We start from the raw sequence: 144,179 nt of genomic DNA, 5'->3' as shown, positions 1-144,179 counted from the left end.
AGTAAAACTGAAGGTATTTTATTTTTATTGATATATTCTATAATGTTTAGGAGTTTCACAGTATTATCCCTGGCCTCCCTCCGCGGTACAAAACCCACCTGATCTGGGGAGATCAACGAGGGGAGAAGATTGTTAAGTCTGGATGCCAAAACTTTGGCGTATATCTTTAAATCCAAGTTTAATAAGGAGATTGGTCGGAAATTTGCTGGGGTATTAGGTTTCTTACCCGGTTTAGGGAGAACTGTAATAACCGCTTGTAACATGGATTCCGGTAGTGTGCCACCGGTATCAATCTGATGAAATGTGTTTAGTAAATGAGGCAGCAAAATTTGGGAGTAGAGTTTGTAGTAGGACCCAGAAAACCCATCTGGGCCCGGAGCCTTTTCGGATTTTAATGACTTTATTGCATCACTAACCTCTTTGAAACTTATTGGGGCCTGTAGCAATTTACTATCTTTCTCAGAGACTATAGGGACCTTAACACCACTCAAGTATCTTTCACATTTACGTTTATGCTCTGACATGGACCTAATAGGGAAAAGGTTATATAATGAATGATAATAATCTTTAAATGCGTCTGCAATCTGTTTGGTGTCCTCCACCTTCATCCCTCTAGAGTTGTTAATCGCATGGATATATGTTTTGGATTGTTTACTTTTAAGCAATCTAGCTAACTGTCGCCCTGGTTTCCCGGCTTCATAATAAAATTTCTGTTTAAGTTTGAGCGCTATTCTTTGCGCTTTAATGTGTAAATGTGATGTTAGTTTAGCTCTGTAAAATTTTAACTGTTGGAAGATATTTTCATCTTGAGGGTGGAGTTTATGTAAATAATCTAATTGTGTAATTTCCTTAGTGATATGATGGTATTCTTCTCTCTGCCGTTTATTTTTCCTAGCTCTGTGTTTGATCAGTATGCCTCTTATGTAACTCTTGTGGGCTTCCCAAACTACTGCTGGTGTCACTTCTGTTTGAGCGTTTCTGTGAAAGTACTCCTGCAATTCAGACTTCAGAGTTTCTTGGATCTCTGGGTCCAAGAGCAGAGATTCATCTAATCTCCAAGAGAATTCCCTAATCGGGGCCGAAGGCCATTTGATGGAGCAGCTAACCATGGAATGGTCAGACCACGCCGTGTGTGATATATTTGTATTGTTTACGTAAGATAATGTGAGGTGATCTATCAAGATATAATCAATCCTAGAATATGATTTATTCGGATTAGAGAAAAAGGTATAGTCCCTTCGCTCAGGGTTGGAAATCCTCCACGGGTCATGAAGGCCTAAGGTTTTGACTAGTTTCCACATAGATTTGAGTGTGTTTTTTGCAACCTGTATATTATGGTTGGAGCTGTCTAGTTTGGGGTTTAAGGGTAGATTAAAGTCTCCTACTATTATCAATTGGCCTTTTAGTATTTATTGAATTAAAGGAACTATGGATTTAAAAAAAACTGCTTGTTTTTGATTAGGGGCATAGATGTTCACCAGGGTGACTACTTTGTTATATAGAATTCCACACACTGCAAGAAATCTCCCTTCAGAGTCTTTTTTCTGGTCTATTAATTTAAAGGGTATGGAGTTTCGGATGAGGATGCTGACTCCATTAATCTTTTTTTTATTGTGAGTACTGTGATAGTGTTGAGAGAAGTTGCTATGTAGGTATTTGGGAACTGAGCTCTTTTTAAAGTGGGTCTCTTGTAACCCAATAATTTCCCCTCCTTTGTGTATAATATCTCTTAGGGCTAGGGATCTCTTGTTGGGGACATTAAAACCTTTTACATTCTGTGATACAATCTGAATACTTTTATCTGTCATTACATTACCTCGTCTACTCCACCTTTGCTCTTGCATGTCCCGATGTTCTTTAATTTTGTGGCATTGCTCTGCAGTGAATTTCCTAAATATAATCTAACATTAAAATTCAAAACAATATAAACAACATAAACAACTTTTACTCTATAACAATAGAGGGAAATGGCTATTAATTCCCTAGTGGAAATCATTCAGCCCGCAAAGTACAACTGTACATTTAACAACTTTACAACCTTTTGTGATATCAGCACAGTCAATTATTTAATGAACAATTAGCTATACTCTAACCGTATAGATCATTGTTAAAGATTTCCTCTCAGCTTTTCAGATAACTTACTCACACTGAATGTCCAGTTCCTGAGGAACATGTCTCTCATAGTGAATGTACTCAGCCTATTGGGGACTTGTGGTTCGATGATGAGGAGTTGCTTGCTCTTTTATTATGAACCGTTTGCCATTCTTTGCGTTGGGGTAACGGGAAGGACTGTGTATCTGGAGCATTGGAAGAAATATGTTTGTTACTCGGATCCAAAGCTGGAGAAGGGATTTCCAGTTTCCTGCAGCAATCTTCTATTTCTGCGACTGATGAACAAGTTGCTCTCCTATTTTTCCAGATGACTATTAGCTGGAATGGGTGACCCCATCTATAGTTTATGTTCTTGGCTTGAAGGTGTCTCGTGAGCGGGGACAGTTCCTTTCTTCTGGTTAATGTTCTATTTGAAAGGTCAGCAAAAAATTGCAAGGTGGCTCCATCTTTTTGTATGGGTCGTTTATCTCTAGCTGCTGACATAAGTATTTCTTTCGTTTGAAAATTAGTGATTTTTACTATCACATCTCTGGGGGGTGCCGACTCAGGGGGTTTTGGTCTTAGGGCTCTGTGCGCCCTATCTATGCCAATTGTGGTGTTATCTGTAGGGTCTCTAAGTTGGGAAAATAGAGCTTGAAGATATTCCTGTAGAGTGGATGCGTCCACTGTTTCTGGGATACCTCGTATCCTAATGTTGTGTCTTCTGGACCTATTTTCTAAGTCCTCTAGTTTGTCTTCTAATTGTCGAATTGTTTGATCTTGTGATTCCATTTGCTCGTTCACTTTTGAGAGGCATGTATCATGTTCTTGGATATTTTCTTCCAGATTTTGTACTCTATTGACAATCTCTGTAATGTCTCTTTTTAACTCAGAAATCTCATCCTTAATGCACTGTTTTACTTGTGTTATAAGTGAAGAAAAGTCTTGTTTTGAAGGTATAGAGGATATTAACGATTGTGGAACAGATACCATCTTATCTTCCCCATCAGAATCAGAATCAGAGGAGTTAGATGAATGTGAATGTTGGGAGCCCTGTGGTGTGGGGGTATCCTCTCCCGGTGTCGGCAGAACCGCTGCTTTGAAATATTTATCCATTGACGGATTCCCTGTATTTCCGTTCTTATTTTGCTTGCTTTTATGTGAATTTTTCCTGGGCGGCATTTTAAATGCAGTTGGTCTTGTAACTCTCTATCTTGTCAGCTGTATACTTTGGCTATGTGTTACACAGGCAGGGTCGCTGTATAAAAGCAGTATTGAGAAGATCAAGTAAACAGTCAAAAAAGTGAATCTCCTTTGCTAAAAAATATTCCTTTTGTTTGAATTATTGTATGTCAGTACAAATTTGCCACACCGTGAGCTGCTGTCTGCTGCAGTGCATTATTGGCTGACATTAACTATGTATACCTCGTTATAGTAGAACTATTCTCGTGAGAAACAACCTCCTCAAGGGAAGATAATTGACCTGTGCACCAATTGCTGAATTTATATCACAACCCTTTTCTTATTTAGTAAAGAGTGTAAGGGATACAAGATGGGTTTCCATGTGTAGTACAGTGAGAGAACTAACATGCCATTCAAGCACACAGACTCCGGTTATTTTATGCAGCTTTAGTAAACCTCCTTGCTGGTCATGTTAGATGTGTAAGTAAAAGAATAGGGTATAATGTTTTCCCCTTGTCTGCTTAACGTCAGTTATAGATGCCAGCCAGCCATTTAGATTTAGTTGGAGCCGAGATTTAAGCATGAATACACAGCCCTTCTATTCTTATTTTTCTATTTATTTTTCAGGCTTTGGATTTGTGTGTATAATGAGATAGTATCTCCTTACATTTGCCCCTTGTTTTCCGTATGCTTAGATAGTCTATAATCAACTGCTTCTGTGCTCTAATGGCTATGTGTTTTAATCAGGGACTAGCTGTAATGAAAGTGCGTATGTCGCACCAAGATGGCGGATGCCGGAGGTCTGTGGAGCGGTCCTGGGGACATTAGAAGCTGCGTGCATGTAAACAGGTAAATATCTTACCCCAAAGTCGCCGACCACCCTTACTAGGCTCTTAAAGGAGGTAATCCGGTTGCGGTAAGGGTTGCTTCTGTCAGTTAGGATCAGGAGTTTGAAGTAGTCGGATCATTCCCGGTTTAGTGCATTTTTAGTAATCCGGTGTTGTGGCTCTATCAGGTTCAGAACCGGAGCATGAGGGTCACTAATTAGTGAGGTTTTGATATGTTTTAGGTAGCTCTATGTGTACTTTTTGGGCTGAAGCGCCGGAGCTCACCTAGTGTGCGGCCATCTCTATCAAGAGCCGGCTCCGCCCCCCCCTCCCTCTATTTTGCTCTCTCTCTCCCCCCTTTATTTTGCTCTCCCTCTCTTTTTCTCTCTCTCCATTCTCTTTTGCTCTTTCTCTCTCTCCCCTCTCTTTTGCTCTCTCTCCCCCTCTTTTGCTGTCTCTCTCCCTCTCTTTTGCTCTCTCTCTTCCCCCCTCTCTTTTGCTCTCTCTCTCTTCCCTCTCTTTTGCTCTCCCTGTCTCTCTTTTTCTCTCTCTCTCCACTCTCTTTTGCTCTCTCTCTCCCCTCTCTTTTGCTCTCTCTCCCCTCTCTCTTTGGCTCTCTCTCTCCCTCCATGTGTCTCTCTCTCTCCCTCTCTTTTGCTCTCTCTCCCCCTCTCTTTAGCGCTCTCTATCTCTCCTCTCTTTTGCTCTCTCTATCCCCTCTCTCTTTACTCTCTCCCCTTTCTTTTGCTTTCTCTCCCCCTCTCTTTTGCTCTCTCTCTCTCCCCCCTCTCTTTTGCTTTATCTCTCCCTCTCTTTTGCTCTCTCCCCCCTCTCTTTTGCTGTCTCTGTCCATCTCTTTTGCTCTCTCTCCACCTCTCTTTTGCACACTCTCTCTCCCCTCTCTCTTTTACTCTCCCCCCCTCTCTTTTGCTCTCCCTCTCTCTCTTTTTCTCTCTCTCCCCACTCTCTTTTGCTCTCTCTCCCCTCTCTTTTGCTCTCTCTATCCCCTCTTTTCCTCTCTCTCCTCTCTCTTTTGATCTCTCTCTCCCTCCATTTTGCTCTCTCTCCCTCTCTTTTGCTCTCTCTCTCCCTCTCTTTTGCTCTCTCTGCCCCTCTCTTTTGCTCTCTCCCCCTCTCTTTTTTTGCATGCTCTCTCTCCCCTCTCTCTTTTAATCTCTCCCCTTTCTTTTGCACTCTCTCCCCCCTCTCTGTTACTCTCTCTCCATCCTCACTTTTGCTCTCTCCCCCCCTCTAATTTGCTCTCTCTCTCCTTCTCTTTTGATCTCTTTCTCTCCCTTCTTCTGCTCTCTCTCTCCCCTCTCTCTTTTGCTGTCTGTCTTCCTCTCTTTTGCTCTCCCCCCCTCTCTTTTGATCTCTCTCTTTTGCTCTCTCTATGTCCCCTCTTTTGCTCTCTCCCCACTCTCTTTATCCCCCCTCTTCTGCTCTCTCTATACCCCCTCTTTAGAGCTCTCTGTCTCTCACCAGTCGGTCACGGCATCAGGCCCTGCCCGTGTCATGCCTGGCCCCACCCACAGCCCGCCTGGCCACTCCCGCCCTGCCAACATCATGCCCGGTCTCCTCCGTGCCATGCCCAGCCCCGTCCATATTACGCTGCCCGGGCACGCCCACTCCATGCCAGATGCCAGGTGAGGTCAGTTGGATTAAGGCCAGGTGTGTTTGTCTTCCCGTGCAGTCTCTACTGCGCATAACAACTTCGGACAAATACACTTGGTCTTTAATTATATAGGATATATCTAATGGTATTTTGGTAAAATATATATTTATACCTATATATCTGATTATATATAGGTATAAATATATATAATTATATATAGGAATATCTATTTATAAATACATATATTTTATAAATACATATTCCCCTATGTGAAGATCATTGAAATGTGAAATATTTACAGTAAATACACAAATTACAAAAATATGCTTTTACATGTTTTATCTACTTAACTGCAAAGGTCAGCATTTGACATTGCACAAGCAGTTCTGGTAAACTGCTTGCGCAATAATGCCCGATCAATCGGGCGGATTGATGTCCGCAGCCTTAGAGGTGGCAGACTAGTTAAGGAGCAGGGGTCTTAAGACTGCTGCTTCATAGCGGATTTTTCCGGCGAGCCTGAAGGTTCGTGCGGAATCAGGGGCTATTCGGCCCTTGATAAATCGGCCTCTTAATGTGTACATTTGTATTTACAAGAGGATCATGTCTGCCCCACATTTTATAAATCTACCCCATAGAAATGTTCATTTGATATTTTCTAGTCAGCTTTTTACAGATATATTGCATCACTTTCAAGTGATTTAGCGTATGGGCAACATGTACCTTTAACTATGCAAACTAATCTACATATGAGTCATATTCTTAACTTGGTGAGTATTTTAAAAATATTCAACTTTATCCAGAGGTTTATTGACTTTTTTTTATTTCCTGTTCAGTACCATTATAGTCCTGCAAGAATACAACAATACAGAATGATCACAGTTACCTTACACTGTCAAATTACTGTTTAATCAACCTGGGGTTACTATATATTTCTGTGCTAATTATCACACTAGTATTTAAAAAATGTTTTAAAACAGAGACATGAAAATGATAAAAGCATTTAATGAGACATGAAATGACTGCTGAATTTATAAGATTAACTTTTTTTTTCAGTTATCACCCTCAGGTAGGTTTAAAATTACTTTACAAAGCATTTTAAACACCCGATTTTTCTCTGTGTGTGTTTATTCATGCATTCCAATTCACCTTCTTGTGCAATAATTTTACCAAAAGCAAGAAAGCAAAGAAACCAGCAATTTGTATGGTTTTCATCCTAGCATATTTTTTTCAAGATTTTCTTACTGTAATCGTTCCATGATTTACTGAGTAGAAAAACTAAGCATGGGATTTGTGCATCTAGGTTCCTAACCTCAAATCTGAATTTGCCATAGCTGACTTATTTCTCCATAGTCTGTATTTATATGCTCATTGCTCAGTATCTTGACATCCACATCTGGAAAGTAAATCCTGCATCATATCTAATCAATTCCCTGGATGAGTATATTTAACTGACACACCCATCTGTGGAACATAATTTGTAAATACTACCATCCTATATGAAACTTATAGGGACATTAAACAGTATGAAATTGTAAAATAAGATGTTAAATTATGTGTAGCAAATAAACTTTTCAGTATACTTACATTTTTATTTGATTACCTTTTCCTTTAATTTAACTCTGAAAGTCTACTGAGTTTCTATAAAGTAATTGGTGCCGCCATACTTGAACTTAGGTTGCCCGTTATCTGTTTCCTCTGCTGAAAAAACAGATATAAAGCAGCCAATAAAAGAGACTGTCCAAACAAGGCTGCGTGTAACATAGGATAATCTAAAAGCGATTTCATATAGCATATTTATCACTCCTGTCCGTGTGTTAACTGTGCTCAACTTCGGATTTTTGCATGCTTTGGGTATCACACATATTACAAGTTGAAAGTAAAAAGTTTTTGCTTGCTCGTTAATTCAACACACAAAAAAAGGCCGAAGTTATAATAACACAACCCTGTGCAATATCACAACGTATTCCCTCATAGACTTCAATAAAGTGCAAAAGGTGGAAAAAACTAACACCCATACTCGTGCACATAGCCCACTGAAAAGTACGCCACTACACTATTAATCCCTGAACTGCAACACCTCCTCATCACAAACTGCCCCACTACATTATTAACCCCTAAACTGCCACATCCCCCATTGTAAAGTACCCACTAACTTCCTAACAGCTAACTCCCCTAACACCCCTAACCTAACACCCCCTAAGTTTCCAAGAAAAAACTAAAATTACATAAAAAAACAAAACCCTACCATTACAGAAAATTAAAAAAAATTACCAAAAATAAAAAACCCAGTTATGCCTATTCTAAAACTAAACCTACCCCAAAATAAAAAACCCTATACTAACAATAACAGTTACAATAGCAATAGCCCTTTGAAAGACTTTTTGTAGGGCATTGCCCTAAAGCGATTTAGCTCTTTCTCACAAAAAAATATTATTTATTATTATTATCAGTTATTTGTAGAGAATCAACAGATTTCCCAGTGCTAGAAACATAGGTGGTATACTAGGTAACATTTATAGGGATCGAATGGGTAGATGGCCCTGCCAAGAGTTGCACTGTGCACAACCCTAATTCTACAATAAAAGTTACCCCCCCCAAAAAAAAAGTCTATCTCAAAAAACTACTCTAAAGCCCCGATAAGGTAATTTAGAAAGGCATTTCCCTATAGAGATTACAGTTCTTTATTAAAAAAAAAAAAAAAAAAAAACCCTAACCTAAAAAACAAAAACACCCCTAAAAAAATCCTACAGCTAAACCCCAAAGATGGTACTCACTGAACTTGAATCCGACTCCTACATGATCGCCAGCTGCAGTGCTCCTCTTCATGGACGAGCCCATCTTCATCCTGGCAGCAGTGGGGGCCAATCTTCTGCCATGGCTCAGCTAGGGAAGTCTTCATCCATCCTCCACAGGATGCATCTTCTTATCCTCTTATCTTCTAATCATCCGTCCCCGATGTCCTCTTCATGCAGTCACCCACCACACACTGAAGTTTGAACGCGAGGTAACCCCCTACCATAGAATTCAAGTTTTTCTATTAGCTAATTTAAATTTGGATTTGAAAATGAACCAATAGGAATGCAATGGTAGCTATATATTAGGGGGTACCTCACATTCAAACTTAAGTGTGCGGTGGGTGATCCCATGAAGAGGACGTTGAGTATGGAAGATCCGAAGATGAGAAGAATATAAAATAAAAAGATGTATTGAGTGGAAGATGGATGAAGTTTTCTTCAGTGGATGAAGATAGAAGAGGATCACTGCCTACATAAAGATGGGCCATTGCCGGGCCCCACCATAAAAAGTGGATCACAGTTGAAGCCAGATTCACGCTCAGTGAGTACCATCTTTAGGGTTAAGCTGTAGTTTTTGTTTTTAGAATATTTTTTTTTTATTGGGCAGCAAAAGAGCTTAATCACTTTAGGGTATTTCCCTACCAAATGCCCTTTTCAGGGCAATCTTTTTTTAGGATAGGGATTCTTTTTTAGTTTAGGGAGTTTTCAGATTAGCTTTTCTAAGGGCTATTGCTATAGTAACTTGTAATGTTAGTATAGGGTTTTTAATTTTGGGGTTTTTTTTAAGTGGGGGGGGGTTAGTTTTGGAATAGGCATAATATATACAGAGAGATGCACACTATTAATAACGAACAAGCAGCTCAATAACTTGTTAGCTTTTCTATGACTATTTACCACCTGGGTGCAGCTTCTTTTTAACCCAGTAGTGCTTTTCACAGAGAATGCCTTTCCTGTAGTATATCAGTCTGATATTGCCTATTACGGTCAGTCCAACAATTAAATACCAGGCAATTCCTCTCTAAACAAGGAGCACAGCAACCCCAAATGATTGTTTCAGCCTTTATTGGGCCTCTTCAGTGAGATGCAGCCATATTTCTCTAAACACACTGAGCAAGGAGTCCACGTCTGGTTGCTCCTTTTTCCCTTATGGAGACATAATACATACAGAGAGAAGTGCACTCTCAGGAATGAAGAACCAGCTCAATAACTTGTTAGCTTGTTCTTTGGCGATTTACCACCTGGGTGCAGATTATTTTTAGCCCAGTAATGCTTTCCACAGAGAAGAACTTACCTGTAAAATATAACTCTAAACAAGGAACATGGCAACCCCAGATGATCGTTTCAACCTGCATTGGGCCTTGTCAGTGAGGTGAAGCCATATTCCTTTAAGCACACTGAGAAAGGAGTCCACGTCTGGTTGCCCCTCTTCTTTAGAATAGGCATAACTATCGGCTAGATTATGAGTTTCAGTTTTCCCTCACCGCTCACCTACAAACAACGCTGGTATTACAGGTTTTTACAAACCCGGCGTTAGCCGCAAAAAAGTGAGCGTAGAGCAAAATTTAGCTCCACATCTCACCTAAATACCAGTGTTGCTTACGTTAGTGGTAAGCAGGTAAAACGTGCTCGTGCACAATTTCCCCATAAGAATCAATGGGGCAGATCCAGCTGAAAAAAAAGCTAACACCTGCAAAAAAGCAGTGTTCAGTTCCTAACGCAGCCCCATTGATTCCTATGGGGAAAGAAAATGTATGACAACACCTAACACCCTAACATGAACACCGAGTCTAAACACCCCTAATCTTACACTTATTAACCCCTAATCTGCCGCTCCGGACACCGCCGCCACCTACATTATAGTTATGAACCCCTACTCTTCTGCCCCCAATGTCGCTGCCACCTAACTACACTTATTAACCCCATAATCTACCGCCCCCAATGTCGTGTCCACTATAATAAGTATATTAACCCCTAAACCTAAGTCTAACCCTAACCCTAACACCCCCTTAACTTAAATATAATTTAAAATAATCTAAATAAAATAACTTTAACTAAATTATTTCTATTTAAAACTAAATACTTACCTAAAAAATAAACACTAAACTAGCTACAATATAACAAATAGTTACATTGTAGCTAGCTTAGGGTTTATTTTTATTTTACAGGCAACTTTGAATTTATTTATCTAGGTACAATAGTTATTAAATAGTTATTAACTATTTAATAGCTACCTAGCTAAAATAAATACAAATTTACCTGTAAAATAAAAATAAACCTAAGTTGCAATAACACCTAACACTACACTATAATTAAATTAATTCCCTAAACTAACTACAATTAAATACAATTATCTAAATTACGGAAAAAAAAAACACTAAATTACAGAAAATAATAAAATAATTACAATTTTTTAAAACTAATTACACCTAATCCAATCCCCCTAATAAAATAAAAAAGCCCACCAAAATAATACAAATCCCTACCCTATACTAAATTACAAATAGCCCTTAAAAGGGCTTTTTGCTGGGCACTGCCCCAAAGTAATCAGCTCTTTTACCTGTAAAACAAAATACAATAGCCCCCCTAACATTAAAACCCACCACCCTCACACCCAACCCTACTCTAAAACCCACCCAATCCCCCCTTAATAAAGCCTAACACTAACCCCTTGAAGATCACCCTACCTTGAGACGTCTTCACCCAACTGGGCAGAAGAAGTCCTCCAGACGGCCAGTAGTCTTCATCCAAACGGCATCTTCTATCTTCATCCATCCGGTGCGGAGCGGGTCCATCTTCAAGACATCCGACGCGGAGCATCCTCTTCCTTCCGACGACTAACACTAAATGACGTTACCTTTAAGTGACATCATCCAAGATGGCGTCCCTTCAATTCCGATTGGCTGATAGAATTCTATCAGCCAATCGGAATTAAGGTAGAAAAAATCCTATTGGCTTATGCAATCAGCCAATAGGATTGAGGTTCAATCCTATTGGCTGATCCAATCAGCCAATAGGATTGAGCTCGCATTCTATTGGCTGTTCCAATCAGCCAATAGAATGCGAGTTCAATCCTATTGGCTGATTGCATCAGCAAATAGGATTTTTTATACTTTAATTCCGATTGGCTTATAGAATTCTATCAGCCAATCGGAATTGAAGGGATGCCATCTTGGATGACGTCACTTAAAGGTACCGTCATTTAGTGTTAGTCGTCGGAAGGAAGAGGATGCTCCACATCGGATGTCTTGTACATGGACCCACTCCGCTCCGGATGGATGAAGATAGAAGATGCCGTCTGGATGAAGACTTCTGGCCACCTGGAGGACCTCTTCAGCCCAGATAGGATGAAGACTTCTGGCCGTCTAGAGGACCACTTCTGCCCGGTTGGGTGAAGACATCTCAAGGTAGGGTGATCTTCAAGGGGTTAGTGTTAGGTTTTATTAAGGGGGGATTGGTCGGTTTTAGAGTAGGGTTGCGTGTGTGGGTGGTGGGTTTTAATGTTGGGGGTGTATTGTATTTTTTTTTACAGGTAAAAGAGCTGATTACTTTGGGGCAATGCACCGCAAAAAGCCCTTTTAAGGGCTATTTGTAATTTAGTATAGGGTAGGGATTTTTATTATTTTGGGGGGCTTCATGGCAAGCATTATTCATACTTAGTAGTTCACCCTTTTGCTGTTATGACCTGCCGCAAATGAGATGCAAAGCCAGAAACCAGCTCCTGACAGCGTTACTGAGGAATCTTAGCCTATTACTCATGAGCAATGGTCTCCAGTTGAGTAATATTCTTGTTTTTTGGGGGGATTTTCCATAAGATTCAAGTCAGGTGACTGTGATGGCCACTGAAGAATCTTCCAGGGCTTCTTCTGCAACCAAGCCTTGGGGGAATTTGAGGTATTATTAGGATCATTGTCCTGTTGGAAGGTCCAATGACGCCCAAGCTTCATCTTCCTCAAAGACGGCTTGACATTTTCTCCTATGATTTCCTAATGCTCCGATTAATCCATCTTGCCTTCCACATGCTTCAGGTTTCCAGTGCCAGAGGATGCAGAGCAGCCCCAGAGCATCACAAAGCCACCACCCTTCTTAACTGTAGGCAGAGTGTTCTTTTCAGCGTATGCTTCATTCTTCTTCCTCCAGACATACTGCTGATCCATTGGGCCGCAATGTTTCAGTTTTGTTTCTTTGTTTCACACAATAGAATCCCAAAACTTCTGCGGCTTATTTATATGATTTTGAGCTTATTGGAGCCGACTATTATTGTGCTTTGGGTCAGTAGTGGTGTACAACTTGGAGTTCTTTCATGAAAACCTTCGGCCTTTAGTACGCACCTTACTGTGCAAACTGAAACCTCAGTGCTACCAAGTCTTGCTGCAGGTCTTTTGCAGTCATTCAAGTTTTTTTCTCAAACTGCCTTCTCAGAAATCTGGTTGCAGCCGTTGAGAGCTTCCTTTTTCTGCCCCATCCAAGTAGTGTAACCACTGTTCCTTTAACTTTGAACTTGTAAATTATGCTTCCAACAGTGTATCTAGGAATATTCAGTGCCTTTGCTCTTGATTAGTGTCATCAGGTGTGCTTGAGACAACACCAATTTCCATATTTGTGCTGGTGTAAGGGATTCTATTCGGGGGTTAATAATTTTGAGACTACAGAATTCATTAAAAGTGTCATTTTCAGTTGAATTTGGGGAAACTACTTGAAACATTTGTTGTGTTGAGCTATTTCAATTAATTGTGGGTAACAGCTATCTCATTGTATTTAGTGTGTTTTTTAAACAGATGATTTTTTTAAAGAAAGAAATAAAATCTGTATTTTACATTATTTTATGTCTAGGCTTATGCTTGCCTACAAAATGTACCTGACAAACCTGTGTCAGTAGCACTGCATTCATGATTATAGAGCAATCACATACAGTACTACCTGCTTATGACACAGGAAATAAGAGACCCCACATATTTCTTAAATTAATTTGTTTTGGGAATAGGACCAGCCCAAGAGGTTAGTTGCTGATACGATCCACTGGTCAGCCTTCTAATGAGCATTATCATCTATCTTTTGACCTATGAGTCGTCAGTTATTAAGAGCCAAAAAAATAAGTACCACTCCATGGAACTTGTGGCCCATTTCAGAAAAGATAATAATGTTAATGATTAGTGCTCCAGTCAACAGATTAATTAAGCAAATAAGCTGATTGTGCTGCAGGAAGAAAAGAAGAGAGAATAAGATTTAAGAACAATGAATAAACAAAGCCCATAGGAATTAGAGGATGAGGGTCCACCACCAGTGACAAGTATTCTTCATAATTAATTTGTCGTCATCTTTCTGTAAACCCTTATTATTTTTTCAGAATTACCAGTGGTCTGTAGAATTTTTTTTCTAAAGGATGCATTGCATGATTGGTCATATCTGCACCTCAAAGGACCAGTAACTAACATAACCATACGTATTCACCACAATAACATAGCAGACATCATCCCTATTAACCATATCACACCCATCTACAGCCACACAGTATTCCGATCTTGCATATCACTGCCTCCTCCAACCTACACTAACCAGATGACTTATGACTGCTTGTCCTCTGGAGGGTGCAGCTCATTGCAGTTTGGAGAGCAACAAGGAGAGTGGTCTCAGAACTGCAGGTTATAACATCATACAAAGGTCCTTATAGCTGGCTTATACCAAGTGTAGGAGGGTCATTAATGTATCATGTTTGGTAACAGTGTAATACAGAGGGAGGATGTTGTGAGATGTGACGTGCGGTGGCACAATCTTATACAGAGATGAATGATTGTGTAATACAGAGGTAGACCCTTGTGGTGATAATAAAAAGGTAATATTAAACAAAGTTGAAAGCTTATGGTGACATTTTATACACAGGTGACAGTTTTTTTTCTGCAAACATTTTAAGGATTTTTTTAAAATCCTAAATTCTTAAATTGCTTGGTGCATCTTTATACTTTAATATGTGATTTGGCATGGCTGGTATTTATTTCCAGCAGGGATGCAATCCATAGTTACTGCATTTAAAGCTCTAAAAAGTAATAGTAAGCAGACAGAGTAAGGCATTTTATTTATTTTAAAAATCTTTTATTCATCTAAATATAGAAAAAGCATATAGGTTTCATTCCAATATACTGTAGACAACAGTTAGCAGAGGTTTCTCAAATTAATATTATGTGAAAATATTCTTTTTTTTTTTTTTGCAGACCTCAAAATAATTCTTAAATGTTATATAAGGACCCTATTAAACTGTGTTTAATACATTGTTCAAAACTCACAGGATATTGAATGAATAAGTGTGAAATCTAACTATTCAGTTGTTTGAACTGGCATATATTTCATATGTAAATTTGTATATAGCTATAGCAACAAAAGGTTGATGACAATGGGAAAATAATTGAAAAATATGCAAATTATTTGCATGAATTTTCAATGTGAAGGGATATCAATAGCTACTTCTTTCGTAAAACATGGTCCATTGCAACAAGGACCTCTATGTCGGTAACTGAAAATTTTATTTTACATCAATTGAATAACAAAGATATAAAATCAAATGAAAAAGGACATATATCAAAATGAAACTTCCAAATAAAGAGATTAATATAATTTTTCTTCAAAATCATCCATTAAATCTATGAGGAATTTAGTAGATATAATATTAGTTCTGCTACTAGAATGAAATCTACTACATTAATAAATTATTGTGTTTTTGTGGGGATTATTTTTAATTAGAATTCACATCAACAGATTGATATGCATTTACCAGAAAAAGCTAATTATAACATGGTGGATTTTGTATTTTAAAAATATATTATTCAAGCACATAAAAAAAATAGAAACTGTTAAAAGTATGTCTACTAAAATGATATATGATCTAAAAAATATAACGTAAAATTAAAGACTTAATTATCTTAATATGCAGAAGACTTAACTACAGGGGTTTCAGAGGTCTCAGTCAAGATCAGGCCCACACCTCTAGAGGGCCTAGCTGTTCCTGCAATCAGTATTGCCTGGTGCCCCCCTGAAAAACAGAGCCCACAATTTGCAAATACAGGAAATCGGCACAAGTGCATAAATTCTAGTGTGGACTAACCAGGTGGAAAGACAACTTACAATCAAAGAAAAGAAGTTCCTCTTGATTCTATGTGATTGTTTGCTGAACTTCTGTTAATTTCAAACAACCATAAATAGCCTGTAAAAATGAGTCGACCCCAATACAGCCTTTACCTGGGGGGCATTTTGGCTTAGTGACACACCTGTTAATATGTACAACTTAGAGCAGAGAAGGTAGAGAAGTGCTATGATAGAAACCTTCAAGTTTATAATAGGATTTAACCAAGCTGACCTTTAAAAGCATTTTTCCACAAAGAGCAACACCAGGAAAAGAGGTTATTAACTCAAGTTGGATGGTATTAGATGCAGGTGTAATTTACATAAGCACTTCTTTAGAAAATGGTGTTTGATTAATGAATTAGACTTAAGAGAATATAAGAGGTAAAACATATTTTTAAAAGGAATTTAGAATTTATTGGATAAGCATAAGAATACCTTTTATGATGGAGGCTTTCTGGGACAGGGAGATCATGGACCAAGCGGTAGCTCGCATGTTTTGGTGGGTAGGGCCATAGCCTTTTCATGGATAGGGGCCTGTCCTGTGTATTGCAGAGCTGGGAGAGTTCCTGAAAACCAGGAGATTTGCCTTGGCTGAAAAGCAACCCATGACAATCCCACAGGATTTGTATGGCTGAGAAGTCAGCAATAAGTGTACGAATCAATTAATTAAAGGGTTAGAAATCATTACTTTTGCAGTGTTGTAAAAAATACATAACCACTTAGTTAAGGTTTTAAAGATTAAAACCTTTTAAGTCTTACCTTAAAACAAAGCTTTAATGTTCAATAAAATGATGTTTTAGTTTACCTTGTGAGCAGCCGTAACAACTGCCCATAAATGTAGGCTGGATAATGCATTACCTTCCTTCCTCCTATGGCACTGCAGCACTGATCAGCTAATTACAATATTTAAATGAAAGCGCATTCTAATGTGTGGGCACTCGCATGCTTAATCTCCAATCACTCAACTTTTAGTCGGCAGCCGGGGATGTGTTAATGACGCGGCAGTTGAAACACCAGGTCAAGTCCAATATACCCATGTGTTGCAAAAAGTTTGTGTAAATGCGCATGTGTGACGCCATATTAGTTCTACCTAGGTAGAACTCGTTCATTCGGCTGCATAATGAATAAAAAGAAGGGTTTGGCAGAATATATATTTTCTAATGCAATTTGTACATACATTTTAAAAAAAATGGCTAAAAGGTGTTATTTGGTTACTTTAACAACTGAATATGAAGTTTTAAAAAAATGGGGAAAAAAAATGGGTTTACTATCCCTTTAAACCGACATTGCAAAAGGAAGGTTAAAAAAAAAAAGGACGCTTCATGGTGTAGACTGTGATTTGTGAAACAAATAAAACAATCTCAAATGGCTCACTCACAAGTGAGATGGCAATATATAAATGAATAGTGCAAATAGGCAGGTTGGATGTCGCAGCCACCAGCTAGCTGATGCTCCCTGCAGGGGAATTCCTCCTTAGACTCAAGAGTCTCCAATATCTGACCAAGGGCAATCAGGAGAAATCCAACAGCCACTTTGCACAAACAGTACACTGCAACTTGATAAAAGAACTAAAAACTTTAATCGAACATCAGTGAACAGCTGATCTGTTTTAAAACATGCAGCTTGTTTCTCAGCTCCAAGATGAGCAGTTTCATCAGGCATTTCAGAAGGAAACATGAGCAGACTTGATAGGCCTTTTGATCTTTATCACTTTCAAATGATATATATTTCTACATGTCCTTTGTTGTACGGGGTTATATAGGCTAAAGCCACAAGTTTAGCTTTGTCAAGTACTGAGCAATCTGATAGATTTCCACTGCTAAATAGTCAGGAATTGCTGTGTGTGCAAGAATTTGTGGTGACGGGTAGTGATGTCGCGAACAGTCCGCCGGAGAACAGTTCCCGGCGAACATAGCTTGTTCGCGTTCGCCGCTGCGGGCGAACATATGCGATGTTCGATCCGCCCCCTGTTTGTCATCATTGAGGAAACTTTGACCCTGTATCTCACAGCCTTCTGACACATTTGAGCCAATCAGCATCAGACACTCCCTCACAGACCCTCACAGCTCCTGGGCAGCAGCCATTTTAGATTCATTACGATCTTGCTTTCTTAGTGAGTGGAGGTTTAGTGTTGCTGCTGCTGACATTATAGGGAAATAGATAGCTAGGCTAGTGTATTTAGTGTCCACTACAGTCCTGAAGGACTCATATAATCTCTGCTGTAAGGACAGCACCCCAAAAAGCCCTTTTGAGGGCTAGAACTTCAGTGGGTTTTTTTTTTATTATTATTTGTAATTTTATTTGCATTTGCCTGGCTTTCAGCCTGTGTGTGAGGCTCACAGCATATACTGTGATTAGTGCCACCACTGATATCTGCTTAACATTAGTGAAAATTTAAACAACAAAACTTTTAAATCATTTTGCTAGTGTAATCTAATTTCATTTTCTATCAGGCCTGTGTGTCAGGCTTACACAGCATACACTGTGGTTAATTGCTGTGCCAGCAGCCACCACTCATATCTGCTTAACATTATTTTAAATTTAAAAAAAAAACAACTTTTAAATCATTTTGCTAGTGTAATCTAATTTAATTTTCTATCAGGCCTGTGTCTCAGGCTCACACAGCATATACTGTGGTTAATTGCTCTGTGCCAGCCACCACTCATATCTGCTTAACATTAGTGTAAATTTAAACAACCAAACTTTTAAATCATTTTGCTAGTGTAATCTAATTTCATTTTCTATCAGGCCTGTGTGTCAGGCTTACACAGCATATACTGTGGTTTATTGCTGTGCCAGCAGCCACCACTCATATCTGCTTAACATTATTGTAAATTTAAAAAACAACTCTTAAATCATTTTGCTAGTGTAATCTAATTTCATTTTCTATCAGGCCTGTGTCTCAGGCTCACACAGCATATACTGACCTACCTATACCTACGGTAATTAAGGTAATTACGCCCGATAGGGGGAGTAAAAGGGTTTAAAGTGCTAAGAATAGTACCTATATAAACACAGCCTAGTTACCATGGGTCCCAGACCGCATGTCTTGTTGTTATATTTGGTGAGGGTAATCAGGCAGGCCGTATAGACCTCCCCCGACAGGGGGAGTTACAGGGATTAAAGTGCTAAGAATAGTACAACTTAACACAACCTAGTTACCATGGGTCCCAGACCGCATGTCTTGTTGTTATATTTGGTGAGGGTAATCAGGCAGGCCGTATCGACCTCCCCCGATAGGGTGAGTAACAGGTATTAAACTAATAAGAACAGTACTACTTAACACAACCTAGTTACCATGGGTCCCAGACCACATGTCTTGTTGTTATATTTGGTGAGGGTAATCAGGCAGGCCGTATAGACCTCCCCCGATAGGGGGAGTAAAAGGGATTAAGTGCTAAGAATAGTACTAATATAAACATAACCTAGTTACCATGGGTCCCAGACCGCATGTCTTGTTGTTATATTTGGTGAGGGTAATCAGGCAGGCCGTATAGACCTCCCCCGATAGGGGGAGTAAAAGGGATTAAAGTGCTAAGAATAGTACTAATATAAACACAACCTAGTTACCATGGGTCCCAGACCGCATGTCTTGTTGTTATATTTGGTGAGGATAATCAGGCAGGCCGTATAGACCTCCCCCGATCGGGGGAGTTACAGGTATTAAAGTGCTAAGAATAGTACTACTTAACACAACATAGTTACCATGGCTCTCAGACCGCATGTTTTATTATTATACTTTGTCAGGGTAATCATGCAGGCCATATAGACCTCCCCCGATATCGGGACTAACAGGTATTAAAGTGCTAAGAACAGTACTACTTAAAACAACCTAGTTACCATGGGTCCCAGACAACATGTTTTGTTGTCATACTTTGTCAGGGTAATCATGCAGGCCATATAGACCTCCCCCGATAAGGGGAGTAAAAGGGATTAAAGTGCTAAGAATAGTACTACTAAACACAACCTAATTACCATGGGTCCCAGACCGCATGTCTTGTTGTTATACTTTCTCAGGGTAATCATGCAGGCCATATAGACCTACACAGATAGGGGGAGTAACATGGATTAAAGTGCTAAGAATAGTACTAATATAAACAAAACCTAGTTACCATGGGTCCCAGACCGCATGTCTTGTTGTTATAATTTGTCAGGGTGATCATGCAGGCCATATAGACCTCCCCCGATAGGGGGAGTTACAGGGATTAAAGTGCTAAGAATAGTACTACTTAACACAACCTAGTTACCGTGGCTCCCAGAACGCATGATTTATTATTATACTGTGTAAGGGTAATTATATATCTATCAAATCAATCTATTTATCTTCTATTGATTCTATCTAACTATCAATCTATGTATATCTATCTATCAAATCTATCTATCTCGTGGCCGGACTGATTTGAGACAGCCACTTGTGTTTAGGCCAAATTTGAAGTAGGAGGACAGACCAATCATCTTCTTCCATCTCCCTGTTCCAAAAATGCAGCCCATATAGACCTCCCCCGATAGGGGGAGTAACAGGTAGTAAACTGCTAAGAATAATACTACTTAACACACCACGGGTCCCAGACCGCATGTCTTATTGTTATACTCTGTCAGGGAAATCATATATCTATCAAATCTATCTATTTATCTATCAAATCTATCTAACTATCAATCGTATCTATCAAATATAAATTGCATCTATTGATCGATGTAATTCGTATCTATCAAATGTATATTGCATCTTTTGATCTATGTAATTCGTATCTATCAAATGTATATTGCATCGATTGATCTATGTAATTTGTATCTATCATCAAATGTATATTGCATCTATTGATCTATGTAATTTGTATCTATCATATGTATATTGCATCTATTGATCTATGTAATGTATGTATCTAACTATCAAATCTATCTAACTCGTGGTTGTGCAAATGGACTGTTTGCAGTTGTTTGCGGTGCGTTACACGGGGAGTTTGGTCTGTCACTCTGAAGCGGGCGTAACCCTTACACTACCTGATCGATACTACATCATACCTGATGTTTTAAAACACGTTATTCAAAAAAAATTTTAGGAATGTTAGGTGATTAAGGCACTTTATGGCTTAAAACCAGACTCTGCATCAACTATGTAATTTTCCGTGGGAGTTTTGCCATGAATCCCCATCTGGCATGCCACAGTCCAGGTGTTTGTCCCCTTGAAACAACTTTTCCATCACTATTGTGGCCAGAAAGAATCCTTGTGGGTTTTAAAGTTTGTCTGCCTATTGAAGTCAATGGCGGTTCGCTGGTTCGCGAACAGTCACGGAAGTTCAAGTCCGCCATTCGCGAACCGAAATTTTAAGGTTCGCAACATCACTAGTGACGGTATAGATATAATTTTATGGTTGTGAGAGTAAATTGCCTTTGCATATTCTGAATGATTTGCATTTGTGTGCGCATTGGAAGAAAGTTGTTGTCATTATGTAGAATATTTTCCTGCACTCCTACCTGTTTTAACCTATTCAGTGCTGAGATTTGTTTCACCTATGTGAAGCTATTTTTAAGTTTTTGGGGGATATTTATCAAGCCGTCAGCCTGGAAAAAACTGGAATTCCACAGCGTAATTGTGGCGAGCTTGATCTGACCTAGTTATCAAAGCCTATAGACTGGCAAAAGTTGAAATCTGTGATGTAACATATGATCCGCCGGTCTCAATCCGACACAGATCGATGTTTACGTCATTACAGATGTTCTAAATACACATTCGGCACTATTTGACACTTTTTAAAAGTTATCAAATAGTTAACCAGTACGCTCGTGGATGCCATAGGAATTAATGGGAGTCTGAAAGCAGCAAAAGCTTATGTTCGATGCTACCAGATATCCCATTGATTTCTATGGTAGAAAACCAGTTGTTTTCACCTAACATCCTAACATAAACCCTGAGTCTAAACACCCCTAATCTGCCGCCCCAACATCGCTGCCACCTACATAATGTTATTAACACCTATTCCCAGCCCCCCACATCGCCATAAACTAAATTTAACTATTAACCCCTTAACCTAACAACCCCTCTAACTTTACATTAAAATTACAACATCCCTATCTTATAATACATTTAAACTTACCTGTAGAATTAAATTAAACTATATTAAACTATTAATTAACCTACCCCAACTATTATACTAAAATTAAATTAAACTATATTAAACTATTAATTAACCTACCCTAACTATTATACTACAATTACATTAAACTACCAATTAAATTAGCTATATTACATATTTAAATACCTAACCCTACTCAAATTATTTAAAGCTATAATTAAAAGTTACTAAATGACAAAAAATAAACGCTAAGTTCCAAAAAATAAAAAACACTAAGTTACAAAAAATAAAAAACCACAGTATCAAAAATAAAAAAGAATGGGGGGGCGGAGCCTGGAGAGCCTGAGAATGGACGCATATTTTTCTGCTCTGGTCCTGGCTGCGCTATAAATGTTTCTATTTACTTCCTATTATTGAGTTAAACCCTAAAAAGCTACTCAAGTATATCCTGGACCTTGGTCTAACTGCTAGTGAAGCCTAATCTGACACAGGGAGACGCTTCTTTGACTCAGGACCGGAGCTCTAGTTTGGACCTACATAAGCGGTGGCCATTTTCACAACCTCGTGGCAGTAAAATTTTCCACATACACCCAGGCTTCCAACTTAAGCTGAGGACTGTTATCATCTCTTAGACCCCCGGCGGGTACCCTCTGTGGGCCTGTCGTTAAGAAGCAGTGCTACCTCACCAGTCACTGCAATACTTTAACGCACAAGTGAGAGTACATCTACATCTTCCTACTTATTGTGCTGACTTACAGATTTATATAAAACACCATCATGGATATGAGGGATGTCACTACCTTCTTTGAAGCGTTAAGCAACCTTTTAACAGAACACCATGCTGCCCTAGAAGAAACGCTAACTGCAGCATTTAAGCCTGAAGCGTCCAATGTACCCCAACAACCTGAACCATCGGTGCCTGTTTGGACAGTACAGTTAGGTCGCAGCGCTCTGGGGCCCCGGTGCTGCGTACCTATCCTAGTTGTAGAGGACAAGGCATTCGCCACTACGGAGCCAGTATCAGGTGCTAAGGCGATAGCGGCAGTGAAAACTGGCAGAACTACCGTCAGAGACATAACTTGCGCAGGGATTAGCAAAACCGACACTGCAGCAGGCCTGTCAATTTTCCTATCTTCTACGGAGGGAGCCCTTGCTGAGCGTTCGTTTCCAGGACCGCAGTACACCTCAGTGACTAAGAGAGCCCCTGCTGAACGGGATTGTAAAGGTACATGTATACAATCTGGGGGACCCGTAGTGACTCTACAAATTTGGAAAACCCCTGATTACACTGCCGTGCGGCTGTTAAACTGGAACAATACTCAGTTACAGAGACACTACTTTGCGCTGCTGCTCAACTGGGACACTATCCAGAGGCAGAGAAGCTGCCCTCTGATCACTACATGCTTGTGGCTCAGACCCCTGGCGCGGCAAATGTCAGGTAAAATTGACTCTTGCAGGGAGACCCGCACCGGAATTGGTTAAACTTAGACCTGGACATGAGCGAACAGTCCTACGATAACTTCTTTATGTTTATTTACAGCCCTGTTTGAGAATTTCTCTGCTACAACCATTTATGCTAACAAAATGTGATGCAGTAAATATTCTTATATCGTTTGTCTCTAAATGTAGAGGGGAGAGAGAGAAAAGAGGGGACTTTGGCAAGAGGACTCGCATTGGAATAGGTTAAGCTGGTGGGTTTCGCTAGAACTATGCTCAGCACTATATCTATACCCATCCAGTTACGTTTGTAAGCTTTTCTGTTGTTATTCTCAGAGTTTAAACTGTGTAGTAGGGCTTGCTTGTTTTAGCGAATTACTATATTTGTGCTATTTCACTTATGATTGCATGTATGCTGTAATCTCTCCACATAACTGCATATTACTCTACAGAATCTAATTCTATCAATATTGAGCCCTTCCCACTTAATTCACTTTAGCTGCTTGCCTTTATATTAACCCACTAATGCACTTGCCCTGCACAGCTTCACCCAGACAGGACAGGTTAAGGAAGCCTCTTATTATTATCCCACAGGTTGTATTCCTCCTTGCTTGACAAGTTCTAAAAATGTCCTTTTTTCTTAGTAGGTCAGCACAGAAAATGTATCATATTTATCATATACAATAGTGTACGCTAGTATTATATCACCTAGCTGGCATCAACTACTCTAAACTCACCCTATCTTTTTAACATTATCCATATTTGTGTCAATAACTGATTAAAAACCTGAGGTTCAGTTGAGACCCATAAGTGGTCTCATTAGTTTCATTGTACCTTCCACTGTTTTATCTTGCATGTTGTGGGGTCCAAAAGTGGCCTCTGGAGTTGAGGAGAAGGTCCATAACTCTTTTGACATTTCTTTATGTATTATGTACTTGAATTTATTTCTGTATACCTTGTTTGTATGTCATTTCATAAAACCTCAATAAAAAAAATATAAAAAAAAATAAAATAAAAAATAAAATAAAAAAGAATTACACCTAATCTAATAGCCCTATCAAAATAAAAAAGCCCCCCCAAAATAAAAAAAAACCCCTAGCCTACAATAAACTACCAATGGCCCTTAAAAAGGCCTTTTGCAGGGCATTGTCCCAAAGAAATCAGCTCTTTTACCTATAAAAAAAATTTACAAAACAACCCCCCCAAGAGTGAAACCCACCACCCACACAACCAACCCTACTCTAAAACCCATCAAATCCCCCAATAAAAACCTTATCTAAAAAAACTAAGCTCCCCATTGCCCTGAAAAGGGCATTTGTATGGGCATTGTCCTTAAAATGGTATTTAGCTCTTTTACTGCCCAGACCCTACTCTAAAAATAAAACCCACCCAAAAAACCTTAAATAAACCTAACACTATCCCCCGATGATCCACTTACAGTTTTTAAAGTTCCGCTTGAAGGATCCATCCAGCCGGCAAGAAATCTTCATCCGGGCTGCCTCCTCCATCTTCATTCAGCCGGTGAAGTCTTCATCCATGCGGCCTCTTCTATCTTCATCCATCCGGCGAGGAGCTTATCTATCCTGAAGACATCCGGTGCGGAGCGGGTCCATCCTGAAGTCATCCGAGGAGGAGCTCCTCTTGAATACGGTCTCCGCCGTAAACTGGATCTTGAATGCAGGTGACGTCATCCAAGATGGCATCCCTTGCATTCCTATTGGCTGAAAGGTTCCAATCAGCCAATAGGATTAGAGCAGCTCTCATTCTATTGGTTGTTTGTCAGGATTTATATGTTACAATTCTGCTGTACTTCCCCTTTAACTCTGTGATCATGTGACTATCCACATCTATTTAAGAAACATTCACCCTCCATTACCTGCTTGGTATTTTGATTCCTAAAGGATATTATTTGAGCTAGTACTAAGCTCTCTAAAGTTCTTACTTAACAATTCTAACATTCTATTGAGTTTTACAGGGAGAGATTTACAGCATCAAGTTACCGTTCACAGCCTCTCCACAGCTGCTCTCTCTCACTCCCTGAATCTCGGCGTATGACGTCACGCCCTGCTGCTTCTCCAGAGCTTCAAACACAGAGATCCTGCTCCTGTGTGTTTTCAGCTTGCTACATCTAAAGCAAAGACAGGATTCTCTCTGCTCACAGAACTGACTGCCGTCCTCTGCATCACTGATCAGGAGATTTACAATGCAGATTACGGTACAAATAACCCTAATTACCATAACGTCTACACTGCTTTGTATTGCAATACCTTAACCCCTTCTACAAATACCGGTTCCCTGTTCCCAACTATCAGTACTGCAACTATTTTTTATGCATATGCTTTTCTTTAATACATAACTCTATCTTTATCTGGATATTATGTGAAGTCTTTGGTAATATAAAACCTATATATTTAGCTATAGTTATAACTCTCTATAGTAGGTTCAAGTAAAATATTATTACTCTGTGCACTAACTAAATTCCAAATATACTCTTGTGAATTAATACTTAGAATTCTTTACCATATGTAATTGAATTCTCTTTTCTTTTATTTATTTCCATTACTAAGATTATCCTAATATACTCTTAATGACCCCACCATAGGTCACCCTCAGTCAATGAGCAAAACACTGGGTGTTAATAACAATCTGTACACCCACGGTCTGGTGTGAGACTGAGTGGTGAGTCTAAACAGGATTTTCTTTAAAATATATAGGCCTCGCTTCCATTGAGTCGTAATTCAGTTTGCGTGCACTCGCAAACCGATAAATATGCTGTCGGAAGCAATATCGTTTATCGACTGTTTCCAATGGCGCGTTATACCTCGATATCGGCAGCCGGACTTCGGCTGCCGAAAAGATCTTCGCGTCCCATAGAAAGTAATAGAAGCCGTTAATCGATAAATTATACCAGGTTTCCAATGAAAGCGCTAACCGTTAATACATTGTCGGAGGCTGTCGATACATTGAGATATATTACCCCCAGCTCAGCTAGGTGTAAAAGAGGAAAATTGTGCTTTTTGAGACCTATTTTCTATTGAAATTATAAAACTTGCAAATAATGCAAGTGTTTTAATGTAGAAATAAATTGTTATAAGTAATATTTATTGTTGTCTCATGTGTAGAAATAGTTGAACTTATATTCTAATAGAAATATCAGTATATATTTAAATATAATAATATATGCAAGAACATATCTACAGAATGCAAACTAGACCTATGCCTAGGGCAGCAAGAAATATTACTTATAATTATGAAGTGTTAAATATAATTATATTAGAAAATAGTATTTGATTATTAAAAATATGGATAAGTGTTTTTTAATTTTTCTTGAGAGGCGATCACAGGTAAGAAGCACGGACGTTAAACGTAAATTCTATAGCGTAAGGTCGGGTTACCTTAGCAACTAATTGATTTTCAAGAAATCCGACGTCAGATGGAAGCGTTAACACAACGTTAACTTACAGCTACACGAAAAGAGCGACTGCGCGCAACACGCTAATCTTTTCAATGGAAACCTGGTACTAAAATGGAGCCGTAAATTACTTTTAGCTGTCGTCCGCTTCGGTAGCTTACGGCTCCATTTTTAACGACTCAATGGAAGCGAGGCCTAATTGATTTTCAAGAAATCCGACGTCAGATGGAAGCGTTAACACAACGTTAACTTACAGCTACACGAAAAGAGCGACTGCGCGCAACACGCTAATCTTTTCAAAGGAAACCTGGTACTAAAATGGAGCCGTAAATTACTTTTAGCTGTCGTCCGCTTCGGTAGCTTACGGCTCCATTTTTAACGACTCAATGGAAGCGAGGCCATAGTAGGGTAATGAATTAGTTATCCTTACATAATACCAAGCCTAAAATAAAAATTTACCCTTTTCTATATATTTTCTTTTGCTCATTAGGATGGACGTAAATGAACTTGCTAACCGTGTGGGGGCCCTATCCCAAAATATGGATTTAATGCTTCAAGGGCTTAGGGATTTACAAACTGAAAATCAGGAGTTAAGGAAGTACATTCAAGAACAAGCTATACCTAAAGCGTCATTAATAGATCTCCCAACTCCTGAACCCCAAGTATGCCCTCCGGAGAAATTCAATGGGGATAGGTCACAATTTAGGGATTTCAAAAATTCTTGTACTTTGTTTTTCTCCCTAAAACCCCGCACATATCCAACAGAGAAAATTAAGGTACTTACTGTTATCTCTTATTTAAGGGGAGAAGCAAAGAATTGGGCTAATGCCTATTATGAAAACAATGACCCTATATTAAACTCATTGGATACTTTCTTTGATGCCATGTCTCTATTGTATGAGGATCATGATAAACAAAACACAGCAGAAGTAGCTATAAGAAATCTAAAACAGGGACGCCGTGTTGTAGAAGATTACATCACTGAATTTAAAAGATGGGCTCCTGATACTCTCTGGAATAACCCTGCACTTAGAAACCAATTTCGTATAGGACTTTCTGATTCATTAAAAGATGAACTTGCCCGCACAGAGATTCCTGACAACCTTGAGGCTTTAATGACACTATCTATTACTATTGACCGTCGCCTCAGGGAGAGAAAGAGTGAGAAAGGGGTGACTGATTATACTTTCAAGAAAAATCCCTTAGCAACTACCCATATTTCTTCTAAAACCCAAGATGAGCCAATGGACATTTCTTTCGTTAAAGGAACATTAAAGATAGAAGAGAAACTAAGACGTAGAATTAATAACCTGTGTCTTTACTGTGCAGCCAAGGACCATGGGGTGAAGGATTGCCCCAGTCTCAAAAAATCTAAGAAGGGTAAGAACACCCATTCTCTGCATACAACTGTAACTTCATTACAACCTTCTTCACATTTTATTCTTTCTGTTCTTTTACAGTGGCCACACAACCGAGTACACACCCAGGTCGTGATTGATTCTGGAGCCACCAACAATTTCATTAATTCCTCATTTGTTGACACTAATAGCATTCCTGTAATAAAGAAACATATTCCACTTGCAATACGAGTTGTGGATGGTACTTCTATAAAATCTGGTCCTATTACTCATCACGCTACTCCAATCACTGTTTCCTTCTTGTCAGGGCACACAGAGACTTGTAACTTCGAAATTATACAATCACCATTGTTCCCTTTAATTCTGGGTTTAGAATGGTTGAAGAAACATCAACCTAACATACATTGGTCAAAGGGTTCTATAGAATTTAATTCACATTACTGTAACACTCATTGTAAGAAGTCTCAGACATTACTGCAAATAGATTCAGACACTTCAACATTAATAATCCCTCCTATTTATTCTGATTTAACTGATGTTTTTGACAAAAAGCAGGCAGAGGTTCTTCCACCACACAGACCTTTTGATTGCCCAATTGATCTAATACCAAACTCTAAGATACCTTTTGGGCACATTTATCCTTTATCAGAACCCGAACTTGTTCATCTCAAAGAATATTTAGATGATAACCTTAAAAAAGGTTTTATTCGCCCATCTACATCTCCTGCAGGTGCGGGAATATTCTTTGTAAAGAACAAGGATAACAGTTTAAGACCAATCATTGATTATAGACAACTTAATAAATGTACCATTAAAAATAGGTATCCTCTTCCCCTCATCCCCGAATTAATTGAACGGCTTCAGGGTGCTAAAATATATACAAAGCTTGATTTAAGGGGTGCTTACAATTTGATAAGAATCAGGAAAGGGGATGAATGGCTCACGGCATTTCGCACCCGGTATGGTCTTTTCGAATATACCGTGATGCCATTCGGGTTATGTAATGCCCCAGCAACTTTTCAGTTTTTCATTAATTCCCTGTTCAAAGACCTTTTAGATACCTGTATGGTCATTTATTTGGATGACATCCTGATATATTCAGATACAATAGACAATCATATCACTCATGTAAGAACCATACTTCTTAGACTCAGACAAAATCATTTATACGCTAAAGCTGAGAAATGCATCTTTCATACTGATACCATCTCCTTCCTCGGGTACAAGATATCCCCCTCAGGAATTCAAATGGAGTCTAACAAGGTTGACGCTATTGCAAATTGGTTGACACCTTCTTCTAAAAAAGATGTTCAGAGATTTGTAGGTTTTGCAAATTTCTACAGAAAATTTATACAAGATTTCTCTAGTATTGTTAAACCTCTCACCAATCTCACTAAAAAAGCTTTGAAGTTCTCTTGGAATTCAGATGCTGATTTGGCCTTCAACCTTCTTAAGCAAAGTTTCATCAGAGCTCCCATACTGCAATTCCCAGATCCCACAAAACAGTATTTTCTTGAGGTGGATGCTTCAAATTATGCTTTGGGGGCTGTTCTTTCTCAGAAGGCTTCACCTGATCAGCCTTTACATGCTATTGCCTTTTTCTCCAGGTCTATGAATTCAGCAGAACTAAACTACCCGGTGGGTGAAAAAGAACTTTTAGCCATAAAGGCAGCATTAGATTTTTGGAGGCACCTTCTTGAAGGTGCTAGACATCCAATTATAATTTACACCGACCACAGGAATTTACAGTATCTCAGAACAAATAAAATTTTATCTGCTCGACAATTGCGGTGGAGTTTATTTTTTACAAGGTTTGACTTCATTATCACATATCGACCTGCTATAAAAAATGTAAAAGCTGATGCTCTGTCTAGATCTACTCCAAAACCTATAACTGAATTTATTTCAGATACTATAATACCTTCACATCGAGTCATCGGTCTTACCATTGATAGTATTTCTCTTTTTAAAAAACATCAATCAGAGGACTCCACTACTATTACTTTAAATTTGTCCAAACATTCCAATGGGCTACTCTACTTTGGCCATAAAATTTATGTTCCGGTCACACTCAGAGATCAAATTCTCCATAATGCACATGATGCACCAATGTCTGGACATCCAGGAGTTTGTAAGACTACACATCTTATACAGAGGGACTATTGGTGGCCAAAATTGATACACTCTGTCAAACAGTACATACAATCTTGTAAAATATGTACTACTTGTAAGCCTACACATAACCACCCTTATGGTTATCTGCTTTCTTTACCTATTGCTGACCGTCCTTGGCGATTTATTGCCATGGACTTTATAGTTGAGTTACCTCCATCTTCAAATTATAATACTATATTTGTGGTTGTTGATCATTTCTCAAAGATGGCACATTTTGTGCCTTGCCATGGATTACCTAACGCTGCTGAAACTGCTCAACTCTTTTTGAAGCATATTGTACGTCTTCATGGTCTGCCTGATTCTATCACTACCGATAGAGGTTCTCAATTTACCTCCAGATTTTGGACTCAGTTGTGTAAAACTCTATGTATCAAGAGACATCTGTCATCTGCATATCATCCTCAGTCCAATGGACAAACTGAAAGGACTAACCAAACTTTGGAACAGTACCTACGTTGTTATTGTACTTATCAGCAAGACAACTGGTCAGATTTGTTGCCAACTGCAGAGTTTTCATATAATAATACTATTAATACTTCAACAAAGTTAACACCATTTTTTATTAATTATGGTTTTCATCCTTCTTACCATTTACAACAAAGAGATGACTCTACTTCACCACTGGTAAATGATACACTTAATACGTTGGCACAGGCTTTTCCTATAGTTCAAGAAACGCTTAAAACTGCACAATACAATCAAAAACTATACTATGATCGAAGAAGATCTAAACCTCCGGATTACAAGGTTGGTGACTTAGTTTGGCTAGTTTATTCATTGGACCGTTTAAGATTGATAAAATCATCAATTCAAATGCAGTTTCTTTGGAATTGCCATCCTCATATCGGATTCATTCAGTTTTTCATGTTTCTCTTCTCAAGCCATATCTACCTATTCGACATATGACTACAAGCACTCAGGGACCCACGCCTATCGCTGAAGATCTTAGTTATGAGATTGCGGAAAGTCTTGATTCAAGATTTCACAATAGGACTCTTCAGTATTTGGTTCGCTGGAAGGACTACGGTCCTGAAGAGGATTCTTGGGAACCTTCTACTAATTTATCTGCTCCACGGTTGGTCTCCCTCTTCCACCGTCGACATCCAGATCGGCCTAAACCTTGATCTCTGGGAGGGGGTTTTGAGGGGGGTATACTGTCAGGATTTATATGTTACAATTCTGCTGTACTTCCCCTTTAACTCTGTGATCATGTGACTATCCACATCTATTTAAGAAACATTCACCCTCCATTACCTGCTTGGTATTTTGATTCCTAAAGGATATTATTTGAGCTAGTACTAAGCTCTCTAAAGTTCTTACTTAACAATTCTAACATTCTATTGAGTTTTACAGGGAGAGATTTACAGCATCAAGTTACCGTTCACAGCCTCTCCACAGCTGCTCTCTCTCACTCCCTGAATCTCGGCGTGTGACGTCACGCCCTGCTGCTTCTCCAGAGCTTCAAACACAGAGATCCTGCTCCTGTGTGTTTTCAGCTTGCTACATCTAAAGCAAAGACAGGATTCTCTCTGCTCACAGAACTGACTGCCGTCCTCTGCATCACTGATCAGGAGATTTACAATACAGATTACGGTACAAATAACCCTAATTACCATAACGTCTACACTGCTTTGTATTGCAATACCTTAACCCCTTCTACAAATACCGGTTCCCTGTTCCCAACTATCAGTACTGCAACTATTTTTTATGCATATGCTTTTCTTTAATACATAACTCTATTTTTATCTGGATATTATGTGAAGTCTTTGGTAATATAAAACCTAGATTAAAGAGAACCGAGATAGCACACAGAGTCTCTATAGAAGTGCGCAAATGATCACAGCATATGGCTAATGGCGGATTCGGCAAACGGCAATCCAGGCAGCTCTCTCAGGAATGATGAGTGGACAACGGGAACCTGTGGATGACAGATGGAAGAGGCGCCTCATGGGACAAGTATCGTTTTAGACAGCAAAGGGACACACATAAGCGGCGGACCCCCCACACAGAGTGTTACTCACAAGAGCGGCGGTACAAACGTGTACCCAGACAGGCAGGACGGAACCAAAAGTCGCCCGTCAGACAGGCGTAAGCTCGGTACGCTAGGCAAACGTCACTCAGCAAACAGCGTCAGAGTAATCCCAGCAGGGGAACCAATAGAGTCGAAGGGAACTCGAAGGGAACTCGACACAGCGGACCTCCAAAGGGGATCAGGAACGTAACCAAATTTCTCCAACGGCAATGGTAATAGAAAACAGGCAGGTGTGATGTACTCAAAGATACATTTATTGAGTACAAACAGATAAAAACAGGCGTACAGCAACGCGTTTCTCAACAAATAGTCGTTTCATCAGGCTGATCAACTCAATAAATGTATCTTTGAGTACATCACACCTGCCTGTTTTCTATTACCATTGCCGTTGGAGAAATTTGGTTACGTTCCTGATCCCCTTTGGAGGTCCGCTGTGTCGAGTTCCCTTCGAGTTCCCTTCGACTCTATTGGTTCCCCTGCTGGGATTACTCTGACGCTGTTTGCTGAGTGACGTTTGCCTAGCGTACCGAGCTTACGCCTGTCTGACGGGCGACTTTTGGTTCCGTCCTGCCTGTCTGGGTACACGTTTGTACCGCCGCTCTTGTGAGTAACACTCTGTGTGGGGGGTCCGCCGCTTATGTGTGTCCCTTTGCTGTCTAAAACGATACTTGTCCCATGAGGCGCCTCTTCCATCTGTCATCCACAGGTTCCCGTAATATAAAACCTATATATTTAGCTATAGTTATAACTCTCTATAGTAGGTTCAAGTAAAATATTATTACTCTGTGCACTAACTAAATTCCAAATATACTCTTGTGAATTAATACTTAGAATTCTTTACCATATGTAATTGAATTCTCTTTTCTTTTATTTATCTCCATTACTAAGATTATCCTAATATACTCTTAATGACCCCACCATAGGTCACCCTCAGTCAATGAGCAAAACACTGGGTGTTAATAACAATCTGTACACCCACAGTCTGGTGTGAGACTGAGTGGTGAGTCTAAACAGGATTTTCTTTAAAATATATAGTAGGGTATTGAATTAGTTATCCTTACATTGTTCTAATCAGCCAATAGGATGAGAGCTCAATCCTATTGGCTGATTGGAAAAGCCAATAGGATGAGAGCTGCTTAAATTCTATTGGCTGATTGGAACCTTTCAGCCAATAGGAATGCATTGGATGCCATCTTGGATGATGTCACCTGCATTCAAGATCCAGTTTACGGCGGAGACCCTATTCAAGAGGAGCTCCTCGTCGGATGTCTTCAGGTTGGACCCGCTTCGCACCGGAGGACTTCAGGATGGACCCGCTCCTCGCCGGATGAATGAAGATAGAAGAGGCCGCATGGATGAAGACTTAGCCAGCTGAATGAAGATTGAGGAAGCATCCCGGATGAAGACTTCTTGCCGGCTGGATGGATCCTTCAAGAGGAACTTCAAAAACTGTAAGTTGATCGTCGGGGGTTAGTGTTAGGTTTATTTAAGGGTTTTTTGGGTGGGTTTTATTTTTAGAGTAGGTTCTGGGCAGTAAAAGAGCTAAATGCCCTTTTAAGGGCAATGCCCATACAAATGCCCTTTTCAGGGCAATGGGGAGCTTAGGTTTTTTAGATAGGGTTTTTATTTGGGGGGGTTGGTTGTGTGGGTGGTGGGTTTTACTGTTGGGGGGTGTTTGAATTTTTACAGGTAAAAGAGCTGATTTCTTTGGGGCAATGCCCCGCAAAAGGCCCTTTTAAAGGGACACTGTACCCAAAAATTTTCTTTCGTGATTCAGATTGAGCATGAAATTTTAAGCAACTTTCTAATTTACTCCTATTATCAAATTTTCTTCATTCTCTTGGTATCTTTATTTGAAATGCAATAATGTAAGTTTAGATGCCGGCCCATTTTTGGTGAACAACCTGGGTTGTCCTTGCTGATTGGTGGATAAATTCATCCACCAATAAAAAAGTGCTGTCCAGAGTACTAAAACCAAAAAAAAGCTTAGATGCCTTCTTTTTCAAATAATGATAGCAAGAGAACGAAGAAAAATTGATAATAGGAGTAAATTAGAAAGTTGCTTAAAATTGCATGCTCTTTCTGAATTACAAAAGAAAAAAATTGGGTACAGTGTCCCTTTAAGGGCCATTGGTAGTTTATTGTAGGCTAGGTTTTTTTTTTACTTTTAGGGGGCTTTTTTATTTTGATAGAGCTATTAGATTAGGTGTAATTCTTTTTTTTTATACTCTGGTTTTTTATTTTTTGTAACTTAGCGTTTATTTTTTTTTGTAATTTAGTAATTTTTAATTGTAGATTTAAATAATTTGAGTAGGGTTAGATTTTTTAAATATGTAATATAGTTAATTTAATTGGTAATTTTAGTATAATAGTTAGGGTAGGTTAATTAATAGTTTAATATAGTTTAATTTAATTCTACAGGTAAGTTTAAATTTTTTAAAAGATAGGGATGTTGTAATTTTAATGTAAAGTTAGCAGGTTGTTAGGTTAAGGGGTTAATAGCTTAATTTAGTTTATGGTGATGTGGGGGGCTGGCAGTTTAGGGGTGTATAGGTTTAGTAAGTAGAAGTGATGTGGGAGGCCAGCAGTTTAGGGGTTAATACATTTATTTAGTTGCGGTGGGGTCCGGGAGCGGCGGAATGGGGGTTAATACATTTATTTATTGTGGTGGGGTCCGGGAGCAGCGGAATGGAAGTTAATACTTTTATTTAGTTGCGGTGGGGTCCGGGAGCGGCAGAATGGGGGTTAATACTTTTATTTAGTTGTGGTGTGGTCCAGGAGTGGCGGGATAGGGGTTAATAACTTTATTAAAGTTGAGGCGGGGTCAGGAAGTGGCGGGATAGGGGTTAAACATTTTAGTATAGGGGCTGTGTTTAGTGACAGGGTATAAATAAAGTTGGTACAAAGCCGAATACAGTTCGATGACTGCTAGTTAACAACAGTCTGCTGCGTACTTGGTGCGCTGCTTTTTGCCAGCTTTTTTAATAAATATGGAGATCGTATTCAGGTCTTCGGCCGCAATGTTAGTCAATGTTAGCCGAGCGTATTGGTGCCGTTGAATGCAAGAAAGTTGACGGCTTGATAGATAGGCCTCTAAGTGTTAACTGTATTTAAACATCACCATTGTTTTTTTTCTAAGATGCCCACACAGACTATGTTTTAAACATGACTAGATAACTTTAATTTGAAGGTATTCCCTAAAATAGAAAAAAAAATATGAAATGAATCACAGCTATTATTGAATGTTTAATAAAGTACGGAACAAAACAATGTGAATCATTCTTTTTATGTTAACATATTTATTAAAGCCACCAAGATGAAGCAAGGCAAAAAAGGATACTTGTACATAGCATCACTAAGAGCAAATATATCCAAACAAGAGAGCATCAGGCTAGAGCCCACACAAAACAGATTTCATAAAAGACATGAGTATTAATTAAAGGGTACTATAATTATTAAATAACATTCTTGTGGACCAATAGCTTTGCTATACTACATCTAAAAGGGTCAAACAATTAATTCAGTAGATATGGTGCAGACAAAAAAAGGAAAAGGCTAAATGGATGAAAATATGTCCATCAATTACAAAGGAAATCAATCACTCTTTATTTTCTTGTTTTTATTTCACTATTTATCAAAAGTCTGATGATTCTTTCACCAACTGTCCCCTAAACACCAGGCAATAAACCACAAATTATAAAACAATACAAACCCAAACTAGGAACTAGGGACAAATGTATCCTACCCAGTAAATATAATTACTGACAACATGTAGCAGCAACACAAGTATTTTAAACCTGGCCTGTCCAAATACTACTATATACTACTATATACAAAATATCTGAAGCTTGGTGGGTAGGTGGGTGGGTGGATGATTTATGAGGCTCATTTTTAATATAAAATAAATACATAGTTATAAGTGATAGTACCCTTGTTGTTAATACTCTTGGTCTTGTCACCAAGGGGGGTAGTTATCAAGCCGTCTACTTTACCTGCCTTCGCCGGCCCAATACGCCCGCCTAAGCTCGCCTACTATCGCCGCCGCGGACCTGCAAAATTTTGTCTAAGTTATCAAAAAAGCTGTCAAAAAGCCGCGCACCAAGTACGGGGTGATGAGCAGCAAACTGTGAGAGTTATCACTCATCCGATCTCGCTGCTCTTCAGCTTTTTGACAGCTTTATTGCTAGCCTGTCACTAAGCACCCACACTAAACTACAATGTTCTACCCCCTATACCGGCGCCCCCGGAGCCCCCCGCAACTCAATAAAGTTATTAACCCCTAAACCGCCGCTCTTAGACCCCGCCGCAACTCTTATAAATGTATTAACCCCTAAACCGCTGCTCCCGGACACCGCCGCCACCTACATTATACCTAGTAACCCCTATCCTGCCCCCCTATACCGCCGCCCTCTATAATAAAGTTATTAACCCCTATCCTGCTGATCCCGGACCTCGCCGCAACTAAATAAATAGTTTAACCCCTAAACCGCCGCTCCCGGACCCCTCTGCAACCTATATTAAACTTATTAACCCCTATCCTGCCCCCCTATACCGCCGCCCTCTATAATAAAGTTATTAACCACTATCCTGCTGATCCCGGACCTTGCCGCAACTAAATAAATGGTTTAACACCTAAACTACCGCACCCGGACTCCGCCGCAACCTATATTAAACTTATTAACCCTTATCCTGCCCCCCCTACACCGTTGCCACCTATAATAAATTTATTAACCCCTATCCTGCCCCCCACTACACCGCCGCCACTGTAATAAAATTATTAACCCCTAAACCTAAGTCTAACACTAACCCTAACACCCCCCTAACTTAAATATTAATTAAATACATCTAAATAATATTTCTCTTATTAACTAAGTTAATCCTATTTAAAACTAAATACTTACCTTTAAAATAAACCCTAATATAGCTACAATATAAATAATAATTATATTATAGCTATCTTAGGATTTATTTTTATTTTACAGGCATCTTTCAATTTATTTTAACTAGGTACAATAGCTATTAAATAGTTATTAACTATTTAATAGCTACCTAGCTAAAATAAAGAGAAATTTACCTGTAAAATAAAAACTAACCTAAGTTACAATTACACCTAACACTCCTTACATAATACCAAGCCTAAAATAAAAATTTACCCTTTTCTATATATTTTCTTTTGCTCATTAGGATGGACGTAAATGAACTTGCTAACCGTGTGGGGGCCCTATCCCAAAATATGGATTTAATGCTTCAAGGGCTTAGGGATTTACAAACTGAAAATCAGGAGTTAAGGAAGTACATTCAAGAACAAGCTATACCTAAAGCGTCATTAATAGATCTCCCAACTCCTGAACCCCAAGTATGCCCTCCGGAGAAATTCAATGGGGATAGGTCACAATTTAGGGATTTCAAAAATTCTTGTACTTTGTTTTTCTCCCTAAAACCCCGCACATATCCAACAGAGAAAATTAAGGTACTTACTGTTATCTCTTATTTAAGGGGAGAAGCAAAGAATTGGGCTAATGCCTATTATGAAAACAATGACCCTATATTAAACTCATTGGATACTTTCTTTGATGCCATGTCTCTATTGTATGAGGATCATGATAAACAAAACACAGCAGAAGTAGCTATAAGAAATCTAAAACAGGGACGCCGTGTTGTAGAAGATTACATCACTGAATTTAAAAGATGGGCTCCTGATACTCTCTGGAATAATCCTGCACTTAGAAACCAATTTCGTATAGGACTTTCTGATTCATTAAAAGATGAACTTGCCCGCACAGAGATTCCTGACAACCTTGAGGCTTTAATGACACTATCTATTACTATTGACCGTCGCCTCAGGGAGAGAAAGAGTGAGAAAGGGGTGACTGATTATACTTTCAAGAAAAATCCCTTAGCAACTACCCATATTTCTTCTAAAACCCAAGATGAGCCAATGGACATTTCTTTCGTTAAAGGAACATTAAAGATAGAAGAGAAACTAAGACGTAGAATTAATAACCTGTGTCTTTACTGTGCAGCCAAGGACCATGGGGTGAAGGATTGCCCCAGTCTCAAAAAATCTAAGAAGGGTAAGAACACCCATTCTCTGCATACAACTGTAACTTCATTACAACCTTCTTCACATTTTATTCTTTCTGTTCTTTTACAGTGGCCACACAACCGAGTACACACCCAGGTCGTGATTGATTCTGGAGCCACCAACAATTTCATTAATTCCTCATTTGTTGACACTAATAACATTCCTGTAATAAAGAAACATATTCCACTTGCAATACGAGTTGTGGATGGTACTTCTATAAAATCTGGTCCTATTACTCATCACGCTACTCCAATCACTGTTTCCTTCTTGTCAGGGCACACAGAGACTTGTAACTTCGAAATTATACAATCACCATTGTTCCCTTTAATTCTGGGTTTAGAATGGTTGAAGAAACATCAACCTAACATACATTGGTCAAAGGGTTCTATAGAATTTAATTCACATTACTGTAACACTCATTGTAAGAAGTCTCAGACATTACTGCAAATAGATTCAGACACTTCAACATTAATAATCCCTCCTATTTATTCTGATTTAACTGATGTTTTTGACAAAAAGCAGGCAGAGGTTCTTCCACCACACAGACCTTTTGATTGCCCAATTGATCTAATACCAAACTCTAAGATACCTTTTGGGCACATTTATCCTTTATCAGAACCCGAACTTGTTCATCTCAAAGAATATTTAGATGATAACCTTAAAAAAGGTTTTATTCGCCCATCTACATCTCCTGCAGGTGCGGGAATATTCTTTGTAAAGAACAAGGATAACAGTTTAAGACCAATCATTGATTATAGACAACTTAATAAATGTACCATTAAAAATAGGTATCCTCTTCCCCTCATCCCCGAATTAATTGAACGGCTTCAGGGTGCTAAAATATATACAAAGCTTGATTTAAGGGGTGCTTACAATTTGATAAGAATCAGGAAAGGGGATGAATGGCTCACGGCATTTCGCACCCGGTATGGTCTTTTCGAATATACCGTGATGCCATTCGGGTTATGTAATGCCCCAGCAACTTTTCAGTTTTTCATTAATTCCCTGTTCAAAGACCTTTTAGATACCTGTATGGTCATTTATTTGGATGACATCCTGATATATTCAGATACAATAGACAATCATATCACTCATGTAAGAACCATACTTCTTAGACTCAGACAAAATCATTTATACGCTAAAGCTGAGAAATGCATCTTTCATACTGATACCATCTCCTTCCTCGGGTACAAGATATCCCCCTCAGGAATTCAAATGGAGTCTAACAAGGTTGACGCTATTGCAAATTGGTTGACACCTTCTTCTAAAAAAGATGTTCAGAGATTTGTAGGTTTTGCAAATTTCTACAGAAAATTTATACAAGATTTCTCTAGTATTGTTAAACCTCTCACCAATCTCACTAAAAAAGCTTTGAAGTTCTCTTGGAATTCAGATGCTGATTTGGCCTTCAACCTTCTTAAGCAAAGTTTCATCAGAGCTCCCATACTGCAATTCCCAGATCCCACAAAACAGTATTTTCTTGAGGTGGATGCTTCAAATTATGCTTTGGGGGCTGTTCTTTCTCAGAAGGCTTCACCTGATCAGCCTTTACATGCTATTGCCTTTTTCTCCAGGTCTATGAATTCAGCAGAACTAAACTACCCGGTGGGTGAAAAAGAACTTTTAGCCATAAAGGCAGCATTAGATTTTTGGAGGCACCTTCTTGAAGGTGCTAGACATCCAATTATAATTTACACCGACCACAGGAATTTACAGTATCTCAGAACAAATAAAATTTTATCTGCTCGACAATTGCGGTGGAGTTTATTTTTTACAAGGTTTGACTTCATTATCACATATCGACCTGCTATAAAAAATGTAAAAGCTGATGCTCTGTCTAGATCTACTCCAAAACCTATAACTGAATTTATTTCAGATACTATAATACCTTCACATCGAGTCATCGGTCTTACCATTGATAGTATTTCTCTTTTTAAAAAACATCAATCAGAGGACTCCACTACTATTACTTTAAATTTGTCCAAACATTCCAATGGGCTACTCTACTTTGGCCATAAAATTTATGTTCCGGTCACACTCAGAGATCAAATTCTCCATAATGCACATGATGCACCAATGTCTGGACATCCAGGAGTTTGTAAGACTACACATCTTATACAGAGGGACTATTGGTGGCCAAAATTGATACACTCTGTCAAACAGTACATACAATCTTGTAAAATATGTACTACTTGTAAGCCTACACATAACCACCCTTATGGTTATCTGCTTTCTTTACCTATTGCTGACCGTCCTTGGCGATTTATTGCCATGGACTTTATAGTTGAGTTACCTCCATCTTCAAATTATAATACTATATTTGTGGTTGTTGATCATTTCTCAAAGATGGCACATTTTGTGCCTTGCCATGGATTACCTAACGCTGCTGAAACTGCTCAACTCTTTTTGAAGCATATTGTACGTCTTCATGGTCTGCCTGATTCTATCACTACCGATAGAGGTTCTCAATTTACCTCCAGATTTTGGACTCAGTTGTGTAAAACTCTATGTATCAAGAGACATCTGTCATCTGCATATCATCCTCAGTCCAATGGACAAACTGAAAGGACTAACCAAACTTTGGAACAGTACCTACGTTGTTATTGTACTTATCAGCAAGACAACTGGTCAGATTTGTTGCCAACTGCAGAGTTTTCATATAATAATACTATTAATACTTCAACAAAGTTAACAACATTTTTTATTAATTATGGTTTTCATCCTTCTTACCATTTACAACAAAGAGATGACTATACTTCACCACTGGTAAATGATACACTTAATACGTTGGCACAGGCTTTTCCTATAGTTCAAGAAACGCTTAAAACTGCACAATACAATCAAAAACTATACTATGATCGAAGAAGATCTAAACCTCCGGATTACAAGGTTGGTGACTTAGTTTGGCTAGTTTATTCATTGGACCGTTTAAGATTGATAAAATCATCAATTCAAATGCAGTTTCTTTGGAATTGCCATCCTCATATCGGATTCATTCAGTTTTTCATGTTTCTCTTCTCAAGCCATATCTACCTATTCGACATATGACTACAAGCACTCAGGGACCCACGCCTATCGCTGAAGATCTTAGTTATGAGATTGCGGAAAGTCTTGATTCAAGATTTCACAATAGGACTCTTCAGTATTTGGTTCGCTGGAAGGACTACGGTCCTGAAGAGGATTCTTGGGAACCTTCTACTAATTTATCTGCTCCACGGTTGGTCTCCCTCTTCCACCGTCGACATCCAGATCGGCCTAAACCTTGATCTCTGGGAGGGGGTTTTGAGGGGGGTATACTGTCAGGATTTATATGTTACAATTCTGCTGTACTTCCCCTTTAACTCTGTGATCATGTGACTATCCACATCTATTTAAGAAACATTCACCCTCCATTACCTGCTTGGTATTTTGATTCCTAAAGGATATTATTTGAGCTAGTACTAAGCTCTCTAAAGTTCTTACTTAACAATTCTAACATTCTATTGAGTTTTACAGGGAGAGATTTACAGCATCAAGTTACCGTTCACAGCCTCTCCACAGCTGCTCTCTCTCACTCCCTGAATCTCGGCGTGTGACGTCACGCCCTGCTGCTTCTCCAGAGCTTCAAACACAGAGATCCTGCTCCTGTGTGTTTTCAGCTTGCTACATCTAAAGCAAAGACAGGATTCTCTCTGCTCACAGAACTGACTGCCGTCCTCTGCATCACTGATCAGGAGATTTACAATACAGATTACGGTACAAATAACCCTAATTACCATAACGTCTACACTGCTTTGTATTGCAATACCTTAACCCCTTCTACAAATACCGGTTCCCTGTTCCCAACTATCAGTACTGCAACTATTTTTTATGCATATGCTTTTCTTTAATACATAACTCTATTTTTATCTGGATATTATGTGAAGTCTTTGGTAATATAAAACCTATATATTTAGCTATAGTTATAACTCTCTATAGTAGGTTCAAGTAAAATATTATTACTCTGTGCACTAACTAAATTCCAAATATACTCTTGTGAATTAATACTTAGAATTCTTTACCATATGTAATTGAATTCTCTTTTCTTTTATTTATCTCCATTACTAAGATTATCCTAATATACTCTTAATGACCCCACCATAGGTCACCCTCAGTCAATGAGCAAAACACTGGGTGTTAATAACAATCTGTACACCCACAGTCTGGTGTGAGACTGAGTGGTGAGTCTAAACAGGATTTTCTTTAAAATATATAGTAGGGTATTGAATTAGTTATCCTTACATTGTTCTAATCAGCCAATAGGATGAGAGCTCAATCCTATTGGCTGATTGGAAAAGCCAATAGGATGAGAGCTGCTTAAATTCTATTGGCTGATTGGAACCTTTCAGCCAATAGGAATGCATTGGATGCCATCTTGGATGATGTCACCTGCATTCAAGATCCAGTTTACGGCGGAGACCCTATTCAAGAGGAGCTCCTCGTCGGATGTCTTCAGGTTGGACCCGCTTCGCACCGGAGGACTTCAGGATGGACCCGCTCCTCGCCGGATGAATGAAGATAGAAGAGGCCGCATGGATGAAGAATTAGCCAGCTGAATGAAGATTGAGGAAGCATCCCGGATGAAGACTTCTTGCCGGCTGGATGGATCCTTCAAGAGGAACTTCAAAAACTGTAAGTTGATCGTCGGGGGTTAGTGTTAGGTTTATTTAAGGGTTTTTTGGGTGGGTTTTATTTTTAGAGTAGGTTCTGGGCAGTAAAAGAGCTAAATGCCCTTTTAAGGGCAATGCCCATACAAATGCCCTTTTCAGGGCAATGGGGAGCTTAGGTTTTTTAGATAGGGTTTTTATTTGGGGGGGTTGGTTGTGTGGGTGGTGGGTTTTACTGTTGGGGGGTGTTTGAATTTTTACAGGTAAAAGAGCTGATTTCTTTGGGGCAATGCCCCGCAAAAGGCCCTTTTAAAGGGACACTGTACCCAAAAATTTTCTTTCGTGATTCAGATTGAGCATGAAATTTTAAGCAACTTTCTAATTTACTCCTATTATCAAATTTTCTTCATTCTCTTGGTATCTTTATTTGAAATGCAATAATGTAAGTTTAGATGCCGGCCCATTTTTGGTGAACAACCTGGGTTGTCCTTGCTGATTGGTGGATAAATTCATCCACCAATAAAAAAGTGCTGTCCAGAGTACTAAAACCAAAAAAAAGCTTAGATGCCTTCTTTTTCAAATAATGATAGCAAGAGAACGAAGAAAAATTGATAATAGGAGTAAATTAGAAAGTTGCTTAAAATTGCATGCTCTTTCTGAATTACAAAAGAAAAAAATTGGGTACAGTGTCCCTTTAAGGGCCATTGGTAGTTTATTGTAGGCTAGGTTTTTTTTTTACTTTTAGGGGGCTTTTTTATTTTGATAGAGCTATTAGATTAGGTGTAATTCTTTTTTTTTATACTCTGGTTTTTTATTTTTTGTAACTTAGCGTTTATTTTTTTTTGTAATTTAGTAATTTTTAATTGTAGATTTAAATAATTTGAGTAGGGTTAGATTTTTTAAATATGTAATATAGTTAATTTAATTGGTAATTTTAGTATAATAGTTAGGGTAGGTTAATTAATAGTTTAATATAGTTTAATTTAATTCTACAGGTAAGTTTAAATTTTTTAAAAGATAGGGATGTTGTAATTTTAATGTAAAGTTAGCAGGTTGTTAGGTTAAGGGGTTAATAGCTTAATTTAGTTTATGGTGATGTGGGGGGCTGGCAGTTTAGGGGTGTATAGGTTTAGTAAGTAGAAGTGATGTGGGAGGCCAGCAGTTTAGGGGTTAATACATTTATTTAGTTGCGGTGGGGTCCGGGAGCGGCGGAATGGGGGTTAATACATTTATTTATTGTGGTGGGGTCCGGGAGCAGCGGAATGGAAGTTAATACTTTTATTTAGTTGCGGTGGGGTCCGGGAGCGGCAGAATGGGGGTTAATACTTTTATTTAGTTGTGGTGTGGTCCAGGAGTGGCGGGATAGGGGTTAATAACTTTATTAAAGTTGAGGCGGGGTCAGGAAGTGGCGGGATAGGGGTTAAACATTTTAGTATAGGGGCTGTGTTTAGTGACAGGGTATAAATAAAGTTGGTACAAAGCCGAATACAGTTCGATGACTGCTAGTTAACAACAGTCTGCTGCGTACTTGGTGCGCTGCTTTTTGCCAGCTTTTTTAATAAATATGGAGATCGTATTCAGGTCTTCGGCCGCAATGTTAGTCAATGTTAGCCGAGCGTATTGGTGCCGTTGAATGCAAGAAAGTTGACGGCTTGATAGATAGGCCTCTAAGTGTTAACTGTATTTAAACATCACCATTGTTTTTTTTCTAAGATGCCCACACAGACTATGTTTTAAACATGACTAGATAACTTTAATTTGAAGGTATTCCCTAAAATAGAAAAAAAAATATGAAATGAATCACAGCTATTATTGAATGTTTAATAAAGTACGGAACAAAACAATGTGAATCATTCTTTTTATGTTAACATATTTATTAAAGCCACCAAGATGAAGCAAGGCAAAAAAGGATACTTGTACATAGCATCACTAAGAGCAAATATATCCAAACAAGAGAGCATCAGGCTAGAGCCCACACAAAACAGATTTCATAAAAGACATGAGTATTAATTAAAGGGTACTATAATTATTAAATAACATTCTTGTGGACCAATAGCTTTGCTATACTACATCTAAAAGGGTCAAACAATTAATTCAGTAGATATGGTGCAGACAAAAAAAGGAAAAGGCTAAATGGATGAAAATATGTCCATCAATTACAAAGGAAATCAATCACTCTTTATTTTCTTGTTTTTATTTCACTATTTATCAAAAGTCTGATGATTCTTTCACCAACTGTCCCCTAAACACCAGGCAATAAACCACAAATTATAAAACAATACAAACCCAAACTAGGAACTAGGGACAAATGTATCCTACCCAGTAAATATAATTACTGACAACATGTAGCAGCAACACAAGTATTTTAAACCTGGCCTGTCCAAATACTACTATATACTACTATATACAAAATATCTGAAGCTGGGTGGGTAGGTGGGTGGGTGGATGATTTATGAGGCTCATTTTTAATATAAAATAAATACATAGTTATAAGTGATAGTACCCTTGTTGTTAATACTCTTGGTCTTGTCACCAAGGGGGGTAGTTATCAAGCCGTCTACTTTACCTGCCTTCGCCGGCCCAATACGCCCGCCTAAGCTCGCCTACTATCGCCGCCGCGGACCTGCAAAATTTTGTCTAAGTTATCAAAAAAGCTGTCAAAAAGCCGCGCACCAAGTACGGGGTGATGAGCAGCAAACTGTGAGAGTTATCACTCATCCGATCTCGCTGCTCTTCAGCTTTTTGACAGCTTTATTGCTAGCCTGTCACTAAGCACCCACACTAAACTACAATGTTCTACCCCCTATACCGGCGCCCCCGGAGCCCCCCGCAACTCAATAAAGTTATTAACCCCTAAACCGCCGCTCTTAGACCCCGCCGCAACTCTTATAAATGTATTAACCCCTAAACCGCTGCTCCCGGACACCGCCGCCACCTACATTATACCTAGTAACCCCTATCCTGCCCCCCTATACCGCCGCCCTCTATAATAAAGTTATTAACCCCTATCCTGCTGATCCCGGACCTCGCCGCAACTAAATAAATAGTTTAACCCCTAAACCGCCGCTCCCGGACCCCGCTGCAACCTATATTAAACTTATTAACCCCTATCCTGCCCCCCTATACCGCCGCCCTCTATAATAAAGTTATTAACCACTATCCTGCTGATCCCGGACCTTGCCGCAACTAAATAAATGGTTTAACACCTAAACTACCGCACCCGGACTCCGCCGCAACCTATATTAAACTTATTAACCCTTATCCTGCCCCCCCTACACCGTTGCCACCTATAATAAATTTATTAACCCCTATCCTGCCCCCCACTACACCGCCGCCACTGTAATAAAATTATTAACCCCTAAAACTAAGTCTAACACTAACCCTAACACCCCCCCTAACTTAAATATTAATTAAATACATCTAAATAATATTTCTCTTATTAACTAAGTTAATCCTATTTAAAACTAAATACTTACCTTTAAAATAAACCCTAATATAGCTACAATATAAATAATAATTATATTATAGCTATCTTAGGATTTATTTTTATTTTACAGGCATCTTTCAATTTATTTTAACTAGGTACAATAGCTATTAAATAGTTATTAACTATTTAATAGCTACCTAGCTAAAATAAAGAGAAATTTACCTGTAAAATAAAAACTAACCTAAGTTACAATTACACCTAACACTACACTATCATTAAATAAATTAATCCTATTTAAAACGAAATACTTACCTGTAAAATAAACCCTAAGATAGCTACAATGTAATTAATAATTACATTGTAGCTATTTTCGGGTTTATATTTATTTTACAGGTAACTTTGTATTTATTTTAGCTAGTTAGAATAGTTATTAAATAGTTATTAACTATTTAATAACTACCTAGCTAAAAGAAATACAAAATTACCTGTAAAATAAATCCTAACCTAAGTTACAATTAAACCTAACACAACACTATCATTAAATTAATAAAATAAATTACCTACAAATACCTACAATTAAATACAATTAAATAAACTAACTAAAGTACAAAAAATAAAAAAAGCTAAGTTACAAAAAATAAAAAAAATAAGTTACAAACATTTAAAAAATATTACAACAATTTTAAGCTACTTACACCTAATCTAAGCCCCCTAATAAAATAACAAAGCCCACCAAAATAAAAAAAATGCCCTACCCTATTCTAAATTAAAAAAGTTCAAAGCTCTTTTACCTTACCAGCCCTTAAAAGGGCCTTTTGCGGGGCATGCCCCAAAGAATTCGGCTCTTTTGCCTGTAAAAGAAAAATACAACCCCCCCAACATTAAAACCCACCACCCACATACCCCTAATCTAACCCAAACCCCCCTTAAATAAACCTAACACTACCCCCCTGAAGATCATCCTACCTTGAGTCGTCTTCAGCCAGCTGACCCACCGATGGAACAGAAGAGGAGATCCAGAGCAGCAGAAGTCATCATCCAAGGTGCGCTGAAGAAGTCTTCCATCCGATGAAGTCATCATCCAGGCGGCGCTGAAGAAGTCTTCCATCCGGGCGATGTCATCTTCCAAGCGGCATCTTCAATCTTCTTTCTTCCGGATCCATCTTCATCCCGCCGACGCGGAACATCCTTCTTCGCCGACGGACTAACGACGAATGAAGGCTCCTTTAAGGGACGTCATCCAAGATGGCGTCCCTTCAATTCCGATTGGCTGATAGGATTCTATCAGCCAATCGGAATTAAGGTAGGAAAAATCTGATTGGCTGATTTATTTAATTAATATTTAAGTTAGGGGGGTGTTAGGGTTAGTGTTAGACTAGGGGGGGTTAATAGTTTTATTACAGTGGCGGCGGTGTAGGGGGGGCAGATTAGGGGTTAATAAGTTTAATATAGATTGTGGCGGGGTCCAGGAGCGGTGGTTTAGGGGTTAAACTATTTATTTAGTTGCGGCGAGGTCCGGGATCCGCAGGATAAGGGTTAATAACTTTATTATAGAGGGTGGCGGTATAGGGGGGGCAGGATAGGGGTTAATAGGTATAATGTAGGTGGCGGCGGGGTCCGGAAGCGGCGGTTTAGGGGTTAATACATATATTATAGTTGCGGCGGGGACCAGGAGCGGCGGGTTTAGGGGTTAACATATTTAATATAACTTGCGGTGGGGTCCGGGAGCGGCGGTTTAGGGGGTAATACATTTATTTAGTTGCGGCGGTGTAGGGGGGGCAGATTAGGGGTGTTTAGACTCGGGGTACATGTTAGGGTGTTAGGTGTAGACAGCTCCCATAGAAATCAATGGGATTTCTGGCAGCAGTGAACATGAACTTTCGCTATGGTCAGACTCCCATTGATTCCTATGGGATCCGCCGCCTCCAGGGCGGCGGTTTGAAAACCAGGTACGCTGGGCCGGAAAAGTGCCGAGCGTACCTGCTAGTTTTTTGATTACTAGCAAAAGTAGTCAGATTGTGCCGCACTTGTGTGCGGCACATCTGGAGTGACGTAAGAATCGATCTGTGTCGGACTGAGTCCGGTGGATCGAAGCTTACGTCACTAAATTCTACTTTTGCCAGTATCTAGGGCTTGATAACTTAGGCGAATCAGCCTCGCCACAAATACGCTGCGGAATTCCAGCGTATTTGAGGTAGACACGTTGATAACTAGAGGTCCAAGTCTGTTTTCTGTGAGCTCTAGTCTGATACACTCTTCTTTGTAATACTATGATGAGGAATGGTTACAAATCTCTTCAAAATCTGTGTTTTTTTTCCACCAGGATATTAGTCTCATAGATGGGTTTCATAAGAGTTCCAATGACTGAAGTATACAAATTACCAACATTCAATAAAACCCATTTCTAAGACTAATATTAAAACTCACTGTAACCTCGCAGCTAGAAAATGACAGATTTTGAAGAGATTTCTATCCATTCCTTGTAATAGTAGCGTGCTGTGGGATAGCCCCAAAACCAGTGTAAATTAGAGATGTGCATTTGTTTTCGGACGAATGCACATTCGTCACAAAAATTGGTTTTTGTTTTGGTTTTAATAAAATGAATATCTGAATTATTGCACCAATGAAAATAAAGAAAATTAAGAACTACTGATGAAAATCATCAGTATTCATTGGTTTACTTTTTTTCTTTTTTTTTTAAAGCGGTTAATACTTACCTTAGCGTGCTCTTCATACTCTCCAGAGCACATTAAGGTAAGTATTGTAGCTACAGGTTTAAATGAAAACAAATGAAAATGTTTAACGAAAATTCATTATTCATTTAGTTTAAAAATAAACAAATAACGAATAATGCAGTCACCAAATATATAACGAATTTCCCTGAATATTCGGAACAAAAATTTAGTTCAAAACAAAATTTTCTGGGCTGCACATGTCTAGTGTTAATGCATCTATTTCACTTGTGATACATTTGGGTTATCATCCCACACATATAAATCTTCAAAACGCCCCATAAAAGATTGGTGTACGATGGGGCAACTTTTTCTTTAATAAGTGAGGGATTTTAATTTGCACTGAAGAAGGATTGGGACTAACTCCAAGTATATAGTATATATTTTCAAATGTTAATTAGAAATATAACATTGAAAAGATTTTTATTTGTAATTCAGAGAATCAGGCTAATAAGCAGAAAAGTGTTTTAACAGATGAGGATATTAATGTATTCTATATTTTAAGATCCTTGGAACTTGAAAATGTGGTGATAGTTAAGGATGGATTAGTAATTTACAGTGATAAAAGAGCTAAATCTACATTCTATCCTCAAAGTGCACAAGGTGAATATATAAAAATTGTTGAAAAATATTTGACTAATATGTCTGAAGAAAAGAATTCTATAGATAATTTAACTATTAATGAAAGAAGGGCATTTGAAGAGTTGATGCATAATGAGGCTCTCACTTTCAAAAGTGAAATGGTAATAGAAAAGAAGGAAGTATATGAAGCAGAGGCTATGTATTTATTGATTGATTAATCTACTTATAAAGGCCAATTTAACAAAGGTCCGCAAGACCTCGCTAAATGCGGAGAGCAATACGTTCTCCGTACTTAGCATTGCACCAGCAGCTCACAAGAGCTGCTGGTGCAATGCCGCCCCCTGCAGACTCGGCGCCAATGGGCCGCCAGCAGGGAGGTGTCAATCAACCCGATTGTACTCGATCGGGTTGAATTGCGGCAATTCCTGTCCGCCTGCTCAGAGCAGGTGGACAGGGTTATGGAGCAGCGGTCTTTACTTCGGAAACTACTTGCAATCTACTGTCAGGGGAACAAACGACTTCAAGGAGCAGCATTGAAACAAGGAGTGCGTCAGCCTTTAGAACAGTGTATGAAACAGAGATATTATTTCCACAAGCAATAGTGTAATCAACTGGACTTGAAGTAAGACAGTTCTTTATTTGTATATTATTACTATAGTGCTTTTTCTGCATTTCATCAGTTTAATTTGTATTTGCTGCAAAGTGAGAATTTACATCCTTTGAGATTCACTATCCTATATGTTGAATCACTTGAAACTTAAAAGTACTGCAGCATAGATATTGTACCTCAAAATTTACCCAATAGTTACTTTCCATTAAACAGCCAATCAGGAGGCATATACCAGTCCTTACAAAGGAGTGGGCATCTGGCACATGTAGGCACAGTTACTTTATTTTCCTCCTCAGTTTAAAGAAGTTAAAGGGACATGAAACCCAAACATTTTCTTTTGTGATTCAGACAGACCATACAATTTTAAACAACTTTCCAATTTACTTATATTATTTAATTTGCTTCCTTCTCTTGTTATGCTTTGCTGCAAGTTTGATCTAGGTAAGCTCAGGAGCAGCAAAGAACCTAGATTTTAGCTGCTGATTGGTGGCTGCATATATATACCGAATGTCATTGGCTCACCCTAGTGTTCAGTTAGAAACCAGTAGTGCATTGCTGCTCCTTCAACAAAGGATACAGAGTGAACAAAATAAATTAGATAATAGAAGTAAATTGTAAAGTTGTTTGAAATCACATGTTCTATCTGAATCATGAAAGAAAATATTTGGGTTTCATGTCCCTTTAACTTTGAAATCTCATGAGATTTCAGTGAAATCCCATAATATCACAGTAAAGCACTGAATAAGTTGATTGCTGATTTCAGGCTTCCCCTACTGACAAACTCCTGCATTGCAGCTACATTGCTTACATGCTAAAAAAAAGAAGCATTCTACTGAGCGTGTCAAGTGGCAACATAACTAACAAACTATACCGGAATGTAGACTGTTGCAAAACAAATGCTAATTTGTATGAAATAAATTAAAAATAATAGAAGTTATAAACTTCAAACTACCAAATAGCATTAGATCAAGTCAAAGGCTATCAGCATACTAAGTTTTATGCAGGCCACTGTTTTTCAAACCTGTCCTCAGGCCTCCCCAACAGGCCTTGTTTTCAGGATTATCTTGGATGAGCAGCTAAAATTACCATATATACTAATCAGCTGATTATTTCACCTGTGCCCCAGTTCAGGTATCCTCAAAATGTGGCCTGTTAGGGAGGTCTGAGGACAGGTTTGAAAAACAATTATGTAAGCTGTAGAACTGGCCACAAATCCCAGCCAATGGAATGTTTCTGAAAAACAGTAATTGTTCTACATTAAATAACTTTAAAACAGCTTGACCAATTTAATTTTAAAAGTTGGCAGTCACTTGTAAAAGCCACAAAACTGCCAAATTTTAGCACAATCACATTTTGTGTTTCAAAGTTATGCAACATTGAAAACTGAAATTGAAATAGAAACATTGTTCAAATTGAAACTATAGCTGCCCATAAAATACTCCTGATTTACATTTTAAATACATTATCTAACCAATGCAGAAAGCACCAAACACACTTTGCTAGGTATAGTCTGCCTATTATATCAAATAATTTACATCAAATGATTATAATAATCTCAAAGAATTAGTATGGAACTGATATCTGAGTTCAATATGTCTGCATCTTGTGGTAAAATTTTAGCACAGGACAGGAGGCCAAAATGCAGAACCATCCCAGAAAAATAGGAAAAGTTAGAAAATGTACAGTAATCTTGCAATCCCGTCCAGGTATTTTAGTTATAATAAATCTAAAAAAGGAAAAAAAAAGGTTAGAGACATACCATCATTCCATTCATGATAATGCTAGGCCTGTATTGTTCCAGCATAACATTTTTACCTAGCATTGAATATAGCTCTTTTTTTAAAACAAAGGGTGCATGTAAAAGCTGCAAACTCAGAGTTACACACTGATAAGTGCAATTACATTGTCATGTGATTAGCAACATTTACCAGAGGCTGTAAGGGACTTACACAGCATCTTAAGGTGGAGTTATGGGAGGTGATGAAGTGGCTGTAATTTAGGTCCGCACTTTTTAAAATGATGGTCAGGACGCCTGAGGGTGTTGCTTCAATTTCTGGGGATTCACCAAAATATTTTATAATGTAATGTGCACAGGGAGACTTGAAAGAAGGAGTGGTCCCTGGTATAACAGATGTCTAAGTTGCAATTACAAACCAAACAATAGCAGAAGCAACTTGGCAGTAAGAAAAAGGAGGTTACTGTTGACTTCCTTCTGTTCTACAAATGTACTGTATTGTATGTATGTGTTTTTATGCTAATCTATGTGAGTGTGTGTGTGTTGTGTGTATGTATGAGTGTGTGTAGGAATGTATATGTTAGTGTGTATGTATGAGTGCATGTATGAATGTATATGTTAGTGTGTATGTATGAGCAAGTGTGTATGTATGAGTGTGTGTGTGTTCTGAGTGCATGTGTATTTGTATGTGTGGGTATGTATGAGTGCATGTATGAATGTATATGTTAGTGTGTATGTATGAGCAAGTGTGTATGTATGAGTGAGTGTGTGTATGAGTGAATATATATGTGTGTATGTATGAGGGTGTGTGAGATGTGTGTATGTATGAATGAGTGTGTGTATATGTATGTATAAGTGAGCGTGTGTGTATGTATGAGTGCATGTATGAATGTATATGTTAGTGTGTATGTATGAGCAAGTGTATATGTATGAGTGAGTGTGTGTATGAGTGAGTATATATGTGTGTATGTATGGGGGTGTGTGAGATGTGTGTATGTATGAATGAGTGTGTGTGTGTATATGTATGTATAAGTGAGCGTGTGTGTATGTGTGAGTGTGTGTGTATTTATGAGTGAGTGTGTTTGTGTATGAGTGAGTAACTTTTTTCTTCATATTTTGCTTAATGTGATGCAGGTACATTTCACATTTTTTACCTCTTCAAATGCGTGCACATTTTAGTCACTTGGAAAAAAAATGCAAAGGCAAAATTATATGGAACATTGCATGCAGAGTACAGACAGTGAATGGGCATTGCTCATTGCCACATGCAGAGATGAAAATTACATGGAAGGTGCATGAAGTTAGACAGTGGGGCCGATTTACTAATGTGCGGACGGACATCAATAAATGCAGACAGCATACGCTGTCGGCATTTATTATTGCACAAGCATTTTCCCTGCACAATCGGCCGATAGCAGGGGGTGTCAATCAACCCGATCGTATCCGATCAGGCTGATTGCTGTCCGCCACCTCAGAGGTGGTGGATAAGTTAAGGAGCAGCGGTCTTAAAGGGATAGTGTAGTAAAAATAAACTTTCATGATTCAGATAGAGCATGCAATTTTAAGCAGCTTTCTAATTTACTCCTATTATCATTTTTTTTGTTTTCTTGGTATCTTTATTTGAATGTAAGCTTAGAAGCCGGACCATTTTTGGTTCAGCACTTGAGTAGCGCTTGCTGATTGGTGTCTAAATGTATCCATCCAATCAGCAAATGCTACCCAGGTGCTGAAACAAAAATGGGCCGGCTACTAAGCTTACTTTCCAGCTTTTTAAAGTAAAGATACCAAGAGAACGAAGAAAAATTGATAATAGGAGTAAATTAGAAAGTTGCTTAAAATTGCATGCTAAAGCTTAATCATGAAAGTTTATTTTTGACTAGACTATCTCTTTAAAACCGCTGCTACTTAAAGGGACAGTCTAGGCCAAAATAAACTTTCATGATTCAGATAGAGAATGTCATTTTAAACAATTTTCCAATTTACTTTTATCACCAATTGTGCTTTGTTCTCTTGGTATTCTTAGTTGAAAGCATAACCTAGGAGGTTCATATGCTAATTTCTTAGACCTTGAAGGCCACCTCTCTTCAGAATGCATTTTAACAGTTTTTTACCACTAGAGGGTGTTAGTTCATGTATTTCATATAGATAACACTGTGCTTGTGCACGTGAAGTTATCTGGGAGCAGGCACTGATTGGCAAAACTGCAAGTCTGCACAAATGAACTGAAATAAAGGGGCAGTTTGCAGAGGCTTAGATACAAGGTAATCACAGAAGTAAAAAGTATATTAATATAACTGTGTTGGTTATGCAAAACTGGGGAATGGGTAATAAAGGTATTATCTATCTTTTAAAATAATAAAAATTCTGGTGTAGACTGTCCCTTTAACCGTGCGAGCTGACGGCTTGCACGGAAGCTGCTGCATTCACAGCCTGTTAAATTGGCCTCAGTGAGTCTAACCATTAGTGATTAGCAATGCACACAAAAGTTTAATATATTTATGTTTGCCAATAATCCCCTAATTTTTGTAGTATGTTGATGGTTAAAAAAACCTTAGAATTGTATAACCATCTGACAAGGGGTTTGTTTTGGCCTATATTATAATAATGGGATATTATAATAATGGTAGTTGCAAAAAAAATTCCAATGTAAAAATGGGTCCCAGGTGAAGCTCTGATTTAGATTGTGACAGACAGTGAGAGTGCGGCTATGAAGACATTTATAGGGAAGGGAATTTAGCAGAAGAGGAAGTGGGGGTGACCACCCAAAACCAGTGCTGTCCTGCAAAATTTGGGAACTTTGGGAGCTTTGAATATCACACATGATATCAATGTATTGTACTGCAGGCTCACCTGGCAACAAATGTGTTAAAGAGCAAAAAACAAAGATAAACAACAAACATTGATTCATCTTAAAATTAGAGAAACAAAAGCATTATCAGATGATCTGTCATGTGCACTGCTGGATAAAGTCAATACTAATCTGTAAACAGATACTTTCTGTGTTGACTTTGTTATATTATATCTTGAAGTGATCTGAACATTTTATTTATAGAATACAAAAATTTTCTGATGAGAAACATTCCCTCATTTGACAATTTTATTTTCCTGCTATTTGATATAACTTTCAGACACTTGGGAAATCAATATTACTTTTACATCCTCTACTTATGTCAAAGCATGAGCATTTAGTGAGTAAAGTTTCTTTGCAAGATGTTTAAATGTTTCTTGCTTGTAGCATTAATATAGAGTTGAATTTCATCTCTCAGTGAAGAAATCTACCATATTCAGGAATTACATCTAGAAAAACATACGATTTAGTTATCAGTTTTATTCATAATTTAAACATGATGGGCCAGATTATAAGATGAGCGCAAAATATCGCTTCTGCAAAAGCAATATTTGCAATCAAGAATACCAGTGTTTGCATTGCACGGAAGCTTTGCGCTTCCATAGGCTCCAATGAAAGCCTTGTTCTAATGCCGTCAGACATATCATGAGAACTAGTGCTGCGAAGGGGGTAAGTTGCGCAGCAAATATATTTATATATGTAAATTATTCTATACATATATATTTACGTGTTAATATGTGTATATATACACATATTAACACATACATATATATGTATTTAAGCATATACATATATATTTATAGCGAACACACAGTCCCCATAGACCGCAATGTAAAGGCACTTTTCAGTGCCTTTTTTTTTCTAACAACCCACACCCACCCCTTTTAACCCCTAAAAACTGCTTAGTCCGTTTTTTTATTTTTGTATAAAGTTGAAAGTGAAACTGCATAGATATATTGGACAAAATCAAATAGTAGCAGGCGTCTTTAATCTAATAGATGCGATTTTAGATAGATCCAACAAAAAAACGGTATTTAATAGAGATAGAAAATCGCGAATTTTACAAAAATTTTGTTTCCAGCTGGGTCTCGTTGATATCTGGCGAGTTCAAAATCCTGATGTTCAGGCATATACATGCATGTCCAAAGTACACCAATCATTATCCAGGATTTACTATTTTTGTATTTCAGATTCTTTACTTAAGCTAATTTGGGTGGCCGAAATTGATGATATTGTAATTTCAGACCATGCTGCCATATCATTAAAATGTAACTCTAATATAAAAGGGCCAGTTAATAATAACATTCACTTTCCCAAACATTTAATCAATAATATTAACCTTCATAAATGGTTAAGTAATAGATTTGTGGAATTTTATAACTATAATTCAAGTTACCTTGACAAAATAGAAGTGTTCTGGGAGACAGCCAAAGCTGTTTTGCGAGGTGAAATGAAATCTTATATGTCCCACCAGGAGAAAAAATTTAGTCGTATCAAAATTCAATTAGCCAATCAAGTTAAAAACTCGTATAGAGCTTATATAGATAACCCTAGTAAACTTTGTTGGGACACATATGTAAAAGCGAAAGCAGCTCGAGATATCCATCTTAAACAGGAAAATGCCCAAGAAGAACTTAGAGTTAAAGCTATATATGGCGGGTATACTGGAAAATCAGCTAAGTTTCTTGCCAGAATTACTAAAACAGTTTCAAATAATGTTATTCCAGCAATTAAAAAGGGTACGGAAAGATTCACCAAACAACCAGATATTGAAAAAGTATTTTTTGATTATTTTAGTGATTTATACAAATGTGAAAGCCCCAATATAAGTAATAAAAAAGAATTCTGGGATAAGATCAAAGTGCCCAAACTTTCGACAGAGACCATGTTGGAAATTAACTCTCCTATTTCAGAAGACGATATTTTACTAGCTATTAAAAAGGCTAAATGAAATAAAGCTCCGGGGCCTGATGCCCTTCCTATAGAATTTTATAGAATATTACAAATACACATTACTCCTACTTTGAATAAATTATTCAATTTGTATTTTTCTGAAAATACGGAATGCTCACCACACCATATTTCACAGCTGCAAACATTTCTTAAATTTAAAGAAGAACAAAGACCCTGAGCTACCATGTTCATACAGGCCTATCTCGGTACTGAACTCCGATTATACATTTTAACTGCTATCCTAGCTAACCGACTTAAACCTCATATTGGGGACTTAATTCACGAGAATCAATCGGGATTTATGCCAGGGAGAAATTCTGTAAGAAACACGAGGAAGGTTCTGGTGCTCTTGGACTTTTTTTTAGAAGGATAGGACTTCTAGACTCTGCAAGTCATCCAATAAGGCCATGCTAATGGTTGATGCAAAGAAAGCTTTTGACCGGAAAAGTTGGGATCATCTGTTTTCCTCCTTGGAGCAATTTGGAGTGATAGGTCATTTTAATAATTTCATCCGATTAATTTATAGTTCTCCTTCGTCTGCGGTTATTATTAATAATATGATTTCCCGATGGTTTGTCCTAAAAAGAGGGACCAGACAGGGATGTCCTCTTTCCCCACTACTATTTAACATTTCTTTGGAACCTTTAGCGATACTTCTTTGGCAAGAACTTGAAGGTATTTCGTTGGCTGGTCAAAAACTAGTGCTCTTACTATATGCGGATGATCTCCTGTTATTTTTGACCAATATACAGAATACCTTGCCAACATTACAGACTATTATTTTTAAGTTCGGATCAATCTCAGGCTACAAGATTAATCCATTGAAATCAGAACTCTTATGGATAGATAAGAGACCAACAACTATAATTAATCACCCATTAATTGAAGTAACTCAAATTACTTATCTGGGACTCAAATTGACTAATAACCCAGATGAATGGTATAAACTGAATTATGTATTCTGCTTGGAGAATTGCAAAAAAAGTTAGAGGATTGGGCTTTCCTTCCCATTTCATTATTAGCCCATGCTGCTTTGATTAAATTGATACTTTTTCCCAAATTATTATATATTTTTCAAAATATCCCGACTCTTATTCATAAGGCGGATATTTCTAGTTATAATAAAGCTTGTACAAAATTTCTATGGAAAGAGATAAAACCATGGATAGCTATTCACTGACTTATGAGCTCTAAAATGGCAGCTGGTCTAGCACTACAAGCTTATAATTTAGTGGCCTTGACAAGGTTTGCCATAGACTGGATAACCGAAAAAGAACAAATCACTATATATAATTGGGAATCTAACTTAGTTACACCGTTCCATCTGAAGGCTTTATTACATTGTCCACTAACGTCACTTCCTTTGAATATTTTTTCTCTAAGCAATTTCAAAAACATTATAGTGGCATGGCAGAAGCTTTGCACGGAGCTAGGTTTTTCCCCATATATTTCTCAATTTTTACCTATTAGGGGTAATCCTAATTTCAGTCCAGGAATTTCAAATAGGATCTTTAAAAAAATGGGCTATAAAAGGTCTAAAGTGGATCAGTCAAATACTTGGAGTGGATGGTCTCCCAACTACTTTTGCGGATATAGCTATTAAATTTGACCTATCAGCACGAGAATTGTATGCTTACTTGCAAGTGAGACATTTTATATATGAATCGATTCAAAAATATGGATTAGATTGGTCTTTAGGCGAGTTAGGCAGTAGAATATCTAGTTATCAATCCGGGAATCTGGGATATATGCAATCTCCCCTTTCTATTTGTTATTAATTCAAAAGTCTTCAAGTATGCAAGTTAATGATATGGTGGCAAAATGGTCTAAAAAGTTCCCAGATATTAATGATCAGATTATAATAGACAACTTTAAAATAATTGATCAAGCATGGGTGTCAACATCTTGGAGGGAATCTCAAATTAAGATTAGTGTTAGGAGTTATCTTACCCCGGAAACTCTATCCAGATGGTATAAAACATCTGTTCGCTGTTCTAGATGCAGATCAGCACAAGCAGATTTGCTACACTGCTTTTGGGAATGCCCAAAATTCTTTCAGTTTTGGCAAAAAATTCTATATTGGATGAATGCGGTTTTACATTTAGACCATGATATCAAACCGATTTAGATTTCATTTCTTGTTAATTTTCAAGGGGTCCCTAAAAATGTCAAATTTATAAATATGATTTTATATATATATATATATATATATATATATATATATATATATATATATATCTTATCCTTAGAACGTGGAAATCATGTTCCGCGCCCAAAATTTCTTAACTTAAAAACGCCCTTATTACACAATGTACGTTAGAACAATATAATCTATTGCATCCTCTCGAGGATCATTTAATCCCTTTCTTTAAAAAATGGGAATCTTTCATATGCACATTACAAAAAGCAGTACAAAAAAGCCTAGTTAAACCTTTACTTAAATCTGCATTTGTACAATCTAACATTTATGCAGGCCACTTCCCTAAATTTTGGTTAGACGAGAGTGAATCCGAGCGGTGAGAGAGAGTCGGTCCTTTTTTTTGTTTTTTTGTTGTTGTTGTTGTGTTATTGTGTTTTGCATTTTTGTTGTTTTATATATAAAAAGAATGAACAACTGATCTTGTAACGTAGGCAATGGAGGTATATACCCTGCATTACACTCTTAAGTACTATTATTGATTGGGTCCTGCGTGACACCATTTCTTTGTTTGCATCCTTTGAAATGTATATGTTTTTCATGTCAAACTTATAAATAAATATTTAAAAAAAAAAACTCTGCAGCTGGGATAAAAAGTCATTGCAAACACATCAAGGAGAAACCACATTTACAATACAGTGACCCTTTAAAGGACCAGTCAACACAGGAGATTTGCATAATCAACAAATGCAAGATAACAAGAAAATGCAATAGCACTTAGTCTGAACTTCAAATGAGTAGTAGATTTTTTTTCTGACAATTTTAAAAGTTATGTCTTTTTCCACTCCCCCTGTACCATGTGACAGCCATCAGCCAATCACAAATGCATACATGTACCATGTGACAGCCATCAGCCATTTACAAATGCATACACACTTATTCTTGCACATGCTCAGTAGGAGCTGGTGACTCAAAAAGTTTAAATATAAAAGGACTGTGCACATTTATTTAATGGAAGTAAATTGGAAAGTTGTTTAAAATGGCATGCTCTATATGAATAATGGAAGTTTAATTTTGATTGAGTGTCCCTTTAAGTAATCTAAAAACGGCATTAGTGTGGTTTGTCTATGCACAAATAGTAGTAAAGGTTAGATCATGCGCCGAACGGGTGGCCCTCTAGCTTTATACAAAAGGCCTCCTAGCTGGCCTATAGAGAACAAGAGTAGTGGTGGGTGTATAAAGCTCCTAAAAGGCTATGGTATTGGAAAAAATACAATAGGATATGGTGGTCCTAGGGACGCAAATACATAATTGAATCAAAGTTTAATACATCTAAAACAAGTGGTGATAAATTGAATAAAAATACATAAACATAAGCACAAAATATACAGAACTGTATATTAAAATTCAGATAAAACCAGGGAGATATAAAAGTCTTAATTATGGATCCATAATAATATAAAAATAGTATAAAAATAATAGACGCGTTTCGGCTTGTATGGGCCTTTTTCAAGATAAATTATCTTGAAAAAGGTCCATACAGGCCGAAACGCGTTGATAACTGGTAAGCACATTTCAGATACTTTTTATTTATCCTGTACAATCCACCGAAGTTTTTTGTACACCATTTAAAGTTTTTTACACACTTTGTGTTTTTTATATACTTTTGGATTTGCTGACTTTTTGTACTTTCATTTTTACGCTTTTATTTTTTCATATTTTTTCACATTTTTTCACTACACCAATTTTTTCACTATTTCACACCATCACATCAGCTGTTATTTGGATCAAGTATGATATTTTTTGGCATTTGGAAACACTTTTTTCTGGACACTTTCTACTGGATAATACTAGAACAGGACATTATTCTATTATTTTTATACTATTTTTATATTATTATGGATCCATAATTAAGACTTTTATATCTCCCCGGTTTTATCTGAATTTTAATATACAGTTCTGTATATTTTGTGCTTATGTTTATGTATTTTTATTCAATTTATCACCACTTGTTTTAGATGTATTAAACTTTAATTCAATGATGTATTTGCATCCCTAGGACCACCATATCGTATTGTATTTTGTCTATGCACAAAAGCAATGTCCTTTACACACATTTTTGAAATAGTGTGAATATAAATCCACACTTATACTGTAAATTTCAATATTTAAAAGGTCAGTCTACTAATTTTTATTGTTCAAAAAGATAGATAGTTCCTTTATTACCCATTCTCCGATTTTGCATAACCAACAATATTATATTAATATACTTTTACCTCTGTGATTATCTTGTATCTAAGCCTCTTCAAACTACCCTCTTATATCAGTTATTTTGAGAGACTTGTATTTTAGCCAATCAGTGCTAAGTCATAAATAACTGCATGGAAGTGAGCACAATTTTATCTATATGGCACACATGAACTAGCACTGTCTAACTGTGAAAAACTGTCAAATAAGATAGATATAAGAGATAAGAGGCAGCCTTCGATGGCTTAGAAATTAGCATATGAGCCTACCTTGGTTTAGCTTTCAACAAAGAATACTAAGGGAACAAAACAAATTCGATGAAAAAAGTAAATTTGAAAGTTGTTTAAAATTGCATGAATCATGAAAGTTTCAGTTTGACTATAAATTTTTTTAGAAGTCAAGCCTTTAGGGGTGGGTAAAGAGATAATAAAATGTTATTTTTTCCATTGTTCTCTCTTAGGCCAAAGATCGAAGCATCATCGAAGTGGCACTATATTCAAAAGGGATCCATTGCGGTATCGAATTCGAGATTGCCTGTGAAATTTTCAAAAAGGCTGAAATCAGATCTGCATTTGCACAGATCTTAGTGTGTTGTACACAAGAAGAAATCAGGCTGATTGTTCATGCAAATGAGGTTGTGTTTTTTTCACACGCGACATGTAATATGGGTTCTAGAGGTAAAAATAATGTGATCATGTGATTGCATTTACACTTCTCACAGTAAATATTTGTAAATTCCATTAAGTTTATAAATATTTCTTCAGACCTGAAGATGAAAGAATACTCTTGAAAACATGCCTTTTAAAATGTATTGGCAGTCCAAAAAATATATTACTTCAATTCTTCTGAAATTTTGGCATTTTAATCCCTAGAGTAACACAGCTACTCCAATCAATATAATATTAAAGGGACAGTAAACTGCTGAATGTAACAAAATGATTACTACTCACCGTGCTATTGATTTTCTTCCTATGCCTGCAGCTCTCTTTAGAGCCTTTACCTTATTTTAACTCATCTTTTTTAGCACCCTATGGCAGAAATGGTGAACAATCACATATCAGTGAATTTGTTGGCTTTTTCATAGCTGTATCATGCACTACCAGTTTGCACATGCAATACAGAGGGTGACGTTTACATTTTTATAGTATAACAATTTTACAAACCATATAAATATAAAACGGAACACCCAAATAATACGTAGCAATGCAGACACTGCGAAAATGTAAACATCCCACTCTGCATCATGTGCACATTATTACATTATGCACAATACAGCTATCATGAATGTGCATCGCTTCTGTCATAGACGGCAAGAATAGCTAAGCTTCAAGATGGCAAATCTCAGTATGAAGATGTGGAGCCTGACCAACCTGCAACTGTAGGTGGTGAAAATAAGAGAACGGCTCTCAAGAAAGCTTTAGGCACAGGAGAAAAAACAATAAGGGTTAGATTTTAAGTGGAGTGCAAAATATTGCTTTCGCAAGGCGATATTTGCACTTTACTTAGTAATACCAGCGCACCCAAATGTGCGCTGGCATTACAAGTTAGGTGCAATATGAACGCAATCTTGCATTTGCATTGCACTGAAGCCTTGCGCTCACAAGAGCATGCTTCCATAGTCTCCAATGGGAGCCTCATTCTCATGCCGTCAGACACGGCATGAGAACCTATCGCATCGAAAGGGGTTAACAGCAATGTAAAGGCATTTTTCAGTGCCATTTTTTGTCTAACACCCCACACCTGCCAACTTTAACCCCTCATAACTGCTTCTTGCACTTATTTTTTTTTTTTTAAATATAAATGTTAGATTTTGTTTTTATTATGAACTATACTACACTGTATTTTGGGGCCAATTGGGGCACATTTTGAAAATAAACCAGAGATCTGATGTCTGGTTCATTTTCAGAGAGCTTATTGCTACCGCGAGCTCGCAGTAGCAATAACCAGCCACTTGTAATTGCTGGTTATTTATCGCGCTCCTATAAATGGAGGAATATTCAAATTTACGGGCACATGATAATTTAACGCTCCACTTGTACTCTAGCTCTAAGTGAGTGGTAAACATGTGCATTTGTTTCATTATTAATGCATATTTGCAACGAAAATACAGATATTCATTTCATTTTCACAAGACAAATATCCGAACAAATGCACAAATTAATTTAAAGAAAATAAATATATACAAATTAAATTCATATGTATATATTTGTTTCCTTTAAATTAGCTTTAAAGGATAAAATACTTACCTATAGCGCACTGGAAAGCAGAGCTCATCCCGACCCTTCTTCACAGAGCCCATGACCGCGCTAACAAGAATCTTAGCATGGCAGATCCCAGAGCCTATGCTAGGGGGAAGGTCCTTTAGCACAGGCTCTTGGAACCACCGTGCTAAGCCTTCAATTAGCGTTGCCCTGAACTCTGTAAAAAAGGGTCGGAATGAGCGCTGCATTCCAGCTCGCTATATTTAAGTTTTATGCACTATCTGTGAGTGAGAAAGGAGTTGTAATGCAATAAAATATAACTTTTAATATATTCAAAGAAATAAAAAAGCAGCAAATAGTAACAGCTTCTTGCTGCTCACACACGCTAATTAAAAACACTTCACCAGTGTGATAAATATTGTGGTATAGATACGTAAATTATGCTGTGACTAGAGCAGTTTTGGTACCTTTATTACAAAGGGAGGTTGCTTAATGTGTTTTAGACACCCAACGAGTACTGTCTCTTTAACTAAAAATAATTAGTCGCCTGCCTGATGCTATAGACTTTTTTTAAATTACCACAGTTACACTGCTCTTGGGTATCAACAGTAATAGGCGAGTACCAGAAAAATAAATGCTACCTTTCCTTAGTAAAGGTTTTATGCAGGGTAATTTACACAGGGAGGATGCTTGATAAATTTGGACACCAAACAAGTATTGTGTCTATTAAGTAACTGCAATCGGTTGCCTAGCTTATACTTTTGACTTCTAAGGGTTAAGTTAACACAGTTACAAAACTTGAGGTACCAACAGTACTAGGAGAGTACCAGTTAATTAGTGCACCTATTTACCAACAGAGAGTTTTAAGCGGTAGTTAGCTACTGTGTCTAATACAACATTTTTTGTTTTTTCAGTTAAGTAAATTCAACAACTGGTGAGCAATTAAAATAAAGAGAGAGTCCCCTGACGCGGTTGGGTTTCACATACGCTTCCTCAGAGGAAATTAAAACTGTTTATGTATGTGTGTGTGTTTTTATATATATATATATATATATATATATATATATATATATATATATATATATAATATATATATATACATACATATACACACACACTAAAAAGTGTTACTAAACCATTTCTTCCTCAAAATGTAGCAATAGATTATAATAAATAATGATAAGTAAAACTCTTTTACTAAAAAGGAAATCCATTTACATTTAAATAAAACTAAGGTGGTTAATTAGCGGTTAGCAGCCAGCACATTTTAACCTCCTAACAGAAACATTCTAATATTTAAAATGTTTCATGATTATGTATTGCTGCATTGGAAATATAGCTAAGTAAGTAAACTATGCCAAGATTTTACAGGAAAGACAAAAACCTACCCTGAGGAAGAAGGGTGCAAGACCTCGGCGATTTAAACACAGGCTTGTTTGTGCTTTAGCTTATGTGTATAATATTTGCATGTTAATGAAACTTATCACCTCCAAACTACAGTCTTTTAAACACAAATAATTTAATTTCATGACTCCAAAATAATACTCCGGCCTTACACTGGTGTAGATTTCAATTCAATGGATTGTCTTTTTATTTTAGTCACTTAATCATCACAATTAGTCACTTAAAAGGGCATTGTACTCACACATTAGAGCTCAAGATATAAACATGTTGAAAATCCCTTTTAACTGAAACAAATGCAAAATAAAATGTATTTAAAGGGACAGTCTAGTCAAAATTAAACTTTCATGATTCAGATAGGGCGTGTCATTTTAAACAACTTTCCAATTTACTTCTATTATCTAATTTGCTCAATTCTTTAGATATCCTTTGTTGAAGAAATAGCAATGCACATGTCTGAGCCAATCACACAAGGTCTCTATGTGCAGCAACCAATAAGCAGCTACTGAGCATATCTAGATATGCTTTTCAGCAAGTGATATCAAGAGAATAAAGCAAATTAGATAATAGAAGTAAATTAGAAAGTTGTTTAAAATGACATGCTCTTTCTAAATCATGAAAGAAAAAAAAATGCGGGTTTCATGTCCCTTTAAATTGAAACTAATGATGCACCTACTGCACCATAAACTGTGTACATCTGCATCATATTGATGCTCATTAGCTTGCAGGAACTTTTCTTATCTAATATGCATTAGATCTCAGCCAATCAGCCTAAGCAGGACTTAAACAACAAATTCTGCACTATTAAAGGGACAGTATACACCGATTTTCCTATAACTGCATGTAATAGAAACGACTTTAAAGAAAAATATGCAGATACTGATCTAAAAATCCAGTTTAAAACCATTTAAAAACTTACATGGAAGCTCCCAGTTTAGCACTTTTAAAAGATTAGTCTGGTACTCCCAGTGAAAGGGGCTGGGCGGCAAAAAGAGCAGGCATTTCCCCCTACTCTGCATATGAAAAGATCCTTTATACAAACTGGAGCAAGCTGGAGTAGGTAGACAACAGTCTACTTCTAAAACGTTGGGGCTTGGTTAGAAGTTGCATAATCAGCACAATGTTAATTAAAAATAAGCAAAACTAAACCGTTAAAAAAAACAAAAACTGTATGGGCTATATATATGGATCATCTACAAAACATATATGCAAAGAAAAAAATTAGTGTATAATGTCCCTTTATATTCACATGAAATAGATTTTACTTCAAATTTTTTTTTCAAACAAAACATTATTCTGGATGACAGAAAATGCTTATGGACAATTAACCACTTTATCAACACTTTTAATGATGTGGCCCTGTCTTAAAGAGTTGAACATTTAACAATAGGCTGCACTACATTGTGCAGTTTTGAAGGCTAATAATAAAAAAAAAAATCAATCAATACATCCAGCTATCCTCATTATCTGATCATTTCAAGCAACTTATGCAACATGCAAAGCCATCTAAATAACATTTTGGCACATGCTCAATTATATTTTGAACAAACAATGTCACTTTCCTACTTCTTAATTTTAAAAAAAAAGCTGATTAAAAAATGTTTTATGTATTTCTAAACAATTGTTTATCAAATTGGATAGCTTGTTAGCTAATTGAAATCCTAGTTTAAAGTATCCATTTTTTATTATTATGTTTAAACAGCATCAAATGAAGCCATGTAGTTTGAGTAATTATGTGCCTGAAAAAAAAAAATCACTTATGATAAAAGTGGGGCAACTTGAAGAGTAGCCCACAATGCACATTTATGCTGGTTTTTCAAAAACATTAAATAGTGCTTGAGTTTGTGTAAAAATGTGGTTGTCTTATGCTCCCTGGAGAGCCAGAGCAATAGCGTCCCAGGACCCAAAATCCCACAATTAGGCACTGCTTGCTTGCTTCACCTTAAAGGAACATTCTAGTCAATAATGAAATGTAATAATAAGCATTTCTGCAATTAACTTGCTTAAAGGGACAGTCTAGGCCAAAATAAACTTTCATGATTCCGATAGAGCATGTAATTTTAAACAATTTTCTAATTTACTTTTATTACCAATTTTGCTTTGTTTTCTTGGTATTCTTAGTTGAAAGCTTAACCTAGGAGGTTCATATGCTAATTTCTTAGACCTTGAAGCCCACCTCTTTCAGATTGCATTTTAACAGTTTTCACCACTAGAGGGTGTTAGTTCACATATTTCATATAGATAACACTGTGCTCGTGCACGTGAAGTTATCTGGGAGCAGGCACTGATTGGCTAAACTGCAAGTCTGTCAAAAGAACTGAAATAAAGGGGCAGTTTGCAGAGGCTTAGATACAAGATAATCACAGAGGTTAAAAGTATATTATTATAACTGTGTTGGTTATGCAAAACTGGGGAATGGGTAATAAAGGGATTATCTATCTTTTAAAACAATAAAAATTCTGGTATAGACTGTCCCTTTAAGCTAAAATCCTTATAATAAAAGCAATCACTGATTTTCATGTAAGCTTTTACTGAGCATGTGCAAGTGGAGCATATCTAAATATGCTTCACGCACCATCATTTTAAACAGGTATTTAAGGCATTAACAGCTCTCAGAGCAGACACACTGTTCAAAAGGCTGCTGTATGAAGAATATTTAAATATGCTCCTTGTTTACATGTGCAGTGAAAGTTCTCAATTAAAACAGTGATAGCTATTACTAGAAGTGTTTTTTTGCTAATGCAAGTATATTGCAAAAATAAAAGTGAAATGCATTGATGTACTTTTCAGTATTTACTGCAATGTTTCTTTAAATATTACGTTAAAATATATTTTTTTTGTAAAAAAATATAATATGTTTTACTGTTTCTATTTCAACTGCATGACAAAAATCATTTTGATTAATTTGTTCCTTTAATATCCCTTCTAGGAATGTAATTGAACTGACTTTATTTGCAGAAACAACAACTTCTTAAAAAAAAAAAAAAAGAACTAGCCACTACATTCTCAAACGTGACTTATAGACTAACGTGAGCTTCTTTCTATCTGCGGTACTTTGCAAATTCAGCAAACTGCTGATTATACGACTCGTGCCCACTTTAAATAATGATACATTAATCTGTAAATAAGTTATATCCCTAAGAGAAGAACAGTTCAGCCAAGGCAAGTCATATGGGAGCTTTCTATTATTTGTTTTACTTTGCTGTTTACAGGAATGTGAAAATGGGCATTAAATCAAGGGCTGACTTGACCTGCAGTAAGTCCTCTCCATATTTTAGCCTCTAATATCCAACTAATATTTCTCTCTCCTGCCCTTTCTCTTAAAGGCCTTCATGTCAAAGCTAATCAACGTGCTTCGCTTTCTTGAGTTTTTATAAAAGCTTAATAATAGCTATTTGATTGGGCTTATTTTTTTTTTCTTTAACAAAAAAAACTTTTGCAGAAGGTTGTGGATGAAGAAATCACATATAGATTATTTTGTTTTCCCAGTGATTTATCTCTAAATGTATTTTGATTGAGCAACATTTTCTGGCTTTATTTTGAGATAATTTTTAGCCAAAATCGTCATAAATTGATTTAATCTTCCCCATACAAACTTTAAAATGGGATATAAAATGAACAATAATATTAAATTAAATGTGAAGTTTGCATTCTTTTTCACAAAGGGATTGACCATAATTTTACTTACGTTTTCAGTAGATATCCGTATATATCTGAACTTTGTGTGTTTTTCAAGAAATCTTAATCCTAAATTGCTTCTGTTATCTAATTCCCCTGAAGCTCAAATTATTTACCTGAAAAAACAACAAGAAATTGTTATCTTTGTCGTTAATCTCCTGATTTCATAATCTAAAAAACAAAAATGCAGGACTAAGCACAAACAAAATGGAGATTTTGGGGTTTAGTGATTACATCATAGGTTGAAGAGCCTGTATGTTCACTGGTTCCTTTTAAAGGGATACTAAACACAAATTTTTCTTCCATGATTAAGATAGAACATGCAATTTTAAGCAACATTCTAATTTACTCCTATTATCATTTTTTCTTCATTCTCTTGCTATCTTTATTTGAAAAATCAAAAATGTAAGCTTAGGAGCCGGACCATTTTTGGTTCAGAACCCAGGGCAGTGCTTGCTGATTGGTGGCTACATTTAGCCACCAATTAGCAATCACAACCCAGGTGCTGAACCAAAAATGGGCTGACTCTTAACGTGAAGGTAAACTTTGATGAATGAAAGCCGTTTTTTAAAAATACTATTAAAAACAGGGTCACTTTCATTCATCAAAGTTCAGAAAGCAGCCGTTTTGATTAAAAACTTACCTTTGTTCTTTAAACAGCCAGAGCAGCTTCCCCCACCCGGAGATCCTATCTTCACACATCAGCAATGACTAATCCGGCTTCTTACAATCACAGCTTTCCCCCCAGGGTAGTCATTGCCTGAGGCCATGCCATGATTGGAGGAAGCTGGATTAGTCATTGATGACGCGTGAAGAGAGGATCTCCGGGTGGGGAAGCTGCTCTGGCTGTGAAAAAAACAAAGGTAAGTTTTTAATCAAAACGGCTGTCTTGTAAACTTTGATGAATGAAAGTGCCCCTGTTTTTAATAGTATATTTTTTAAAAAACGGGCTTTCATTCATCAAAGTTTACCTTCACATTAAGTTTACATTCCTGCTTTTCAAATTAAGATACCAAGATAACAAAGAAAAATTGATAAAAGGAGTAAATTACAAAGTTGCTTAAAATTGCATACTTTATCTGAATCATGAAAGAAAAAAATGTGGGTTCAGTATCCCTTTAACAGTGTGTAGTGATGCTAATGGGTGACAGTTAATCTGTTGTACTCAAAAAGCATATAGATATGTGTGTATGTCTCTTTAACAGTTCTGAACAAAGTTACATTCAAAAACATTTTGGGGTAATCTGTAAAAATGTTTAATGTGACATTTATATATTCATTTTGGCTGTGAAATTCAGTAAATTAAAAATCACCCTATCAATGTGTTGGTAAGCAATGAGAATGTGGATTGGAATCAGAAAAAACAGGACTGGCATTTGTTAAGTGTAGGGTTATTTTTTGTTGAAATTATAATAAAAATATGCAGCCAATGAAAATGGCTAATTGTGACTGTATTGACTTAAAAAGGGCTCATCTGCAGTTGTTATCATTAGGGTTGCCAGGTGTCTAGTATTCAACCGGACAGTCCAGTATTTAGAGGGCTGTCCAGTAAAGTCTGGGCATTTAAAAGTCAAAGTTTTTAAAGTCCATGGGTTTTAGTTAAATGTAAAAAGCCTTAATGCATTACAAATGCAGAAAGAAATAAGTGACAGTCGAGGGGATACAATCACTGCTATTTGTGGTGCAGCAGCTGCAGAGGTAAAATGGTTTATTGTATGTTACTGGCAGCCATGGAGTAAAATGGCTGCTCAGTTGTGAAAAATATACATGGCTGGATCAAGAGTGGGAGCATTAGAGAGGGAGCATTGTGTGACCCCAGCTACCATTATGTCCAATGACCTAAAGATTGTCCAGTATTTTTGTGGTGGCCAGCTGGCAATCCTAGTTAACATGTAGATTATTATGAAGCAATAGAATGTGATCAGCTCCAAGATCATCTTTAGTTTATGGAAGGAAAATAATACACAGTGAAGAGGCTGAATAGGATAGAGACTGGCTTGGGGTTTTGATGCAGCTAATCTATGAGTGAGCTGACCCAATGTGGACTTAATTGCTCTCTAAGTAAAAGGACAGAGTTAGGCCAACTCCCTGTCCAGTTGCAATAAAAAATGCCTCTACGGGTTAGGCTCCTAAATGAAGTGCTGGGCCAAAGCCACATATGGTTGGAGGGGCCCTAAGTGACAGATCTCAGAGCTATAAAAACAGAGAAATTCTTATCAGAGGTTAGATCTCAGAAGTGGACCTACTCAACAGAGGGCCCTGTTTGGCTCCCCCAAAGGTTACTCAGTAATAAGGAATGATAATAATATGCATGCTGCTCTGTATAATGATTTTTAAGATATATAGATAGATAGATAGATAGATAGATAGATAGATAGATAAATAGATAGATACATGATAGATAGATAGATATATACATGATAGATAGATAGATAGATACATGATAGATGATAGATAGATAGATAGATAGATAGATAGATAGATAGATAGATAGATAGATAGATAGATAGATAGATAGATAGATAGATAGATACATGATAGACAGATAGATAGATATATAGATATGGATAGATAGATAGATAGATAGATATAGATAGATAGATAGATACATGATAGATAGATAGATAGATAGATAGATAGATAGATAGATAGATAGATAGATAGATAGATAGATAGATAGATAGATAGATAGATAGGTAGATAGATAGCTAGATACATGATAGATAGATACATGATAGATAGATAGATAGATAGATAGATAGATAGATAGATACATGATAGATAGATAGATAGATAGATAGATAGATAGATAGATAGATGATAGATAGATGATAGATAGATAGATAGATAGATAGATAGATAGATAAATAGATAGATATGGATAGATAGATAGATGATAGATAGATAAATAGATAGATATGGATAGATAGATAGATAGATGATAGATAAATAAATAGATAGATAGATAGATAGATATGGATAGATAGATAGATAGATAGATAGATAGATAGATAGATAGATAGATGATAGACTGGCAACTTGCACTAATAAACAGCTCCCCTGTATTAGGATTTTACACATTCTGCACATGTCTATGTATAGACTGACTGCTTGGACCCTGGGCCACTGTACCTGCTGCACCATTGGTAGTGTCGCCTCTGGTAGATCTTTAGTACATCTGGATGTACAGGAGGGATTGTGGAACCTCCAAGATCATGTAAGCTGCAGATTTTTCCTGAAAGGGGCCATTCAATGTTAGTTAAATAAAGATACTTTCCTTCTACATGCTGTGTTGTATTTACCTATTTATCAGTGGAAAGGTAAGGGATGACCATAGAGCATACAGGGCATTTGCCAAGTGGGCCGGGGCAATTTGTAGGCTGGGGCTGGTTGCCTTAGCCCTGCACAGTCACCGGCATATTATTTGATGATGCAGCCCGGCCTTGCCTCTCACTGCCTTGCTGTGTCTGTATGTCAGGTCAGGGCCGGTCCTACTTCCTGCTTTGTTTCCAGGAGACGGCTCATGGCCATATTACATTAAAATGATCCTCCTCATAATGGCTGGCTCTGTAGGATGCTAAATAATTTCCTGCATAGGGGTTAAACACATGGTTAAAGTACCACTCTGGAAGAAACTGTCGTGGATCAAATCAGCACCAGTAGTTTCCGGCTAGGACTAGTAGTGCTCTGTAGAATTGAACTATGTGTTTAACCCCTCTATGGGGGTTAAACACATATTAGAGCAAGCTAAAGCACTAAAAAGCGCACCACTTGTAATCTGGCCCTTAGAGTTACAGCATTGCTAGTGTTAAAATGAAATGCTCTAATGAATTAAAGCATGCAATTCTATCACATAATTGTCTTTTTGTCTTTTTACATAAAAACAAACAGGATTAACTGCTGCTCTTTCATATACAGTACATGAATACTGTGTTTCTGTTCCATGAAATTTGCTTGGATGACAAATACGATTTGATTGTAAGCTCTCTAGGGAGCAGAGCCCTGTAATCATTCTGTCCCAGTCTGCCTTCCCTGTCTTGTCTTTACTTATTTTATCCTCGGTAGAGCACTGCAGAATCTGTGAGTACATTACAAACAAATATAATAATGCTGTAGAATTTATAAGGTACCACATCACTGTTATAAAGGGCATTATCGATGGAGGATAGACAGTTCAGAAATGATGTGCGTAACTATTATTTCAGATAAAGGTTTGTAGAATAACCTTTCCAAATGAAGTAACAGAAGCAGAGAATATACCAAAATGTAAGAAAATATGATATATACATAAAGCAGACCTAACAGTAAAAAAGCTGTTTTACAATATTTGTATGCAGCCTTGCAATGAACTAACAAACTGGGGGAGTTTGGAAAATGTTTGGAATACAACACCTATTCATTGGCAAACTCCACCCATCACTTGCCTAATTTGGAGGAGCCAATAGAATATTTATAGGCACAACTAGCCACTGTCATTTTGTTAGCAAATTTCTCGTTGTTTTGCAGTACTTATCATCTATGCTGAAGCCAGTTAGGGACAGATATAGTAGTAGGCTAAGTTTTGTGAAATCTGCCATGTGCATTCTCAGTTCTCAGAAATGTAAAACTTAAATTTTCAAACTTAAATGACAGGAAAAGTGAGAAAAATAAATATACATGCATTAGGTGGGCGTAGCTTGGCAGCCATTTTTGGCTCCTAACAAACTATCGCCTAGATTACGAGTTCTGCGTTAGCTTTAAAAAGCAGCATTAAGGGGTCCTAACGCTGCTTTTTAACGCCCGCTGGTATTACGAGTATGGCAGGTACAGGTGTACTGCTCACTTTTTTTCCGTAACTTTTCCATTCCGCAAATCCCCTTACGTCAATTGCATATCCTATCTTTTTAATGGGATTTGGCTAACGCTGGTATTACAAGTCTTGGAAGAAGTGAGCGGTACAGCCTCTACCTCCAAGACTCCTACCGCATATAAAAGTCAGTAGTTTTAGTCGGTAGTAGAGTTTTATGGGCTAACGTCGGAACATAAAGCTCTTAACTAAAGTGCTACAAAGTACACTAACACCCATAAACTACCTATGAACCCCTAAACCGAGGCTCCCCCACATCGCAAACACTAAAATAAAAAATTTTAACCCCTAATCTGTGACTGGACATCGCCGCCACCTACATTATACCTATGAACCCCTAATCTTGTGCCCCTAACATCGCCGACACCTACATTTTATTTATTAACCCCTAATCTGCCCCCCCAACATTGCCGCCACCTACCTACATATCTATCAGCCAATCGAAATTAAGGTAGGAAAATTCCAATTGGTTGATTTAATCAGCCAATCAGATTGAAGTTCAATCCGATTGGCTGATTGGATCAGTCAATAGAATGCAACGTCAATTTTTTTTTTCTGATCCAATCAGCCAATCGGATTGAACTTCAATCCGATTGGCTGATTAAATCAACCAATCAGATTTTTCCTACCTTTTTTTTTTTTTACAGGTAAAAGAGCTGATTACATTGGGGCAATGCCCTGCAAAAAGCCCTTTTAAGGGCTGGTAAAAGAGCTGATTACTTTGTAATTTAGTTTAGGATAGGGAATTTTATTATTTTGGGGTGCTTTTTTATTTTATTAGGGGGATTAGATTAGGTGTAATAAGATTAAACTTCTTGTAATATTTTTTTATTTTTTTTGTAATTTAGTGTGTTTTTTGTAATATAGTTTAGTTTATTTAATTGTATTTTAGTTTAGATAATTGTAGTTAATTTATTTAAATAATTTATTGATAATGTAGTGTTATGTGTATTTGTAACTTAGGTTAGGAATTATTTAAAAACATTTTTTAAATTATTTTAACTAAGTAGCTATTAAATAGTTATTAACTATTTAATAGCTATTGTACCTAGTTAAAATAAATACAAAGTTGCCTGTAAAATAAATATAAATCCTAAAATAGCTACAATGTAACTATTAGTTATATTGTAGCTATCTTATGGTTTATTTTATAGGTAAGTATTTAGTTTTAAATAGGAATAATTTATTTAATTATAGTAATTTTATTTAGATTTATTTAAATTATATTTAATTTAGGGGGTGTTAGGGTTAGACTTAGGTTTGGGGGGTTAATAACTTTATTATAGTAGCAGCAACGTTGGGGACGGCAGATTAGGGGTTAATAATTGTAGGTAGGTGGCGGCGATGTTAGAGAGGGCAGATTAGGGGTTAATAAAATGTATTATAGTGTTTGGAAGGCGGGAGTGCGGCGGTTTAGTGGTTAATACATTTATTATAGTGACGGCGATGTCCGGTCGGCAGATTAGGGGTTAATAATTGTAGGTAGGTGGAGGAGACATTGGGGGCAGCAGATTAGGGGTTAATAAATATAATATAGGTGTCGGCGATGTTAGGGGCAGCAGATTAGGGGTTCATAGAGATAATGTAGGTGGCGGCGGTGTCGGGAGCGGCAGATTAGGGGTTAATAGTATAATGCAGGTGGCGACAATGTTGGGGGCGGCAGATTAGAGGTTAATAAGTGTAAGGTTAGGGGTGTTTAGACTTGGGGTTCATGTTAGGGTGTTAGGTGTAGACTTAGAAAGTGTTTCCCCATAGGAAACAATGGGGCTGCGTTAAGAGCTGAGCGCTGCTTTTTTGCAGGTGTTAGGTTTTTTTTCAGCCAGCTCAACCCCATTGTATCCTATGGGGAAATCGTGCACGAGCACGTTTTTCCAGCTTACCGCTACCGTAAGCAACTCTCGTATTACAGGTAGAAGTGGAGCTAAATTTGCTCAACATTCACTTTTCTGAGGCTAACGCCGCCATTCAGAAAACTTGTAATACCAGCGTTGTTTAAAGTGAGCGCTGGAAAAAAAGGCTCGTTAGCAACGCAAGTTTTTACCGACCAAACTTGTAATCTAGCCGTATGAATATTTAAAAGTTTCATGTATTCTTACAAGCTTATATATGTGGGACCAGTTGCTGGATGCTTCTCTAGAATGTAACAATAAGTAATCAAAATGATGTATTGGGTCTAGACTGTCCCTTTAAAGGGACACTCAAGTCAAAATAAACTTTTATGAATCAGATAGAACATGTAGTTTTAAGACACTTTCCAATTTACTTCCATTATAACATTTTGCAAAGTCTTTTTATATTTACACTTTACTACTGCATTGAGTGGTCCTTTAAGTCAGCTCCCACTATCAAGACATTTCCTAAAATCTGTACACAGCGAAATGGAGATACCTTATGGACACACAAATATGCAGGTTAGTCAAGTGTTCTCTTCCTCTAGACTTCTAATGATAGATTTAAGTTGCACAAGATTAAAAATTGAATAAGCAGTTAATCAATGCCAGTAATTGGCATTTTTTAAAAAGAATGTATATTTCTTAGGAAGGGAATTGATTAAGACTTTGGGGTTGGTTTATGAAGCAGCAGATGCTGCTTCCGACCCACTCCGCTTCAGTTCCGTCTGAAGTGGAAGTTAAGAAGCAGCGGTCTTAAGACCGCTGCTCCTTAACTCGTCCGCCACCTCTGAGGTGGCGGACATCAATCAGCCCAATCAAATACGATCGGGTTTATTGATACACCCTGCTAGCAGCCGATTGGCCGCAAATCTGCAGGGGACGGTATTGCACCAGCAGTTCACAAGAACTGCTGGTGCAATGATAAATGCAGACAGCACATGCTGTCGGAATTTATTGATGTGCGGCGGACATGATCCGCTACATCGTATCATGTCCGTCTGCACAATAATAAATTTACCCCTTTATCATAACTACTAAAACATGCTCTTAAAAAGGTCTGAAAGGTTTTCAAATTATTAAATCAGATCAAATATAACTCTTGGTTTTCTTTCAAACCTGCAAGTTTATGTGTTCAAATACATTTTAGACAGTGGTGGGATTCAGCCTTTTCTCTCCATTTCTTTAGAACCTGTTCCTAAAATTTAGAAAGTATAAAGAACCTGTTCTGAAAATAACTTATAAACTCTAAAGGTTGTCTATTCTAGAGAAGTTAGAGAACCTAAATCGGAATCTCATCACTGATTGTAACCCTTTAGAAAGCAGAGCGGAGTGCAATGCATTGCTGTGCAAAGTGTTGCAACAGCAAGTTAAAGGGATATGAATAGTGATGTCACAAACATAAAAATTTGGGTTCACGAACGGCGAACGCAAACTTCCACAAATGTTCACGAACGGGCGAACCGGGTGAACCGCCATAGACTTCAATAGGCAGGCGAATTTTAAAACCCACAGGGACTCTTTCTGGCCACAATAGTGATGGAAAAGTTGTTTCAAGGGGACCAAGCTAGCCATGTCCCGTTCCTTGTCCTCACTGATGTCATTGAAGGTCTCTTCCTCCACCCAGCCACGTACAACACCAAGGGTCCCCGAAAGGTGACAACAAGCCCCCTGGGACGCCTGCTGTGTTTGGTCTTCCACCTCATCAAAGCCACCTTCCTCCTCTGACTCCTCTTCTTCAGACTCCTCTCTCTGCGTTGCTTCTATCTGCATTATTATAAGATGTGTTAAGTAGTACTTTTCCTATCAGTTTAATCCCTGTTACGTCCCCTATCAGGGGACGTGTATATGGCATGGATTTTAGGAACCGGGAGATGGAAAAAGATGCTTGGTCGGTCCCCCTACTTCAAATTTGGGGCACTGCGCATGCAATCTAATGTGCCACCAGATAAGAGTGGTGTGTTAAGTAGTACTATTCTTATCAGTTTAATCCCTGTTACGTCCCCTATTAGGGGACTTGTATATGGCATCGATATTAGGAACCGGGAGATGGAAAAAGATGCTTGGTCAGTCCTCCTACTTCAAATTTGGGGCACTGCGCGTGCAATCTAATGTGCCATTAGATAGGAGTGGTGTGTTAAGTAGTACTATTCTTATCAGTTTAATCCCTGTTACGTCCCCTATCAGGAGAAGTGTATATGGCATTGATTTTAGGAACCGGGAGATGGAAAAAGATGCTTGGTCAGTTCTCCTACTTCAAATTTGGGGCACTGCGCGTGCAATCTAATGTGCCACCAGATAGGAGTGGTGTGTTAAGTAGTACTATTCTTATCAGTTTAATCCCTGTTACGTCCCCTATCAGGGGACGTGTATATGGCATCGATTTTAGGAACCGGGAGATGAAAAAAGATGCTTGGTCGGTCCTCCTACTTCAAATTTGGGGCACTGCGCGTGCAATCTAATGTGACACTAGATAGGAGTGGTGTGTTAAGTAGTACTATTCTTATCAGTTTAATCCCTGTTACGTCCCCTATTAGGGGACGTGTATATGGCATCGATTTTAGGAACCAGGAGATGGAAAAAGATGCTTGGTCGGACCTCCTACTTGAAATTTGCCACCAGATAGGAGTGGTGTGTTAAGTAGTACTATTCCTATCAGTTTAATCCCTGTTATGTGCCTTTTTTTTTTGGTTTGGTTTTTGAAGCCACAGTGCAGCACCAGAGGCCAGAAAAATTAGGCATGTACACATGCCTGAAAAATTAGGTATTGTTGCAGCCGCTGCTGTAGCAGCGGCCAGAAAAATTGATGTTTGTTTCCAGGCAGAAAGTGCCCTAAAACATTGCGGCTTGAACCCTAGTTGGTGACAGATAAGTCACGCAAGTCATCCGGCATTCAGAGATAAAATACAGCAGCGTGTGGATAAAATACAGCAGCGTGTGGACCATTTTTAGCCCAAGGCAGCTCCTCTCATCAGGCCTTTTTTAGTCGAATGTATCGCCCACTGTCAGTCCCTTCGGGATCCATCCCTCATTCATCTTAATAAAGGTTAGGTAATCTAGACTTTTTTTACCTAGGCAAATTCTCTTCTCAGTGACAATACCTCCTGCTGCACTGAAGGTCCTTTCTGACAGGACACTTGAAGCGGGGCAGGCCAGAAGTTCTATCGCAAATTGGGATAGCTCAGGCCACAGGTCAAGCCTGCACACCCAGTAGTCAAGGGGTTCATCGCTCCTCAGAGTGTCGATATCTGCAGTTAAGGCGAGGTAGTCTGCTACCTGTCGGTCGAGTTATTCTCTGAGGGTGGACCCCGAAGTGCTGTGGCGATGCATAGGACTTAAAAAGCTCTGCATGTCCTCCATCAACAACATGTCTGTAACGTGTCCTGTCCTTGCCGGCGTGGTCGTGGGAGGAGGAGGATTACTTTCACCTCTTCCCCTGTTAGATTCCCGTTGTGCTGTGACATCACCCTTATATGATGTGTAAAGCATACTTTTTAATTTATTTTGGAACTGCTGCATACTTTCCGACTTGCGGTAATTCAGTAACATTTCAGGCACTTTATGCTTATACCGGGGGTCTAATAGCGTGGACACCCAGTACAGGTTGTTCTCCTTCAGCCTTTTAATACGAGGGTCCCTCAACAGGCAGGACAGCATGAAAGACCCCATTTGCATGAGGTTGGATGCCGAGCTACTCATGTCCCGTTCCTCATCCTCAGTGATCTCACTGAAGGTATCTTCTTCCCCCCAGCCATGTACAACACCACGGGTACCAGATAGGTGACAACGAGCACCCTGGGATGCCTGTTGTGGTTGGTCTTCCTCCTCCTCCTCAAAGCCACATTCCTCCTCTGACTCCTCTTCCTCACAATCCTCTTCCAGCGTTGCCGCAGGTCCAGCAAGCGATGCTGATAAGGCTGTTTCTGGTGGTGATGGTGACCACAACTCTTCCTCTTCACACTCATCTACGGCCTGATCCAGCACTCTTCGCAGGGCACGCTCCAGGAAGAAAACAAATGGTATGATGTCGCTGATGGTGCCTTCAGTGCGACTGACTAGGTTTGTCACCTCCTCAAAAGCACGTATAAGCCTACAGGCATTGCGCATGAGCGTCCAGTAATGTGGCAAAAAAATTCCCAGCTCCGCAGAGGCTGTCATAGCACCCCGGTCATACAAATAGTCATTAAAGGCTTTTTCTTGTTGGATCAGGCGGTCGAACATTAGGAGTGTTGAATTCCAACGTGTCGGGCTGTCGCAAATCAAGCCGTTGATGTGGAGCAAGATGCAGCAGCAGAAGAGGACTCAGCCGAGGAGGTTATGGAAGAGGATGGAGTAGGAGGAGTAGAGGAGGTGGCAGCAGGCCTGCCTGCAAGTTGTGGCGATGTCACCAACTCCTCTGCAGAGCCACGCATTCCATGCTTGGCAGCCGTCAGCAGGTTTATCCAATGCGCAGTGTAGGTGATATACTTGCCCTGACCATGCTTTGCAGACCAGGTATCAGTGGTCAGATGGACCCTTGTCCCAACACTGTGTGCCAGACATGCCATTACTTCCTTTTGCACAATCGAGTACAGGTTGGGGATTGCCTTTTGTGCAAAGAAATTTCGGCCGGGTACCTTCCACTGCGGTGTCCCAATAGCTACAAATTTTTTGGAATGCCTCAGACTCCACCAGCTTGTATGGTAAAAGCTGGCGGGCTAAGAGTTCAGACAAGCCAGCTGTCAGATGCCGGGCAAGGGGGTGACTTTGTGACATTGGCTTCTTACACTCAAACATGTCCTTGACAAACACCTGACTGTGGGCAGATGAGCAGGAACTAAGAAAACGTGCTTGTGCACGATATCCCCATAGGAAACAATGGGGCAGTTTGGGCTTAAAAAAAACCTAACACCTGCAAAAAGGCAGCGTTAAGCTCCTAACGCAACCCCAATGTTTCCTATGGGGAAAGAAAAAATATGTCTACACCTAACACCCTAACATGTACCCCGAGTCTAAACACCCTTAACCTTACACTTATTAACCCCTAATCTGCAACCCCCGCTATTGCTAACACAGCATTATATTATTAACCCCTAATCTCCCGCTCCGTACACCGCCGCAACCTACATTATACCTATGTACCCCCTAATCTGCTGCCCCTAACATCGCCGACACCTATATTATATTTATTAACCCCTAATCTGCCGCCCCCAACGTCGCCGCTACCTACCTACACTTATTAACCCCTAATCTGCTGACCGGAACAGCCTGATCGGAACAGCCAAAAGAATGCAAGCTCAATCTGATTGGCTGATTGGATCAGCCAATCCGATTGAACTTGAATCTGATTGGCTGATTCAATCAGCCAATCAGATTTTTCCTACCTTAATTCCGATTGGCTGATAGAATCCTATCAGCCAATCAGAATTCGAGGGATGCCATCTTGGATGACGTCATTTAAAGGAACCTTCATTCGGCGAGTAGGCGTCGTGGCAGAAGGATGGATCCGCGTCGGCTGGAAGAAGATGGCTCCGCTCTGCTCCAGATGGATGAAGATAGAAGATGCCGCTTGGATGAAGATGTCTACCGGTCCGGATGTCCTCTTCTGCCCGGATAGGATGAAGACTTCTGCCGCTCCGGATGTCTTCTTTTGGTCCATCGGTGACCGGTTGGGTGAAGACGACTCAAGGTAGGGAGATCTTCAGGGGGGTAGTGTTAGGTTTATTTAAGGGGGGTTTGGGTTAGATTAGGGGTATGTGGGTGGTGGGTTGTAATGTTGGGGGGTGCTATTGTGTTTTTGTTTTACAGGCAAAAGAGCTGATTTTTGGGGGGCATGCCCCGCAAAAAGCCCTTTTAAGGGCTGGTAATGTAATAGAGCTGTTAACTTTTTTAATTTAGATTAGGGTAGGGATTTTTTTTATTTTGGGGGCTTTGTTATTTTATTAGGGGGCTTAGAGTAGGTGTAATTAGCTTAAAATTCTTGTAATCTTTTTTTATTTTTTGTAATGTAGTGTGTTTTTTTTTTTTGTAATTTAGTTTAGTTTATTTAATTGTAGGTAATTGTAGGTACTTGTAGTTAATTTATTTATTGATAGTGTAGTGTTAGGTTTAATTGTAACTTAGGTTAGGATTTGTTTTACAGGTAATTTTGTAATTATTTTAACTAGGTAGTTATTAAATAGTTAATAACTATTTAATAGCTATTGTACCTAGTTAAAATAAATACAAAGTTGCCTGTAAAATACATATAAATCCTAAAATAGCTACAATATAATTATTCATTATATTGTAGCTATATTAGGGTTTATTTTACAGGTAAGTATTTAGTTTTAAATAGGAAGACTTTAGTTAATAATATTTAATTTATTTAGTTAGATTAAAATTATATTTAATTTAGGGAGGTGTTAAGGTTAGGGTTAGACTTAGCTTTAGGGGTTAATACATTTATTAGAGTAGCGGCGAGGTCCGGTCGGCAGATTAGGGGTTAATACTTGAAGTTAGGTGTCGGCGATGTTAGGGAGGGCAGATTAGGGGTTAATACTATTTATTATAGGGTTTTTGAGGCGGGAGTGAGGCGGTTTAGGGATTAATACATTTATTAGAGTAGCGGCGAGGTCCAGTCGGCAGATTAGGGGTTAATAAGTGTAGGTAGGTAGCGGCAATGTTGGGGGGGGGGCAGATTAGGTGTTAATAAATATTATGTAGGTGTCGGCGATGTTAGGGGCAACAGATTAGGGGTTTATAGGTATAATGTAGGTGGCGGCGATGTGCGGTCAGCAGATTAGGGGTTAAAAAAAATTATTAGAGTGGCGGCGATGTGGGGGGACCTTGGTTTAGGGGTACATTGGTAGTTTATGGGTGTTAGTGTACTTTAGAGCACAGTAGTTAAGAGCTTTTTAAACCAGCGTTATCCCAGAAAGCTCTTAACTACTGACTTTTACCTGCGGACCGAGGCTCACTTCAGCCAAGACTCTAAATACCGGCGTTAGGAAGATCCCATTGAAAAGATAGCATACGCAATTGGCGTAAGGGGATCTGCGGTATGGAAAAGTTGCGGCTTTGAAGTGAACGTTAGACCCTTTCCTGGCTGACTCTAAATACCAGCGGGCGGTAAAAAGCAGCGTTAGGAGCCCTTAACGCTGCTTTTGACGGCTAACGCCAAACTCTAAATCTAGGCGATAGATTTTATGAAACATATACATCAGAGTTTCTGTGACAAATTCCAGAACATATAAAAGATACAACATGTTCCCAGAGATTGCAAATCTAAGACTCATGGAACTTAAGTATTTGTGGTTTATATAACAAAATTATGTAACTATGATGTGATACAGTATATTTGACTTTACTAACCAATGTCATCTATACATGATAGATCACCAAAATGTTAATCAATGGTGTACAACTAGGCAGCCACAGCTAAAGGTATTAATTTGCTCACTATCACCCCACTGAACCAGTATTACCAAATCTGATTTACAGTGTCTCTATTGTTCAGTATCCCAGCTGCTAACTCGCACATATTATAGGTGTGTTGCATTTTATTTTCTATTTCTGTCTATGAGGGGGTACCGGACTTCGAGAGTCTCACAATGCAAGTTCTAGTGACAGTACAAAGGATTCTGATAAATGTGTTGAGATACTTGTTGTATTTGGCAACATGTTCGTGTAGTAGGGCCGGGCCTGCTAGATTGTAAGTGTAAGTTCCTCATCTATTAAGTGGCTAATGAAAGTGGATAATCATGTCCACACCGCCCTTACTTCAGTGCATTCTCACCACATGTGTCTGTATGATCCCTCCTCCCCACATCCTCTGTAACATAGTTTATTGCCGTGTGAATACATATGCGTGGTTATAACAGGTGTCAAGTACCATCTAAAAAGTGTCTTCTATGGGGCATATGTATCAAGCTCCATATGGAGCTTGATGCCCCGTGTTTCTAGCGAGCCTGCAGGCTCGCTAGAAACAGCAGTTATGAAGCAGCGGTCACAAAGACCGCTGCTCCATAACCTGTCCGCCTGCTCTGAGCAGGCAGACAGACATCACCAGAAATCAACCCTATCGAGTACGATCGAGTTGATTGACACCCCCCTGCTGGCGGCCTATTGGCCGCAAGTCTGCAGGGGGCGGTGTTGCACCAGCAACTCTTGTGAGCTGCTGGTGCAATGCTGAATACGGCGAGCGTATTGCTCTCCGTATTCAGCGAAGTCTGGCGAACCTGATCCGCACTGTCGGATCAGGTCCGCCAGACTTTGATAACTTGGGGCAATTGTGTTCTCTTTCAGGTCTGTGCTTAGCAGACCTTTGTCAGCAGACTGAAATATCTGCTCCCACTCCTCCACCTCCCTAGATATATTCAGATCCTTTTCCCATGCTAGCATTATGGAAGATTTGGACTTTTTTGGGTAGGATTGAATAGTCAAATAGAGTTTGGATATATAGAGTGTTTGATGCGATGAGAGTCGACACTATAGGCTTTTACAATGGTAGTGGCCCTACTCAGGGATTGTCTTAAAAATGATTGAAGTGAACACCTTAGTTTCAGATAAAAGTACCAGTGAAGTGTCAATGGCTCTATTCTCTCTTGTAGGTGGCAAAATTAAATAAAATTTCTATTTTCTAAAATATCCGCTACTCTAGATAGCCCCTTATTTTCCCATTTCACTATCTGCATCCTCAATTCACTAGGTATTAGGTATCTAATTGGGGTTGCAAGGGAGAATTCTGGTAAGAGGTTATTCTTTTTAACTACTATTGCCCATGTATGCAGCGTGTGGTCAAAAGTGAAAGGCTTGGAGGCCGTCTTGATGGATTGTGAAAGTTGTGCATCACAGAAAATTGAATCTGGGTTGTCCCAGCCCCCTATCTCTGCTTCCAGTGTAGGCAATAAAACCTCCCCGATCTCCTCAGCATTAGCTTATATTGTGCTACTCTAGCTGCCTTGTAGTAGTCCATTAATTTTGGAGCTCCTATTCCACCCAGCGATTTATGTCTAGTTATGTCTTTTGAGACTCTAGCCGATTTATTCCCTCTGATAAAGGATAGCAATTCGGTTTGCATCTTTTCCATCTCTGGTCTGGAATAAGTACAAAAGTCATGGTAGAATATTAATTTTACTGCTGCTATTCTGCCCAACCATGAAAAATTGTGACCTCTCCATTTCAATAGGTCTTGCCGTCTTGCCTAATCTGCTTAAATAATGGGGTGTAGTTAAATTTATATCATGAGTGGGTTTGCATTGGAAGGTGTATTACCAGGTATTTAATTGTGTGTTTCATCCATTTAAAGTCAAAATTTAGTTCTAACAATTTTTGGGTATGGTGGGGAATCGCTATGGGTAGGACCTTGCATTTATCGGCATTGATCTTATATCGCAAAATTCTTGAGAAGCTATCTAAGACCCCATATAAATTAGGGAGAGGCAGAAGTGGCTTAGTAATAGTTAGCATTATGTCATCCGTTAAAAGAGCAAGTTTGTATTCCAAGTTCGCTATTTTGACTCCCGCAACATAAGGGTGTGCTCTAATCCTAGCCGCTAGTGGTTCAATAAAAAGGGCAAATAAGAGTGGCAAGAGAGGGTAACCCTGCCTCGTGCCATTCAGTATAGGAAAAATTTTGGACTTATAGCCCGCTGAGGCCACCTGAGCCCCAGGGGATGAGTATATCGCCTGCAAGGCTATCATGAATGAACCGTCGAAACCCATTTTCTGTAGTGTTGTGGACATATACTTCCAATCAATTCTATTGAATGCCTTTTCTGCATCCAAAGAAAGGAGCAAGGAAGGCATCCGTGATCCATCCAAGTAATGGATCAGGTTAGTCATTATTCGGATGTTATCCGGGGGTTCCCTGTCTTTTATGAAACCCATTTGATCCGGATGGGGCATAACTGTGCTTGGGATTTTGTCATTAATTGTCCCTAAATATCCCTATATTTCTCACCTAAATGCTCCGCTCATGATATTTAAGATCAACTGGTATGACTGTCTGCTTGGTCACTGTGTTATCTGTAGAGAGGGTTTTAGTTGGGGCTACTTTAAGATGAGTTGTCAGTAGTCACTTTATTGTTTACTCTGCTATCATATTCATCCTGTGGTTTTCCCAGAGCTTACCTAGTATTGTACCTTTGGTGTATGCTCAATCTTATTTTTCCCTTGTAAAAAACTAGTGGGGAGCTACATAGGTAACTCTGTTGTCTCATAGGTTAATATGGCTTAATTATAGGCCAAAATAAATCTTGCAGTGCTTATTCTGCTTAATAACGCGCCCCCTGTATTTTTTCTTTAATTTCAGAAACCCTCTAGGTGCGAAGTTTGCAGTCCCTCAACAATCTTTTTTTGAGCATGTATGATAGGTATTGGTAGTCTATTTGGTAGTCTATTTGCAAATCCCCCGGCTTCTTGCCTGGTCCATGTGCGTGTATGAATGTTGCTACGCACTTACTTTACTGGGCAAGATGGCGGTCTCCACTCCGCAGATTCTTCCAGGCATTGTCACCTCCGCTCTGTTCTTCAGAGCCATCTCCCACTTCAGAGCTGAGTGATCCGGGCCTATCCCTGAAGTTACAGTAGGTAAGGGATCACCTTGTGTGCTGGATCACGCTTTGTCCCCTAAGCAGTTTGGCCCCAGAGGTGGATGGTGTCTTTCTGCCTAATGCAGCCTTGCGCAATGACCACTCTCTCCAAATTCTTAAATTGTCTGCTCCTGAGGCTAGAAGGATTTTCCCCTTCTGAGTCGGGAGTCAGCTGGCTGTTTCTGAACTGCTTCTATGAAGCGTACCTCTCCGCCGGATGTCTTTCGGGCAATAGGCCCTGTCCCCAGGCTTTAACTTTTTAGTATCTTGTCTTCCGATATGAAGTCGAGTCAAAATCTCTTAGCCCACAATCATTATTGTCTTTAGGCTTCAGACCACGTTAATTTTAACTCTGATATGCCAATTTTATCGTCAGTAAAACTTTTATTTAAAGTTTTATAGCAGGAGCTGCTCTCTCACACGTCTGCTCTGCTAGAGAGTTGGCTCCGCCCCCCCATTTTATATCTTTTTAAAGGGACATGAAATTAAAGCGTACAATTCAGATGGAGAAAATAATTCTAGGAGACTTTTTAATTTACTGCTGTTATTAGATTTACTTTTCTTTTTTGCTATCCTTTATATAAAACTCATACCTAGGTAGGCTAGTAACAGCATTGCATTACTGGGAGCTAGTTGGTGATTTGTTCTCCTGATGTGCTCAGCTAGGTCCCAGTAGTACATTGCTGGTCTGGAACTGTATTTCAACTATGTGTTTAACTAATGTGAAAGTGATAAAACACATATATTCAATCATCAGTGCAATATTAAAATAATCCATCAATTTAAAGCATATACTTTATGTACATATGTCCCTTTAAAGAATGGGACCTGCTTGGTTCATGAAGCATTTGGGTGATCCAAGGATTTGGTCTGTTAAGTCCAAATATGTTGTCTATGAAACCTTGTGGATTTCTAACAATCTTGTTTGGGATATACAAGAAAGGATTTGGGTGTTCTGAGGTTTCCCTTAGGGAATCCAGGAAATATCTAGTTGAAAGAGGGAAGACAAGATTTATCTCCCCAACCCTGCATATTGTTTAAACAACTTCCATGAATTGTGGAAGGTGTTTATATATATATATATATATATATATATATATATATATATATATATATATATATATATATATATATATATATATATATATATATATATATATATATATATATATATATATATATATATACTGTATATGTGTTTGTAACTTGTTATTTGAACTATTGTTTAATTTAATTTGTATACCATTAGTATGCATTAATTTTTACTGAATTATTTTTTTTCTGACTAGAGTCTAGCTGTAATGCTGCAGAGTTAAAGGGCATTCATTTCACAAGATGATCTAAAGTACTATCTTGCTTGGAGCTTGTGTCCTCGTTTGCCTCTGATTTTTAACATGTAATAGAATTTTTTGGTTAAAGTAGAGATTAAATTAACATTTCTTTAATCACAGGAAAATTCAGCTTCAACCCATATGCATAAGTAATATACGTACCTTTTGTCTTTTTTGTTTGACCTTACTTTATTGCAAAGGAGCCTAATTACCAGGTTACACCTCTGCTGGAAACAAAAAGAAAATTGTTCGAAGGGCACATCTTTTAAGCAAGATCTTTGAGAGGCTCAGCAAGGAGCCAGACTGTGTAAGGAAGGAGATAGAGAGCGACATTTCTGATTTATGATGAGAGTAAAGCCTGTGTTTAGATAGCACACAGCTGCAGGATCCAGAATCACAGGAAGAGGAAGATTGTACTAACACCTAGAAATACAATGAAATTGTTGCCAGTTCTGTCTTTTCAGACTTCACAGCAAATTGATAATATGAAAACATGCATAAAAATATTCTGTAGTATATATACAAATCAGAGCACTCATGTCTGTGTAAATGTAATACTTCTGTTACCTTACGTTATTTGTGCTTAAAGATATGTTTTAATATTTTAATCTATATCTATCTATGCATATAAATTGGTTAACTTGTTCCTCTGAAAAAAAATATTTATTTTAGTATTAGTCTGTATTGTCTATGGAGTAAATATTTTATGTAGTGTTATATGAATGGTACAATAAGCATCATTATTTAAAATATTAAAACAAAAAGTGACAGTGACTCTTGTTAATACAAGTTTGTAACATATCATGAATATTAAACTGCATATAGCACCAATCTTGTGTTTTAATAAAAGACACCTTGTCAGCATATGGCCGGTTTATAATACAATATATTTAATAATTATTCTATAAAACAAACCCCCAATAAAATGTATATACGAAACAATTAAAATTAATATGAATTACTAAATTTTTTATATTAGTTAAAGTTATAAACACATTGAATTATATTTATAGAAAACCAGATTATGAATCAAACTATATAAGCGTAAACTGTTACAATATTCTTTACAAAGCAAACCAAATGTACCTTTAGAATTATCCTTATTCACAATTGAATTGCATTACATTACCACAATGAAATACCAAAGTATGGGCCACTAACTTCCAGACCAGTACAACTAAACTACCTAGCCTACAATTTATCCTATATAACTCTAATTTAAAACATCAGAAATTATACATATTATTTGTGCAAACAACCAACTCCTATGCCAATTTATCTGAGCTAAAATAAATTCTTAATTATCCACAATTAAGACAAATTCTAAAATATATTTTTTATATATTTTAAATAATTACTAACTTCAATTAGACTGTAGCAACAATTAATATATTTCTATATACTTTACCCACATAAACAAATCAATTATTCCAGGGTTCCTCTGATAAATCCAATTTCACCTCATAAATTAAAAGAGGTAATTTTTGCAAGATGGTTAAAAAATTAGGCCCAGATTGCTTTATAATAGACTGGATCCCAAGGCAACAGTTTGTCAATCAAAATTCAGCAGCAGAGTCTTTTTTTTCTCTTGCCTGGGGTTATATCACGTGATATAATCCCACCCCTTTTTATTCTAATCATCAGTGATAAATTTGATAGGCCCTTAATGGAGCTTGTCCCTGATTGGCTACTGGGAAATTTAATTTTCAACAGCCAATGCCTTTTGGTTGTAATATTGGATTTAGGCCATCGGGGGCAGCAAAGATAAACACCAATGCAGTCTCATCATCAATATTGCTTACAGTTTAATTATTTAACCTTTAAAATGTTTATCCAACATACTATAATCTCTTCTATTAATAAATCATATGTTTCATATATGGTCCGCACAGTGCCATTTTCTCTGATCATTTTAACACCAAACGTGAAAATGTGCCATTTAACCAAACCAGGAAGTAAGCACAACACTACACTATCCACTGACATTTACAGATACCCTGACAACCTAGATATGCAAGCTAGATATGGTATGGCAAATGGGCAATCTGTTGTTATAGCATAAAATCATTGCTATACTAAAAATAACTTCTATTATTATTATTATCAGCTATGTGTAGAGTGCCAACAGTTTCTGCAATGCTATAAACATAGGTATGAAATGCAAGGTAGCATTTGTGGAAGACTAATGGATAGAGGGCCCTGCTGAGAGTTGCACTGTTGTAACCAGCTCTCACAAAGGTGATCTTAAATGCAGCTGGGCACATAGGCTTACATATGCTAAGGGGGTTCAGTGGATGAAAAAAGGATAAGAGGAACTGAGGTAAGAAAATGTTTGAGTATATTGTATGCATCCCTCAACAGTAGTCTTTAAAGGGACATGAAACCTATTTTTTTTCTTTCATGATTCAGATAGATTATACATTTTTCAAACAACTTTCCAATTTCTTTTATCAATTTTGCTTCATTATCTTGGTATCTTTTATTGAAGAAGCAACAATGCACTCATGTGAGTAAGCTGAAAACAATTTGTAAGCTAATGAAAATGGGCATACAAGATTAGTCACCAATCAAGAGCTAGCTCCAAGTTCCTGAGCCTATCTAGATATGCTTTTAAACAAAGAGAATGGAGCAAATAATATAATAGAAGAAAATTGGAAAGTTGTTTAAAATTGTATGCCTTTTCTGAATCATGAAAGAAACATTTTGGGTTTAATGTCCCTTTAACCCCTTAATGACCGGACCATTTTTCAATTTTCTTACCCTTAATGACAATGGCTATTTTTACATTTCTGCAGTGTTTGTGTTTAGCTGTAATTTCCCTCTTACTCATTTACTGTACCCACACATATTATATACCGTTTTTCTCGCCATTAAATGGACTTTCTAAAGATACCATTATTTTCATCATGTCTTATAATTTACTAAAAAAAAAATAATAAAATATGAGGAAAAAATGGAAAAACACACACTTTTTCTAACTTTGACCCCCAAAATATGTTACACATCTACAATCACCAAGAAACACCCATGCTAAATAGTTTCTAAATTTTGTCCTGAGTTTAGAAATACCCAATGTTTACATGTTCTTTGCTTTTTTTGCAATTTATGGGGCAATAAATACAAGTAGCACTTTGCTATTTCCAAACCACTTTTTTTCAAAATTAGCGCTAGTTACATTGGAACCCTGATATCTGTCAGGAATACCTGAATATCCCTTGACATGTATATATTTTTTTTTAGAAGACAACCCAAAGTATTGATCTAGGCCCATTTTGGTATATTTCATGCCACCATTTCACCGCCAAATGCGATCAAAACAAAAAAAAGTTCACTTTTTCACAAAATTTGTCACAAACTTTAGGTTTCCCACTGAAATTATTTACAAACAGCTTCTGCAATTATGGCACAAATGGTTGTAAATGCTTCTCTGGGATCCCCTTTTTTCAGAAATAGCAGACTTATATGGCTTTTGGGTTGCTTTTTGGTAATTAGAAGGCCGCTAAATGCCGCTGCGCCCCACACGTGTTTTATGCCCAGGAGTGAAGGGGTTAATTAGGGAGCTTGTAGGGAGCTTGTAGGGTAAAATTTTAGCTTTAGTGTAGTGTAGTAGACAACCCCAAGTATTGATCTAGGCCCATTTTGGTATATTTTATGCCACCATTTCACCGCCAAATGCGAGCAAATAAAAAAAAAACTTAACATTTTTCACAATTTTAGGTTTCTCACTGAAATTATTTACAAACAGCTTGTGCAATTATGGCAGAAATTGTTGTAAAAGCTTCTCTGGGATCCCCTTTGTTCAGAAATAGCAGACTTATATGGCTTTGGCGTTGCTTTTTGGTAATTAGAAGGCCGCTAAATGCTGCTGCGCACCACACGTGAATTATGCCCAGCAGTGAAGGGGTTAAATTAGGTAGCTTGTAGGGAGCTTGCAGGGTTAATTTTAGAGATCAGCCTCCCACCTGACACATCAGAGCCCCTGATCCCTCCCAAACAGCTCTCTTCCCTCCCCCACCCCACAATTGTTCCCGCCATCTTAAGTACTGGCAGAAAGTCTGCCAGTACTAAATAAAAGAGGTTTTTTTTTTTTTTTTAAATAAAAATAATAAAGTATTTTAGCTGTGATGGACCCCTGCCTTAGCCCCAACCTCCCTGATCCCCCCTCCAGCTCTCTAACCCTCTCCCCTACCTAATTACCACCATCTTGGGTACTGGCAGCTTTCTGCCAGTACCCAGTTTGGCCCCAAAAACCCCCCAAAAAGTATTTTTATTTTATTTTAACTTAAAAAAACTATTTCTGTAGTGTAGCAGCCCCCCACAATACCCCCACCCCCACCCCCTCCCAGATCCTTTTATATATTTTTTTTTTTAAATCCCTTTTTTCCCCCTTTCTGCCCTCATTCATTGGTGTCAGTGTGGCTAATGGGTGCACGTGCACGTGTGTGCGTGCACACGCACATGCACGCTCACGTGCACGCGCGCATCGTGCACGCGCGCATCGTGCACGCGCACGCGCACCCTCACACCCGGCACTATCGCTACCGGTGCAGAGAGGGCCACAGAGTGGCTCTCTCTGCATCGGGGGCTTGTAAAATGGTATTGCAGGATGCCTCCATATCGAGGCATCACTGCAATACCCTCAGAGCTGCTGGAAGCATTTGTGATCGCTTCCAGCACTCTGTTAGACAACTGACGTACCAGGTACGTCCATTGTCATTAACTGCTTGTTAATGCATGACGTACCTGGTACGTCAGTTGTCATTAAGGGGTTAATGTGATATGACTAAAACAGGCACTTTTTTTTACCAGAGTTTGCAGTCTGTAGGTCAACATATTTCTTGTACAACTGAATTTCTCTTTAAGTGATGACCCACCATTTTGTGTCTCAATTTACTTAAAGCAAACAGAAAAAGGGAAAAAAGACTGCTTCCACACAATGATAGTGCTCAAGGAAGTTTATTTAAACTGCAATCTGGAGGCGTTCACATCTGGGCTTGGGTCATTTACGCTGGAAGGGGCGGTGAGTAATATATATCTAATTGGAAGATACGTGATTTTCATGATACACTCATGAGGAGTAGCTGATACCTGGATTGGCCACTCAGTAGATGTGGTATTGTGATCTTAGCATTGCCAGGTAAATCTGAAATGTTATTTGTGTAAGATCGGTGTGTTCAGGAATGCTGTAGTTTCGAGATGCCCTCCTTTCCCCTCCTCCTGGGGGTGTTACCTCCTAATTGTCACCTAGATTGCAAGTTTTACGTTTGGGTTTTAACGCTAAAAAAATGGTAATTTCAGCATTAAAACAGCACCGCAGCCATTACAAGTCTTGTCGGTATAGCTGTACCGCAAGCCTTTTAGCCTGTAAAGCAATGTCAGTCCCGCACTGGTAAAAATTAAATTTTTTCATGGGATTTCTATAGCATAACCCTTACAAGTTTTGCAGTGAGGCTAAAAAGCTTGCATTCCAGCCTAAACAGACAAGATCCGTTTCACAATCTGAAAGCAGTAGTTATGAGTTTTACGCTACAAAACTGTTACATAAAACTCATAAAGAAAGTGTTACAAAGTACACTTACACCCATAAACTACCTATTAACTCCTAATCTAAAGCCCTCCCACATTGCAAATACTATATTAAAGTTATTAACCCCTAATCTGCTACTGCTGACATCGTCACCACTAATAAAATGTATTAACCCCTATTCTGCCACTCCCCGACATCACCCACACTATAATAAAGATATTAACCTCTATTCCACCACTCCCCGACACCACTGCCACTATAATAAACCTATTAACCGGTAAACCGCAAGCCCCCCACAACAAAATATACTAAATTAAACTATTAACCTCTACACTGGAAGGTAGGTTTTTTTATTTTTTGTAATTTTTTGTAATCGGCTAGATTACGAGTTTTGCGTTATGGCTCTTTTTCACTACCGCTGGTTTAGCTGCACGCACACTTTTTTGGCCGTAACACAACGTAACTACCACAGCTTTCTAAAAGTCCTTTTTCAATGCGACGGTATTACGAGTTTGCCTGGGAGGCCAAAAAGTGAGTGGTACAGTCTATACCGTCAAGATCCGTACCGTAAACTGAAATTCAGTAGTTATGGGTTTTATGCTACAACGCCATAACATTAAACTCATAACTAAAGTGCTAAAAAGTACACTAACAACCATAAACTACCTATTAACCCCTAAACTGAGGCTCTCCCGCATCGCAAACACTAAAATACAATTATTAACCCCTAATCTGCCGCTCCAGACATAACCGCCACTATAATAAACATATTAACCCTAAACCGCTGCACTCCCGCATCGTAAAAACACTAGTTAAATATTATTAACCCCTAATCTGCCACCCCCAATGTCACTGCCGCAACCTACATTACTGTTATTAACCCCTAATCTGCTGTCTCTAACATCGCCGCCACTATACTAAAGTTATTAACCCCTAAACCTAACCCTAAGTCTATCCCTAACCCTAACACCCCTAACTTTAATATAATTAAAATAAATCTAAATAAAAATTACTATCATTAACTAAATAATATCTACTTAAAACTAAATACTTACTTGTAAAATAAAACCTAACCTAGCTACAATATAACTAATAGTTACATTGTAGCTAGCTTAGGTTTTATTTTTATTTCACAGCTAAGTTTATATTTATTTTAACTAGGTAGAATAGTTAGTAAATAGTTATTGTATTTTATAAAATAAATACAAATTTACCTGTAAAATAAAACCTAACCTGAGTTGCACTAACACCAAACCTTACACTACAATTAAATAAACAACATTAATTAAATACAATTAACTAAATTACAAAAAAACCCACTAAATTACACAAAATAAAAAAGAATGTATCAAATATTTAAACTAATTACACCTAATCTCAAATAGATAGGGTGTTAGGTTTAAATGTATCTTTTTTTTCCCCCATAGACATCAATGGTGCTGCGTTACAGAGCTTTTCATTCCGCACTTCAGGTGTTTTATTCTGACACCTTCTCCCCATTGATGTCTATGGGGAAAGCGTGCACGAGCACGTCATAACAGCGGTTGAATTGTGTGTGGTATGGAGCTCAATGCAACCATATTGCACGCACAAGCCGGCTGTTTGAAAACTTGTAATGGCAGTGCTATAGAGGGTTAAATAACGCAACTTTTGTTGCATTCATTAAATTCCCTATAACACTCATAACTCGTAATTTAGGTGTATGTCATTTAAACAAAAAATCTCAGCAGTTGTGCTCCACAACATAAATTCACAGCTAGATAGTGACATATCCTACCAAAGAATGAAGAATACTTCCCTTGAAAATGATTGCTGGGAGGGGGGCTGAGATTTTATGCATCTCTGCCTGTGTACACTATTAAAGTCCTGTTTTAGTGAAAAGGGGTGTCTTGCAAATGATTGTGGCAATGTTGCTTCTCTTGAACATGGTTGCTAGGAGGAAGAGCCTAGGGATAATGCTGATTTACCTGTACCAGTAATGTATTGTGCCAGTGAAAATGGATACACTGTCATTGATTATGACAATGTGTACCATGTGACAAGTCCTAGTGTAGAGGGACTGGTGAAAGAGCTGGGTTTACCCTTGCTTATGAGTGAGAGTGGGCAACAGAGATAGGATGATGCCCTATGGATGCTGTGAAAATAAGATGCCTGATGTGGTATGTGGGAATGTGAGAGGGCAGCAAGGATGGGCAGAAGGGCAGACTGAGTGTGTGTACCCGTCTGTGCTTAAACCAGTATAGCATGCCCAAGAGAAAGAGAGAGGTATTGAATGTGCAGTGTCAGGACTTAGTGAAGGGACACTGGGAGCTGGGATTTCTATACCTCAGAAGAAAGTAGGATGTGTGGAGTGGTGTAAAGTGGCCAGTGTGACATGTATGGTGCCTGAGTGTGGTGTGCCAGCTGAGTGGAGTGAGCAGGGGGTAGGAGAAGAGGCATATTCTCTGGTTTCCCCTGAGGTAAAATGCACCCTTAATGAGGGATGTCAGCTGTGCAGCTGGCAAGGAGACAGGTATGTGTCAGTCTGTCTCTGAAACAGCCTTGCATATGCAAGAAGGAGTGAAAGGCACGGCTGGTGTAGAGGCCAGAGTAACCCCTGCCCTGTTACAGAGGGTAGGAAAGGATGGGACTGTCCCCTACAACTCTCCCATAGCTGTGTGTGCCCTGTATATAGAATGTGTGGGCCCAGCCACTGCAGTGACTAATGAACTGCCTACACCTACAGAGCATACAGGGGTAGGTGTGAACAGTGGACTATCTGGCCTTAGCTTTGCAAGAACTGCTCTTTGTCTCCTAGTGAGTTACCCTGCAAGGGGTCTAAATCCCTTCATGAGTGAGGGTGAGTGCAAGGAGTCTGTGATAGCCACAAGGGATATTGTGTCAGCTGAGGCTAACTGCTGCAGTGGGCGAATGAATGCAGAGAGTGTGCAAAAAGGACAGAACTGGTATTATGAACGAGGAAAGACCTTGATTCAGGTTGACATAGGGGATCAGCGTGGGCTGACCACCTCTTTCGACCATCTTAACACCTCCCGTGTTATGATACACTCATGAGGAGTAACTGATACCTGGATTGACCACCCAGCAGAGGTGGTATTGTGATCTCAGCATTGCCAGGTTAATCTGAAATGTTCTTTGTATAAGATCTGTGTTTTCAGGAATGCTGTAGTTTCAAGACCCCCCTCCTTTCCCCTCCTCTTGGGGGTGGAACCTCCTGATACTCACCAAGATTAAAGTTGTGCGCTAAACCGGGTGTGTAAATAAAGTAAATAAAATAGCGGTATCACACCCTCCATAGTGCTGCCATTACAAGTTACTGAAAAACCATATTTTGTTGTGCGGTATGGTGCATAAAGATCCATACCGCACAAAACCCAAGGCCTGTCTTGACATGCTCATGCACGTTTTTCCCCTATATCAATGGAGAAAAAGTGTTAGAAAAAAACTAACACCTGCGATTGCGGAATGATGATCCCCATAACGCAATCCCCATAGGTGTCTATGGGGAAAAGAAAGTTACGTTAAAACCTAACACCCTAACATAAACTCCTAGTCTAAATACCTCTAATCCACCTCCCCCCAACAACGTGACAGTAAATAAAGTGATTATCCACTAAACTGCCGCCCCCCGCATCGCTAACACCTAAATAAATCTATTATTCCCTAAACTGCCAGCTACCCACATTGCTACTACTATAATAAACCTATTAACTCCTAAACTGCCCCCCCCACATCGCTACTACTATAATAAACCTATTAACCCCTAAACCGTCATCCCCCACAATGCAATAAACCTAATTAAACTATTGACCCCTAAACTGCCATCCCCCCACAATACAAATAACTAATTTAATTACTAAGCCCCATAACCTAACACCCCCTAAATTAATCCCAATTACATAAAATAAAAAAATACTAAGTTAAAATTAAAATAAAAAATTGTAACATTACTTAAAAAAACTAAGCTTAAATTAAGATAAATAAATCTACAATTACAAAAAATAAAAAAGTCTAAAATTACAGAAAAAAATAAACCAAATTATCAAAAATAAAAAAAATTAAACCTAATCTAATACCCCTATAAAAATAAAAAGCCCCCCCAAAATACCCCCCCCCTAATCTAACACTAAGCTTCCAATAGTAGTTTTTGTAGGGGATTACCCTAAAGCGATCAGCTCTTCTACCAAAATTAAGTACAAGATACCCCCTAAAAGTAAACCCCCCCACAAAACCCCCCAAAATAAAAAAAAATAACACTAAAAAACCTAAGCTACCCATTGCATTTATATGGGCATTGTACTTAAAAGGGCAATCATCTCTTTTGCAGACCATTAAAATAAAAAAATCCCTAAAATAAAAAAAAAGCTAGATAGTGACATATCCTACCAAAGAATGAAGAATACTTCCCTTGAAAATGATTGCTGGGAGGGGGGCTGAGATTTTATGCATCTCTGCCTGTGTACACTATTAAAGTCCTGTTCTAGTGAAAAGGGGTGTCTTGCAAATGATTGTGGCAATGTTGCTTCTCTTGAACATGGTTGCTAGGAGGAAGAGCCTAGGGATAATGCTGATTTACCTGTACTAGTAATGTATTGTGCCAGTGAAAATGGATACACTGTCATTGATTATGACAATGTGTACCATGTGACAAGTCCTAGTGTAGAGGGACTGGTGAAAGAGCTGGGTTTACCCTTGCTTATGAGTGAGAGTGGGCAACAGAGATAGGATGATGCCCTATGGATGCTGTGAAAATAAGATGCCTGATGTGGTATGAGGGAATGTGAGAGGGCAGCAAGGATGGGCAGAAGGGCAGACTGAGTGTGTGTACCCGTCTGTGCTTAAACCAGTATAGCATGCCCAAGAGAAAGAGAGAGGTATTGAATGTGCAGTGTCAGGACTTAGTGAAGGGACACTGGGAGCTGGGATTTCTATACCTCAGGAGAAAGTAGGATGTGTGGAGTGGTGTAAAGTGGCCAGTGTGACATGTATGGTGCCTGAGTGTGGTGTGCCAGCTGAGTGGAGTGAGCAGGGGGTAGGAGAAGAGGCATATTCTCTGGTTTCCCCTGAGGTAAAATGCACCCTTAATGAGGGATGTCAGCTGTGCAGCTGGCAAGGAGACAGGTATGTGTCAGTCTGTCTCTGAAACAGCCTTGCATATGCAAGAAGGAGTGAAAGGCACGGCTGGTGTAGAGGCCAGAGTACCCCCTGCCCTGTTACAGAGGGTAGGAAAGGATGGGACTGTCCCCTACAACTCTCCCATAGCTGTGTTTGCCCTGTATATAGAATGTGTGGGCCCAGCCACTGCAGTGACTAATGAACTGCCTACACCTACAGAGCATACAGGGGTAGGTGTGAACAGTGGACTATCTGGCCTTAGCTTTGCAAGAACTGCTCTTTGTCTCCTAGTGAGTTACCCTGCAAGGGGTCTAGATCCCTTCATGAGTGAGGGTGAGTGCAAGGAGTCTGTGATAGCCACAAGGGATATTGTGTCAGCTGAGGCTAACTGCTGCAGTGGGCGAATGAATGCAGAGAGTGTGCAAAAAGGACAGAACTGGTATTATGAACGAGGAAAGACCTTGATTCAGGTTGACATAGGGGATCAGCGTGGGCTGACCACCTCTTTCGACCATCTTAACACCTCCCGTGTTATGATACACTCATGAGGAGTAACTGATACCTGGATTGACCACCCAGCAGAGGTGGTATTGTGATCTCAGCATTGCCAGGTTAATCTGAAATGTTCTTTGTATAAGATCTGTGTTTTCAGGAATGCTGTAGTTTCAAGACCCCCCTCCTTTCCCCTCCTCTTGGGGGTGGAACCTCCTGATACTCACCAAGATTAAAGTTGTGCGCTAAACCGGGTGTGTAAATAAAGTAAATAAAATAGCGGTATCACACCCTCCATAGTGCTGCCATTACAAGTTACTGAAAAACCATCTTTTGTTGTGCGGTATGGTGCATAAAGATCCATACCGCACAAAACCCAAGGCCTGTCTTGACATGCTCATGCACGTTTTTCCCCTATATCAATGGAGAAAAAGTGTTAGAAAAAAACTAACACCTGCGATTGCAGAATGATGATCCCCATAACGCAATCCCCATAGGTGTCTATGGGGAAAAGAAAGTTACGTTAAAACCTAACACCCTAACATAAACTCCTAGTCTAAATACCTCTAATCCACCTCCCCCCAACAACGTGACAGTAAATAAAGTGATTATCCACTAAACTGCCGCCCCCCGCATCGCTAACACCTAAATAAATCTATTATTCCCTAAACTGCCAGCTACCCACATTGCTACTACTATAATAAACCTATTAACTCCTAAACTGCCCCCCCACATCGCTACTACTATAATAAACCTATTAACCCCTAAACCGTCATCCCCCACAATGCAATAAACCTAATTAAACTATTGACCCCTAAACTGCCATCCCCCCACAATACAAATAACTAATTTAATCACTAAGCCCCATAACCTAACACCCCCTAAATTAATCCCAATTACATAAAATAAAAAAATACTAAGTTAAAATTAAAATAAAAAATTGTAACATTACTTAAAAAAACTAAGCTTAAATTAAGATAAATAAATCTACAATTACAAAAAATAAAAAAGTCTAAAATTACAGAAAAAAATAAACCAAATTATCAAAAATAAAAAAAATTAAACCTAATCTAATACCCCTATAAAAATAAAAAAGCCCCCCCAAAATACCCCCCCCCCTAATCTAACACTAAGCTTCCAATAGTAGTTTTTGTAGGGGATTACCCTAAAGCGATCAGCTCTTCTACCAAAATTAAGTACAAGATACCCCCTAAAAGTAAACCCCCCCACACAACCCCCCAAAATAAAAAAACATAACACTAAAAAACCTAAGCTACCCATTGCATTTATATGGGCATTGTACTTAAAAGGGCAATCATCTCTTTTGCAGACCATTAAAATAAAAAAATCCCTAAAATAAAAAAAACACCCTAAAAAATAAAAAAAAAGCCTAATTCTAACCAAAAAACAGGTATTTACCATTCCTGAAGTCCGGCGGAGAAGGTCTTCTTGCAAGCAGTGAAGGTCTTATTCCAGACGGCGACATCTTCATCCATGGAAAAGATGGTGCAGAGCGGAGGTGGCTGCAGAGCAAGAACGATGGCCGAGGAGCCATCCAGCATGGAGGATCTTCTTCATGCAATTGATGCTGCACACTGAAGATTGAATGCAAGGTACTCGTTTTATATTTGGGGTACCTTTCATTCCTATTCCCTAAAATTTTCAAATCATTTGAACAGCTAATAGGATTTCAGTAGCTCTCATCCTATTGGCTGATTTGAAAATATCAGCCAATAGGAATGCAACCCAAATATAAAACGGGTACCTTGTGGGGGATATCGGTTTAGGGGTTAATAGTGTAAGTAGGTTTTTTGCATTGTGGGGGATGGTGGTTTAGGGGTTAATAGGTTTATTTAATGTAGGTGGTGTGGGGGTCAGCAGATTAGGGGTTAACAGGTTTATTATACTATTTGCGATGCGGGGGATGGCGGTTTAGGGGTTAATAGATAGTTTATGGTTGTTAGTGTACTTTGTAACATTTTTGTTATGGGTTTTGTGAAACATTTTTGTTTCGTAAAATCCATAACTACTGGTCTCAGATAGCGAAATGGATTGTGGCGGTATAGACTATAACGGTAGTGGAATGGAGAGTTGCCTAAAGGCTAAAACGCTAGTGGTATAGCTGTACCGCCACGACTTGTAATACAGGAGACCTGCATATTCAGGGCACAATGGTCAAAAGCCGGGCCACACCGTACCGCACAACTTGGAATTTTGCAGACTGTGAGCTAAGGCTGACTTTGCATGGTGGACTGCTTGTAAATTATGACAAGGGCGGGAGTTCTTGACAAGACAAAGGAAACTGGGATATACCTTGATATTACAGAAAAACCTTAGGTAGAACTACCCTGGGATACATGCAGTTCACATCATGAAAGGAGGTTCTCCACATATCTAAATGAGCTTAGATAGAGTGTATTATTATGTTATGTCCTATTTTATTTTAACCCCTTAATGACCACAATGTACCCTGGATGTCACTGGTCGTTAAGGGTTTTTTCAGGACATAATAGCACAAGTCTAGCAAGAACACGCTATTAATGCCCTCCCTCCAGCAGGCTTTGTGGAATAGAGCAGTCTTAACGCTGGTGGCAAGACCGCGCTATAAAACAATCAAGTCCCAAAAAAAGGCCAGCGACATACAGGGTACGTCGCTGGTCCTTAAGGGGTTAAAGCACTAAATCTTTGCACCTGTATGTTATTTTGAATGTCTTTATAATTTGGCACTGTGTAACCTGTATTGATATTTTTGTTATTAAACACATCAAAAAATCTAATTCTGTCTTTGGGCTCTAATATCTGAAGTCACACCCTGAAGAGACAAGGTTAAAGACACGTTACCTAATTGTCAGCCAGATTACGAGTTTTGTGTTATGAGTGGCTCGCTACAAACTTGCAAGTTATTTCCACCTCTCACCTTTAATAGCGCTGCTATTAAAGGTTTGCAAAATCCCGGCATTTGCGGTCAATATGGCTGCGTTGAGCTCCAGCACTGCTTTGAGCTGCTTTGACGTGCTCGTGCATGATTTCCCCATAGACATCAATGGGGAGAGCCGGCTAAAAAAAAGCCTAACACCTGCAATGACAGAGCGTAAAGCTCCGTAACGCAGCCCCATTGATGTCTATGGGGAAAGAAAATGTATGTTTACACCTAACACCCTAACATAAACCCAGAGTCTAAACACCCCTAATCTGCTGCCCCCGACATCGCCACCACCTACATTACACTTATTAACCCCTAATCTGCCTCCCCCAATGTTGCCGCCACCTACATAAATTTATTAACCCCTAATGTGCCGCCCCCAACATCGCCGCTGCCACTATACTAAAGTTATTAACCCTTAACCTCTGGCCTCCCACATCACTAACTAAATAAATATATTAACCCCTAACGTAACCCTAACCCTAACACCCCTAACTTTAATATAATTAAAATAAATCTAAATTAAACTTACTATTAATAACTAAATAATTCCTATTTAAAACTAAATACTTATCTGTAAAATAAATCCTAAGCTAGCTACAATATAACTAATAGTTACATTGTAGCTATCTTAGGTTTTATTTTTATTTCACAGCTAAGTTTGTATTTATTTTAACTAGGTAGACTAGTTAGTAAATAGTTATTAACTATTTACTAGCTACCTAGTTTAAATAAATATAAATGTACCTGTAAAATAAAATTTAACCTGAGTTACACTAACACCTACATTACAATAAAATGAAATAAATTAAATTAAAAAAATACATTTATCTAAATTACAAAAAATAATAAACACTAAATTACACAAAATTAAAAAAAAGAACCAACCCCCCAAATAAAATCCTATCTAAATAAACCTAAGCTCCCCATTGTACTGAAAATAGCATTTGGATGGGAATTGCCCTTAAAAGGGCATTTAGCTCTTTTACATTGCCCAAACCCTAAGCTAAAAATAAAACCCACCCAATAAACCCTTAATAAAACCTAACACTAACCCCCAAAGATCCACTTACAGTTTTGGAAGACCATCCATTCTCATCCAGCCGGGAGAAGTCTTCATCCAAGCAGCAAGAAGTCCTCAATGAAGCCGGCTGGGTTTTATTTTTAGCTTAGGGTTTGGGCAATGTAAAAGAGCTAAATGCCCTTTAAGGGCAATGCCCATCGAACTTTCCTTTTTCAGGGCAATGGGCATCTTAGGTTTAATTAGATAGGATTTTATTTGGGGGTTGGTTGTGTGGGTGGTGGGTTTTACTGTTGGGGTTTTTTTGTATTTTTTATTTACCAGGTAAAAGAGCTGATTTCTTTGGGGCAATGCCCAGCAAAAGGCCATTTTAAGGGCTATTGGCAGTTTAGTTTAGGCTAGGGGTTTTATTATTTTTGGGGGGCTTTTTTATTTTAATAGGGCTATTAGATTAGGTGTAATTAGTTTAACTATTTGATCATTTCTTTTTATTTTGTGTAACTTAGTGTTTTTTTTTGTAATTTAGTTAATTGTATTTCATTAATGTAATTTATTTAATTTTAGTGTAATGTTAGGTTTAACTGTGAGACAGGTTAGGTTTTATTTCACAGGTAAATTTGTATTTATTTTTACTAGGTAGTTAGTAAATAGTTAATAACTATTTTTTTACTAGGTAGTTTTTTACTAGGTAGTTAGTAAATAGTTAATAATAATAATAATAATAATAATCAACCTAGTTAAAATAAATACAAACTTACCTGTGAAATAAAAATAAAACATAAGCTAGATACAATATAACTATTAGTTATATAGTAGCAAGCTTAGGTTTTATTTTACAGGTAAGCATTTAGTTTTAAATAGGAATTATTTAGGTATTAATTGTAATTTTTATTTGGATTTATTTTAATTATGTTAAAGTTAGTGGGTGTTAGGGTTAGGGTTACGTTAGGGTTACAGTTAGATTTAAGATTAGGTTTAGGGGTTAATAACTTTAGTATAGTGGCGGTGACATTGGGGCAGCAGATTAGGGGTTTATAAGTGTAGTTAGGTGGCGGCGATATTAGGGGCAGCAGATTAGGGGTTAATAACAGTAATGTAGGTTGTGGCGATGTTAGGGACAGCAGATTAGGGGTTAATAAGTGTATGTAGGTGGCGACTACATTGGGGACAGCAGATTAGGGGTTAATAATATTTAAGTAGACAAAAAAGACACAAAAAGAGAGAGTTGCACACTAATAAGTTAATTCACTAGAGAACAGGTGCTTCCTAGAAAGATACATATGAAACAACATAGAAAAGGAAGTGGGGATTTCACAATAAGAAATTCCCCAAAGTCTAGGTAAATCCAGCACAACTGTAAAATTAAATAAATACACAACAAAAGCTTGTATGTCAAAAACGATATAAATATTTATTAACTAAATGCACAATACACACATCCACATTCATACAGTGGATCCCACACAAAACAGTGTTATAAAGTACTGGCCAAAAAGTTATTATCTGGTGCACCAGGGGAAATGGACCAAAAACAGTCCGTTTAAGACTTGCAGATATTTGTAATCCAATAAGTGCAGCGTTAATGCAAAAAATGGATGCAGTTATATAGTCCCCGGTCTATAGAGACCAGTTACTTCAGACTTGAACCCCAATTGTTACTGAGTCAAATAGTGCTTTAAAGGCATAGCATAGGAGGAGCAATAGAAACACGCGTCTTTATTCACAGGTGCTGTTTTCTTTTAAGACAGTAATATTCGGTGTACAGATGCGTATAAAATATTCTACCTGTATTTGTTCACGCGGTCGCCCCTCCTAGCTGCCTCGTTCTTAGAGCGTCCAAACATCAGGGGTAAGTCAGGATGAGCAGGGGATCTGCTGTAAGGGCTGCCAAGCACGACGAGTCCAAACGCTCGTTTCGCTCCTTCAGTCAGTGCAGCATGGAGCTTCTTCCAGGTGCTAACGACACCTTGATTACCAGCCTTTTTATTGGATGCCGGTTTCCAGAATCTTTTTCATTTGATGAAATTCATGTCAATCACAATTAGCCGCTGTTACAATGTCTTTACAATTGTTACTTTTAAGTACAGCTAAATGCAGGGCTTCTCAAGTGACCAAGGTGAAGTATTCCATAGCAGAAATTGATTAGATACACTTCAATGGTTCAGATACTCACTCACACACACATCCGCAACAAATCATATATACAAAATATACTAAAAACAATTTTATTTTAATACACCATTGTGCAATATTTAAAAAGACAATACTTAATTATAATGTTATGTGTGTCAAATTACTCTAACAACAAATATGTGCGATTTAGCTCATCATAATAGTATATATTTACAATTTTGATTTATTTTGTTACTTTTGAGATCACATATTCTATACATATATAGAAATAAATGGAGATGTGCAGACAAAGTAAGGTATAAGGAATTAGCCTAAAAAGGAAGCAAATTCCAATTTTTCATTTAAGCCATTGGGAGATAGGGTGTTCAGTTTGTACATCCATCTTGTTTCTTTTTGTAAAAGAATTCTATCAATGTCCCCCCCATGCATGCTCAGTTTAACTGATTCTATTCCAATAAAACAAAGTTCATCAATTTTTGATTTGTGAAATTGAGCAAAATGTCTCGCCACTGGGCTATCAATATTGAAGTCCTTTATATCGTCTCTATGTTCTGTAATGCGGGAGCGTAATTCTCTAAAAGTTTTACCCACATAAAAACATTTACACGAGCAATAGAGAAGATATATGGCTCCTTTTGTGGAACAATTAATGAATGAATTGATTTTATATGTGACTCCTGTATTCATGCTAAAAGTCTTAGTTTTCTGCACGAATTGACAGCAGACACAGTGATTACAGGGGGAACTGCCGACTATTTTTTGGGCATTGCGTTCTAACCAGTTACATGTAGGCGCTTTGTTACATTCGCTCTTGACAAGGAGATCTTTCAAATTGTTAGGTCTCCTTGCTGTCATTAGGGGATAATCCCCCACATGTTGGTGTAATGTAGAATCATTAGTCAGCAAATGCCAGTTGTTGTTTAAAATACTTTTAACTTTACTCCAATGGGCATTATATTTAGTAATAAATCTGATTTTAGTGTCTTCCACATTCTCACTTTTGGTATTCTTTTTATACAGCAGATCTTTTCTTTGATGCTGAGATGCTCTATAGAGTGCTCTTTTTACGCATCTTTTTGAATAGCCTCTCTCCAAAAAAACGAGTCGCCATATCTTTTGCCTGTTGTTTAAAGGTTTGGTCTCTAGAGCAAATTCTGCATAACCGCAGAAATTGCCCATAGGGGATACCCCTCTTAAGGTTTTCAGGATGATGACTCATTCCCAAGAGAAGGCTATTAGTTGCAGTCGGCTTTCGGAACACTTCTGTTTCAATTTTACCTTCGTTCTTACTAATTTTTAATTCCAAAAAATTAATAGTACTAGAATCATAACTACAAGTTAAGAAGATATTTAAATTATTCTTATTCAGGAGGGAAACAAATTTAAGTAGATCCTCCTCACTGCCGTCCCATAGCAGGAGGATATCATCCACATATCTGATCCAGAGGGCTACATGCGCCTCAACTATGTCAGAATGCTCACCAAAGACAATTTGATCTTCCCATCCACCAAGATGTAAACAAGCATAAGTTGGGGCGCATGTAGCCCCCATTGCTGTCCCTTGTTTCTGTTTATAATATTTGCCATCAAAAATGAAAATATTGTTTTCCAGAACAAATTTCAAAAGTTCACTTACAAATTTAGAATGTTTACTATAGCCCACTCCTCTTGTGTTGAGAAATTTTTCACAAGTTGCAATTCCAATAGAGTGGGGAATTGAAGAATATAAGGATTCAACATCCAACGAGACCAAAATGGTCTTGTCAGAGACATTGATCCCATCGAGTTTTTTAATCACATCTGTTGAATCTTGGACAAAGGTACGTAAGTCATTTACAAATGGCTGTAAAAACCTATCAATATAGTTACTTATTCCTTCAGTGGGGCCCCCCATCCCAGAAATGATGGGGCGTCCTGGTGGATTTTTAATGGATTTATGTAACTTTGGTATCCAGTAGAAGACTGGTGTTTTTGGTTTATGATTATACAAAAAACCAAACTCTTGGCTTGTAATCAAATTATTTCTACGTGCTTCATTTAATAGAAAAAGAAGTTCATTGTGAGATCTATGAAATTCCTCAAAAGAAGATTTGGCATATTGAGTTTCATCAAGTAATTGCCGCATTGCTTCTTTAATGTAGTATTCTTGAGTAAGAATGACAACATTACCCCCCCTTGTCGGCCGGTTTTATGACCAATTCCTGATGATTAATCAGTTCTTTAAGGGCTCTTCGTTCAGATTTAGTAAGATTATCATTGACAATCTTTGTAGTTTGGACTTGTGTCAACTCCTGAGAGACATTTTGAACAAAAACCGAAATATTTGGAATGGAGGAAAAAGAGGGCATGTAAGTGGATTTTTTCTTTAAATCTGTTTTTGGAAGGATATCTGTAATTTCATTACTCTGTTCATAGAGAAGAGTCTCTAGACAATCCAGAGTATCCCTCTCTTTTCTACAGGCCAGATCTACTTGTATTTTTGGCGTCATTATCTTTTTTAAAGCGAGTTTTCTCGCAAAAAGATGTAAGTCCTTGGTGACTTCGAATAAATCTAGACTATTAGAAGGGCAAAAACTAAGTCCCTTTTCCAGTACTTTTATATGTTCGCGATTTAGGGGGAATGAGGAAAGGTTGACAATACCCTTTTTATGAGAGGGGGGCTGAGGGCCCAAAAGTGAGTCACTTTCCTCTTATAGTTGTATCTCATGCGATTTCTGGTCATCATATATTGGCCCTGATGTCATCTGTTCCCCCTCCCTCTTTCTTCTCTCCTTTGACTCAGTAACAATTAGGGTTCAAGTCTGAAGTAACTGGTCTCTATACACTGGGGACTATATAACTGCATCCATTTTTTTGCATTAACGCTGCACTTATTGGATTACAAATATCTGCAAGTCTTAAACGGACTGTTTTTGGTCCATTTCCCCTGGTGCACCAGATAATAACTTTTTGGCCAGTACTTTATAACACTGTTTTGTGTGGGATCCACTGTATGAATGTGAATGTGTGTATTGTGCATTTAGTTAATAAATATTTATATCGTTTTTGACATACAAGCTTTTGTTGTGTATTTATTTAATTTTACAGTTGTGCTGGATTTACCTAGACTTTTGGGAATTTCTTATTGTGAAATCCCCACTTCCTTTTCTATGTTGTTTCATTAATAATATTTAACTAGTGTTTGCAATACGGGAGTACGGCGGTTTAGGGGTTAATATGTTTATTATAGTGGAGGCGATGTCCGGAGCAGCAGATTATGGGTTAATAATTTTATTATAGTGTTTGCGATGCGGGAGGGTTTATGGGTTAATAGGTAGTTTATGGGTGTTAGTGTACTTTGTAACACTTTATTTATGAGTTTTATGGTACAGCTTTGTAGCATAAAACTCATAATTACTGACTTTCAGGTGGCGGTACAGATCTTGTAGTTATAGGCTGTACTGCTCACTTTTTGGTCGTACAGGCAAACTCCTAATACCGGTGCTATGGAAGTCCCATTGAAAAAGGACTTTTGAAAGGTGCGGTAGTTACGTTGCATGGCGGCCAAAAAGGTGTGCGGTACACCTATACCTACAAGACTTGTAATAGCAGCGTTAGTGAAAAAGCAGCGTTATAAAGTTTTTTCACTCATAACGCACAACTTGTAATCTAGCTGTGTGTGAGTTATTGGGATTTCCAAAACACCCCTTTAGTCAAAGTTTTGGTGGTGGCAGTGACTTTTTGCACTGGGGTGGTGTGGACAGGATTTGGGGAATAATTTGGTGGGTGTCCCTTTAAGGTCCTTTGTAGAGTTAAAGGTTTTAGAAAGCAGTGGCTTATTGCTATTATCCCCTTCATGACCACACCCCACCCCATTGTGAAGTTGAGTGAAAAAGGCTTAATCATCACAGTGATACCCTGGAGGTGAGTGAGGGAAAACAGACTGTCTGTTAACGGTTATTGACTGTTTGGAAGTCTGCTGACTTAAATGTGGACATCTGCATCCCTTTAGAAACATTACTTTACTACTCGACTGCAACAAATACATATTGACAAAAACTGAGTGAAGTGTTCTGCCCTCTTGTTCTTTGTCATTATAATTTCAATTTACTTAAACTAGGGGAGTTTCTTTTGGAGCAAAGAGTTCCACAAGATTGGGGCTAATCTGGGGAAGTCCTGTAGACTGGAATGAGTGGAGGTAACCAGAAAGGAGGAGAGAAGAAGGTTATGAGGAGGAGGAAGGGGGACTGGAGAGAGTATATAGAGACAATGTTTGAGATATAGGGGGAGCAGTGTTATAAGTGGTTATGAATGTCAAAGTCAGGATTTTATTCTGGAGGTTAGAAAAAGCCAGTGAAGGGATTGACAGAGAAATGCAGTTGTGTAAGGAAGATCAGCCTGGAAGAGGCATTCATTATGGATTGTAAAGGAGATATACAGTGTTATATATATATATATATATATATATATATATATATATATATATATATATATATATATATATATATATATATATATATATATAATTATAATGTTCTTTTGACTTTATTTTTTTAAACAAATTAATATTTTGATTGAGATTTCATGAACCCTTAATATTACAATAATACATTTTTATAATGGCAGCGGCATTAGAAAATTTAGGTCATCGATTTATTTTTTATTTGTCTTGTTGAAGTGAAAAAAAACCCCCAGTCATTTATAGCATTCATAGACCAAGATATCTTTGCTTTGAATGAATATTATGAATTGGACTTTTGCTGCGTGGCATCTATAGTATGACACAAGGATATATGGAAGATCAATATCCAGCTTAAAAGGTTTATGGAACAATAAAGCAGTTAAATTATGGCAGGATTTTGTAACTCAAACATCCATTTAGATTCTTTTGTTGACCATAATGAACTTGACTGTAATAGGATAGCCTCTTTTAAAAACATTTTTTGTTGAAAAGATTTTAAAGCTAAATGTTGAGATTAATATACTTAGTGACACAGAAAAGGATTTGTTTTCCTGAATGAAATTAGATTTCAGTGTACTAAATGAGAAAATGAGTTTAAATTAAGAAATTGTGGCTTTAAGCCCCTGATAATGTATTTTCCGTCAATTCCTCGAGCATTCTATCCTATTCAAACAAAGGGCTAAATTACAAGTGGCGCGCTATTTTAACATGTGCTCGTAAAAGGGCAAATTTGCCTGTTTATGGGCGCATGTTAAATAACCAGCCTTTACAAGTGGCTGGTTAATGCTCCCACAAGCTTGCAATTAACCAGAGGCCAGAACTCTGGTTAATGAAAAAAAAGTGACTTAATTGCCCCCAAAATAAAGTGAACAGTTCCTTAATATAAATAAAAATATGATAATTTTTGTTTTTAATAAAAATCTGCATTAAGCAGTTATAAAGGGTTAAAGTGAGGGGTGTTTGAAAAAAAAAAAGTAATTGAAGTACCTTTACATTGAGGTGAATGGGGACTGTGTTTTTAAATAAATATATATGTATATACACATAAATGTATATGTATATATTCATATACAATTATATTTTTATTTTGCATTCGCATTGTGCCTAACTTGTAATACCAACGCATATTTATGTGCACTGGTATTACTGAGTGGAGCGCAAATATTGTGCTCGCAAATTGTGCACTCCACTTGTATCCTGAGCCAAAATCTTCTTTTGTATTCTGTTCACAGTGTTTTTTCTGACAAATTTAAAGACAAAGAAAAAAAGAGGGTAACCAGAAGATTTATTAAGGGCACCTGGGAGCTAGGACGACTGAGGCAGTGGTATCTGAATTACGAAGCACAAAGGAGTCAAGGTGGAAATATATAGGCCCAATTAAGACACCAGTATGATGCAACCACATGCCTTACCATGTGTAACACAACTGTCACCACATTAATAGAGGGCATAAGGTTTTGTGTATTTTGGTGTGTGCATGAACAACAAAATGTAACTTTAGACACGGAAGGACACAAGGTCTCACTAGTCAGAAAGGCAGGAGAATTTATGCAACATATAAGGCCTAGATGAGGAATACATGACAGTAACTGAGAAGTGATGAACAACTTGACACTATCCCAACATTCTGGATGGGTCTCATGACTATGGAGAAAGCTTAGTTGTACAGTCCACGTTAAACCAGCACAAGCAAACAAGAACCAAATCAGAACTCAAAAGCAGTCAAGAACTAGCTAGTGGTTGAGCACAGCTGGGCAACAAAGTACCAAATATGAAAGTATAATGGCCTAGCTATATAATGTTCATTCAGGAAGGGACTCTTAAATTGGGAAGTGATAGACAAACACAGATTCCCAGCGTAAAAGGATAAAGCCCAGTACATGACAAAAAATAATAGGCCAAGGTGTAGTCAGATTGACAGGTTCGTCAACTAGTAGGCTAGGGAAGTATTGTGACATATAGGGGTTAAACCACTTTGCAATAGTAACTGGTTTGTCACAGAAAGGGTTAACCAACCCTTTACACCCTAATCAGTTTGTCACAACCTAGCCACCCCCGGTAAGCCTGTGACTTAGTTCAGTGGGTGGAAGTGTTAACAAACAGTCTTTCATTTGTACTAAATCCAGAAAAATGCCCAAACTTCCCTTTAATTGCACCCACACTAAATTATCTCTGCTTCCATTACCTTTAGATTATTATATGGGAAATGCTAAGGAAAACCCCAGACTAACAGATTAAAAATCAAAAATCATATCTAGGTAAAAATCAATCTAAAAAACACAATACTTGTATTACTAGACTCTTCGGTAACGTGGTACAGATATTAGACAAAGGCAAAAACTTAATAAAATAATATTTATTATGAGCAGAAAGGGTTGCAGTGTATTTATATAAAAAAGAGTGGGCAGGGAAGGTAGCTACCCCTTTAAATGGCAGGCCACAAACAAAATTGCAAGCCCTGGATGAAGTTATAAGATAATTATAATTTTAGTTATGTTTATAAAGTAAACAAATATTTATAACCAATGCCTTTGTGATATAATGAGGATTATTTTGATACCAAACATGACATGTCTATCATATTTGGTCATCAAGTAACATAAAAATGCTCAAAACATGTCTTAATATATGCTAGAGTTTCAACTCTAATTGACCTCAGTGCTCTGTCTTGACAGAGGACACTGTTTTCTGTCCTCCGTGTTGACATATTGCCCATAAAGAACACTGTAGTGAGAAATCTGAATTGTCCTCTGTATCTCGTTCAACCAGCTGCAGGTAGTAAAAATCAGTGCCCAACTTTGACTTTTAGATCTCCGGCCTTAGTTAAAAAGCAGTAAATAGCAAACACTGAAATACCTGGACACACAAAAGAAAAAAAATAACCCATGACATCCTGAATCATAAAGGTTCATGACAAGTACCAAATCATAATCCACAAGAACAGTATAGTACAGACAAAGAGATCAAACCAGACAGGCAAAGAACAAGCCAAACCAAGATCCAAGAGACTAGTCGGTGGAAAGGCAGAGGCCAAAGGTAACAGACAGAGCAGGTAAAAGCCGAATCCAAAAAGAGTAGTCTGAGTCCTGGCAAGGGGTCAAAGCACATAAGTAATCCAAAAACAGTTAGTGTACCCTGAAGAAACTTCAATACATGGGCAAAAAGAGAATACTGAGGTGGTCTTAAATAACACACCAGACTGACAAAGAATTAGTGCATCGGAAAGCCAATATGCAAAAAGCGCGTCAGCACAGTAACAACAGCAGGTGTGAAACCAGGAACCGAGTGCGTGCAGACACCCAATGTTTGCTTTGTAGGAGTGATGAGGTGCTCTAAGAATAGAGTGGCCGCAGCTGTGACAAGAAGAGTCTAAAATCTAGGTCAGGAAAGCCATATATCAGGAAAAATCTGGCAGGCAGAATCAGAATCCAAGAGAAGTGTAATGACAACCAGAATCTGAAAACAAAATAATGGACTATATAGATGCCCCTAGGATACTGTGATCACATACAGGACCAAAGTATTAGCCTGTCACGTTATAAATAGGTTCTGACTTCTGAGTTCACACCAAAAAACATGCATAACAGTGAAGTACAAAACAATAATGTGACAAAGACACAACCATTTCAACAAAGAAGAAACGCAATGTAATTTGTGTGCACTTGTAAGAAAAAGGGAAGTATGAAAAACTACACAGACAAGATGGAAAATTATCACTAGATTTTTCTTAATAGCAACATTAAACTGGATTGTATTAGGCCTAGGACAAAGTACTTTTTAATGGCATTGGTCATTTTTAATACAAAATGGAATAGGCACAAAACACTTCTGAGTGTTTGAATGGAAAGCAGAGCACTAAATAATGTACATATTTATTTAACAAAAGTATATGGATTATATTGTTGAAGTACTATTTCTAGTCAGTTCTATGTTGCTAATGCATATGCTATTATTTATTTTTAAGCAGGTGCTTGGGCCTGTTTTTCATGAATTTATTCTTATTTATCTTTGCTGGACATTTAACAAGCTTTTATAAAAGCTATAAAAGTTGTTGTTGCCTGCTGAGGAAATCGTGGCATGTTGTGAGTTATTTATTTATTGTGACAAAATAACTTTTTTTTTGGCTTTGCTTAACAAATGCAGGTTTTCTGATGTGCCATTTTATTTTCTTTTTGGCATTTTTAGCACACTGAATACATTTTAGCGCATTGCCTTGAGTTACTGACTCATTTGATGAGAAATACTGCAGACGAGTAACACTGGATATAAGATTTTCGAAGTACTTTTTTTAAGTGCATTAGAGGAAGTGCTCAGCTCATAACTATTTTTTTAAATCCTTACTCACACTATAAAATGAGGCCTACTGACAGTTTTACTGTAATGCATAAGATACCATTGAAAATCAAAAGAGTGAATCAGAGATAAGCATTTTTGTAGACATGATTAACAATTCCCTAAAGGAACATAAAACTTAATTGAATTCCTCATAAATGAAATAATGAGAATAAAACCCATTGCAGCATAGATTGTTTATCTATTTTGCTTGATTTTAGCTATAAAGTAAAAAATGTGTAAAAAGAAAGAGCCAGATTAGGGAGTGGATCACTATTTAGCACTTACCCTAGAGGGCTAATTGCCCTAGAAGTAAACTTTTGCGTACATCGTGTTGCGCTCGTATTATGAGTTGAAAGTAAAAAGTTTGTAGTCCTGCTCTAACCCGACGGGTTAGAGCAGGCGCAATTAGAATATCAGGCACGCAATAATCCATTCCCCCATAGAGAAAAAAAGTGGGGAAAAAACCTAATATTCTACTTGTGAGCTAAGCTGATCTCCTATTCTCAAGTGCGCTTACCTGAACTCATATTCTCAAGTGCGCTAACCCAACATGAAAATATGAATATTCTACATTCCAATGTTTGTCGCATAGAAGAATATGTTCTATTTATTCATAAATACATATTTCTACATATATCTGATGGTATTGTGGTCCAATATATATATCTACACACACACACACACACACATATATATATATATATATATATATATATATATATATATATATATAATTATATATATGTATAAATATATACAGATATATATATATATATATATATATATATATATATATATATATATATATATATATATATAGAGGAATATATATTATAAATATTAGGTGCATAACACTGGAATGTACATTTTTTACAGTAAATGCCCAGTATAACACTTTATTAAATATGAATATTGCATAAATATTAATAAACTGCAAAGGGCTCCAATGTACTTTTATATATATATATATATATATATATATATATATATATATATATATATATATATATATATCTGTAAATACATATATACACATATAAATACATATCTGTGTGTGCATATATACAGGTGTATATATATATATATATATATATATATATATATATATAATATATATATATATATATATATATATATATATACACACACATATATATCCATATTTAGACATGTATATGTATGTGTGTCTATGTTAAAGCCCTTTGCCTGCCTTTTTTTTCTAACAGCTAAGTTCTCATATCTTTGAGTACTTATAACTTGTGTGCAATTTTTTTTTTAATAATTTTTTTATTTAATTTAACCTGCGTGAAAACGATCGCAAAAACTCGTTATTGCTTGTGCCCAAATGTTTGCGCTCCATTCATTTTTTCTCTCAGGTGCTGGCTGATGATGTTGTTTTGACAAGAGGATTCTCCTGACCCAGTTCTCAACCTTGCCAGTAAGTATTTTCTCTTCTATGCTCTGTCCAACTTTCAGGGATTCTCAACCAGTATCTTCCAGAGCTGTCCTCACCTGAAGCGGTTGTTTCACCGTGGTAAGTAGTTTCTCTTATCTTTGTCTCTCCATTGCATTGTCTGATTTGTCTCTGTTTTGCAGGTTTCAGTGGAAGTGGTGGTGTCTCCACAGGCAAGTCGTTCACTAATAACAGTAAGTTTCAGTGTAGGGTTCTGGTTCCTCTTTTGCTCCCAGTCTCAGGACTCACCACATATACAGGATTGTCTGCTACTTGCTTTTTCACCACATAAATGATCTTCTCCCAATATTGCCAATATGGTGTCTCCTGTGCCTCCTCGCTCACTCAAGTTTCTAACAAGGACTCTGAGGCCTATTTATGAAATGTCTGTCGGACCTGATACGCTCTCCGTATTCAGCATTGCACCAGCAGCTCTTGTGAGCTGCTGGTGCAATGCCGCCCCCTGCAGATTTGCGGCCAATCGGCCGCCAGCAGGGGGGTGTCAATCAACCCAATCATACTCAATCGGGTTGAATTCTGGCGATTCCTGTCTGCCTCATCAGAGCAGGCAGACAGGGTTATGAAGCAGCAGTCTTTAGACCGCTACTTCATAGCTGGTGTTTCTGGTGAGTCTGCAGGCTCGCCAGAAACACGGAGCGTCAAGTTCCGTATGGAGCTTGTAGATAGGCCCCTCTGTCTCCAGACTTTAGAATCACACCTTTGACTTTCAGGTCATACTGAGCTTTGCCTCGTACACTTGCTTGCCTGCTGTTTTCACTTGCTATTTGATACGCTTCGGCCATATTTCCAGCCCAATGGTCAGCAAATCCTTAGTGAGTCACCCACTCTTCCTCTTCAATCAGCCCAAATATCAGGTCAACAGGGAGGCGAAAATGGCGTCCAAACATTAAATAGAATGGGGAGTACTCAGTGGACTCATGGCATGTGCAGTTATATGCATGTATGATCTGGGGATGGTGATCTTTCCATCTTGCCTTTTCTTTATCAGCTAGGGTCCGGAGCATTTGGAGGAGAGTCCAGTTTAATCTCTCAGCTGGGTTACTTTGAGGGTGATAAGGAGATGTTTGGCATACTCCGGCATGTTGCCAAAGATACCGGAAAAGCTCATTCTTAAATTCACTTCCAGACAGACCACAGTATGGTAGCCACATGTGTGATCTACAAGTAAGGTGGTGACGTTACAAGTAAGTGCTAGTCCACGTGTATAAATTTCACACTGTGCCTCTTATGTTCATACATATATCTGATTTCTGACATCCTCAAGACTCATATATAAAATCTTTTAAACTACAGAGCATACTTTAAACCCATTTCATTTTTGTTGGATTTTTTTGTGCCCACAACTTTCCAACTAACTCCACTTTTAAAGGGACATAAAACATTGAATACATTTCATTCACTTCCCTCTAGTTATGGGTGCCACCATTTTGGTACGAGGGTTACACCGCAGGTATCTGAGAGTTGCTGCACGTGTGCAAACAAGTCAGCAGAAGGTTATATTTCAACATGGTGCCACCCTTGACTAAAGGAAGGTGGGAATAACCTCAATACTATGCTTATAAAATGTACTTTGTGTTTAATGTCCATTCAAGAGAATATCCCAGTCTATTAGATTCTGCGAAATGCTTCTCATGGCTTTTCACCATGTCATTCCAATCAGTTTGAAAACCTTGTGATCGTCTATTTATAACAAGCTTTTAAAATGCATTTGTGCCATTTATGTTTAAATATTTTTTATTAAAGTTTGCAAAGATTTATGAAGTACATTTACATCAAAATTTGCCAATTATGTTTTCAAACAAATTGAAAATAAAACACATTGTCATAACAAATAAAGTTTTGAACTTGTATAACTCAAATTTTCAAAAATTAGATCTCAGTTCTCCGCAATCATGATGTAAAACATAACATATATGGTGTCCTAGACCTCCCTCTAAGAAACATAAAAGAGAAAGGGGGAAAACATCCCCTTGAGCAATGTAAGACAAGGAAGGTAGGTTATACCATAAATATATATTGAAAAAAAAAAAGGGGGGGGGGAATATAACATGGGTAAAGGTGACAACATATCCAGCAACAGCTGGATAAGCTTATCATGGTAGTGCTTTTGAATCTAAGTGTGTAATGCATGTTGATCAAGGTATGGTACTCCTATTGGGTAGATCCCGGTCTGAAACATCCCCATTTATCCAATAGAACCAGATCTGATGAAATGTGTCCTTGTTGTCTAGGATCCCAGATGCCAATTCGTACATATTGTATGTGTATTGTATCTTATTAACTATTTCAGACCAGGTAGGGACCCCTGTCTTCCAATATTTAGCAATACATGTTCTGGTGACCGTACATAGAATATTGAAAAAGGTATTTAAGTATTTGTTATATAAGGGGTTGTGATCGTGTAAGAGAGCTTGTTGTATAGTGAAATTGATCTCCTCACCTATCAGGCGACCCATGAAAGAAGCCAATCTCATCCAGATTGCATTGACCCCAGCGCAGTCCCACCACATATGGCGATATGTGCCTACCTCCCCGCACCCTCGATAGCATAGTTTGCTGCCTTGTGTGGACATATGTGCGGTTTTAACCGGTGTCAGGTACCATCGGAAAAGTGTTTTCATAACGTTTTCTTTTAAGTCTGCACTCAAAAGGCCTCTATCAGCGGTCTGAAATAGGTGTTCCCAGTCCACTAGGTCTTTAGTCATATTCAAGTCCCTTTCCCAGGCTGTCATAACCGAGGATTTGGTCTTAAGTGGACCAGATTGAATAGTCAAGTATAGTCTGGAAATAGTGTGTTTGGAGCGATGGGGGCTATTACAAAGTAGTTCCAAAATAGTAGGGGCTCCCTTCTGAGTGTCTCTGAGAAATGATCTGACTGAGGAGCTGAGTTGGAGGTAAAGATACCAATGTATTTGTATTGGTGCTACTTTCTCTTGCAATTGATTGATGGAGAGCAACTTCCCGTTATTTAATATGTCTGCAACTCGGTACAGTCCCTTATTCTCCCACTTTTTAAACTGTGGTCTTAGCTCGTCAGGAAAGATATATTGAATTGGGGTGGAAAGAGAGAATCTTGGCATTAGATTGTTGCCCAATATCACTTTCGACCATGTATGTAAGGTAAGCTCTGAAGTGTATGGTGTTGAGTGGGATGAAGTGGATTGTTGAATTTTCCTGTCCCAGAAGATTGAATCTGGTTCACCCCAGCCTCCCATCTCTGCCTCCAATCTGGGCCACAATGCATCTGTTGACTTCTGTAAAAGCATTTTATCCTGTGCTATTCTAGCGGCCTTATAGTAATCTAAGAATGCCGGTCCTCCAACCCCTCCTAGTGTTTTGTGTCTATTTATTATAAATTTTGATACTCTAGCAGATTTTCTCCCTCTAATGAAGGAGAGAAGCTCAGTTTGCAACTTTTCTATATCAGGCCTGTTGATCTTTATAGGGAGTGATCGAAATAGATATAAAATTCTAGGTAAAATAGTCATTTTGACAGCTGCAAGTCTCCCTAGCCAGGAAAAGTTGTAACTTTTCCATTTCCTAAGGTCTCGTCTGATCTGTTTAAAAAGGGGGATATAGTTGAATTTATATAATAAATGAGTCTGTGGTGGCAGGAAAATTCCTAAATATTTGAGTGTATGTTTCATCCATTTGAAATCGAAATTGGATTCTAATAATTTTTAGAGTGTAGGGGAATAGCGATAGGTAGGGCCTCACATTTATCTGTGTTTATCTTATATCCTGATATAATTTAAAATGTGTCTAAGATCCCATAGAGGTTGGGGAGTGAGATAAGTGGCTTGGTGACAGTTAATAGGATGTCGTCTGCAAAGAGCGAAAGCTTATACTCCGAATTTGCTACAGAGACTCCCGAGATATCTGGGTGAGATCTGATTCTGGCTGCTAGTGGTTCTATACAAAGGGCAAATAATAGTGGTGAAAGAGGGAGAGACTTCCTGCTGGAGGCGGAGCACACAGGTAGCACAGGTGTTAGGTCCCGCTCCAGGTACACGCTGCCTGGAGTAAAACTACCTGCCAGCAGTTTGCCGAATTATCCTTGGCCGTGGAAACTCTATCCGGCCTGGATTTGGGATCCTAGGATCCTTGCAACAGAAGTCCCCCAAAGCAGCCCGGTTCGTGCTTGTTGGCTGAAGCACAAGTTTTATTTTACATAGACGGCGGGGCAATACAAGTACCTGGTCCTATATACACAGCCTTAACTCACGGTCAAGACGTGCCGCATGTGTCAAATCAGCAGGACAAGCAAGTTCAAGGTGGTTCTGCCGTGCATATGTGAAACCCCTCTGCCCTGTGGCCAGATATACAGGGCTCGACATCAGTCAACCTAGACTCAACCCAGACTCAACCCAGGCTTAAATTGGTGCATGCATCCCCTACCTTCACTGCAGAGACTATTACAGAGACTATTACTTACCCCAGCCGGGGGTCCGGTGCGCCGGTGTCTCTGCGGTGGTTGTTTTTCCCGGTGCCTCGACAAGTGGGACACAGAGGGGAACGCTGTGGATGCTAGGGCTGGGCTCCGCTGATGGTCTTGGGGAGAAGGATTGTGGCAGCACTTGAGCGCAAGGTGTGGTGGAACCCGAGTGCGCTGTCGGGATTGCAGTGGCAGCGGATGAATTCTCTTCCCTTCTCTGGGGATCTCCTTGCAGCCCACTTCCGGAGCAGAGCGGTCAGCAGATATAGTACCCCACACGCTGCTCCCTGGTGTAGTAGTGTGTGTTTGGGGCAAAGAGGCGGCTGCAGATCTCGGGTGTGCCCCCCTGCTCGGAAACTACAGCTTTACCTAGGCAGTTACGGTGATCTGGATATTATGCATCCCTAGAACTACAACGGAAGAAGGTAGATATAGCAGCGTTTGGGCGGCTGGGCTACACAGAATCTGGGTGAGGACAGATCGTTGCTGGTGAGATATTAAACTCAGTTTCTTAAGGCTAATGTGCGTCCATAAATGCACTAAAAAAATACATCGGCATCCTTGTCTATACGATATGCCCTGACATACTGTTATACACCTCTCCTTGCCTTTAAGATCATTCCTGCTGGGAATACAATTAATGTGGACTGGGTTATTTGGCTATAATAATTTACAAACCCTGTCTCAGTTGGGTGCAAACACCAAATAATCTGGGCTAGTTGGTGCCTGCACTTAGACTTTCCTGAGTCAATATAATCAGGGTGATATGAGACTGAGCCTGGAAACAATCATCTGAGTAAATATATTGTGCAGTGTAACACAGGGTTTTTTACTCGGTATACATGTACCACAGTATTATGTTTGACACTATAAAATTTTCTTTTGTCTTGATTTACAATTTCCAGGTGCTAGAGTGTTTTTACACACATAGAGATAATATTGCCTCAAACTGTTTAAGATAACGAAATTTAAATCTGTTTAGTCTGCGGTTTTTTGTTGTAATATATACAGATTGCTGGAATCAGATGTACTGAAAGCAGAGTATAGATATATAAGAGAGACACACAGGTGAAACACTTCAATAAGCTCTATAAGAGAGTTTAATTACAATTCATTTAGTCTGTCTCTCTTGTGTGCTATACTGAATATACATTGCTATACTTGGTTGTAAAAATTCTGTAGGCAGATAGTATGTTTACTATACAAGATAGGCACCTTGATATATTAGTAACAAAAGCTGTATAGGATAGCCTAATTACAATCTGTTCAGGCAGTGCTCTCCTTGATATATTGCATAAGCACGTTGTGACTATATATATGTAATAGTGAGGTAAAATGCTTAGGACAATTTAATTACTATCTGTTCAGTCTGTGTTTTTGCTACATTGTATGCATAGCATTGTGTCTAAATGTAAGGTTTTGAAGCTAGACAGTATTCCCGCTACTTAAGAAAGGATCATATTGTCCACAATTATATTGCTTAGATTGCATTGAATCACGCTGTCTATAATATACTTATGACCTGAGTGCGGGTCCTAGAACAATTTTCTCACTTAGTCAAGTGTTATCTACTAATAACTCAATAAGTTTGCACTATTTTAGGAAGCTTGCAGATCCTCGTAACACAAACTAAACTATAAGCCTTACAAATCACGATTTGACTCACAAATTTTTTATTTTTTTTTATTTTTTTTCTCTCTCTCCCTTGAGAGTTCACTGATTATACATTTGTATAGAAATTCTTTAAAGGGAGTAACACGATAGTATAACGAGGGTCAAGATAGAAGTAATTTAAATACAGGTTTTGAAGTCCCTTGCCTCTGTGTCTCCTCACACATAGTGTTAAGTTTAATAAATAAATGCACCATTTATCTAAGATATCAGATTAGAATATACACGGCTATAGGGTGAGTTTATAGTACACAATAAAAAGCTTGAAAAATATAAATTAGGTAGGCTAAGACCCTAATCGTTCTATGCAAAAAGTTGATCATTGATTATTTGTTAGACGATACAGGTTAGGGCCAAGTAAGGGTTAAGTACACTTTTTGGTTAAACTCCCTTTTTTTTTTTTTTTTTTCTTCATAAATTTAATTATTAGTAAGCAGCAGTTTATGGATAGGTACATGCACCAAAAGAGCTCTCCCTCCAATATGCCGCCTAAATCCAAAGATAAGAAGGGGGGCAGCAGGACGCTGGATTCTAGCATTGATACTCCATTAGACAAAAGTTCACCGTCTCTAATGGCCAGTAATATGGCAGAGTTTGCCGCAGAGGTGGCAAAAATTCTAACTCCCCAATTCGAATCTGTAAAATTGGAAATTAGATCCGACATTTCAAATCTTACTGCAGAAGTTAGACAATTCTCCGCAAGGATGGAGGAAGCGGAAAATCAGATTTCGGATTTAGAGGATAGATTTAATGTACAGGAGCCTATTACTGAGGCGCATAGAAAAATGATGCATCATTACAAGCGAAGATTGAGGATCTTGAAGATCGCTCAAGACGAAATAACCTGAAAGTGATAGGCCTCCCAGAAACGTAAGAGTTTCAAGATCTGATGGCCTTTGTGTCTATTACGCTTCCTCAGGCCCTGCAGATTCCGGCTACTGCTGTCCCCTTTCAGATAGAGAGGGCGCACAGGATAGAGCTGTGTAGAGAAGACAACGAGGGCAATAGACCCAGACCAGTTATATTTAAATTTCTTAATTTTCAGGACAAGATGCTATATCTACAATATTATCGAAAATGTAACCCCTTAGTGTTTCGCTCTCACAGACTGCTGATCTTTCAGGATTTTTCATCAGAAACTCTGGCTAAAAGAAGAGACATGTCTTTCTTTTATGGCAGATTACAGAAGGGAAATTATAATATCAGACTAATGTATCCTGCAAGATTGGTAGTACTGAGAGAGGGTAAATACTTCACATTGAATAATGTCATGGAAGCAGAGACTTTCTGCAGAGAGGAGGGGGTCCCATAAAGTAGCCAGTAGTAAGCAATCTCTGTGTTTTTGGTTTTTATTTTTCTCTGCCGTTGTTTATGTTTGGATCACTATGTATCTGCTCTACTGCGAGAAGGTTGTTGTTTTTTTCTTTTTTTTTTTCTTCTTCTTTCTTTTCCTTCCTCTCCCTTCCTCCTCCCGACCTGTTCACCCGGATGCATTTTGCCTCCTCACTCACAATATACGCTTAAAATATTATGGAAAATAAATTAAATCTTCTGTCTTGGAATGTGGGGGGTGTAACTTCCCCCATGAAACGTAAATCTATAATTAAACATCTGGGTAGATTCCGGCCTGATATAGTGTTGCTGCAAGAATTACACCTCAAGCCCCAAGAATTTCCCAAACTTAAATCCAAATGGGTAGGGGAGGTGGTGGCAGCGCCCGCTACATCCAGAAAAAGAGGGGTGGCCATATTACTCAATAAAAATTTGAATTATCATGTGCATAATGTGGAGGTAGAACCGGAAGGGAGGTTTTTAATATTGGAAATCGAAATCAATAAAATACACTATGTAATATGCAATATCTACGGTCCGAACCAAATAGACTATAACTTCTGGTCTATGTTAACATGTACATTACATAAATTTATAGGTAATAATTTAATCATCGCTGGTGATCTCAATCTGATTTCAGATACCGTATTGGATAATTTGAAAAAAAGATCACTGCGGGCAAGATGCAGAAAGGTTCGTATTTTTCATAAATTTTGCTCACAACTAGGCCTAATCGATATCTGGCGCTCTCAGAATCCAGATAGTCGCACATTTACATGCATGTCTCATGCGCAGCAGGCGTTGTCCAGGATAGATTATTTTTTTATTTCAGACTCTCTCCTTGGTTTGAACTGGACCTCACAAATTGAAGAAATTATAATATCGGATCATGCGATTATCTCATTGTCATGTAATATGGCTTTAAGAAATACAAGTGGTATCCGCTTTCCCTTCCCTAAATTTTTAAATAATAATGTAAGCTTTCAAAATCTAAGTGGGTCGAATACTCAAAAAATAACAGGAACTACTTTGACAAGATTGAGGTATTTTGGGAAGCCTCTAAGGCTGTCTTGCGTGGGGAAATAAAATCATATATGATTTCTTTGAAAAAGAAATATACTCAGGTAGAGAGGCAGATGGCTAATCAAGTTAAAAATGCATATAGAAGGTATATTAGTAATCCCATGAAACAACATTGGGAGACATATGTAAACGCTAAGACAGTGCGTGATATTCATATAAAACAAAATAGTGTTCAGGAGGACATTAGAGCAAAAGCATTGTATGGCGGTCATAAAGGAAGATCCGCAAAATTTTTGGCTAGATTGGTCAAACCTGCCCTAAGACAAGCCATTCCAGCAATTAAACTGGGTACTGCACGTTACACGAAACATCCTGACATTGAAAGGGTATTTGTGGAATACTTTCAAGAGGTATTCAAATCTGAGACCCCAAATCCAAGTAAGAAAGCAGAATTTTGGCAGAGGATAAAGGTTCCAAAACTTTTAGGAGAAATGAGAAACTCTCTGAATGTTACTATATCTGAAGAGGAGATAACAGCTGCAATTAAACAGGCCAAACCAAATAAAGCTGCCGGACCCAATTTGTTCCCCATTGAATGTTACAGAATTTTAGAACCACAGGTGGTACCGGTATTACCGGTATTAGAAAAACTATTCAATTATTATTTTTCAGAAAACTCAAGTTGCTCCCAGTACTTCGCTGCCGCAAATATTTCACTAATTTTGAAAAAGGGCAAAGATCCTGAGATACCCAATTCTTATCGACCCATATCTGTCCTAAATACGGACTATAAGATTCTGGCCGCTATTCTCGCCAACCGGCTGAAACCATGCATTGGGAGTATAATACATGGAGACCAATCGGGTTTCATGCCAATCCTGTTAAAAATATGCGCAAATTATTAATACTAATCGAGTCGTACTGGAATAGACAGGCGTTCCCCAATCAACATAAGAGCATAGATAAAGCAATTTTAACGGTAGATGCAGAGAAGGCATTTGACCGTGTTGATTGGGATCACTTGTTATATTCCCTGGAGAAATTCGGCGTGTCTGGAAAATGTATTGAGTATATTAGATTAATTTATAGCGCTCCAACATCCGCACTAATTATTAATAATGTTTTATCCCAACGTCTGACCTTACACAGAGGTACTAGGCAGGGGTGCCCCCTCTCCCCTCTTCTATTCAACATCAGTTTAGAACCCTTGGCTATATTACTGCGTCAAGAGTTAGAGGGTATTCCACTGGCAGGGAAGAAACACGCTTTGCTTCTGTACGCAGATGATCTACTCTTATTTCTATCTAATTTGAATACAGAGCTGCCAACTTTACAGAGTATTATCACGGATTTTGGAGAGATATCTGGGTATAAGATAAATACCACAAAATCAGAACTACTGTGGCTACATAAAGATCCCACATCCCTTATAGACCATCCATTCTTAGAAGTTCCACAAATTTCATACTTAGGTTTGAAATTATCCCGTAATCCAGCGGAATGGTACAAGGCAAATTTTATGGATTGCCTGGAACAATGTGGTAAAAAATTAGATGAATGGGCTGGACTGCCCATATCTCTTTCGGCACGAGTGATGCTGATCAAATCAGTTATTTTCCCTAAATGTCTATATGTCTTACAAAATATACTGCTTTTTCTGCATAAAAAAGATGTTATTAAGTATAATAAAGCATGCTCGCGTTTTTTATGGAAAGGCTCTAAACCCAGAATTGCATGCCACCGACTTATGAATAACAAGCTCGCAGCGGGGCTGGCTCTCCCCAACATCCAGGCTTACAATTTGGCGTGTATCGCCAGGATCGCGATAGACTGGATATCAGAAAAGGAGCAAATTTCCTCCTTTTCCGGGGAATCAGAATTGGTCGCCCCCTTCGGCCTGAAGGCTTTACTCCATTGCCCTCTGACCTCGCTACCATCCAATATCTTTTATCTATCTATGTTCAAGAACATTATTGTTGCATGGCAGAAACTATGTAGCACCCTAGAATGCCCCGTGCATGTCTCAAACTATCTATCTATTTGTGGTAACCCCAACTTTATACCCGGGCTGTCTAACCGGATTTTTAAAGATTGGGCGGCAAAGGGTTTGAAATTTGTGGGGCAGATCCGGGGAAATATGGGTCTGCCAGTAACATTTGCAGAATTGGTACAGAAATTCAATCTGGGAACACATGAGTTCTACGCCTACTTGCAAATCAGACACTACCTCCAAGAATTACTTTATAGTTTTGGAAATAATTGGTCTTTAGGGGATATCCAGACTAGGGTAACTTTATACGCAGCTGGCATATTTGCAATATCTTCACTATACTCACTCATAATCCAAAAACCTTCTAATATGCAGGTTACTGACTATGACAATAAAATGGTCGCCTTATTTTCCGGATATAGACGAACAGACGGTTATCGGTAGCTTCAAGATAATACAACAAAGTTGGGTCCCAACTTCATGGAGAGAGTCTCAAATCAAAATAGGCCTACAGAGGTATTATACACCAAATCAGTTATCCAAATGGTATAAGACTAGCATTTTTTGCTCCAGGTGCTGCGCAGCGGAAGCGGACTTATTCCACTGTCTGTGGGCTTGTCCTAAAATTATCCAATATTGGATGAAGATAAACTACTGGATGAACACAACCCTACACTTAGACCATCATTTAAAGCCTATTGATATTTTTTTCCTAGTAAACTACCAAGGTACACTGAAAAATTTTAGTCTTATCAATACAGTTATATTAACGGGACGCATTCTTATTCTCAAATTATGGAAGGCGCGAGATGCACCCCAAATATCGCACTTTAAAAAAGCTTTATTAAACCAACTCACTGTAGAATAATTTAATATCCCTTATCCTCAAGAAGAACACTTATCCACTTTTTTCCGGAAGTGGGAATCTTTTGTTATATCTCTGCCGCTGGCATGTCAAAGGAAGGTGATAAAACCATTCCGTAACTCTGTGTTTATAACGACAAATATCTATGCAGGGCACTTCCCTCAAGAGTGGGTAGAGGGTTAGACGCCAGGAGGGTGGAAGGGGACACGGACGAATGGGTCAGTGGTGGAGGGCGGGGTTTTTTTTGTTTGTTTTTTTTTCTCTTCTCTCTTGTCTTTGTTCTGTTCCTTTTTTTTTTTTTTTTCTCTCTTGTCTTTGTTCTGTTTCTTTTTTTTATTTTTTTTATTTTCTTCCTTTTTTCTTTCTTTCCCATTGAGAACTGGAATATGCACTGTAAAAACTGGAAACTATGATATGTAATGTCAGATCCTATTGCTTCAAATGTGAATTTATCTTCTTGTGATTGTGTAACTTTTTTTTATATTCATTAAAAAAGTAATTAAAAAAAAAAATAGTGGTGAAAGAGGGCAACCCTGTCTCGTGCCGTTTTGGATTGGAAAACTTTTGGACTTGTATCCAGCTGAGGCTACCTGGCCGAATGGGAGAGAGTATATCGCTTGTAAGGCTGTTATAAATGTACCATCAAACCCCATCCTTCCAAGGGTGGTGAACATATATTTCCAATCAATTCTATCAAACGCCTTCTCCGCATCCAATGACAGGAGCAGAGAAGGCGTTTTTGTCTTATCCAACCATTGCACGAGATTTGTCACCTTTCTGATATTATCCGGAGCCTCCCTATCTTTGATGAATCCCACCTGATCAGGATGCACCAGGTGGGGTATAATTAGTTTAAGGCGATTTGCCAAAATCTTCGTAAAGATCTTCAAATCTTGATTTATAAGGGATATCGGGCGATAATTGTTACAGAGTCTATGGTTTCTGCCAGGTTTAGGTATCACTACAATTTTAGCATATAAGAGTTCCGGTGGAACAGGATTGCCCTCCATAATATGGTTGCAAAATGTGGTAAGGTGAGGGAGCAGCGTGGATCCAAATAATTTATAGTATTCCCCTGGAAGCCCATCAGGGCCCGCCGCCTTCCCCGGTTTAAGATCTCGGATCGCCCCCATCACCTCCGCCGCAGATATCTTAGCATTAAGTGTTTCCCTGTGTTCCCTAGATATTGTGTGCAGGGGGGAATGTGCGAAAAATTATGTCGTGAGAGTTTCTGTTGTTGTGTTATGAATGAATTTGTGTCCGTCATATAAGTCCCCATAATAGGTTGTAAATGTATCGACTATTTCCTGTGGATGTGAAGTGGAGGTACCACGAATGGTCTCAATAACTGGGATGGCTGATGCTCTACATCTTTCCCTAATTTTGTAGGCCATAAATTTATCCGGCTTATTCGCGTAAATGAAATACCGAGATTTCAGTTTTTGAGTAGCCCTAGTAGCTTGGGAGTTAAGCATCAACATTAGTAGTTTTTTTTTAGTCTGGAGCATATTTAGGGTGGAAGTCAATTTAGATAGTCTGTGTTGTCTCTCTAGTAAATTTATTTCCCTATAAAGCTCTTCTAGTTGATTTCTGTATTTTTTGTTTTGGACAGCTTTTTCTTTGATAAGCAATCCCCGTAGCACTACCTTATGTGCTGCCCATATGTTTATTGGATTTAAAGTGGAGTCAGTGTTGATAGTCCAATATTCTGTTAATGCTCGTAGAGTGTTTTCGTGTGCCTGAGGGTTTTTAAGATATGTAGGGTCGAATGTCCAAGTTTTGCTACGTGATGGATCTCTTAGTCCGTCTATCTGTAGGGAAACAATGGAATGATCAGACCATACACAGGCATGTATGTCAGCTTTTCGTATTAAGGGTTGAAGAATCTGGCTAACATATACATAGTCTAATCTCACGTATGAGTTGTGTGCAGCTGAATAGAAAGTAGTATCAGTAGTTACTCCATATAATGTATCCCATGTATCTATTAGGGAGTGAGGTGATAAGTGATCTTGAATAGATTTGACTAGTCGATTATGTTGTAGTTGCTTGTTAGTCAAAAAGCTATTAGATGTATGTTTAATCAGGGACATAGTGATATTAAAATCCCCTGCTAAAATGATCTTAGTTTGGGACCATTGTGTTAATAGGTGTGCTATATGTCGAAAGAATGAGTGCTGGTTCTCGTTGGGTGCATAGACATTGCATAGAGTGATCTCAGTGTCTAAAATCTGACCCCTGACAATAAGATATCTCCCTTCTGGGTCCTCAATGGTAGATACATGTGTGAAATTAATAGAGGAATGAATTAAAATAGAGACTCCACTTTTCTTGGTGGATGCCGTGGCATGGTAGTGGGTTGTGAAGTGTCGTGCCCAGTATCTTGGGATATTAGCTTTAAGAAGGTGTGTTTCTTGTAAAAATAATAAGTTTGCCTGCAATGAGGCATATTGGGACATCGCTATCTTACGTTTGGTGTCAGTGTTAAGTCCCCTGACATTATGGGAAAGCAAAGTTATTCTAGGGAACATTGTTTGGTAATGTTGTGTATGTTAGGGCTACGTAAACTGGTACCTTCTGGTTCCGACCTTTACCTTGCTGGAGTCTTAATGGAGTAGTAGTTTCAGTATCAAGGAGCATTACAAAGTTGTCACTGGGGTAAAAAGAAACATTAGAGAAAAAACAGCACATTACATGCAACAGAATAAAAAACAAGTCCCCGTCCCTGAAACGGTCAGCTAGGGGACAACATTGTGAAAATGAACAAATAATCAACAATCAGTATTGCGAGGGGGCAAGGGCACCCCTCCAGCTCACAAGTCAGGTCATATCTAAAGTAAGCTCACGACCTCAACCAAATGAGCACCGTCAAAGTTTGTTTTTGTGTAATTAGTGAAAAGTTCAAAGGCTTCTAAACAACCATCAACTAGGCCGTTAACCGGAATTTGGTAGTGTTACCTCAGTCTCGGGTATCTTTCACATTGAGGAGTCAAGTTCCGTTTCCTCGAGTTTCTTTTGTCTTTTGTTTTTTATAGTTAATTTTCTGCCATAACGCTTTGTGTCTGGTTTCTTGTGTTGACTCGCCATTAGAGGGAGCTTCCAGATGTGGTAATGCTGGGGCTTCTAAGCCCAGGACTTTACAAATTTCAGGAATATCTTCTCGCTCTTTGAGGGTTATTATTTTAGAGTCTTTGGTGATGATGAGCGCAAAGGGGAAGCCCCACTTATATGGTATCTGATGTTTCCGGAGCAAAAGCGTAAGGGGCCGTAAGGTACCCCTGCATTGTAGAGTTCGCAAGCTTAGGTCCTGAAAGAACTGAATCACATTCCCCTGAAATTTGAAGGTAGGATGTCTCCTAGAGGCTTGTAGTATTTTCTCTTTGTCAGGGAAGAAAGTTAATCTGATTACTACATCCCTGGGGGGAAGGCCGTTCTTAGGTTTAGCCTTTAAAGCTCTGTGAGCCCTTTCCACCTGGAAAATATAGTCAGCTGGTTTTTCAGTGATCTGGCTGAAGAGTTGAGATAGATATGCTGGTAGATCTCTAGAAGTGACTTCTTCCGGAATTCCCTTCAGTCTGATGTTGTTACGTCTACTTCTATTTTCGAGGTCCTCCAATTTATCTTGACATTCCGCTATTAGTTGTTGTTGTGAGGAAATTGTTTGTGTCATTTCATCCATGTTTCCCACAATAGAGTCCTGTTGGTCTTCTAGGGTCTCAATTCTCCCCCCCCCCCCATGTCCACCAAGTCAGATTTGATCTCTGACAAACTGTTAGTGACTGATGTGTGGATAGAGTCAATCTTCTCCCACAACTTCTCAAAGTTATCAGCGATATCCTGCTTAGAGACTAATGTGCGTAAATCTGCCCTTGTGAGAGGGACACTGTCATCTCGAGGTTGTGTGGGTTCCCCCTCTGATTCCTCTTCTATCTCTGAATCATTGGGGATTTTATCAGATTGGGTTGTTTTAAAAAAAGAGGACATATTGGTAGTCTTCAGCGACTTATCGCCCTTCACTGATCTCCTGGCAGCCATGTTTCTGCTTCTAAGATGTGGTTCTGACTGCCGTAGCGGTACAGACGAGTGCACGGGAGCACCAAGTCCTAAACAATTAATGAAAGTGGGCGTATGTTTATGTCAGCGTTAGGCAGAATATTTGTTTTAATGACTAGATCATTTTTTCATATACTTGAGGTTTGGTATAAAGGCAGCGACCAAAAACAGAACGCCATTTAACGGCATATGAATTACCTGAGAGCATATCATTGGAGTCAGTGAGCTGGCTGGTTACCCCCTCTATTTTATCTATGTGTTTACATTATTTTCACAATGAGAGTGTTCCTGCAGTTCAATGCAGTCCTGAATAATTCTGCTGCAGGTGTAATGCTTCTATTGACTTAAAGAGATGTATAAATAAAATGGTGTATTTTTTGCCACTTACCCCTCTGCAGGGATTTTTAATATATCTGGATGCCTCTTTTGCTTCTGAATTTCTTATACTTGTGTACACTACCCCAGCATGGATGACTGTGTCTTTTCTTCCACCACTTTTATTCAGAGAGGCTACTAGGATTGCTGGCTGTGAGGGCCTCCATTTTTCTCCTGATTGCAAAAGGCTTATTTTGGCTTCTATTCTCCTCTACCTGATCTCTCAGTGTATGTGTCTACCTTGTTTGAGCTGCCTTTACAAATCCAGCTTTTTTTGTCTTCTTTGGGGGGCCTACTTGATCCGGACTAGGCCGCAGCCAGGGACTTTCCTGAATTTTCCCTGGTTCTCAAATTCAGGTTGAAGTTCAGTTTTTTCTAGTGCTTCCAATTTGATGTTATTTATTACCCCTTAGTTGAGGATGCCAACAAGTAGTAAGTAGTGGCCTCAGAAAGCTGCTTTTTATTAGTTTAATACCCTTTTTTGCACAGAGCTTCTCTCATATGCTGCTGTTTCCTTTGCCAGCTAGCCCCACCTCCTCCATTTGTGCCATTTAAAGTGACATGAAACCCAACACTTACCTTTTATGATTCAGATAGAGAATACAATTTAAAAAAAAAAGTTTCCAATTTACTTCTAGTATATAAATTAGTTCCTTCTTATGATATTCTTTGTTAAAGAGATATCCAGATAGGCAGCATGCATATGTCTGGAGCACTATATGACAGGAAATACTGCTGCCATCTAGTGCTCTTGATATTGTATAACATTGTTGCAGAACTGCTGCTATATAGTACTGCAGACCGTTGCACACTCCTGATAAGCTCAGCTCGGTTACTTTCCTACTTTCAACATAAGATAACAAGAAAACTAAGAAAGTTTGATAATAGAAGTAAATTGGAAATTAGTTTAAAATTGTATGTTCTAAATGAATCATGAAAGAAACATTTTGGGTTTCATGTCCCTTTAACCATTCAACACAGCTATCAGAAAACAGTTTGCCAGGCTTATTAGACCTTTTTCAACTTCTTGCTGTCTTGAGTTCTTGAAAACAGTTTAGTCCTGTTTTTAGTTTGCCTCTTAACTATTTATGTTATTTGTTTATTTGAATGTTACAGTTTTATAGTAAGCTCTCGTCACATGATTTTAAACGCAATCAATATTTGTTTTAAAATACAACTTAAATACGCACAGCCGAATGTTGATTTATTATTGCAGTGCATTCCAAAAAAGGTATTGCTTGCTGATTGGTGGCAAAATATCCCTTTAAGCCATTTGAAGCATTTTGTAAATGTAAGTTAAAGATTTAGTTTTTTTGGCTTCTGTAGTGAGCATGGGGCAAGTAAAAATATTTAGTAAAAAATAAAAAATATAAAGTGTTTAAAAGGTGCAGTATTCAACAATTTGTATTTAACTGCATGTAATAGACACTACTATAAAACATAATATGCATAGATACTGATATAAAAATCCGGTATAAAACCTTTTAAAAACTTACTTAGAAGCTCCCAATAAAGCACTGTTGATGAGGTTAGGCTGGGAAACCCACTGAAAGGGGCTGAGAGCATGCAGTTTTAATAGACTTTCCAATTTAATTATCAGATTGTGCAGTCTTTTTATATGTACACTTTCTGGTGCACCATCTACTACTGAGCATGTGCATAAATTCAGTGTATATGTATACGAGTATGTGATTGGCTGATGGTTATCAAATAATACAGAAGGTTGGCAAATTGAAGTATTTTTTTTAAATTTGTCAGAATAAATCTACTTGTCATTTACAATTCAAATTAAGTGCTATTGCATTGTCTTTTTATTATGCACTTGTTGATTATGCAACTTAAATTGTATTTAACTGCCTGCTGAACTTGCCTAAAACCTCATACAAAGAGCTTCAAGTTAAAGGGATTAAGATAGGGCATCCAATTTTAAATAATGTTCCAATTTACTTTTATCATCAAATTTGCTTTGTACTCTTGGTGTTCTTTGTTGAAGGCGAAACTTAGGTAGGCTCATTTTATAATGTATAAGCCATTGAAGGGTGCCTCTTATCTCAGTGCATTTTGACAGTTTTTCACAGTTAGACACTGCTAGTTTATGTGCTCCATATTAGATAACATTGTGCTCACTCCTGTGGAGTTATTTATGAGTCAGCACTGATTGGCTACAATGCAAGTCTGTCAAAAGAACTGAGCTAAGGAGGCAGTCTGCAGAGGCTTAGATACACTGTTTTGGTTATGAAAAACTGGGGAATGGGTAATAAAGGGATTATCTTTTTAATTAGTAAAAAAATTCAAGTAGACTATCCATTTAACTAATAACATTTATATAAATTATTAGTACAAACATTTTTCACTAAACAGTTTTCTTTTAAGCTGACCTTTAAAGTGACAACACCTATTTAAATAGATTTATAAATGTATGGCCAAAGGTTTTTTTGTGGAAAAATATACATAATTTACATCTATACACAATAATATTCATACTTTAGTCAACATTGCAATTATTATCAATAAGCTCTAATATAACTCATAGCAATTTAGGTGTCAACAAATTTAAGTAATAGCATTTTAATGGTGATACAGCTGTTATTGTTCACTAATGAGTTGCACAATATGTAACTTTTCACTAACAAAACATATTAAACAAATTTACTTTTTTTTTTTTAAGACCAGTCAATACAAATTGCCATTTGCCAATAAAAGAGCAAGGTGTTTTTTTAAGGAAGAATGTACTGTAAAAAAATATCCACTTATATGTGTTCCGAATGATTCATTTTATCTGCTGGAGTATATTAGTTTATGTACAAATAGCTGGCTGTTTAATTTCACTATTTCAGTATTGGCTACAGCAAACCTATGTAAAAAGGAGTCAGCTGCAGAAATCAATTTCTCCGTGGGGGTGAGATTGAGATTTGAGACCAGCGCATTTAAAAGGCTGCTCCTATTTCAACATTAAACACCATGAACTCTAATCAGCTACTTCCATGGGTTCATTGTCCCTTTAAATATTGTGTTGCTGCTGAACCATGTTTTACTATTTATGGGAGTTCTTTAGACAATCTAAAAGATTATCATTATTGTAATAAAGGTTATGTTTTCATACAGTCTCAGAGGTTCAACAAATATAAAATATTTGTGTATACTTTTGGCTTAGTTATTCATTTTATGTTGTTTACTAAGTTAAACAACTTTATGTACTCAAACTGCAGCTCTTGCAATGGATTAAAGATGTTTAAAAAGAGAAGCAAAACACACACACACAAAAAAAAAATCACCGGTGCCATAACATTTTGTTCTCGCAGGAAATCAGATGTACTGGAATAGAAGTCTTCGTCCTCAACACCCTTTACCAAAAGTTTCCAAATGTTACCACCTCAATGGAAACAAGCTCTTAGGTCTAGCTTTCATTCAGGTGGTAAAGTTTGGAAACTAGTGGTGGTAACAAAAAAATCTCCATAGACTTTAATGGAGATAAATGTTTTTATCACCAGTTTGCACACTTTACCACCTCAATGGAAACTAGGCCTTAGCTTGTAAATTGGAGTTATCTTCCTCTATAATTAGCATGGTCTCCTGCTAAAGTTTCTAAAGTTTGTATCACAACCTCATTCACCTTCTAAAGTGTAATGAATATAAATAAAATGTACTAATTAACAGGCAAAATATATCATTCTGTTTATGCCATCCCTTGATGTACTGTCTCCTTATCAAGTTAATCCTCCCCTGCTTAGTACAGGCAAAGCACAAATGCTTCAGACATTGTCCATGTCTTGTTCTAGCTGATGATGAAAAAGCAAAACACAATTTTTGTTATATGATTAGTGTTTATTCCTTATTCCTCTATTCTCTATATAACAATGAAGATTTAATATTACAAACAAAAGATAATAAAGTAAACATGTAAGTATAACTTTTTCAGAACATATTAAAAGACTACAAAGATGAACCGTGTCGTGTGGGTTTCATGCGTAAGCACTTTGTCACAGCCCTGCTTCCTAATTATAGGCGAGTAATTTGTTTTTGTTTTTTAAGTTATTTAATCTCTGGACAGACAGAGTGCAATTAATGATCAAGAGAACTAACACTTCTTTTCCCCCTGAAGTATGAGAAATAATCCCCCTGTTTACTGACTGTCCATAAGGCAGTGCTGTACTAGTCTATTCATCTGATGATCTTTCAAAAAAATTAGGCATAAAAGAAAGGTTTTCTGGTAATGTGGATTGCAGCTTATTTCCGATTTTATTAAAATGTTATATCCACAATAGAGCAATAAAGAATATAAGGAAAGAAAGAGGTTAAATATATTAATCATTGTTAGCACTTTCACAAGTATAAAAAAAAGATTCACACATAAGCTTTAACTAACCATTTCTAAATATTTTAGGTAAAAAGGACAGTTTTAAAAATAAAACAATGTAAGAATATTGAGGAATATAGTACTTTAGACTTTTAAAGGCACAGTGTACTCTAAAAGGGGCAGTGTACTGTAAAATTGAGTTCCCTAAATGTTTTTTTGCAATTACTCATTATACCAGCTGCAGAGTATAAAATGTATTAGAAATCTCTACTTAAAATGTATTTTTGCATATAAAAAAGCTGATTTTGTTCTTGAACACTGCAACCTGTTAAATAGGCTGAGCTTGCAGGGAAATCAGAACACCTTATTGTGTCACTTTCTATAAACACATGCATCATTCTCTTCCCTATCTGTATACTAAAGCCCAATACTTAGAGAGAACAATTGAAAATTAACATTGTATTGCTTATCTCTCCTGTCAATGGCAGTGTTTTCATAGCTTTTCTATAGCCAATATTTAAAGGGACAGTCTACACCAGAATTTGTATTGTTTTAAAAGATAGATAATCCCTTTATTACACATTCCCCAGTTTTGCATAACCAACACAGTTATAATAATATACTTTTAACCTCTGTGATTATCTTGTATCTAAGTCTCTGCAAACTGCCCCTTTGTTTCAGTTCTTTTGACAGACTTGCAGTTTAGCTAATCAGTGCCTGCTCCCAGATAACTTCACGTGCATGAGCACAGTGTTATCTATATGAAATACGTGAACTAACACCCTCTAGTGGTGAAAAACTGTTAAAATGCATTCTGAAAAGAGGTGGCCTTCAAGGTCTAAGAAATTAGCATATGAACCTCCTAGGTTAAGCTTTCAACTAAGAATACCAAGAGAACAAAGCAAAATTGGTGATAAAAGTAAATAGGAAAATTGTTTAAAATTACATGCTCTATCTGAATCATGAAAGTTTATTTTGGCCTAGACTGTCCCTTTAAGTATTGAAATTTTCATTATAGGTGGGGATACCACAGGCAAACACAGCTATTAAAAATGCCAAATAAAGGTAAAGGCATTATTTGAAATCAGTTTAACACAATCCAGCAGGTAAAACGGATAATGGGAACAAATTAAAGGGGAGAACATTTTACAGTACACTTTCACTTTAACATGCCTAAACAAAATAAAGGTGTATGGTTTCATGAACATTTTCAGTATTTTACTTCTAATCCCACATCATATTTTTTTTTTTTTTTTCTATGCGTCTGTGAATTGTTGAGTTTATCGTAGGAGAAAAGATCTGGTTAGATATTATACCCATATCCTACTAGATGTATGATCATATGTTTTATTGTTGTTGTGGGAAATTACTCCAAACGCAATAAATTGGGTTCACTACAAAGCCAAAGCAATAGATTGACCAGTTTGACAGAAAAGAACAGCTTTCTGCTTGAAACAGGAAAAAAATAAGACCGTTTATTGGGAATGGGCATCTGCCAGAGATAAGTGGCAGATAAATTAACTAAGGGACTTTTCAGAAAGTTATATTCCCCCTATAGGCTAGTTGTGGGTTTATAGCTGCAATGTAAGATCTTTTGTTGGTATAAACATGACAGGCTGGATTCTCTAAAATAGTTACTGTAACTGCTGCCCATAGCACCAAGGAAAATAAATGATCTAAGGTTTAAAAAGTTAGCAGCATGGACAATAAGTTTTTCTGGTAAAGAAAAAAAATTAAATATTACTTTAGAATGATATAGCCAGATTACAAAACCTGTTTAGGCTATAGAGCACCCATCAGTACACTACAGTCATTAAGAGGTCTCTCTATTTCATCCTAAGTAACAAATTCAATAATGAAAGGAGATGAAAGTTAAAATGTAACTTTTATAATTAGAGGGTCTTTAGAACTTGAAAGAACAAAAACAAAAAATCCAATATACAGGCGTACCTCGTTTTATTCCGCTTCACTTTATTCCGCTTCACAGATATTGCTCTTTTTACAAATTGAAGGTTTGTGGAACCCTGTGTTGAGCAAGTCTATCAGTTCAATTTTTCAAAAATATATACACATATATACACATAAATACACATGTATACAAACCTATATAAACACACCACCAGCAGAAATATTATGACTCACTGATGGCTCAGATGATGGTTATCATTTTTTTAGCAATAAAGTATTTTTTCATTAAGGTATGTACATTGGTTTTTTTAGACATAATTGTTTAAAATTGTATGTTCTGACTGAATCATGAAAGACATGTTTTGGCTTTTATATCCCTTTAAGGACAGATCAGTGAAAAAGTTAATGAATACTACAATGCACAAACAGTTTTATCTTCATTCTTGGGTCTTGTATCTTCTGTTCACAATGTTTTAGTAAATATATTGTTGTATTTTATTGAAAACAATAAAACATCATTGTCAGTAAACTATAGAGTGCAATAAAACTGATGACAACCTATTAGCAGGGCAATGAAATTGAAGGTAACGTTAAAACTCATTGAAAAACAATAATCACTCTATTCAGGAGGTAATGAAATTCTCACTATGGGCCCGATAACCTAACGCTCTCTGGTCTAACAAGTCTCCTCAGCACAGTGAGGTCCCTCAAAGAATTTTAGAAAGTTAAATTCTACCTACCAAGCTGTTTATCTAGTGATGCAGGTTACTGGATGTGAAAGAAAGACACAAACATTACAATATGATGCTCAAAGAAGCCTCAAAGATTTTGTATGATTTCTTGCCATACCAGGTTTTTTTTTACCATCAAGCCCAATGAATATGTAAGAAAAAAATATAAAAATGGGTTTTAGATTTTGCTTTGTGTGTTTTTTCAATTCCACCTCTTTTATCTGTTTATTTCTATGCCCAATTCTATTTTTCTATTGTTGGCTTCATTTTGCTGGGTTGCATTCTATACTGTTAAGCTGCACCACCATTGTGTGAAGGTACTTGTTGGGTTGAAAGGGAGGGTAAAAATTGCCCTTCCCACCTCTGTCCCTTCCTACAATTAGACTACCTAGTCACACCCTAGACAACTTAACTCCACACACAACATGCAAATTCTGCCCACAGAATACACAACTTTACCTCCACCCTCTCTATCTGTGGAACATCTACAAGTCTACCCCGGAGTCCTTTGACTCTTGGGGGAAGATTTTATAAGCAGATGCTGCTTTCTCCGCCGGAAACATAACTTAAGAAGCAGCGGTCGCTATAGTGAATCATCTCCGCCCTACATCGCTTAATGCTGACAGCATACGCTGTTGGCATTTAACATTGCACAAGCATTTCACAAGAAATGCTTGTCCAATGCCGCCCCCTGTAAATTCACGGCTAATCGGCCGCTGCATCTTAACTTATGTTTCCAGTGAGCCGGAAACATTGGGCAGAGAATGTAGCATCCGCTGCTTATCAAATCTTCCCCTACAAATGCACATTTAAAATAGATATAGGTCTGTAAGTTTGAATGAGAGTCACAGCTATGCTGAATAATTTATCCAAGAATTGTGAATACTGCTACAATAGTGTCCTAAACCTTTTGTTGTAAACTATGGGTATATTTAAAGGCTTTTCAAAATATCACTATAATTTATTAGTCAGGGGAGAAAAATTTCTGGACCAGATGAATAGCACTTAATGTTAAAGATAACTTAACAGTTAAATTTATTTTTTACTTGTCTACTGCAATTTCTTACTTGTCTGGGACTAGTGTAAATTTCCACCCAGTAAATAAATATGTGTCTGATCCTGTACACAGAGGTAAATACTTTTATTATTGCAATACATTAGGGCCTATCTATCAAGCTCTGAATGGAGCTTGATGCCCCGTGTTTCTGGCGAGCCTGCAGGCTCGCCAGAAACAGCAGTTATGAAGCAGCGGTCACAAAGACCGCTGCCCCATAACCTGTCCGTCTGCTCTGAGCAGGCGGACAGACATCGCCGGAAATCAACCCGATCAAGTACAATCGGGTTGATTGACAACCCCCTGCTGGCGGCCCATTGGCCGCGAGTCTGCAGGGGGCGGTGTTGCACCAGCAGCTCTTGTGAGCTGCTGGTGCAATGCTGAATACGGCGAGCGTATTCAGCGAGGTCTGGCGGACCTGATCCGCACTGTCAGATCAGGTCCGCCAGACCTTGATAAATAGAGGCCTTAGTCTTCAGAAGAGGCAACAATCAAGGCTGTGTAAATACATCACAGAAAGGTTGTTTTTTTACTGGAAAAAAAGCTTGGTAGGATTTACAAGAAATAAATGTCATCTTTCTCTTCTAGGAAAATTCATGGAAATTTGAACAATGTAATTGTTGTGTGAAATTGTATTTATTTTCTCCACATTATGTTAAAGCTTTTACCAACACACATTCCACAACTCAACAGAGCTTACCCTTGCAGTTTAAAATTAGACAATATAGTGAAAAGTATCACAGACACAAACAGAATAAACCAATACCTTGTGCTGTTAGCCTCATTTTCCAAGTAAATGCAAGCAAGAGTAAGCTTGTGTTGATGTGAGTAAACAAAATAAGATATTCACCCAAGCTGGTATTACATGGGCAGATTAGTGTCCACCCATTTAAAACCCCAAGCCCCACCCTAATAAGCACAGCACACCAAAGTATGGAGTGGTTGCAGGTTTATTAGTCAAAACATAATAAAGCATAAGAGAAAATGGTGCTATAGCGAAAATTTATTTTACAGTTTTTTTCAACATAAAGCCAAATATTTTTGAGAATGCAATAATTTAGGAACATCTGAAATATTGTTAACTTGTAAATCTTTCTTGTTTTTTTTTTTTTTTTTTTTTTTATTAAAAATTAGATATTTCTTTATTTTTTATTTTTTTGTGTTATTGATTTGGCCAATTAGTATTAGTATGAAGGTGCTTATTATTATTTTTTTCAAATCCCCCACTGCTGTTTCTATTGGCTGATTTGAATTGAATCAGCCAATATAAATGCAAGGGCACCTATATATAAGGGGAGCCTTGCATTTAATCTTCAGTGTACTGCTGTGACATCAGTAAGAAGGATTGGGTGAAAGATCAGAAGAGGACAGACCAAGAAATTGAGGAGCACTGCCATGGGACTGAGGAGCACTGCCATGGACCTGCAACTACCCCCAAAAGCAGCCGATTCAAGATGGAGAGTCTAAACTTTGGGGTTTAGCATTAGGTTTTTGGGGGTTTTTAGGGTAGATTTTTTTGCAAGAGAGCTAAGATCACATTTTTCCAAAAGAGCTATCTATAATAATTTAAACTAGGGCACTGCCCAACAAATGCCCTTTCCGGGTGATTTTTAGATTAGATTGCATTTTGTTTTTAGGGTACTTTAGTTTTAGGATAGGGCCTTTTTAGTAGTGCTTTTTTTTTTTTGTGATATTTTTTTAATGGTAGTGTTTTTTTATTTTTTGAAATGTAGGCGGTCTTAGGTTAGTTGTTGTCATAAGATGCAAGACACAGCATAGAAGGTACAACGCTAATTGTATTGCAGAGCATACTGTATAAGTACACTGCTTGCACAACACATCTAACTTAGTAACTACAACATAGACAATAAAGACTATAAGCCATGCCCCCATCCAGTGACGTCACTTCCCACTCTCATAACATCTTCCCCTTTTTCAAAGGACAAAGCATACATTTTTTTTTAAAAAAGTACATCAAATTACAAGGCATACAAGAAGCATACTAAAATAGTTTTGCTTAGTGTATAACAAATAACAAGTTAAAGAGAATATATATGAACAACAAGAAATAGAATCCTGACTTGAACATCGGGGTAGACTACCCTAGTCCACAGTGACAATGGGATTATTCTGCCCATTCTTCCGGTCACTGCTCTAACTAGTGCTAATCTGGATATCGGACTGGAAGTTTCACCACTCTTCCACTTGACGTCATTTTACATGAACTGTCCTCTGATACAAAAGAAGGTGATTGAGAGTCTGCTGGAAGCAAAGAAGTATCCCTCACTAACTCCATTGGTATGCCCCACTAGGCGAACAAGCTCTTGAGATTAGTGATAACGGCTTGAATAGTGATCTCATTCAAGGGTGCAATCTCCAAATATGTGGAATAGTCAATCACGACTAGGTACTTTTTCCTGTGCAGTTCTTACAAATAAGCAGCTATTTTCTACCATGCAGGCAGTGGAGTAGAAATCAAGGGCTTCCTTCTCTGAGTAGTGGCATCCCCGGCAAAAGGCACATTTTGACACATGGCTTGCAATGTCAGAACTGATCCCAGGCCACCATACTGCCGTTGCTGCCCTTTCTCTGTACTTTGTAATGCCCAAGTGGCCATCATGAATCCTGCTTAACACCTCCTGCCGCATGCTAACAGGAATAACAATGCAGTCCTGGAACAGCACCAACCCATCCAGCTCTGTGAGATGAGACCTCTCTGACTGGTAAAAACTTAAAGATATCCAGGCTGCCAGGCTCTTGGGCCAACCTTCTTTTATGTACTTAATAACTTCTTGAAGGTCTGTATCTAAACGTGTCTCCTTTCTTATTTGCTATAGCTTCCCTGACAAAATGGATTTGGATGCCAGAAATGAATCCACATACATTTTCACATCTGATTCCATTGAAGACTCTTTAGCAGCAGCCAGTGGGAGCCTGAAAAGTGTATCTGCCACTACCAGTTGTTTCCCCTTCACAAACACTGCCTTAACGTTAAACCTGAGCAGCCTCATCAGAAGTCTCTGGCTTTTATTATAGTGGCGGCGAGGTCCGGTTGGCAGATTAGGGGTTAATAAGTGTAGGTAAGGTAGCGGCAACTTTGGGGGGGGCAGATTAGGGGCTAATAAATGTAATATAGGGGTCGTCGGTGTTAGGGGCAGCAGATTAGTAGTACATAGGTATAATGTAGGTGGTGGCGGTGTATGGAGCGGCAGATTAGGGGTTAATAATAATATGCAGGGTTCAGCGATAGCGGGGGCAGCAGCTTAGGGGTTAATAAGTGTAAGGTTAGGGGTATTTAGACTCGGGGTTCATGTTAGGGTGTTAGGTGCAGACTTAGAAAGTGTTTCCCCCTAGGAAACAATGGGGCTGCGTTAGGAGCTTAACGCTGCTTTTTTGCAAGTGTTAGGTTTTTTTGCAGCTCAAACTGCCCCATTGTTTCCTATGGGGGAATCATGCACGAACACGTTTTTCCAGCTAGCCGCTACCGTAAGCAACGCTGGTATTGAGAGTTGAAGTGGCGGTAAGTTGAAGTGGCAGTAAATTATGCTCTAAGCTCCCTTTTTGGAGCCCTTCAGAGAACTCTAAATACCAGCGTTATTTAAAAGGTGTGGGGGAAAAAAAAACCACGCGTAGCTAACGCACCCCATTGGCCGCAAAACTCTAAATCTAGCAGCAAGTTATTTTGAACTCAAGTATACTGGTAGCACCTTACATTATTGTGTTCACTGAAATTTGGCTTGGATACAAGTTCACTTTTTTCCTGCATGGGATCCTGGAAATCGGGAGAACCTAGAGTGGGTGAGTGTATACGCCCCTCTAAATATATCAGTCTGCCTCTACCAGCACTTATGTGTGCTTCATCAAAATGTGAGTACCCATTTGGCATATCTATTACGGCTGTTTCACCACCTTGGGTAATCTGCACATGTAGTGCTTTTCTGCTTTTTTCCTACACTTTAGGGTGAGCTGATAAATAAAAAAATGTGAGTACCCATTTTTCTAGCTCACAATATCCATTCATATATCCATTTGGTTGATCTACACACGAGGCACCCCTATGTTCTTTCTCTCATTTTACAGTTTCATCCAGATTTTTCTGTGAGTAGGAGGCAGCCATCACCATTTTCCTTACTCTGAGGAGACACATATACCTTGTGAAGAGTGTCTCACACTAACTTTGGGATTTGAATTACATTGAATTGTATTGTATGTATATTACACATTTATATTTACTATGTGTAATTGATATTACATTCATACTCCCTTCTACATATCTTACATCACTGACAGACAAACACTCCCTATTTTAGTTCCTTTGTTTCCTCATATCTCTCATAATTGGAGGTCAGTGATGCATGAAGGGGTCATGTACCCTCCTATAAAACCAGAGATCATAGTTTTGTAATAAAAATGAGTAAAGAAAGCACATTTTATGACGGCATCAGAACGAGGCACCCATAGAAGCCCATGGAAGCGCACTCTCCTGAGCGCAATGCGAACGTGAGGTCACATTTGCATTACTGTAAACTTGCAATACCAGAGCACATTAGCATGCGCTGGTATTACAGTGGATCACAAATATCGCTTTCATGAAAGCGATATTTAGCAAATAACTTGTAATCTGTCCCTAACTTTTTGATTAATTATTTGTGCATGGACTCATGAAAAGTTTCTAATCCCTAACAAATTAATTATGGATATTGGAATTCCAGACATGCTGATTTGTACCTGTACTTAAATATTACTCATTTTCTTATATTTTGTGAATTTGGTCAAATCTGTCTTAAAGTAATGACTGCTGAGACTGATACATACAAATATTATAAACAGCTATACTTTCAGCACATTTCTATCATTATTAAAATCTTGCCAGCACATCTATGTTTGTTAAACAAAATCTGTCTAAAGTAAGTAAAATCTTCCACATGAAGTAAAATGTATCTGAATTACATGTTTCAGCAGAGAATCAGACATTTCTAACATGTTAGTGCTTGACCCTCTGTATATGTAGAATTTAGAAAAAAAAATCAGGATAAAGTTGTAAAAATTTTATAAATAAATTACATGGTTTAAATTCCTGTAAGCAATGGAAATGATGTGTGTGGTTCACTCCGTCAAACTTCATTTAAATCCTTTGAAAGGAAACTATTAAGGTTATGTAAGGTAAACTCAAAGTGATGTGTATAGCAGTGACTAGTGCTTCAAAAAAGTTTATCTTAAACATTTTACTTTATATTAAAAAGTGACATGTTTAAAAAATACAGCATCTGACAATAATAATTATTTTTGTAGACTAGTAATAAATAAAAAGAGTATAGGGTATTTTTATATCTCATTACATTCTCTGTGACAACAAACACAATTCATAGTAAACTAAAGTTGCTAGCATTTGAGAAATCAAAGGATTACTAACCACGCCCACTGACAGCTCCACCCATTCTGCTGCACCCCCAAAATGCCCATTGTAAATTGCAAAAAATATTAATGTCTTATTTTTTATTTATTTTTTGTAATCTGTAAATTGTAAAGCTGATTCCTTGTAGGAGCCTGGATGGAATTTCTTCGGAGAAATGGTGATTCATGTAATACACTTCCATTAGAGGTAGTAATGACAAACAATGTGGGGAATTTGCGAATGATTGGGAAAAACAGAAAACTATCCTACAAACTAGATAAGTTTTATACTTTTAGGAAATATTGGGCAGACTTGTTGGACCTGTAGGTCTTATATGCCATCAAAATCAATCACCTAGATTACGAGTTTTGCGTTACGGTTTTAATGCTGAAAAATGTGCAATTTCAGCGTAAGAACAGTAATGCAGCCATTTCGAGTTGTGTTGGTATAGCTATAACGTAAGCATTTTAGCCTGTAAGTCAACGTCAGTCCCGCACTCAAAAAAATGACGTTATTGGGTGGGATTTCCATAGTTCCGGTATTACAGGTTGTGTGGTGAGGCTAAAAAGTTTGCGTTAAAGCCTATACCGACAAGATC

This window comes from Bombina bombina, chromosome 1 (assembly GCF_027579735.1).
Source record: "Bombina bombina isolate aBomBom1 chromosome 1, aBomBom1.pri, whole genome shotgun sequence".
Taxonomy (NCBI): domain Eukaryota; kingdom Metazoa; phylum Chordata; class Amphibia; order Anura; family Bombinatoridae; genus Bombina; species Bombina bombina.
The sequence above is the reverse complement of the archived record's forward strand: the minus strand, read 5'-3'. Positions refer to the sequence as shown.